Source organism: Thamnophis elegans, chromosome 10, assembly GCF_009769535.1.
Source record: "Thamnophis elegans isolate rThaEle1 chromosome 10, rThaEle1.pri, whole genome shotgun sequence".
NCBI classification, from domain to species: Eukaryota; Metazoa; Chordata; class Lepidosauria; order Squamata; family Colubridae; genus Thamnophis; species Thamnophis elegans.
This window is the reverse complement of record NC_045550.1, coordinates 29,819,492-29,963,670: the sequence shown is the minus strand read 5'-3', so window position 1 is coordinate 29,963,670 and position 144,179 is coordinate 29,819,492. Positions and strand designations below refer to the sequence as shown.

Sequence of the window (144,179 nt, the reverse complement as noted above, 5' to 3'; positions counted from 1 at the left end):
AGGTTACACTCAAGTCTAAATTACAACCCTAAAGAAGTCTGAAATTGCCACCACAAAAAATCAATTCATAGGAAGAGGTAAAAAATGAAATTAGTATACTGATGTACTATTGTGCATTAGTGTTACACACTAATATTTATGTTTGTATTAGAGAAAAGATTTCTGGCTTAAAAGATCATCTTTAAGATATGGAGATTCTTTCTTTCATCTTTTCCCTGGATGCATTTTAAATAACTATATATTTTAACTGTCACCATGACATAGTTAATAGTGACTATGACTATGGCTATGACAAGGAATAAACATCCAGGAGTGATAAGCAGACAATTATTTGAAACATTTCGGAGAAGATCTAGCAAACGGATGAAATCAAGCTAAGGATGTGTATCTCTAAAGATTGCTCCAACATTACAATATAAAAGTATAAATCATGTTTTGATGTAACAATGAAATACAATACCACTTGTCTATATATCTTAGAGTAAGAGCTTCAGGTGTAGAGAATTCTTGCTTATTAAAGGCTTTATTATAGGAATAATGTAAAGTTTACTGAATATATAATTTGGCTTTTTACACTGTTTTTTTTTCCCTTTATCTTGGGTCAGTGTAAGGTAAGAACTGACTGAACATGGGATTGTGTTACATGAATCATAAGATTTAGAGAAGCAAAATGACATTTGTACAAAATGATAGAGTAAAAAAATCACTTGTTATTCATTACTGCAATTTTGTTGCATTTTTAGTTTCAAAGATAAGAAAAATTCTTTGCATAATTCAATTGAATTTCAAGAGCAACTGAATCTATTTTTATTTCTGTGATATGAATTTGGATAACAGTTATCCAAACTGATTCTGAGGATTTTATTTTTTTATTGTAAAGACATCAAAAGCAATTGTTCAAAATTGTTTACAGACCAGTGTGAGAAGTTGGGTAAAATTCAAGAGAAATGCAGGATGGGCTGTAGAAGTGAATTTACACAGGAGAACCATGTCATGGTAGCAAAAAAATCAACAGCCTTGTAGCACCTTTTCCAACTAACTTTTTTTTAATTAAAAGATATAGTTTTTTGAGCTATACCTTACCAAATCTTATGCCTTTTAATAACATTTGTCAATTGGGCAAGGTGCCACCAGATGCTTGAAAAGGAGTTAGTATTCAAGTTTTTAGTGGAATGTATTTATGTAATTAGGGTTGAATTCAAATCCTAGACCATGAATTCTGTGTTCTTGTTCACATCTGCAAAAAGAAAAATAGCTGTAATTCCAAAATAGCAGAAACAAAGAAAACTGAGCTTCTAAATTAAGATTACTTTATATGTAATAAAATTGCTCTATAGATGTTTTATATTTTAGAAATTAATGTAAATTTCTCCTCCAGATATCAATGTGTAATCATATTTTTAAAATCTCTTTAGGTTTTAGCTATGTGCTTAAAATTGTAGATCTGTCCTTCCCCATCTATTCAGAAAGTAAAATGTTCATATTCCTCATTTATAATAAAATAGTTATGTGCTATGCATTAATATCTAATCCGATGTACCTTCTGTGCAGGAATTTTGTAACATGTAAACTAACAATGCCTCCAAAAAAGTAGATATAATATCTGGATTACAAGCAATATCTCAGAAGAAATTATTTTAAAAGGAGAAGGAAGAAAATTAAAACACCAGCTGGATGAGAACCTCCAAAACAAATGACAAGTATAAAATTATTAATGCAATAAAATTGCCCAACATGTTTTAACAAACATTTCCATTAGAGGTGAGGATGTTCTTTGCAAATGCTATTAATTGTATAATAATTGATATAATACATGCTTCTATAGGATGAGATTCTACAAGCAAGGGAAAGCTTTCAAGTAAATGCCAGTGCAGTATTGCTGTTATGGCTAAAACCAGGATAAATATAATTATTGCTAAAACCAGGATAAACGTCAATAACTACATGTATGAATAGACACAAGCTTCCAGTAACATAGATTTGAAAATAAAGATGCTTAGGCAAAAAATGGAAAGGGAGAGCAATTTTTTTCTATAAAAATACTAAGAAGTTTCCACCAATGGCATTTCTGTATGTTTATTAAAATTATAAACCTAAACACAGTAACAAGGATAAAGTCTTATTGAATACCGTAAGGGTTGTTTCTGAGTCAATATTTAACACTGTGCATTGGACTGCACTATGCTTTCCTTGAACTGAAATTGCTCATTAAGATGAATAGCTGTGGGGACAATGAAATATCAGAAGATTTATCAAAAGAACTCTCAATAGTTAGATAACACAACCAAAGGTCAGCTAACATCCAACTCAGCCAATCCAATGTTAGCATTTCCTCCTACTCAATAAGAATCTCTTTATCTTGTTCACCTCAAATAAAATCTGACCTTGAAGAGTTCCGGACTGCAATGATGTATGAATTATGCATGAATTGTGCATGTGATTTCTCTGCTGTCTCAACTAAACTCAACACAGCAAGGCAAATAGCTTCACTTCGATCTGCCTTTAATCAACCAGTCACCAAACCAGGAGACATACCTATAATATCATCCTATTTTCCTAGATAAAGAGATCAAAGCTCATAGATTAGACATATATGGAATTGCTACATTTGTATGTAGGGAGAGTTACAACCTGACCTTGTATTTAGGTTTAGAAAGCAACTATTTTTAGAGAATAACGGACTGTGACCATTCCTTCCACTTCTTTTGCAGAGGAGGATATCTATTGATGTTCCAGCTCTTACCTGTGCAATGCTCCCATGACTTTCCTCCTCTGGCCAAGGATGGCTCAATCCGGAAGTGCAGCAGCACAGTCCAAACTAGTAGCAAAGCAGACATTAGGGAACTTGGTCAGCAGTCCCATGCAGAAGTACCTTCCTGGTCATCATTTAGCCTCCTCATCCTAAACCTCTCTCTGGCTTGGAAATGTTGCAAGCACCACTTGGGGATGCCACATGGCCTGAGATCTAAGACACCACAGGAGGGGTTACTCTCTTTGCTAGTCCTCCTGAAATAGTCCACCCACCAGTCTTACTCAGACCAATAAATTTTGGCCAAGCTAGCCACTGCTACTAGGTTAATATAAGTCCTCCATGATGAAGGGAGAAAGCTTAAGATGTGAGTGATCCCCAGCTGGCTGATGTCTAAATGCTGAAATGCCCCATCCTGACAGAACAGAGACCTCCCACCGACCACAAAGTCAGCCACAGCAGGAGCTGCAGTTAAAGACATTTAAATATAAAAAGAAAAAAACAAGTCTGAAAAAGAAGAGGAGGTGGAGTTTACTGCCTTGGGGAACTTTTCATCTCTGCCCAGCCCTCTTAAGGCTGGCTTTTAATGCTGAAGCAGAGGAATTTCCCTCGCCAAGAGAGCCACTGCTGAGGGAAGGCAGGCAAAATAAAGGAGGCGTTTAGCTGCCTGTACACCTGAATTCATCATCTGCGTGAGCACAGATTGAGATAGAGTGTGTGCTTCGGGTGGGGGAAAGGTTTGTGCACACATGGCTTTTTTCCCCAAGGTTTATAATTATCTCTCCCCTAAAACACAGACTTCCTTGTTTTGCAAAATAAAAAAATAGGAACTTAAGAACAACTGGACCTTACTTCATAACAGCAAAATTGTTGCAGTTACAGGAATTTGGTGCCTTTCTAAATACTAAGAATTATCAATCTGGAATCTGTGACCAGAAAACAAAGCAAAAAGGTTTCATCAGAAAAGGAGTCATTTAATCTGAAGTCAGTCAAGCAGTAAACTTCTGTTCAATAAGGAGGTTCCTGTATGTGCTGAGTATCCCACCAGGTTGCCACCAATGGGAGCTTTATGGAAAAGCAGCTATTGTAGAAAACATCAGGCTTGAGAAACTATTAGAGTGATATATTACAAATTATAGTAACATATTTAGAAGTTAGAAGAATGAAATATTCTAGGAAATATTAAAAAGGCAGAATATTTCCCCTAAAAGAGAAATAAAAATCTTAAAGGAAACAGAAACAAAGAACCACTGCTCCCCGCCCCCAGCAGATATTTTGGTGCCACCTTATCCAGAAGACAAAAGACTGGGCCAGTCTATCTACAAAACAAAAGTTCTCAGCTCCAGGAATATGGGATTATCCTTCAGGACAAAGCCAATCAGCCACAATAGGAAATTACCCTTCATTGTGTCACTCAGCAAGATTCAACGAAGCCTGGGACACAGACAGCCTACAAAGTTAGCTAAGAGCCCCATCCCCTGGGAGTATGACAGGCAATAGGATACTTGCCCTTGCTACGGGAACAGGAAGCTCCAGTTCAAAGCCCAAGAGAAAATATAAATATATATCTCTCTCTACTCCATGTGCAGCAATCCAAGACGTCAAACCCATGTGGTCCTGTTCACCATTAAACCATCCTTCCAATCAGTCTCCATATTTCCAGTGTCTTTCTCTCCACTTGGAATTGAACACAGATGGACATTTTTTCCAACAATATAATAAAATAAATGAATATTATATATCATAATATTCCTATATTATCTTACCACAATATATCACATGAGTAATATTCTTATATCAAAATGAAAATATTGGAAATTATGGGGTTAATTTGATTGTTGGAACTCCAATAAAGAGTTCTTGAATCTTTTTATTTTGAATCTGGCCTTTGTGTCTCCAGTGCAGCACTGTGTGTCGAAGTGTGAAAGACTGTAACTGTTAAATCTCTAACTGTTGTGCAACAGGGACTCCAGGAATGTGCTGCTGGGGAAAGGATTGCATATTTACATGCTTTCAAACTGCTAGGTTGGCAGAAGTTGGGACAAGTAATGGGAGCTCACTCCATTACAAGGCGCTAGTGATTCAAACCGCTAAACTGCCAACCTTTCTGATCGATAAGCTCAGAGTCTTAGCCACTGAGCCACCGCGTCTCTTACCTATAGATTACATAATATTATACTTTCCAGTTTCTCAAAAATTTTGACACAACCATTGAAATTCATAAAGGAATAATAAAAATATAAGATATACTGAGAACCAAGCACTTTAAGATATTTGACATCTGATTGACGAATGATGAAATATTTGTGTTTTAAAAGAAATAAAACCTTTGGAAAAAAAAGATATTTGACATCAACCATGCTACTGAATTACAACTGCTATTTTTTAAATTAATAGAACACAGTTAAGTTTAAACTAAATAGGTAATTCAAAATAATCTTCCTTTCAACAAGAAGTTAGTCGTTTCAGCTGACACTTATAACCATTACCTAACATGCTGCTTTCTCATCCTAGCCACCATAGCATTCACACCTGAATGCTTTGTTTGAACAAAGTTTCAATGCTTCAGTCAGTATTAAAAGCCACCAGGACCTCCAGTTTCTTGGCAAGGTTTTGTCTTTTTTTTTTTTCCAAAGCAAGGAATTCAAGATCAGGTTGTCATGACTGATCATTCAGAAATCTTCTGCTTTTCCCCCCTTTTTAATTACTGTCATAATATTTTCATGGTCTAGGATGGGAATAGTTAGTGTTCTTAGTTGCTTTTTATACTCCTAGAAATCATGTTTCTTCTAGAAGATGAAACTGGCAACTCTGATCAGTACAATGGCAGTTATGACATGGCTTTTCACAAGGTTTCAACATCTGCATCAGACTACTGGCAAAAGTTTTATGCAGATTATAATGCCATTAGTATTCTGATTTCAAATAAGTGTGACTTTTTAAAAAAAATTAATCTAGATAATTGAAGCTGTAGGTTCCTGAAGTTGTGTTGGAGTTTGGAATGGGTTGAAAGAGGATTAATAAATTAAAGCTCAATATGGATAAGATAGACCTGGTCTACTAGTAAAGTTGAGTAATGATTAACCTGTTTTGGATAGCATTACATCTCGAGATTAGGTTTTTTGCTTGAAGAAACTTTTATCTAAGTTTCTGCCTGTAGCCCTTTGTGCCTTTTGTCAGCTGTAGGCAATGTGGCAATTTCTTCTATCTGATGCTGATTGATGTTACCAACATATTTAATTGCCTTACTGTTACTGATTTGAGCAATGTGGGATATATATATATATATATTCTATGTTTTAGAGAAATTATATACATTATATAAACAGGGAATGAAAAAGAACAAAAGAAAGCGGGAAAAGAATAAAAATAGTAATGTGTTTTAATGTGTATGTTTTAATTTTGTGCCTTTGGCAAAAATAATTACATTTCTTTATATGTCTATGCATACCTAAAGCTGTACATATGTATGATATTTAATTTTTACTTAAATATTATGATCTTTAACTTTTTAAACATGATGCTGATGTAATATAAAATGAGGATCAAAGGAAATTTGATAACCAATGCTTCTCAAATAAATCACTGAAAAGAGGCAATAGGATTCATTAATTAAAAAGGTTTGTACATACTCCAACACAGCCTCAGAACGATGTCAAATTCACAACAACACTCCAAATCAGAACAAAAGTATAACAAAAACAAAAGCAAACTTATATAACATACTGTAAATTGGAGTCCATATATCTTAAATTTATCAAGTTGGAAAGATTTCCCTCTTAAAATACAGTTGGGATGCTTAAATGCTAGCAAGAGGCTAGTTATTTTTATTCTAACCTCTCCATAAACTGTGAAGGGGTAGAGGTAGGGTGGGAAGTGTGAAGCCAAATCATGTCCAATCTGCTATTTATGGTCAGGGAAGTGGAATGGAGTCTCCATCCTAACAATTAATAACTTTTGGAGAAATCAAAGATGAATGCAAGCATCAACCTTGTACCTATGCAAATGGCACAGAGAAAAACCATCATTTGGGCAAATTTTCAAATTTGGGGGAAAATATTTTCAGATTATAAAGTGCAAGCAGATAATTCTTCAGAGATAAAATACACCTTAGTTCACTGTCCTCTCTCCATACCTCCCGAATAAATACAATATTAGTATAAAATAGAGATAATATTAAAATGAGAATCCACACTTCTTTCTGCTTTTCCTTATTATACAAACAAAGGAGATCACAAAAAGAAAGAAGAGGTATCTGAGTATGTCAGAATTGTTGGGCTAGAAGATTAAGAATCAATTTGGCAAGTATAGTTTTATTTAGTTTCTCAGTTTTGTAAACTACAAATTCTGCCAAAACTCTGTATATATTCACTTTCCTTATATATATATTTTTAAAAAAATATTCAAATATTTTTTTCTGGATATATCTTTAGTTTTCCTGAACATTTGTAAATTTGTCTGAACTCTTGTCTAATAAAGTGTCTCACACTTTTTTTAGTTGTATATTAAATTAAAAAGTCCAGAAAATGGATTTTAATCCATACATTTGCTCTGATTCTCCTGTATATTTGCAAGATATGCTTATGATTCATAGGATAGACATTCAGATGGACTCAAGTTCTTGAATATTCCTAATACTCACAAAGGAATAGTTACTCCATTATGCTGAATATCTTCACCCAGATTACACCACCCGTGAAGAGCAGAATTATTCCCTAAATTTTTATTTTGGTTTGACTCTATTCTTGATCACACTCCTAAAGTTAATCCTCATCAGGTATGGCACAAACCACAGAAGAACTATATTTAATCGTTCATTCCAGGAAGTGCCAGAGTGAGGGTTTTTATTGTATGTGAAGGAGGCAAAAGAGTTATAAAAACCATTCTCCAATGTTATTTTGCTTGGACTCTCACACAAAATGGAAGTGGAGAGGGGAAGGAGAAAGATAAACACAGCCGAAGTATCAAAGGGTTAAGAAATAAGAATTGTTATCAGAGAACAACCTGGCACAGACTTCACTTTTAGAGACTACATTTGGTTCACATCAAACAGAATGCACCTTTGTTCCTAATGGGGCTGTGCGTCAGTAAACAGAGGCCTCTGCTTACAAAAAGCAGAAGATAAATAGGCTGGGGAGGCTGTGTGTGAGACGATGAAGAAGAGCAAACCCTTGATCGTGCTCTGAGCTCTGGCAGGTTTTTCTTTCTTTTTTTCCCTTTCTCTTTTCACTGTAATTATATCCCTTCGTCAGTGAGTATACAACTTCAGCTCCCCCCCACTTTTTTTAAGCCTTTGAAGTATGCTCTTTCAACAATTATGCAGAGGATACTCAGGCTCTTTTTTCTTTCCTCTTAATTGTAATGTGCTTGGCAGAGAAGGGGGAAAGGGACTTCATCCAGGATTCTTGCCCCAAGTTACAATTAGGCTTTCCCCATCACCTCTTCATTGCTAGGACTTGTTGTTCTGTTGGATGCAATTACTGGGCAGGGTTTTAAGATGCATACTTGTAGTAATTTCAGGACTAGCATTGCTTGCAAATGGGCAACTCCTGTTATTACTCTTGTCCTTGCACTTCTGCTGCAAATTGCTCGCAATGTACGATGTCTATTTATTTAGATAATTTATACAGAGAGTCCTAAGTGGAGGAGTCCTCAGAGACCACAACTGAGCCTGAAATTTTCATTGCTTAAGCAAAGCAGATGTTAAATGACTTTTGCTCCATTTTACTATCTTTTTACCATTGTTATTAAGTGAATCACTGCAGTTGCTAAGCGAATCTGCCTTCCTCTGTTGATTTTATTGTCAGAAGCCAGCTGGAAAAGTTAAAAATGATGATAGCATGAGCCCAGGACACTTCAACTATCATAAATATAGCCAGTTGTAAAGTTGCCAAGCACCCAAATTTGATGATGTGACTATGGGGATACCACAATGACCATATAAGCATGAAACCAGTCATAAATCACTTTTTTCAGTGCCATTCAGGGGTGGGTTCCTGCCAGTTCTAACCTCTTCTATAGAAGAGGTTCCACAAATCTACAGTGCTGTTTAGAACCGGTTCCAGCTCCCTCCCCCCGCCTGTCCGCACATCATCAAGATGAAGAGCAAGAGGGGGAATTCTGGGAATTGAAGTCCACAAGTCTTAAAGCCGTCAAGTTTGAACACCCCTGGGATTTTTTTTCTAAAGGGTTAGGGGTGCAAGCATCTTGTAACTTGACAGCTTTAAGATTTGCCTGCTTCAAATGCCAGAGTTTTTGAGCCAACATTTTGGTTGCTAAGCAAGAGCGTTGTTAAGTGAGTTTTACCACATTTTATAAGTTAGCCATGCCCACCCAGTCACATGGCTGGCAAGCCACTCCAACCCAGTCAAATGGCAGGCAAGCCACTCCCACCAGGTCACATGGTCAGCAAGCCACTCCACAAAGCAGGCCACACCTACAGAAGAGGTTCTAAAAAAGTTTGAAACCCACCACTGGTGCCATTGTAACTTCAACAGTCATTAAAACAATGAATGTAAGTCAAGGAGTATAGGTATTCCTCGGCTTAGTGAACATTTGAAGTTATAGATCCCCTAAAAGTTACTTACAATCTGGTTCCAAAGTTCTGATGGTCACCCCACCTCCCCCTATGGTCACATGAGACTGCATTTTGGGCACTTGGCAAACAACCTGCATCTTGCAGAGCCTCTGCTAACAACATTTACATGATTTACAACATTTTTTTTTTGCCAAAAACTGACACTTCAGTAAAACAAAAAATGCCCCCAAACAGGCAATGGATTCACTTAACAACCATGACATTTGCTTAATGATATCACATTTGTTTAATTACTGCTTCAAAATAGTTGTAAAATAGGACCAATCATATGTGACCTGCTTTATGACCAGAGACATAAGTCAAAGACTACTGCCAACCAATCTCAACAAAATGACTGTAAAAATCCAAAATGGAGAATAAATTTCTATACAAGGAGATAGCTCTCTTTTTCAAAAGATATTTTAAAAGAATGAGAATATCAGTATATTGCTTTATAAAGATAAATGCTCCATCAAGTTAAGCTAGACTCTGATGATTATGTGCATGCCAAAAAAACAGCAAAATAACATGAGAGAGAGAGAGAGAGAGAAGAGGGAGGGAGGGAGGGAGGGAGGGTCTCACCCCAAATCACCTCTCTAGCTCCTGTATCAAGGGAAAGATTAGAATTCATGGCCTCCTGGTTTCTAATCTAGCATCATGACCACTATGCAAAAAGACCACTGACTCTTTTTCAAATCTGATCCTGTTTAACCTTTAGGGTTGAGTCAATGTAAGCTAGGCACTGCCAACTGCAATGACCATTCTCTTGAATTCATTTTGACGCTGATGGCTACCTGAATATTTGTCTGTGGTGTTTTCTGTAACAACTCAAAAGTAATTTCTCATTGCTTTCTTCCATGATGCTTGTTCAATTTTTCAGCTAAACTGTGATTTATCCCTTCAAACCAGTGTCCAAATATGCCTTTTATGGCTCTTATCCAGCTACAATCACCTTCTTCCAGAGGTTAATTATAAACAGAGTTCTCTAAGCTGAGAATCATTAAAGTGACTTAGAAAGAATAAATAAGATAGATGTTTTGGATTTACCTGTCAAAAACTCAGAAAGACATAAATTAACAAAATGTGAACATTAAAGCAAACCAAACAGCTTTGCATATGAGAAAGTCTTTAATGGGTATAACCACTAAAACCCTGTTTGTGCTCCCATATAACCAAAATGTGGCATCAAAATAACATTTTTCATCTTCATTGTTTTACTTTTAAAACAATTACATTTAAATCACAGCATTAAACATCCGATAAATTTAATGAATTGATAATAACATTCCAACCCTACATTCTCATCTCATCAAAAGAAGCAGACACATCCTAATATAGTTATAGTCATTTGATCATATAGAGGTGGTATTGTTGTTACTATTTGTAATTATGAAAGAGTGGAAAGTTGCCCAATCCTATTTTAAAACAAATCAGTGAAATTTGCAAGGAAAGTAAGAACAATTCAAGTGTGTAGTAAGGAATTAAGGATGAGTCCTGACAAAATTTTCTGATTAGATTGATGCTTTGAGTTGGGTGAAAAAAGAAACTCTCTGTGTATGTATGTATGAAGACAGAGAGAATGAGAGGGATTTAAGTGACTTTGCCTTTTTTAGTAGTCTGTAGAGATTCTCAGTTATCCAGATCATGGTTATCCCAAAGGTGGTTTTTCAGGAGGCAAAGAAAAAAATAAAAAGTCCAGTTCTGAAAAAGCACCTTTGGGACTTCTTTAGTAGTGTTTGATTCAAAACAAAACTAAACTCCTACTTATTTATTAATACAGCCAAAATGAAAATAACACTATGAGAATTATATAAAATACCCAGCCCAGCCCATTATTTCTACTCAGCAGTAAGCAAAACTGAAATAATTGTAACTTCCTTCTCAATAAATATCCAGACAATTATGGTGTTAAATGGATGCATGCTTATGAAAAAATAACTATAGAATTGAGTGTATCTTGTGAATGTTACATGGGAGACAGTCACCTTAAAGTGATTGCATCTATGCTTATAGAAAACAAATAATAGACTAGACATAGCAAAAGAATTACCATAATCATCAGGCACTTTCATTAATTCATCCAAACTTTCTCAGAAGTGGGATCATAGTCTATGCTTTCCTGCAGCCTTTGCAAGGATAGCCTATACATTTTGTCTTGCGGTGATCACGTTCCCTCTTTTTCCCTTCTTTAAATATGCTCAGAATTTATGACACATATTCATATGTTTAATACATTTTTAAAACTGAAATTAGAAATATGTCATGGTAAATGTATTGAAAACAGGAGTAGAAGCTTGGTAACAAGCATTTAAATGCAATTCTCATCGCTGTTCTGATTAAAGCCATCAGTGTAGAGCCTTTGACATTTACCAGGACCCTGATTTAATGAAAAAGGGATGGGGAGGAAAGATGGAATAACTTACCCTGAAAAATATATGATTTGAGGGAAATGGGGGCCTTATGTACATACAGCTAGGGTTGCTCAATCCAATAAAACCATAAATTAGCATTGATTTTTGCCACATGGATTGAGATTGGTTATGTTTTAATTATCCTTTTATATGTTTGACGTACAGTCTTAAGGAAGAAATGTTATATGAGGAGATGGCATTCTCCCGGTTCGCCCTGGTTCGGAAGCTCTGCCCACCCTCCCAGGCATCATCACAGATGCTCTGCGCATGCACAGAAGGTTCTGCGTCCATGCGCTCCCGGTTCCAGACCAATAGTGAAGATGATAGCATTTCATTCCTGGGCCAGTTCATATAATTACTTTGTGATGTGGGACTATTGTAAAGTATTTCCCATTGCAACAATCCTAACAAATGAATATTTCCAACAGATTGATTTCTCTCATACTAGTCTGAATCCCACACTTCCCACTGCAGATTGGCTTTCCGGTCACCTGTACAGCAGAACTGCTCCTAGGTTACAGTGTTTGGAACAAGCAGGAAAGTGCTATGAGGTTTTATTTTTGCTTTCCTGAATCAGTGGCTGGGGTCAACAAGTTGGGCTCAGTCAGTGTTAGGCAATCTGGGGTTTTTAATCTTAATTTTAAAAGTCCATGCCTTAGGGCAGGGGTGAGCAAACTGCGGCTCTGGAGCCGCATGTAGCTCTTTCATCCCTCTGCTGCGACTCCATCGTTCAAAATATGCGTCAAAACTGCCAATGTGCGACACCCGCCAGAACGTGATTTATTGAGCTCTTTGACCCCGGAAGGCCAACCATGTATAAATCCAAGAAAAGAAATGTTTCAGTAGAAAACAGAACATTTAATTCAACTACATATGCTAGTTTTGTGGCTGCTCAGGAAATAGTCAGGCATGGGAAGGGTTTGTGGCTCCCTGTGTTTTCTTTTCTGTGGGAAACAGGTTCAAATGGCTCTTTGAATGTTTAAGATTGCCGACCCCTGCCTTAGGGGAAAGCTACCTTGTCTGTTTCCTGCAGTCTTCTGTTTGAAGAAAAAGGGAACATAAGGACCCTATTCTTGATTCAGTACTAAATCATCATTGGTTTGTTGCTGAGGCCTGAAGAAGTTATCAAAAGGTAAAAGAAACCACCTTCTAAGATGGACACCAATATCAATGCATTTGAAGATTATAATATGTGTTTCCCAGCTTCCTCAGATGATTCTTTAGGCAATTTGGAAGTTGTGGTAAAACTTTTCTACCTCAAGTGCCTGGAAAAGCAAGTGCAGTAATGAACTCATAAAAATAGATATGTTAGGGAAAGAAAAATAGTAATTAAAACTGAATGTTTAAGAGTTTGAACCCTTGACTTTCTGCATGTCAGAGAAATGCTATAACCACTATAATACCAAGAGGTTCTTATAGGAGGAATCACAGCATTTCATATGAGCAAAACATGAGAAAGAAAAGAGTTTTCTTGGAAGAATGAAGTTGTTCAATGGGAAGCTTCAGAAGCTGGCAGTCTGGACTGAATACATGGCAAGTTGCTGGCAAAGTGCCCCATCTGCACATAATTTTCTTAAACCAGCAGAAATCAACACAGGACAGGAGCAGTTTAAGGATATAGTACAGATATGCAGGATCACCCTTAGTCACATGTCATCTATACAGCCTTGACGAGGTTGGCATATGATTAACCCTGACATCTGGTGGTTGGAACAGACTTTAGAGCATCTCTGGGAAATGGACTTCGCTAGGCACATGGTTGCTTTTCCTATTTCATTTCCTTATTAAAAGAGTTAATAAGGAGTAGAAAATTGTGGAATCATAGAAGAATAGATAGCCTAGTAAATACGTCAGTCACATTACAGCCCTCCTCTCAGTATCACCAAACCTATAAATGTTTTCAAAGGAACCAAAAACTATTATTAACTAAAGTAATTACTGATTTATTTTACATGTGATTTTTTTTAAATCATGTAAGAATAAGGCATGCTCATCTTTTACAGTCTAATTTTCTTCCCAACCTCTTGTGTTCTTTTTGTGGTCTCTTTAATTTGATTGAGTCCGTTCTTAATGTTTGTCTGGCAGTAACCATGAATTTGCCCAAGCACATTCAATGTTTTCTGAGTATCATAACAGGCTAATGAAAACTTACTTGAGTAATGAAACAGTTGCTGTTCTGAATTACAAGGAGCTCTCACATTTTGTCAAGTCAACACTAGAAGGTCGGATAAGATACAACAAAAATGAAAAATGGTCTGGCAGTATCTCGTACCCATGTTTTTTTCTCTTTCTCTCCCTTCTCCAGCTGGCTCTATCAAAGGAATTTCCCATTATCTTAATACTGATTTTCATCAGCCTATTTACCCAAAATGCACATCCCAGGGAAAAGATTGGGCTTCAACCCCTTCTAGACAGATACCAGCTGGGCCCTGTCACTCTTTCCATAAGACAATTTGAAAAATCATCTGTCACTTGCAATAAACTGTGCTTAGAGACGGGTAAATAGCCTGTAAAAACTTTGTTGATACTTTATATTATGCGTGTCTAAACATCAGGCCTCTCTACTTCCAGATTGTTACAATGTCATATCCATCAGCAGAACAATTATGGGCATTTACCTTCTAGCGTTTTACTGTGGTTTTTTTTTTAAAAAAAAACAGAGATTACTGCCATATTTCTCCCAAATATAGGATTCTTACAGGGTGTTCCCAAGTATTAATTGCTAGCTTAACAAAGGCAGGGGAAATAGCACGCAGTCAGTTTAAGGGGGCAAATTCATTTTTGGCATCACTCCACACTGATTCTAGTTTGGTCTGTTTCCTCGGCATACTAACACACCTCCAGGGTGGGGAAGGGGACTACCATATATTCTTGTGAAAGTTCCCCTACTCCATTTAACTCTAACTCTTCTGAAATGAAGTGTGAGCATTTGTTTTCCATTCACATATTTTCAGTGACAATGAAATGTCACTATTCAACAAACATTTCTCTTAGTTTGTCATATGGGAATTGCCTTTTGAGAAGTTAGAAATTAACTCAGTTGGGTATGCATGTACCAAGAGTTGCTTGTGCATTTTATTTCCTATTTAAGGAATCTTAGTAAATTAAAAATGATATTTTTTCTTCACTGATTGGCCATTCAATTAAACCTGTTGATGTTTGTTTATTGGAAACAAGAACACACACACACACACACACACACTATCATATATACAGACACTCCTTTTCATCATATGATAAAATGTATGGCTGTTTGAACTTTTGAGTGCTCTTGGATTCTGTCCACTAATACTGGTTTCTGATAGTGGTAGTACACACACCTTTGATCAATTTCGATCATCATAGTTTGCCTTTTATTTGCAGTGTGTCAGTCATTTTGGGAATATTCCTTTTTCTGGATTAGACAGGAAGAGACATGAAATTATGGCAATTATTATGAGGTTTAGTGCCCCTAAAAAAAGTTTTAAAAGTGGTCATCTTCAAATGCATTTTTTGCATTGGATAAACCAGCTCCAAATCAGACCAAGAAAACTATTTTAAACATGATGTTACAATGAGTCCATCCTAAACTGAAAGTTGATTCCTGGAGATTCAAGTTCCCAGCTTCTATTTTATGCTATTTAACAACTATATTCCATACAGTTTATTTTTAGAGCATTCACTATGTTTTAATATGAAATATTGTAAAAATTTAACCAAAGATTAGGATGGATTGAAATAATACAAGCAGAAGTTTATTCTTGACATAACCGAGCTGATATTAGTGGGTGGTTCATGAAATATTTGAGGTTATTTATCTTATTCTAAACCATGGGTGGGCATTCCCATTAGCCTGCCTAATAGTTAGGGACAATAAAATGTATGGATGGCTACAAGTTGCCCTGTGCTTAAGTATGAGTTTCACAATTTATAATGCTGACAGTGGACTATTACCAGAGATTTCTGTGGCATGAAATGCCTGACAATACTATAAGATCATTTAGCTATTGTGACCAACTTGTAAGATGTAGCATTCTGAAGCAACTATTCATGCTACATTAATACCCATAATTAAACAATTGTGATAATTTATTCTTACATATGTCCTTAAAAGGTGATCGTCCCAGTTGTTAAACTGTAATCCCAACAGCCATATCTTTAGATAAAATGCTGTAGAATGCCAGGAGTTATAATTCACTTACTAATAACAAGATTCCATTTTATCTGCTTTTAAAAATGCATTTGTATCTGCTTTAAGAAAAGTTTATGCAGGTCCAGCTAGAAATATGTTGAGGAAAGATAACTCGTCCCTTAAATCATGGACTTCAATTCATTTGATCATTTCTGTTGGGGAGATGTGAGGTTTGGGATGCCACTCATTTCTTGGGATACTCTAGTCTAAAGCACTTGTGTATTTGTTTCTTTGCATTCTCTGATCCTTTACCATATCATTCCAACACTTCTGAAAATATGTACAGTTCCAGAAAGCAAATTCAGTCACATAATTCACTTTCTTATATCCTGAGAATAGAAATTAAAAAAATTAAAATGCATACGTTAAATTTCTACCTTATTATTTCATAATGCCTAAATCAGCTCCCTGCTGCCAATGAGTGTTTAGTCCTTGCTGTCTGCCAAGGCAATCACTCACAGGGCTTCAAAAGCAATTGAGACATGTGATGCCAGCGGAAGAATATACAGTATAATAACATAGCAAAACATATTATTAACACTAATTACATATCACCAAGCCCATAATCTTAATGGCCCTTGAAAGAGCTAGATCCACAAATTTTATGATATGCAGATTTCACTAGGCCTCCCAAATCACGTTCTTTCAATAGACTAAAAGAGAATGACTCTTAATTTCTTCATGGTTTCTAACAAGAGAGCAATCCTGAGAGTGCTTTGCAGGAGAAGTTATCTCAAGACACACCCCCCCCCAAAGCCTAAAGGAAAGCACGTGTTTTTTATAAGGGGTGGGAAGCTGCTTTGTAAGTAAAACATTCTCAGTTTTACAGAATTGGCTTGCCCCACAAGATAGGCATAAGCAACTAAAGCCTCACAATTACCTCAGAAAATGTATTAACCTAAAGCACAGTCAGCAATCCAGGGGCTTCAAAACCTTTCTTGTTTCTCCACAGCACATCCTGAGTGGCTGGGCCTCAATTTGGTGGGGAAATTGGGTTTTGAGTGTCTTCTAATAGGTAAGATGCCTTAAGGCACACAAAAACACATTTTCAAAACATTTAGAAATCTTTATGAATTGTAGTGGGTTTTGCCATGTAGGTAAGTGCCCATTTTATCTTCTATGGCCATTCAGAATGAAAAGAAACACAAATTTATTTTGGTCCTCCTCATTTTAATTACATCATATCTGTACTAGTCACTTCTCTTATAGCTCTCAAAAAGAATTTTAAAAAGCTACATCTCCCAGGCTAAATTATGATGATGACCATATTGGACCTTTAAAAAAACCTGTAAGCATGCCAAAATTTCTTGTTCCTCAAGGGGACCTAATTGGGTCATAGAAGTTTGCTATAAGAGGAAATAATTCCTCTTCATAATCATAATTGAAAGCAAAATATGAGTGCAAGATCTTGATTTCACTGCTTCTCCTGAACAAATGATTTACAATGAGTTGTAATTTTGACAAGTTGTAATGTGTCCAACTTCCTTTGCAAGTTATCCAAATTGGCAACTATCATTGCAGCTTTTCAGGAAAAAAATCCTGCAATTTCTTGGTGTGGTGTTTGACATACAACTCTGAAAAGAAAGCCAACAATTCTACTAAAAGGTTAATACAAAAAGTTAAATTCAATTAGCCACAAATTACAGATGCAGGCTACGCTATTTTTCACAGGGTTGAAAGGCTGGTATAACTTTAACAAAAGTATCTTCTGTTGTATACGTTAAAGCTGAAGCTTTCTTCCATGACCTAATCAACATATATTGCTAGTTTGAGAGGAGTCTATTTGCTGACGGCTAGTGCCCTTTATTTAATGATGAGATAATTTGCCTTGCCCATTTGGTTTGGAATCGACCTTATACACTTAGTGATTGGTTTATCTATGAGTCAGGGTTTATTTGGTTGTATTTATGTAGATTGTATGAAACCAAGCATTATGTCTTATAAACCATGGCTTATATTTAAAATATGTTGGTTGAAAGCTCCACCCCCACAACAAGGCTTGGTATGCTGACTTAGCTTGGGGACAAAGTGTGTTTTTGGTACAAATGAGCAAAGAAAACCAGGAGTGTTTGACACTCAAGAATCCCCCTCCCACCAGTGTGCAAGTCATCCCAGTAGCCCCACTAAAGCAAGCAGGGACTGTGTTAGGCAGCAGGTGAATGATTGCATTTCTCAAGAAAACCATATGAGTAGTATCATATGAAAGAATCTCAAGCCAGATGGCATTCAACATGCTACTTGAGGAAGATATTTTGATATACTAATGTTTATGATCCAGCTATATTAAAGAATTCCAGATGTCTTGTTGTTGATGTTACCATGAAGGAAAATCTGCAAAGATAGAATTACAGTGAAAACATGGAGCATAAGAAACATGAATATAGAAAAGCTTATTTCTTCACTTTCTTTAAACAACCAAAATTAACATACATAGACATCATCAGACAGAACTGTAACCAGATCTATATCTCGACCAAAATTAGGTGGGGGGGGGAGTTTAAAAGTACAATGACTATATATGTATACTTCTTTGTTCTATTTTTACTTTATATGTTTAAAATTAAAATTAAAAAAGAACTATAAATACCAACAACATAAAATGGAGCTTGCTCAGAAACTGAAATACACCAAGCAAACGAGATGAAGAGTGAGAAGAAAAGGAGAGAGGTAAGGGAAGGAGAGGGGATAGGAGAGAGGGTAGGAGAGGGGAAGAGGAGGAGAGAAATGAGGAGTAGTAAGGAGAAAGAGGAGTAGGAGAGAGGAAGGGAAATAGAGAAGGGAAGGAGGACAGAAAGAAGAAAGGAGGTAGGGAGAGGGATGAGAGAGGGAGAAGAAAGTGAACACATAAATATAGTGTATGGAGAGCAGAAGAGTTAACTGGGTTTTTTTCTTTTTCTTTGGGTAGTTGATGGTAAGACAAATTGATATAAACATTTAATAACACAATACAATGTTGGCTATGTAATAGTATACATACTGTTATGTATACTATTATGTATGTTATGAAAATGAAAAATAAAAAGCTATGAAAAAGACATCACCAGACAAAGCAAACAGAAATTTGATTATATTGATTGAAGATGGAAGAGCTCAGCTATAACAGCAAAGATGTGGCCAAGGACTGCCCATAGAATAGATCAGAAATGGCTTATGTGTAAATTCCAAGTGGAAGGAAAGCGGAAGGAAAATATCAACCAGTTTCCTCATTACAGTCTTGATATCCACCATTTTCAAGGAGAACATCACAGATTGCTTGTACCGTATTGATAGAAGACCAAAGGAACTATGGAGTAAAATTAAAGATGTTGTTAAGGATGAATATGAAAAGCAACTGCTATGACTAAGTAATAGAAGAAACTGTTCTTGTAAAGGAACCAGTAGTCAAGAAATAGCCACAGACCAGCACTTGATTGAATAAAAATGAAAGCCTTGGAAAATATATTGGCAATGAAGGCCTTGAAAATAGATGCATCTATACCTATAAGATAATGATGTAGTTAATGATTTTATCTGTGACACTCTATAGAATCAAAAGCTGGATTTTGGAGAAGCAAGACAGATGAGTATTGAGGTTTTTCAACATTGGTTTGGAAGTAGACTCTCGAGAATACTATGGACAATACTATAGCTTACAAAAGAAATGGATCATAGATCAACTGAAGTTCTCTCTCAAGGCACAAATGATTAAGTTCCAAATATCTTCTTTTGGATATAATCTGAAGACTCAGATATCTTGAGAAGTCTGGGAAAGAAAGAAGGAAAAAGATGAGGACAATCAACAGCAAGATGGATATACTCAATTATAGCAATGATAGGTACATCATGAAAGACCTGAAGGACAAGGCTAGGAAGAGACAAACTTCCTATGAAGGCACTTTTAATCAACTTGATGGCATATAAGCAATCAAAATTGGTGTAGCCCAGCCCATGTGTTATATTTAGGTTAACAAATAACTCATGGCTATTAAAACAATGGTTTTGTGTTACATATTTATATTTCTTATTTATTTATGTATCAAATTTAGAAATCATCCACCAATTTTGTAACAGCCAATCAGTGAGTAATCTAGCTTCACCATGGGAAGGTGAGAGTACCTCTAAAATGCTGTGCTTCCACTTAATCTTTCTAATTGGTCATCTTAAAGTATTCAAATTAATCTCTTTGCAAACTACCACTAATTGTGGTGTGGTTATCACTCACAGTATGTCAAGCACCATTCAGCTCTGGTAATCAAAACTGTTTTATTTATTGGCCTCTTATAAATATTGGCCTGCAACAAAGAGCTATAAAATTATTTGACATTTTTGCTGTCATTTTTGTAGATTGAATGTGGCTAACTGTACAGGTTTCATTTTCTATGATACAATAACTTTTGGGGCCTGATTCACAGTACAATAAAGCTAGAGTGAAGTTGTTTCACTTTGACTTAGCAGGAAGACTGAACCTAGAGGCATGTAACCCACAATTTAATCACTGTAGTCTCTGCCACAAGTCATCGTTTAAAAAAAGATCTCAGGGAAATCTGTGAATTCAGCATATAGCAATTTTTCCCAACACCTCCCCCAAACATTGTGACACCACAAATCACAAATTTTTCAGGAATAACTCTCAAAGACCCCTTTTTTGGCAAAGCATATGGAGAGAGAAATTTACAGTGGAGAAACCCTAGTAAAATTGTTTACCAAGAAGTCATACTTTTTTCTTACAACTATTCCAAAATCTCTATTTGAGGAATTGAAAAAAACAATCCTTTCCCTTATTTCTTTGTTGCAAACTGCTCTCCTCCTTTTCATGCTCAAAAAGCTGTTTTGCCTAACAGAAAGAAGCCCATTATATTACTTTTGTAAAATATATGGTTTAGCTCACTTAATGAGTTGATGATGTGTGGTGGTAAGGCAACCACCATCCCAAAGCCCCCTTGGATTTATGGAATTAGCTTTACTATTATTTAGAACCTATCCATTTAATCAGCATTTACATGTTACATAGCACACATAATCAGTTTGAAGCAAGCACTGACAAGTAACTACTTCCAGGTATAGAATAGAATAAAGAATATATAAACAAAACTCAACTTTGCTTTTTCTGCAACTACTTATCTTTGCTGTACAAACTAATTCACTGTATCAATGTTATTACATTTTTAATAGATGCCTGTAACATCTACATATATACTTTTCTAACGATTGAAGAAATAAGGCCTCTAAATTTCCTAATTCCTAAATAATAGAACTAATAGTGAAGAGCTGGTTAAAGAGATTGAGTAAATTGAGGTTACAGGAAATACCTGGTTAAAAGAATTGAGTAAATATGCCATCTTGAGCTTCAGGAAGAGAAATTGGAACATAGTCATACATCCTCAAAAGAAAATTAGGTTTGCAAGGAAAACCAAAAACAGCAAAAGGACTTTTATTATTATTATGTCAAGAGTGAATGAAATAAAATGGTTACTGTGCTGAATGCACTTTGCATACCATGTAGATGCTTATGCTCAATTGATCATTAGGCATCTCCTTTGTCAATCATATCAGCAATGATATACTCAAGCAGTAGATGGCTGTTGCATCAATAACCTACAAGATGCACCATATGTTACAGGTTCCACCTATTAGGGAAGTACATCTAGTGAGACCCAGAAGAACTTTCCTTGTGGTAGCTCTCTCACTCTGAAATATCATTTCCCCAGAGATAAATTGGCTCCCATCTTGATATTTTTGTGGAAGTTCCTGAAGACAAGTTCTCTCATTGAGTCTAGAAACCTAAGGTTGATATGGAAGCCATTCACATAGCTGGTATGATTGTGCTTGCTGCTCCAATGGGGATGGGGTTGAGGAGGGTTGGAGGGGGGCAATATTGTGAAATATTAATGGAATAGGCCATACAGAGCCACCTTGTGTGAGTTGGGGCACCATATAGATGTGTTTAATAAACTGCATACAGTTGTAGGATCATTTCCTACAAGCAGCACCCTACTCCTGCACCTGTACCGGTTAACACTGATGGCAAGTGCTCACACAGAAGACCTAAGCAAAGGTAAAAATAAAGGTAAAGGTTTCCCCTATCCAATTGTATCTGACTCTATGGGGTGGTGCTCATCTCCTGAGGAAGCCAGCATTGTTCAAAGATATTTCCATGGTCCTGTGGCCAGCATGACTATATGTCATGGAATGCTGCTCCCTTACCAGCAGTGGTACCTATTTATTTATTCACATTTGCATGGTTTTGAACTGCTAGATGGGCAGGGCAAGTACTGCTGGGCAAGTAATGAGAGCTCACTCCGTCATGTCATGCTTGGGTGTTGAACCCAAGCTGTCACCTTTCCAGTTGACAAGCTGAACATTTTTAACAGCTGAGCCATCACACCCCTTTAAAGCAAAGGTAGAAGGACACAATTGATAGAGACATGATAAAGCTGGACCTGGCTGCTGTATTTGATTGGATGAAATGTTGTTTGTGTTTAAAAGCAAACTCTGCACCTCTGGGAAAATGCTAGAAGATGTGGCTAGGATTTGCATTTTTTTTTCCACAAAAGTATTCAAACAGACTACCAAATTTTGACAAAAACAAAGAATGGCTAATCAAGATAAGTAAAGAGATTATTAGGTAACGCATGGCTACCATTAACAAATTTAGATATACAGGACCAGACAAATCGTTTCCAGACTTTTGAAGAAGTTTCCGATTTAATTTGGAGTCACAGGGGCAGTTGTGAGCATGCCAAAATATGCCCATGTAATATTACTGTTTTGTGAATGGCATTGGTTGCAAATAACCTTCTTAGTGCAATTCAATGTTCTCCTTAACACTTCTAAATTTCCTCATGGCATGAAAGGCATTTTGAGTTGAGCAACCATATAAATTTGTTTACTAAATAAAATAACCCAACCCAGAGTACAAATCCAGGAGAGTTGGCATGCTTGGAATTCCATTAATGAGACTCAAGAAGCAGGTTGCCTTCTCCTCACCTTCTGGAATAACACCCCCTCCAGAGAAGTTTACAGTTCCAGCCTTGAAGTTATATTAATTAACCCCTGAATAAATTAATAAAATAAGAAAAAGAACTTAATAAATTAAGCTCTTTCTCAAGGCTTGGGGGTTAACGTAGATGGTGAACTCCTGTGGATTGTTTGATTTGGAGATTTTGTTGCTGTATTTTCTGGACATTTCTTTTTGATTCGATTGTACCATTTTAAATTCAGTGTTACAATGGAGGTAGGTGGTCTATAAAATAAAAATAAACAAGAGAAAAAAAGAGTTGCTAAAACATCCTTGTGTCAGTTAGATAGCTCTAGCACTTAGGCTTATATACTGTTTCACAGTGCTTTACAGCTCTTTCTAAGCGGTTTACAAAGTAAGCATATTGCCCTCAACAATCTTTTACCCACCTCGGAAGGATGGAAGGCTGAGTCAACCTTAAGCCTGGTGAGATTCGATCTGCCAAACTGCTGGCAGCCGGTGATCAGCAGAAGTAGCCTGCAGTACTGCACTCTAGCTCTGCGCCTCCGCGGCTCAATACCTGTTTTGTCACTAAACTGTTACCAGTAAGATTCTGGGTACAATTCAAAGTATTGACTTGTACCCATAATGTAAATTATACAAATCCAGAACTTTTAACCTCTTTTCCATGCTGCCTCTGCCACAAAGAAATCTGCTATAGATTTTTATACAGATTAATTCACTTACGAAGAGTTCCAATTTATCAGTCACTTCATTTCATACAGGTTCACATTTGGTGATTTGGAGTGATGAAGAATCAAGGTCAGTCAGCAGCCAAAAAATAATCCCCAAAAAACTGGGCCTAGAAAGTATGGCCTCTTGCAGATTAACTGGAACAGCTGGTTCTTCCCCCCCCCCTCCACTTAAGGAATAATGTTTCATTCAAGCTATAAGCACCACCATGTGTCTGAAGTAGCTAAAACATCAATTTGTGAAATTTCATTTAGAGACTGTAGGCTAAGCACAAAGATTTCCTTCCTTATGCAGCATAAGATACCAGCGAAAGCCACTGTTGAGAATTGAAATAAATCATTAGCATAGATTATTCACGGTTCCAATGAAATGCTAATTGTATTCTACGGTATCTAAATGTGCAAGCTGTTTGATATTGCTCCTTTTTCTCATTAGGCAAGAAATATTGATGTAACATGAAATAGTGCTTTTTCATATATGAAAAAAAACACCGATATATTGGTTAATGGTTAAATAAATCATGATTACCAAAATGTAATCTCATTCTTTCCAGACATCTGCTACTAGTCAGGATGGCTGGGGAATGTAGAAGATACCACACTGGGTTTCTTGCTATAATACCTTAATGTTTATATGCTTTATGAATAACTAAACAAAACCTTTCCTGCCCAGAAAATTGCCATGTCTCTTATGAGGCCATTTCTGAAACATCTGCAAATAGATTTAGAGATTTGGGGAAAAAAGTCAACCAGCACAAGGGCTAGCTATTTTAAATGGGATGTATAGTATCTGCTTGTACAAATCTCTTTTAGTTATTACTTCTAATACCTAGCACCATTCTTCAGAGCTAACCAAGTAAACATTGAGGCAAGCTTGCATTAGCACAATGGCCTGTAATCCAACAGCAGGAAAAGGTAAGATGCAGAAGATTTCCTTGACGCTTTAAGTCAGATTCACTCTCACTTATTAAACTAGGAATGTTAAGTAGTAATTAGAGAAAGATCATTTAAAACATCATCTTTGTTCAGGAGAATTTGTGCAAGAGTCCATTATATGTGCTTTGATTATTTTTGAGGGTTTTTAACTCTAGTAACCAGTAAATTAAAAAGCTTGTCTTTCTGTGATAAGGATCATTTTTAAAAGAGTGTTCTTATTGAAAAAAGAAAAAACCAACCTTTTATTAAATTACAGAAAATGTTCATGTTGCAATTTAATAGGTTTTTTTCTGATACCAGTGTGGAATTGTTTGTAACTTAAGGAGGTATTTTTAAACTTTTAAGACGTTTTGTTAGGCTATTTATTTAATAAACAAGCCTCTAACCCATTCACTACAATTCATTTGCCCCAAGTCAACTTGTAGTTGCTGTTCTTCACGTATTGACATGAATTGAAATGTTTTCATCCCAGAAAAAATGTATAATTAAGGCCAGTTGATAAACCCATTAGCCACTACTAGCTCTTTTCAATTTAGTGTATACTATTAACTAAAGACCACAAGCCATTACTTTTATGAAACCTATAACTCTTGAGCTTATATTTTCCTACTCCTATATACATGGAAGGAACATCCAAACAAAAGGAGAAATAAATATTTACAGAACAGGTGTCGATTCCAGTGCATGTAGTAACTTCAAAGCTAACATACCAACACATTTCTCATCATGCTGATAATTGTGACTTTTGAGAGCCAGGCCAAATATAACAAGGCAGGGAGTAGCCCTGCCCTGAAGCCTCAACTGTTTTATGTAGTTCCAACACCTTTAATACAGCAGTTATTCCTTTCAAAGAGAGAGATGGGGAAACCAATATGATGAATGTGTAGGTCTAATTATTTTCCCTGTTCTTGTGTCCTAACACTGCTTTCTTTGCTGGGCAGAAGAATTCTTTATATCCTTTTCAACTATTAAAACTATAAACCCTAGGCATTCTGAACAGAGGTGGAAAATGTAGATTAAAAATTACTCATGTGTCTATTACAGTAATAGCACATCTATTTTTCTCAAGAAACAATTTTTAATGATCTTTTTTAAAAAAGATCAGGAAACAAGCATAGTAGGGTTTTGTTGTTTATTTGTAATGCAGAATGTACCATCACACATTTTTTTGACCAAAGCCTTAAGGGTGGGGAAAGAACAGCAAGATACATCATGTCATTCTCTGTATTTATTTCAAAATTTATTAGGTAATTACTAACTTTAGTACTCAGAGACAAGGAAAATATACCAGATAATGAGTTTTCCTCCTTTCAAATAATCTACCAGATCATGCCTTTCCAATAGTAGGGATATTGCGTCATCATAAACACATTTAAAAAGTATAACCTAAAGCAAGGGTGTCAAACTCGCGGCCTGCAGGCTGGATTCATCCCGCGATGCCCCCCTCCTTTTAGCGAAGGAGGAAAAAGTTGTGATATGTGATGACGCGGGTTTGACACCCCTGACCTAAAGTGAATGTGGGGTCCTTAGTGCTCTCTGAACTTCCTTGTGAATGTATCCATTAGTTTGTCTTCATTATGAAAGCATTTATTAAAGTGTCCTCATTTCAAGATAATTTTTGATTGGAGGCTGCCAGAGTTTGTTATAAGATAGGCGACTAAATGAATGTTTTAAATAAATAATAAATTGTATCATTGGAATTGTCTGTATAAAAAATGGTCCTGAGTCTTTTTTCAGTGCTGTTGTAACTTTGAGTGGTCACTAAGTCAAGACTACCTGTATAAGAATTACATGGAATAAATACAAAAAAAAATGTATTTAATTGGATCAGTCCTTCAGACTGCAAATCTATAAAACATTGATTTAAATGTGAAACACTGATTTGATTGAACTGAAACACTTATGTATAGTTTAAGGCTAATTCAGTTGTTAACGATATTCCTTACATCAGTGGTTTCCAACCTTGGCAACTTTAGACCTGTGGACTTCAACTCCCAGAGTTCCTCAGCCAGCAAAGCAAAGCTGGCTGAGGAACTCTGGGAGTTGAAGTCCACAGGTCTTAAAGTTGCCAAGGTTGGAGACCACTGCCTTACATAATATATTGAACTCTACATAACAAAATAACAGATGTAGAGCAACCGGCATCCTCTTAATGTAATAGATTTTTGCAATAAATATGAAATAGCCTTTAAAAATGTGTTCCCTACTACTGCCCAACTAAATCAATGAATAGAGGAAGTGTGTGTGTTTGTGTGTGGTGTGTGTGTGGCCTTTAACTTTACTCTCAGGAAATAACAAGAATGACTGATATCAGAAGTCAAATATTCCTTCAGCAAAGTTCATACTAAATTGTGGTCATCCTGTTTCCATTAGAACTGCTGAATAAACAATATTAGATTTAAAAGATAAGTATTTGTATTAGAGATTAGCTTGGGAAAAAATGGTCTTCTGTCATACATCACTTTATTATTTCTTGTAAATATCATGGGTGGAGCTTGCTATCAGAGAAATCAAATATTTCTATATGACTAATGATTGTTCAACTAACATTGAGTTTATAGGAGTTATATTAAGTTCAATTTCTTCAGTTTCAGAAGGAAATATATTCCTGTCGAATATCTTCATGTCCAATCACGTTTTTAATTTAGGCAAGCAGAATGCTATAACAGAAAGTAAGATTACACTGACCATCCTTTCCCAGGACAAAGATAGTTCACTTTATTGTGTAACGTTTTGATGATCAACATTTTTTTTAGTTAAATGAAATTATGTAATAATAATTCTTAAACGGATAATTCTCATTGGTGACATATAGCTTCCACTAATAATATTTCAATATTTTCTAAGTAGTAAGATATTCCCAAATCATATCAATCCTACTACTCACAAGGGTGAATGGTACTGTGATGAAAGATAATATGATATTACAGATATAATTGCCGAGACTTAAGTTTTTACTAATGGAAACTGATTACAGTTCTACAGTACTTGCATCCCATCTATTGGTATGTCTTAAATTGAGAAAGATTTTTCTTCCAAAGTGTAAAAGGATTGATGCATGCTTATATACAGAGAGGAGCAAAAATTCATGAATAGTTTTGCAAGATTTGTTTTTTGGTACCAATTCAGAGTTCTGCTATCAGCCTCTGTCTATAAAATGTTCAACAGGAAGATTGTCAAGAGTTTCAGGTGTTTTGTTTGAATTTTTTTAAAGACCAAGTGATTTCTGGACAATTTGTTTGGCTATTTTGTTGAACTGTTCTCGGTCTTCTCGCCACATTTTAGAAGCATCCACATTGGCTCCACTTTCATCATTTGGTTCTAAAGGGGAAAAACAAAAGACTGATCAACAGATGAAAATACAGTATAATAATTACAGTGTTTCTCATTAAAAGAAGCACACACACTGAAGTAAAACATAAGGTCAAGAATTCTAAAATTTATTCCATTTCATGTATTGTTCCAAAAGTATAGAGTATAATAACTCCAGTCACAACAAATATAAGCTATCAGAATCTTCTTTTTTAGCAACTACATAAAGTTGTTTTAATTTTGATTCAGGTCCCATGCCATACTATGTCTTCGCATTGCAAGTGATCATGATATTTGATTTCATATGTTTATATCTATCTTCCTACATCCACATGTAAGGAGACAAAGGAACTTTAGACTGTAGTTTCCTGAAAATGCCTTGATATTTCTTTTAAACCACTTAAAGAGGCACTTAATCTACTTAAATAACTCCCTGTAAATTCTGATTGTGCACAAAGAATATGAGAATGGAAAGATCTTTAATTTTAAATATTTGTCCTATTCCCATCATGAACAAGCAGACTATTAAGTGAATATTAACTGAAATATTAGTATCCATGGAGAAATGTATGTGTAAGGAATGAAAAAAAATCCATACTACCAGGAAAAGATTTAGGAAAAAAAATATGGATCTTCCTGAGGTAGTGTGTGGATAAAGACAAAGAAGCTGGAGTTGAATCCTGTTGAAATCAAGAGTCTGTTCTATTGTAGTCACTACAGAATTCCAACATTTCTGAATGGGTCTGCTCAGAATCAGCCATATTGCTGAAAGGAGGACCTAATAGCCATTACTTTGGCTAATATGACAACTATAAACTCCCCTAGACAGCAATATCTTTGCCAGAATAATGTAACATGCAATGATAGCCTCAATATTAAAGTATATAACAGGCTACTGCATGGGTATCAAATTTGAGCCTATGTGTGGCACATCTGGCCCATGGGCCGCCATTTTGACATCCCTGGGCTACTGAGTGATTTTTAATAAGATTTTGTTAATTTATAAGACTCCAAAACACCTCAGTAACAATACTATTTTCATATTGGACTATTCAAGTTTGCCCGTTGTCATAGTAGAGCCATGTAACTATGATTCTAATATGAGTATTTTCCATAATCATATGAATTGTGTGAAATAAACAATTAGGTAAGCTTCATTATGGAATGTCTGCTGAAAATTGAACATATACCTATTCACCTAGATATTGGATTTTAAAATATGTCTTCATTATTTATTTTAATTACTTTAATCAATTGTATTTTTAATATTTAAATCTATATTTATTTTTGATGAAAAGCATTATGAAAATAATAAAATGTTTCTATTAATTTTGTGTCACTTTGCAATATAAGCCAGAACCAAATATCTAAAATAAAAAGTTTCTTAATTAGTTCCTTAACTTTCAAGAATGGCCCTTTAAACGTGGCCTTCAAGCAGCTTAGCAAAAAAAACACCCTTCATATTAATTCTTCGTAGTGCCTAGCACTACTGAGACCAACTGTGTACCCATTCATCTAGATCAGTGTTTCTCAACCTTGGCCACTTGAAGATGTCTGGACTTCAACTTCCAACTCGCTGGCTGGGGAATTCTGGGAGTTGAAGTCCAGACATCTTCAAGTAGCCAAGGTTGAGAAACACTGATCTAGATTGAACAACTTGGGAGATCAAACGTTCTAGGAAAGTCTAGTAATTTGTGTTTTATCTTCACTGCTGTCTCTACGAATGCCATCCTTTCTCATACCTGCTAGCATGCTAACCACTGACAAGAGGATCTTCTCCACACTTTGCACAGGACTCCATCGTTCTGCACTGCTCTCATAGCCCATTGGATCATCTCCAGGAGCATGGAGAATGGAAATGCAAACTCTCCCATCTGGATAAACTGAGAATATTAGACAATAAAATGGGAAGCATTTTTCAAGTTAGTGCAATATTGATTCAATAAAAATTGTTAACAAAATATTTTGAGACTACGTTAACAACACCAAAAGAGTTTTACCATCAAGGATGGAAACTATCTCATCTAACACATTTGTTGAGAAATCTGACAGCAATTATATACTCTTTCAATTCTAATCTAGTTTTCTGTAGGCTGGAGTTAAACATCACTATAGCTTTCCTATATATTTTCATTTTTTGTCAGAGAATGGCATTATAGTAATTTATAGCTAAGTAGCTGTTTATAGGATTAATAAAGTTGACAGATAAAAGAAGAATGCAAGACAGGGAAATGTACTGGGGCAAATACCAGTTTCATCATAAAATATCAAGATACAAAAAAAGAGGGAAGCTCTGTCTTTATGAGTTAATAAGTGTAGAATTGGCTTTGAAAAATTATGGCTGCATTTAAAATAAGTTAGCTTCAGTAAATAGTAGCAATTTGGTGATCTAGTCTGGGCTTGAAAATTAAACAGGGTCAGGCCTGGTGCATATGGTATCTGAATCAGAGAATACCAAGGAAAACCATGGCTGTAGGCTAGAATGAAGTGTCAAAAACATGTTGGAAGAAGGTGATGATACTTCTATACTGCTCCCAAGAAAACTGACTAAAATCATTAGAACTGAGTTCATTCTGGAAATGATTTTCCTTAAAATAAATTACATCTGGGAGTTTATAAATGGGATAGAACAATTATTAATGTCTAATGTTCTTCTAATGTTTATGTTGTGTATTGTCTTTGTTTTTAGTAACATTCACAAAATAGTATTAGCTAAAATCAAAATATGTTGAAATACATTGTTTGCTAAAATTAAGAATTAAGGGTTCACACTGTAAAACTAAATCTCAATGAAAAGTCCAATTGAACATGCTTGATGCCTATAGCAACTAGAAGTGAATGCAACATGCAAGATGTTTATCATTCTTGTTTATATTTTGAATATTAATAATAAAGTCTCCCTTCAGTCAAGTTTAAGTGCTAGTGACCATATTGACACATAGTCCAACAGAAATTTCCAATAATTCTAATAACCACTCTTGTATTTTTCTGTGGTACTATTTGTTTAGCCAGGGGGTTGGACTAGAAGACCTCCAAGGTCCCTTCCAACGCTGCTATTGTATTGTATTGTATTGTTTGATTCTGGCACTGAGGGAAGACCAAACGGTAAATAAATATTGCTTTTGAAATTCCTGAATCCTGGGGAAAATGCATTTTCCAGGTTTCAAATTTAATATTATCTAACTTTTATACTATTGTGTAACTGCAAACTGTTAATTGCTATACTTAATCTGATATGTTTACTCCTTTTTCATAGCCCTAGGATAAAATTTAAAATAAATGAAGGCATAGAAATTTAATACATAAAAAAACCTGGGTGCTTCCCTTTTAATTATTTATTTAAAATATCTGAATGGCCACTAACCTAGTACAACTCTAGCTGGCTTACACTACTTGCCTAAAGCTAAATGCTACAGCCAAATTTCAGAAAAAGGAAAAGAAAACTTTGAAAGATTACTATAGTTTTCTATGGAGGCAATATAACCACAGCAGGTAAAGATGTCACATTATAAAGTTTCAATATATTTTCTAAGAATATGTCTCTCTCTTTCTCTCCTTCACATCCATCCAACACCAGGGTCTGAAGAAGGAACTAGAGACAACGTGGAAAGTAAAGATCAAAGTGGTCCTAGTAGTGACAGGATGTGATTCCTAAGCTGGAAGAGTGGTTCCAGAAGATCCCAGGAACGTAAGAGTTCTTTATCTAGAAGAGTGCAGTGCTACAAACAGCTAAGGTATTATGCAAAGCCCTCAACTCCCAAGGCACTGGTAGAAGACCTAAGATTGAGGCTGACACATACAAGCTATAGGATGAAAAGGGAATTTCAAAAATTATTTTTATATATACAATGATGATGTTGTGTTTAATAGTTATGATGATGTTATATAATAGTTGATATTACTGTTTTTATTGTTTTCATATTATTAGTATAAACAACTTATGGGTTTACATCAAAAAAGCAAAATATGCTGTACTGCAGTATGTGGAGTGGTAGGCGTTCAGTTCCACAGCTCTCTGGAACAGCTTGCCTTGCAGAAACCTAACAATGTGAGTGTCAAGCCTGCAGTTGTATCCCTTTTGGGATCTTTGGCCTGCCACACACTCTCTATTTTTTCATTGTGCTATTTCATTGGTGTAGTAGTTGGGAAGGGGGAATAGAAAGGAGTAGAATTGTGGAATGTGTTGTTGTCATTCTTTTCTAGAAGCCGAAGGTCATCTTTTGTCTCCGCACCTCTGCACCTGACCGGAACCAGCTGGGTGAAGATGCCAGCGTGGAAGAAGAAGATTGGATCATGTGATGGATTTGTGGGTGTGGGGACAAGATCATGAACTTTCAACTGGCCGGGAATCCTATTTAACTTCCAGAATTGGGATTCCACAGATGTGCCAAGATGTCTTATTAAATTGGAACTTTAAGGATCGTTTTGCCTTGAACTCTGATTTAATTCTGCATACTTGGAATGCTGACAGTGAGTGCCAGCTTAATTTCTAGAGAGATTATTCATGCTGGCCAGCTGATTTTTGGTCATTTTCAGAGAAGCCTCCTGAAGCCTCTGGAGGGAGAAAAACGGCCTAACGGGCAACACAGAAGTCCATTCCCGAACTTCCAGTTTGCACGTTGGGTCATTTTTTGTCCCCTCTAGGTTCCTAGAAAACTTCTGGAGCCTGGGAAGAGCAAAAAACAGGCCTACTGGGCCCACCGGAAGTTGAAAAACTTCCGGCCTCAGGAGGGCCTCCGGGAGTTGGGGGAGTTCGTTTTTGCCCTCCCCGGGCTCCAAGAAAACTGTGTGCGCATGCACAGGGCAGCACCGGGGTGGGGGCACATGTGCATGCGCAAGGGGGCATGGTGCAGAAAGCATTAAATTATGGGGGTGGGCACGCGAGTACGTGCAATAGCGCACACATGCGTCATTTTGGCACCTGAGGCAAAAAAGGTTCGCCATCACTGATCTAGGAGGACCTACAACTCATGATTCTGCTTTCAGGAGAGTGCTATCCTTTTAGGTGTCAACATGGAGAGTTGTCAAGAGTTGTTAGGTGTCAAACACAGAGAGACTGACTCTCTCAGCTGGTTTTCATGCCTAAGGAAGGATTAGAACTCATAGTTTTTTTGTTTGTAACCTAGTGCCTTAAAACTAGACCAAACTCACTCTATGATAAATATGTAATATATTTACTATTTTTAAAAAAAGTCTTCAGCCTAGTTCACTTGTGGAATTAGATCTTGGTTTGGAAAAGTATTCTGAAGTATTCTGAAGTCAGTCAGGTGTTACATAACTTTCATTCCACATCTCTGTATGCTGCTCATCAAAGAGAAAAATATTATCAACTGTTGGATAGATGCAGTCCCTAAGATTAAAAATCTATTTAATTCATAACAAAAATGAATTTACAAGTACAGAATTACTTATCAATTAAATGTGAGCAAAACAGTTAAGCAAAATCCTAAAAAAAGTAAATAATTTAAAACCTATACCCTAATTGGTGTTGAAAAAGCTCATTTAAAAAAAGATTCTTTTTTAAGAATCCCCATAATCTAGGGAGAAAGGCTAAATGAATAATACTAGATTACATAGACTTAATAGGGTTTTTTATTGATATGAAAACACAGTGCATCATCTACTGACAAAACTTACTGTTAGGATGAAACATTTCACATGTGAACCTCATCTTTGGAGGACTTAAAGGATAATCAAGAGGAAAACTCAGAATAGCAGGAAAAACTCCATACTCAAAACACGTCTCTTCTGGTCCCCTAGAAGCAAATAAATAAATAAACAAATAAGCTTTTTAAAGTCTGGGGCTATTTAATACTTTTAAATAAACAAATATTAAATTAGGCACACACAAATGGATTATGTAGGATCTGTAGAATTTCAAAGCTTTACTGTGTATTAAAATTAAGGTCTGTTTTCATTTAACCATAATAGTGAAATTCATTTCCAACTTGAAAGAAAAAAACATTAATGAATACCTGCTCTACTGTGCCACTAACTGAGAAAGAAGATATGTACTACAGGCATACAAACTGTTTCAATGGCAAAATATTCTAGCTGTAAAACATCCTATTCAAACTTTACCAAAAGTATGACAATGCCCTTCCAACTTACCAGTATTTCATCCTTGAAAAGAATCATTCTGATTGTGAAATGAAGTGCTTGGGGATAAGAATATTAGATCCTAAATATGTAACACATATTTGTTACAGTTAGATGCAAATGAGAAGTCTCCTAACTTGCATACGATACCATAAATTTTTACTTTTTTCTTAAAAAATAAAGCTGGCTATCTAATATTAGGAAAGAGTTGTCCTAACTAGTGAAAACCCAGTTATCCAAAGACAATATGCATGATTTAAATAAACACAGCTTCTCTAAAGTATAAAACTCCTGTTATTCAAATATGGCTAGGACTAGTGATATAAAACTCATAAGTTTCTTAGCTGGAACCATCTTTATATTGTTAATTATTTTAATAAAAATTATATGTTTTAGTGAAATTCTGAAACATTAAGATAACTTTGGAAGTGCTTAGATTTGAACTTTTACTGAATTCTCTCAATTTTAGCTTTTGCCAAATCTGAAGTACACATTTAAATAAAATCCATATAACAGAAATTATTTAAAAATATAGCAAGTCTCTGCTCCCTACCGATCATCCTGCATTACATTATCAGTTAATAGTCACAGCACAACAGTTCTGCACTAAACAGTCCTTACAGTAAATCTACACCAATTTCATCAGATTATTATTTCAAGAAAGAAGCCTAAAGAAATTTAGGCTAACCTTTCCCACATTCATTACCCCTACCCTAAAACAAAAAGCTGAAGGGCTGAGAAATCAAAGCTTGTACATTTAAGTTATAAGGAAGGTCACAACACTACATAATTGCTAGGGTGTGTTTATTTAATTGAATTCAATCTGTCTCGAAGGCATGTTCCAAATTTTAGTACCTGCACGTCAAGAAATATTGCTAGCAAGTACTGAAAATGCTGCTTTGAACACACTGTTTATTCAACATGGACAAAGGTGTCAAAAGCTGCAATTTAAAACATTTTAAATAACAAAAGAGTATTACATTGCAGCCAGGCATGGAATATAGGCTTCTGCACACTAAGCAATTTGTGATTTTCTACTTTATGTTATTTATTGTTATTGTATTCTAGCTTGGCCCACTATACAAAAGCAAAATAGAAAGGAAAAAACCTAACCTCAACTGAAGTTGTAGTTTGCAATTATTTCATACGCTGAAATTTCATCACTTGAAAATGAAATTGATATCATGTGATAGAATCTTACTACAGTATTCATTCAAGTAAGTGGTGGGTTGCTGCTGGTTCGGCCGAACCGGTAGAATTCAGGTCTGGGTCGCAGAACCGGCAGTGACTCAGGCCTGCCACACCCCCTAACCAGTTCCCTCGCCACCACGATTTTGTTTTTTTGTGACTGCGCAAACGCAGTTCACTGTAAGTTGTTCTGCGCATATGCGAAGATCAATTTACATTGAATAGTGCATGCCTGCGCAGCGTGCATCTTGCACACACAAGAGCAGACTAAGCTGCGCACACATTGCAAACTAGGAATAAAACCAGCAGCAAACCACCCCTGATTCAAGTAGAAAATCTTGCTTAAAACTAAATTTATGTGGTAGAAATATTGATCATTTCACATAAATATTATCTTATATTATTTTTATATTTAACATGCATTTTGTAAATCCTTCTAAAAAACTAAAAGGGTAGTTTTTGGACCAACTGTCTGCAGTTTGTTTCCATCTCTTTAGGAGGGGTATCCCTCACATCCTGGAAGTCAATAACTGGAGTTTCACAATAAATTATTTTTAATGTAAAAAATGAATTGCAAGAATTTTCATGATAAGTCAATAATTTCATCTTAAATATCAAGAGACAAAGTGGAACACCTCAGAATATTAGTTTTATGCAGTCATCAGATAATACATGTATCCTGGAATATACACAAAACATTTGACTACAACTGGCATTAAACAAAGTTAAAATATTACTAAAGAAAATAAAAAGGTGGAGAATGTTCGTGCAATGATATACTTAAATAGGCAAACATTTACATGAAGTCAGTTAATGAGATAATCAGTGTTTTATATTTATAGGAAGCTTATTTCTTCTGTTTTCATTTTATCCCACCCCTTCCACTTCCTAAAGCACAAAGGGGAATTCCAAGTTGAAACAAACTCACATATCATAGAAACTAAAACATATAATTACATATCTAGATAACCTTTGGATATATCTTTACATATCTTTAAACCTTTGGATTAAAGTTGTACTTATTATTTTAAAAATTAGCTGTAGGCTAAACCAAACAATGACCAGTGCCTATATTGTTGATAATAAACACTAAGATTTAAACAAATCATCAATTCCAAATCTAAGATATTCTGATAAGAAATGGAAAAAACATTTTAGCCTGCATATAATTCAATGAATTTATTTGCATATAACAGTATTCATAATCATAATATAATTTAATAGCCAAATTAATCCATTTGTTGGAAGAAAGATGGGTATTTGTATGCTTTAGACACTTGCATGAGATTCTAAATACTTTAAACAAGCATTGTTTATTAGATATGGAAGAAACAAATTATTAAGCAAAATCAACAGCAACTCTGCATGAATTTTTTTTTCATATTTTGGAAATTATTTCAAGTAAGTTATTACAGATAGTCTTTGACTTGTATTTGTTTACTGACCGTTTAAAGTTACAATGGCACATGGTCACATGATCAAAATTCAGGTACCTGGCAACTGGCATTTGTGTAATTTTAAAGCCCCACAAATACAAAAGTCAACAAAAAAGTCAAATGCCAAGGGGAAAATACATTTCCAAAAAGAAAACCTGTGACTGCAAATCTTTCTGATCCTTACAATTTGTTTAACACTATTATTACTGCAGAGCAAATGTCCAAGAGGTCTCTCCCCCCTCTATCAACCTCTTTCAGAAAGTTGAAGATAAGAAAACAGTGTGTTGCACCATCAGGAGGTTTCCCTGCTTGCAGATCAAACCTCCCAAGACTGTATCTCTCAGATAGCATTGCTGCCTCACCGAATGAGAATAACTCACCGAATAACTCTTTATTCCTAGCAAATGGAGAAAGCCAGGATGTTTTTCTGAAGCATCAATTTGAGTCTTGCAAAAAACATGGCTTTAATGCTTCAAAGAAAGCTACTTTGTTCGTACTCCCATTCTTTCCAAAACATCTCTTCTAAATTCCAAAAGTGTTTTTTCAAGAGGCAATTGGACTTTTTGTTTTTTCTTGAAAATGTTTTGCTTCTCATCCAAGAAGCTTCTTCAATTCTGAAGAAGACCCAGATGACTGAGAATCTCCATAGCCATCTCTTCTAAATGCTCCCAAAAGCCTTACTTTATATGAATTCTTGTTGACTATGTACTCCATCCACCAGTCCACTATTTGTGAGTGCATGTTGTTGCATTTGAATGGCCAAAAAAGGTAGGAACACTGCTGATGAACCATCCTCCAGCCAGTCATGATGATGTTGGCATGGCACTGAAACTGTTTTAACTTGGTGAATGTCCTAGTCAAAAACTAAACAGGGTGGAGGAGGAGCCAATGTCATGATGATACGGTCGTGCGATCTTGATGCTCCGAGACCGCTGCCAATACTTTTGTCGCTGGGTGGTCCAATCGGACCTAAACCGTCCCGCAGAGATGGTGAACAAGAAGAATACATCTTGCTTATCTCAGGGACATCGCAAAATCCCTGATCGATCCAAGAGAAGTTCTTCAAGCTGGTGACAAAAAATCCAGCCATTAGGTTGATGAAGTCGGGGCGGCTCCAAAACGGAAGGATACGGAAAGAGAAAGTGTTTCCAGCTGGTGAGGAATTTTTACCATTTTAAAAGAGACTGCCTATAAAAAACTTAAAGTTAATTTAAATTGGAGAACAGAAGAAATAAGCGGCGGAATTAAGTTTGGAATGGTTTTGGACAGTGCGCTATTTTACTTTTTAAATGCTATGTTCATGGATAGAATTTATGCAAGCCTTTTAAAACGAATGAATTAAGATTTCTTCTTCTATTTTTTCCCCTTTTATTACTCTTTGTAACTTATGGACTAAAATTCTCCTCTTTCATTACTGTGGGTGTTCTTCTAACTCATTCAAAAATCAGACTTTTTTAAACTTGAAATACAAAAAAGATACAAAAGAAACAAAGAAAATTGCAACAATAACATGGCTACTCGGAGGCTGAAGGTTTGTATATTGGAAACGAAACACCCTTACTTTTCTCACTGATTATCCTGGCTTGGCACTCCAAGGTCTCACTGCTTGTTTATAGACAGTGATAAGAAGAAAAGCATACAGATGTCCCTTTGAACTATATCTTTAACCAGAGAAAAGTGAAAATAAAATTTTATTGTGAATCTATGCTTAATCTTGTTAAAACCTTCCAAGCTAGAGCAGCAGTGTTTGTTAGCTGGAGATAATGGCACAACTTCAACAGCAGAAAGAAACTTTAAGTCTGCAAAAGATATTCTTAGAAATACAGAAATTATCAAACACTTTGAGAGGACAGAGAAGAAGTTGGAAGACTTAGAGCATCTAACAGTGAAATATGATGAAGAAGTTGGAAATGTTTATCAAGTGGAAAAAGTGGTGGTTAGAATCCTAAAAATCGAAGAGGAAAATGACTATAAAGAAATTAAATTTGCTGATATTTATGTGATTGGTTTGTCTCTGAAAATGGAAAGAGTGGAATATTGAAAGAGGAATTAAATGGAGGGGAACTCTACCCCAGTTGGCAAGTCACAGAATAAGAAAAAAACAAAAGAATTTATAGATTTAAAGAGAGAAATTTCATTAGCAACATCATTGATAACACTACAGACAATCAAAGATAAGCTGATTAAGGAAACAGAAGAAGGGCATTGAAATTACATGAGAGACTTTATAAGCAAGGAGTTGCTACATGGAGTCCATACAAATTTGATTAAGAAGATGATTAGAGGACTGACACCACAAATGGGAGAAGATATGAGACTGTTTTGCTACTGGAAAGACACAGGCTGATAGATGGAAGAGTATAATTTAAAACTAGTTAAACAGTGAAATTTAGTGACAATAGATATAGTTAAATAAATAATTGATAAAGATAATAATGTATACAATGTGTAGTGTTATGATAAGTAATAATTGGATATGAATATTGCATGGTACCCATGAAAGGAAGATTAGAAATCCTTTTGGATTATATAAAGGTTAATAAAAAAGAATTAAGTTAGATTCAGTTAAGTCTTGATTATTACGGGGGGAAATGTTATGTTACAGGATATAGTCAAATAAAGGAGGTATAATGATAACAACGTATATACATATATGGATACAACATAAGAAAACTGGATGTAAATGGTAAACAGTGATTTGGAAAGGATTAGAAAATTTTGTTATTAAATATTATGGATGTTTAGCTAGAATAGGACATAAGGATTCAGTGTTATTGGAGGATTTTAAAAATAGTAAATGAAATGCCAGTATGTGATTATGTATTAAATCTTGGTATATTTATGATGAAGAACATTTAAACAATTATAGTCAAATGAAAATGGAGGTATGATAATGGTAACATGTATAAATATTTGAGTTAATATGAATTGAGTTAATATGAATTATGCTTGATGACTGTGGAAGAGATGCACGAAAGCCTTTTGTAACCAACTGATACACTTTCTACAGTATGTAAAGAAGGAAGATTTTATGTGTTGTGTTTGTTTTGAAAATAAAAAGTAAAAAAAATATTTTAAAAAACCAAACAGGGTATGCCTGTGAAATACAAATGTGTTATTCCTTCTAGATCACTTAGAGTTCAAATTTGTAATTTATTATTTTTTCTGAAACATTTAGCAGGGCAAGATTTTAATTACATTATTTTGCAGTGGATCTGAAAAGTCTGAATCAGTAAAACAGTACTGACCTACTCTGTGCTACAAGGTTCAATATTATCTATTAGAATCAACATCTACATGAAACCACAGAAGATGAGAACTATCTTGAATGCATTTGGGTCAATATTAAAGGTTGGGGGTGGAAATAACATTGCTATAGGTCTATACTACAGGCCACCCAACCAAGCAGAGGAAGTAGATGAACTTTTTGCTAGTCAGCTATCTAAGGTATGTAGGAAGCACACCACAATAGTAATGGGAGATTTTAATTACCATGACATCAACTGGGAAACAAACTCTGGACACCAAGTGGAAGATCCAACAAACCTAGCAGACAACTTTATTTCCCAAAAAGTAGAGAAGGAAACAAGGGGATCAGCCATATTGGACTTAATTCTCACTAACAGAGAGGAAATGATAGGTGGTGTTGAAGCCACAGGAACCCTGGGGGCAAGTGACCATGCAATATTGGAATTCAACATTATGCAAACACAAATAGTAGAACAAAGTCAAACTAGAATCTTGGACTTTAAGAGAGCTAATTTCAATAAACTTAGAGAGAGCTCGGGAAGAATTCCATGGATGAGAATCCTCAAGGGGTAAACAACTGAAGAAGCTTGGGAAATTTTGAAAAATGAGATTACAAAAGCCCAGTCTAGCACAATACCAATGAAGAAGAAAAATAACAGCTCCCAAAAGAAACCAGTATGGCTGCATAAAAAATTCTCTCACAAATTGAAAGAAAATAGATAACTATAAAAAGTGGAAAAAGGGGGACATAACTAAGGCAGAATATCAGTAAATAGCCCGAGCCTGTAAAGATGAGGTGAGGAAACCTAAGGCTCACAATGAAGAAAGGCTTGCCACAAAAGTAAAAATGAACAAAAAAGGCTTCTTCCAACATATTAAAAACAAGAAAAAAGTTAAGGAAACAATTGGTCCATTGCTGGGAGAAAGTGGCAAGAAGGTGACAAGGAACAGGGAGAAAGCAGAACTATTTAACTCATGTTTGCATCTGTCTTTACACAAAGGGATAAAACAGTCCAACCTCTCAAAAAGAGCACCGTAAAAATCAGATTAGGAACACAAATTGAAATAGAGAAGGAAACAGTAAGTGAGCACCTGTCTACCCCTAGATGAGTTCAAATCACCAGGATCGGATGGATTACACCCCAGGGTTCTGAAGGAACTGGCAGACGAGATCTCAGAACCACTGAATTATATCTTTCAGAGATCCTGGAGCACCAGGGAACTATCAGAGGACTGGAAAAGAGCTGATGTGGTTCCCCATCTCAGACAAGGAGGAAAAAAAATAGATCAGGAAACTACAGACTTATCAGCCGACCTCAATACCAGGAAAGCTTCTGGAAAAAATATCAAGCAACGAATTGTGAACACCTAGCAGCCCAACAAAGTACTAGCCAAAAGCCAACATGGGTATGTCAAAAACAGATCATGCCAGACTAATCTTATTGCATTCTTTGATGATGTGATAAAATTAGTGGACCAGACTGACATGCCATTGATATCGTTTACTTGCGACTTCAGTAAGGCATTTGATAAGGTAGACCATAACCTACTACTAGATAAAGTAGAAGGATGTGGGGTAGACAGGCATCACACCAGATGGATTCGTAACTGGCTGACCAACCAAACTCAACATGTAGTCCTCAATGGAACTGCATCTACATGGAGGGAAGTATGCAGTGGAGTACCCTGGCAGAATAGGCAACAATCCCAGAAGATAGGCTTAAGATACAGAAGGATCTTGACAAACTTAAACATTGGGCACTATCTAATAAAATGAAATTCACTGGTGAAAGAGTAAGGTTTACATTTAGGCAACAAAAATGAAATGCACAGGTACAGTATAGGTGGTACCTTGCTCAACAGTAGTAACTGTGAGAGGGATCTTGAAGTCCTAGTGGACAACCATTTAAATATGAAGCAGCAGTGTGCAGCAACTGCCCAAAAAAGCCAACACAGTTCCAGGCTGCATAATAGAGGGATAGAATCAAGATCACGTGAAGTGTTAATACACTTTATAATGCCTTGGTAAGGCCACACTTGGAATACTGCATTCAGTTTTGGTCGCCACGATGTAGAAAAGATGTGGAGACTCTGGAAAGAGTGCAGAGAAGAGCAACAAAGATGATTAGGGGACTGGAAACTAAAACATATGAAGAACGGTTGCAGGAACTGGGTGTGTCTAGTTTAAGAAAAAGAAGGACTAGGGGAGACATGATAGCAGTGTTCCAATATCTCAGAGGTTGCCACAAAGAAGAGGGGAGTCAAACTATTCTCCAAGGCACCTGAGGGTAGAACAAGAAGCAATGGGTGGAAACTAATCAAGGAGAGAAGCAACTTAGAACTGTGGATAAATTTCCTGACGGTGAGGACAATTAGCCAGTGGAACAACTTGCCACCAGAAGTTGTGGGTTCTCCATCACTGGAGGCTTTTAAGAAGAGATTGGACATCCATTTGTCTGAAATGGCCTAGGGTTTCCTGCTTGAGCAGTGGGTTGGACTAGAAGACCTCCAAGGTCCCTTCCACTCTGCTATTGTATTGTATTGTATGATTCTCTGGAACTTTGAAGTACAGTTCCGCCAGTATGCTAATGATACCCACTCCTCTCACCAACCCATTCTAAGAAAGCAATTGGTACCCTTCCAGAGTCGCCTAAGTTCAATAATAGCATAAATACAAAAGAACAAGCTGAAATTTAATCCAGACAAAATATAAGTGTGATGATTTTTAAAAAATGGATAGAGTCTGTTTTGAATGGAACTGTACCACCTCCCTGAAAGAGCAGATCACAGTTTCTTAGATGGAGATAAAAGTTTTTCACCAACAAACTGAATCTCTGTTTGTATGCAACATGAACGCCGGAACATGGCAGAAAGAGTGCTCCCTGTCTCTTAGGTCATTGCTGAAGGCAGTTGTAGTGAGGAATACCATAAGTCATTCATCACATTATTTTAATAACAATAAACTGAGCAACTGGTGGGATGCAAAATATAAGAGACTAAAACTATGCATTAGAAATTTGCTAAGTAATTTCATCTTTTTGTATTAAAATTGCATTTCCCAATGATTGCATTAGGTAAAGAGAATAGCTCAATGAAATTTTCCTTCCACATTATAAATTTGTCCAGGAAGATAACTGGTGTCTTCATATCTACAATTCATCTTGGGTTCCTGTATGCTATATAAACTATTACCGGTATAATAATGCTTCTATCGTACTATAAACATTGAAGATTCTTTTAGACATTGTAGAGGAGACCAATGCAAACATGTATAAACAAATAAACGAAGCCTATTTTATTATTTATTTATATAGAGTTGTTAGGGCCATCGACTGTCGATGGCTTACAAATCTTTTCTTATTAAGACAAAAATTAGTGCATTATAGAACTCTAGAAACTTGCAAGCATAATAGTAACTTATGTGGATAGACAGATAAACAAGGTTTGAAGTGTTCCAGAAGAATTCTAAAATTTGACATTCTGATTATTAGAAAATTCACAAAGTCATTTTTTTTTAATTTACAATGTTCAATAGTGGAAGTACATCCATAATTTAAATGTACACTATTCAAATAACTTACATTATCAAAGCTTCCCACTCAAAGAAATTTTCTTCATTCATAGGCCCTATTTAAAAAAATATTATGTTAATATAGGCTTTCTAATTGCAAGATACAGGTATATTTTTAAATAGAATGTCATACCTGCTACTATGCCTTCAGGAGGATTCAAAGTCAACTCTAAAATGAAGAATAAACATTTTCAATATTAATTTATTTATACTTCATACTTTTCAGAACATAAAAACAAATTGGCCAAGAAGTTGGCCAGGAAAATTACATTACCGTGATAATTTCTGCCTAGTAATAATAGTTAAATAAGAAAAAGGGAAAACTTTAGAATAAAAGTGAACAATACACATTTTAAGAGGACATTCCAAATACATTTATAAAAGAGTGGGATGCAATGAGCACAAACTGAATTTTCATTATGCACATATTGTACAATTACAGTGGCAGTGTAGTCTGAAAAATTCTGGAAAAGCTTCCTGCTTTTTCTCTTTGAAGTTATCTATGTTTAAAAACAATCTTTTTTAGATACAAGACATTTCCATTAATTGTATCTATCATACATATTGTTAATTGATAATTATTAGATTTGTTATTCCTGTGAAATCTTTAACAACAATGTCTCATCTTCATCCAAAAATTTAGCTTCCTCAATAATTTTTTTTTGGGGGGGGGGGAATAAGGTAGGTGAAAAGAGAATGAGAGACACCAACCAAAATGAAAAGAGGAGCTATTGCTCTCTCTAGTGGAAAAGATGCCACATAAATTCAAACGACCATTAAATTATGACTTTTTTATACTGAATCATCATGGCCCTTTAAACATATGAATTAATGGTTAACTGATAGAATACATGACTGCCATTCATGAAGTCCTGATATTTAAAGTTAATCACATTTCAAGGCAAGACTGAACAAGGTTACAATATACAGAGTTCATTGCACTCGTCAATTTCATTCTACCCTTTATCTCAGAGATAGCTAATATAGAATTCTCCTGTATTATTTTTTGACTAAACTTCCCATTATCCTTCACAAGAGTTTATGCTGCCAAAAATTAGTAGAACATCTGGAGGCTATTTCTAGTTTATTTACCTAGCTCTAGTTATTTAATAAAACACTGAAACAATAAAAGACTGTTTCTTATTAGAGTTATCGCTTTTACATATATATACTTTGCGTTTGTGCATATATTACTTAAGAAACTTGTCACGAACAGTTAGAACACATGGTGAAAGACACAAACTCTCTAAAGATTCAGACTTAGTGAAAAGATGGAAAGGGCTGATCTTAGGCTAGGCCAGGGGTCAACAACCCACAGTTTTGAAGCTGCATGTGGCTCTTTCATTCCTCTGCTGCAGCTCCTGTTGCCGTTTGGCTCCACAATTGATAGGACTTTCGGTTAGGACAGACAGAGGAAAAAGGATGCCGCGCTAGAAGGAGACTCTATGGTGGGGGAGCCGGACTGCCAGCTGGCTCCACGAGGAGCCCCCATGGGGAGCCGACTGAATGGGGGCTTTCGGTTAGGGCCTTTGTGGCTCTTTGAGTGTTTAAGGTTGCCAACCACTGGGGCTAGACTGTTCTGTAATCAAAACATAAGCTTCACCACTGTAGTTCAATCCTGAATCAGGAAACATTGCTGGTTCAGTCACCATACTTTACACTCTAAGGGATCAGTTAATATGGAAATAATCTCTTTGTTGATTATATGAAATGCCACTTTCTTTTTTTACATTTACCATTTCAAGCTGTCCTAAACATAGGCAGTTTCACAACCACAACCAGTTTACACATTCAATAAGAAAACATTGCAAATGGTTAATGAAACTGTACTAATCCAGACAAACCCATATTTGTTTCCTTATGAAAAAGAAAACAGCCACTATTAAACTCTCTTGTACATCTGTTTTTAACCTTCAGTTGGTTGAAACAGTGTATTATAGAACACTTTATTTGTTCTATGAACCTCAAATGGATAAACTTACAGTACGTGTCCAAAAATAGGGACCCATGATTCCCATGGAATTTAAATTTAAGGATTTTCAGATGATTTTTATTGGCCCCTGCTGCACCACTGCAGTGCATGTAGCAGCACCATGGTCTGCTGCTTCATATGTATGACTATTTTTTCCAACACTCCCTGCCAGCTTCCCACAAACTAAAGTCATTGGGGAAGCTAACAGGTAGTTTGGAAGTAGCTCCTGTTCTGGTGCATTATGTCACAATATTTTTTTTAATCAAGGTACTTCAAATCCACTAACTTAAAGAATGCATAAAAATCCAGGACCCATTACTGTTGTGAAACTCATGATCTCATAGGTATCTAGTTTTCAGATAAACTGGTATGCCAAAAAAATTACATTTAAAGAAAGTAACACTTGCTACCTTTCTCAGGTAAAATTCCTGATATCTGAAAGCACAGTATCTTGCAGGCTCAAATGTTGCAATCAGCTGGTTAAAATCTTCCAAGTGGCTCTGACCTAATGACGTTTATTCTATTACTCATTTCAAAGGCAGAAGAATATTGTCCTCTAGTGTTAAATCGCCCCAGTAATGAGCAGATCAGGAAAAAGAATTTCTGGGCTGAGAAGCGCAATCATTGGATTTTCCCGGCTTAATCTCCCCCCTGCCTTCTATTTTGTTTCCCAGTTCAATCTTTTTCACCCTTGGCAACAGGCTGGCTGGGAATTATGAGAGCTGAAGTCTACGCATTTTAAAATTGTCAAGTTTGAAAAACATTGCCCTAGTATAAAATTTGACCTGGCAAATTTGGGGATGGGGGAGATATCTGAAAGAAGAGCGGCAGGCCCAAGAGCGACAGCCCGCCTCCTGCTCACCCATAGCAGCCGATAGTAAGACACGCAACCCCCGACCCCCTTTTCTCCCCCGTTGCCAGGCAAAAGCGTCGTAAGGACAATTTCCAGGGGCCCAGGAAGAGTCAACGCATGAGCGGACTAGAAAAACAGCCGGCGTCACCTGAGAAGCAGTCAATCCACCCCGATCTCTCTGTTTCTGCACACAAAAGCTAACTACTCACGCTTGTACTCCGCCATTAAGCGCTTGAGCGCCGTGCCTGCCATGGCTCAGGTAGCCTCGAGAAAGCCCGGCCGCCCTTCTAACTTGGCCGGTTTGGTTATTTTTCTCCCTAGCTTGTCCGAAGCGCTATTTCCGGGCGGTTTTACCATAAAAAAAACAAAAAACCCGACCAACCACAACCGAGATCTACTCCCTCTCGCTTCGCAATCAGCATGCAGAGCTACAAACGCGTAGAGTGATCCATAGCAATGTCATAGACGTTGTTGCTATAGGCAAAGGCCGGAACTGGGACCAACTGAGAGATATATTCTGTTTCACTGCGGACGTGGAAAAAATGTTTCCTCCCTTCTGTCTCGATATTTGATATAATGCGAATCCTAAAAATACCCATCTACACAATGCACTTATCTCTATAAGGAAGCATGACATATATTTATATTTCTCTAATAGGCGTGTCTAGACAGGGCAGGCGCTTCGTATTTTTGAAAGAAGTCTTCCCCGTCTCTGAATGAGGCTAATTTCTAGTCCTCCCCACGGAAATTACTATGAGTTCGTTCAAACATTTCATGTATTCATTAATCCTGTTGTCCTCGAACTTAGTATGTCATCAAAAATGACTCTCATTCGCTGGTGGGTGGCCTCTAATTGGGTAATGAAATATCTGCAAGCGAAACAGAACACAAAGGACTGCACAATTCAATCCTGAGCTACGTATGTTCTTGCCTATTATGTGTATATAATTGCAGATGACCAGTTTATAGGAACCAATTACATTTTCTTAACTCAATTTTGTCCATTACAGGGAAAATCCCTTCAATTTGCATGCATACCAAAATAATATCCTCTCATATATTACCACAAACGTTTCTAGTATTTTTAAAAAGTATTTCAATCCTACCTATTTCTCATGTTTCATTACTGAGCATCATGGGAAGACATTCACATAGCTCTTTAAAGAGTTGATTAACATTTTCTGAATCACTACTTTCATGAGTCGCATCAACCAAGGAACACAAGAAACAGGTTCAGGTTTCTTTTGCAAAGTTCTTTAATTGCTAGTATTTGCTTCAACTAATAGAAATTAAGTTATATTAGTAGTTAACGAGGAAACCCAAACTTAAATCTCAACCATAAAAAAAATTGGCCTAATCACTTTCTCTACAGTACCAGGTTATTGTTGGATTAAATCAATTCACTTCAGTGAAGTCAACCCTGCACTCTAGAGAAAAGTGGAGTGTAAATTAAATCAAGCTATTTGGTTATCGCCAGATGGAATCAAATAATTATCTAATAGAATATTGAAATATGTAATTTAGTTACACAAAGACACTTCCAAATGAAAATTTTGGAAGAAGCGGTACTTAATGGCATCAAATATTAAATTCAGAAAATGTGTAAAGACTGGCCTGGACATATAAATTTAAGAACATAAGGAACAAATTAGGTATACTTAGTGGGCAACCATTTTTGGAAAAATGAATATAAAACATGGTCTTACTCTTTAATTCACTATCGTGATTTTCTCTGCTTTTATAGTAAACATTTCTAATATGCAATGAGATCAAGCTAGAACAAGGAAGTAACATAGGAGCATTTTCTACAAAGTAACAAATATAGAATCTTCAAGATGGACCACTGTTACTGAAATTGTATTCCTTTGCTTGTTGTATTAATACCCTAAATATTAAATCCACTCTCAATAAAAGAATTTAATAAAGATGTGCATATGAATATTGTCAGCATTTCAGTGATACAGCTTTGAATATAGTCATATGAAATTCAGCAGCATTAAACATAAGCCAAGAGACAGAGTACCAAATTAGGTTTACTGTGTACAGTAATAAAGGACAAGTATTGTACAATTGAATAAACAATTAACAATTTTAAATGAATATCCCTTCCTGGACCATTTACAATTATAGGGAATAGGTAAAGGATAGGCAATCTTCTCAAAAGGGTTTCTTGCAAACCAGTACTGTTAAATATAGATATAAAAGCAGAAACATATTTTCCCAAGTAGCAATGAAAAAGCATACAAAAAGTAAACAAAATAGTTTTAATTTAGATGCATCCAAATCATGTTACTACTAAAAGTCATTTAAATGTGAGATATTTGGGAAACAGGTCCCTCATATTCAATATTTTTCCCAATGGTATACTTGAAAATTTAAGTCACTAATATTGAAATTCCTTGTTTTTAAAGTTAAGATTTAATTACTCAACAGAAAATAAATTCAACTCTAGCATTGCATTCTGCTTCACTGGGTTTCCCAGGCAATGGTTGCAACAAAGGAAGTTTAAGATCCTAGTGCATAGGCAGAATACAATACACAGCTGTTTGACTCCCAGACAAGGCTATAAAGCAATGAGCCTATAAGGTCAACTTTTAACAAAAAGATATATAGCTTTTATTGTCCAATAAATCATTGAAGAAATGTTTGGGGTGAAAACTATCTACTGAGTTTCTCCTGCACAAGGAGTTGCACAATTAACAAGAATTACACAGGAGACCTTCTTAAAACATCCTGATCAATTAATTTAAAAATTATCAAAGTCTGGTACTCTACCCTGGATATGTGAATTTATAGTAATGTGTATATTATGTATGCAAATAGTGTAACTGCTGACAAACTCAATAACTTCCCATTACTTTAAAAATTGATTCTATACTATTTTATTATGAAAAAGCACATGTACATTTGCATTACCTTTAACTGCCACTATAATCAGCATTCTGCAAGTATTGCTCTTTGCATATATCCCCCATTAACAGTTTTAGAGTAATAATTCTTTATGATAATTCTTTTCTTCTGTCCCAAACATCCTTTGAGAAAAATCCTATCACAAAGAAAAAGTATTTCAATATTTACATTGTCATAATTAAGCGATAAAACAATAACTAAAGGCAGCACTATGTATGTTCATTGTACAGTAGGTTGGTATTTAGGTCACCATTTTAGAAGAACAAGATGACAGTAAATAACCAGTAATTACTTATTTAAAAATTTAATTTTTTACTGGGCCCATTTTATGAAGTTATTTTTCATAGATACAGCTTCAACTTGCACACGCAGAATATCAGGGACAGGAAAAAAGATTTGGATAAATGTCCTCAGAACATGAGAAGATTCCTGTATGATTGGCATGTTCATTTGTTTACTATTTAATAGCAAATCCAAGGACAGATGATGAAGTGGGTGATATTTTGTATTCCTTTTCCGAAATGAAAAGGACATTTAGCATATGCCACCAGTTTGCTGTTGAAAAACATCAATAGTGTCTTCATCTTCCATTTCCAACTGTTAAAACACAAAGGACAAATGTTAAAAAATGTTCTAACTTGTTAGAATTTTTCTGCAACAGCTCAATAAGGGAGATAGCCAGTTAAATGCTGTAGAATTTCCCCAGATATTATGGTTTCATATTTCAACATCCCATTTCTGCTGATTTAAGAGAACCTCATAATTAGAAGCAGAAAATCTCTGGAGAAAAAAAAGTACTATATAACTCTCATGTACAGAAACTATAATATAATACATTAAACAAAGTCTTAATAAAAGCTGCCCCATATCTTTTAAAGAAACTTGAGGTGTGAATTGAAATATTAACCGTATTAAAAAACATATTTTCAATTATATTCCCTTATAGTCAAAAGTAATTCACTGATGCTTATTCAGCAAAATTTAGAAGATCTTCATCTCTTTCCCAAATATTTTATGGCAGTGGTTCTCAACCTATGATCTGTGGACTGCTGCAAGAACACGATGTCATCAGAAGCTTCACAATGGCTTGAAGATTATTTAAATATTGAGTTAAGTCTTGGGCGTTCGTGGCCACAAAATGCATTTAAATGGGGCCCATGGTGAAGAAAAGGTCGAGAAACACTGCTTTATGCCACAGGTACTTGGCAAAAGATTGGTTAAATATGACCACAAGCAACTAGTGGCTAATGATTAAAATAAAAATTAAATCTACAACACTAAACAGAGAATATTCATATTCAAATTATTTTGATCCAGGACTAAATGAACATATTTCATTCATTCTAAGACTAGCTCTTGAAATGTGACTACAGCTTGTTTTTCTTTAATCCTGTAAAATAATACTTTCATTTTTACCTGGAATTAAAACAACTTATAATAGTCTTTAGATAGGTTACAAATGAAGGCAATACGTTGATATGCTTAATTCATGCTCCCTCAAACACTTATGTAGAGAGTTGGAAATTATCACATTTTAATGGAATGTATTATCAAATATCAGCAATCTAAAGTTGTAGCGTTACTAAGCACCATGTTCATGTGGCATTTTCTCAATTCTCCAAAAAGCATATTCAAAGTGAAATACAATAATTAATACTGATTTTATAAGTGAGAAAGCTCCCACCATGAAAAATTATTTCCTACAAAGAAGAACATATATGTAAAAATTAAACAAGTAATGGATTGCATTGTCTCTGGTATGAACAACTATAGAATATTTATTATTTCTAATTATTATTAAGTGTATGATATGGAAGACCCAGTTAATACCATTCATATTTACACCAACCAGCTTTATTATATTCAATGAAGGATTGTCCTACAATTATTTCATTACTAGTATATGTCTGTTCCTCCTGTTCTATCCTTTCCCCATTTTATCAGAGTTGGATAAGAAAGTCCTCATTGTTTTTAATGATTCTATCAGGAACGTTATGATTTAGAAATGTAGAGAATGTCTATTTCTCTCATGGAAGGGGCCTCATGGAATGAGATCATTATATGTGGATTATGCTCAATTGTACATCACCATTGGTGAATTTAGTGATGCTGTGGATGTCGTATCATGGGAGTCAGGAGGTTATGGGGGTCTGAAAGGGGAATAATCTTCAAGTAAGCCCTGGCAAAATGCAGTGGCTTCAGATGTTGAGCCCCCCTGGACCTGAGACCTTACTATCTTTGATACTGGATGGGATTACACACTGCCTCAAACAGACCTTGGGAAAAATCTGGGGTCCTCTTAGACCAGGAGTGAGCAATTCATTTTCTCAGAGGCCACATGTGAAACTGGACTATTGGGGAGGATCAAACCAATAGGGATGGTATTATAGCCTCTGTTGTCGCCGCCATGGACCAGATAGGGACAGCCAAAGGGCCAGATTCGGCAGAAAGCTGTAAAATGCCTAAATCTGTCCCAGACTCATAACTCCTGCTCGAAGAGCAAGTGGCAGTTGTGACTTAGAGGGTCTTTGCCCATACTGTATGCCATTTGCACCCATTCCTACACCCGGAGACCTACTCATGATCACCCATGACATGGTAAACTCTAGGTTACTCTACTGCAATGCACTTTACATGGGCCTGCCCTTGAGAAGTATCCAGAAATTTCAGTTGGTACAAAATGCAGCGGGGCAAGCAATTATGTGTTTTTAGAAGATACATATTACACCTCTGCTTTGTATTGGTTACCAGTTTGTTTCCGGATCCAATTCAAGGTACTGTTCTTGACCTTTAAAGGCTTTCATGGCATTGGGCCAGGTTATTTGAGTGACCACCTATTCCCAATTTCATCTGCCCATGCTATTATATCTAGTAGAGGGAGCATATTATGTGTTCTATTATCTAGGGAATTTATATTGGCAAGCTCTAAACAGTAGGCCTTTTCTGCTGTGCCACCTGCACTGTGGAATCTTCTTGAAGTTGAGGTTGGCCTCATCACTGTTGAGCTTTCATAGATTCCTCAAGACCTGGTTATGCCACCAGGCCTAGGAAACCCAGAGAAGGTGAGCTTAGGAAGTGGCTCCAGTTTTTTTAAACATCCCTTTGTCTGTTATTCTTTTAGCTTGCTTTTTTAAATTGTATTTGTTAACTGCTTCTAGCATTGTTGTACACTGCCCAAAATCACTTGATCATATGAAATGAGACTCTTACCTGTGCAGGTGTATCTGTTTCATTAATTGGTTGCCCATCAAATCTGAATCTAATCTGTCTCATTGACAAACCCTAGGAAGAAATACCTATATTATATATATACACACACAATGCTTGCATTGCTAAATCTGCATAAAATAATCTTAGGTTATGTCAAAGTGGATATAGCATAAAGAGAGCAACCAGAGTCCCTTTGTGAGGGAGATGGATGGTTCCCAAATGTGATAAATGAAATAAACCTCCCATTTTGTTAAGACTAACAACTGATTGATCCTGTATATGCATTTGATACAAAAACAAAGTTGCCCTCGTGCATGCATGTTCAATACATGTCTATTTTACCAATCAAAACCACCCTATTACAAATATAAAATAATTTGCTCAGTATAAAGACAGCTATGTGTGAGATATCCCCTAAACAAACACACAAACTAGATATATAATAAATACTGGACAAGGTAACAATAAGTTGGATCATCTAAATCCAGTTATCCCTTGTCAGCGACAATGTAATATAAAATGAAAAATGATTGTCATAAAATGAAGAGATCCTACAATACAGATATACTTGTCTCTTGTTTCTTCCCTAATAAAAAAGGTAAAATACACTAATTAAATGAATACAGCATTCAGCATAAATATGTGCATTTTTAAATAGAAAACCTGTTGCTGGAAATACAAGTATATCTAATTTTATGTAGCATACATGTTTTATACCACCATTGCATTAACACTTGAGAAATATTTCAGCATTAGATCTCCTTGGGAAGACAAGAACTTGGGCGCACAGAAATATATTCAGCATAAATGTTAAGACTTAATAATGTTAATTTAATTACCTGTCTCTCACAATAAGCTTTCATTAATTTACTTAACGGCGTGTGGCGCTTTATTTTAAACTGGACCACCGATCCATCTTGACCAGCAACTTTTAAATTGATATGGTCGTTTTCTGTTTTTACTCCTTCCTGCAAACAGAATATAAACGTATCAATGTTCATGAAGTTAAGTCACACACATGATCCTGCAAAAATATGAAACACTTTTCAAGTTGATATTTACCAATATGTGCTCCTTTGTAATGCAATTTCTTGATGCACACTCAAAAGTGCTTTTTTAAAAGGCAGCTGGACTGCTTTTTTCCTTGAGGAAGAAGAAGAAAGTGTTTGGCTTCTCATCCAAGAAGCTTCATCAGTTCTACTGATGGGGGGGGGGGTTGGGGATGAAAAGATAGGTACTTGTTGGATGAGAAGCGAAATGGGAAAAAAACAGTCCAGTTGCCTTTTGAAAAAGCATCTTTGAGAAAATTATGTGGCTAATTGGAATATCTCTGGTTATGTTGCTTCTCTTCTTCCAGCTTCATGTTTTCAGTACATATGGACACATACACCTCCCTCCCCCTACTAAGAGTGTGTGTGTGTGTGTGTGTGTGTATGCTTCCATATATATGTACAAATTTCCTATCTTCCTCCTGTTAGATCTCTCTATGCTGGGCATTTTCTTCTAACAACCCCACCGTGCAAATTTTAAGATTTTTTCAGGTTCCACATTTTCCTCATAACTTTTAAATATTCTTGCATTTTAGAAAACATTATTTATTGCCATATCATTTTTCAAACATAAACCTTTCAACCTCACTAAGAACATAAACATGTTATAGGAAAAAAAGAGGCATGAAAATTTTCATGCAATATAAACACAAATATAAGACACCAATAGGCTAAAGAAGAATAGATGGGGAACTTTATTTACATTAGGGTGAAAAATTATACCAATCCTATTTAGTGTGGTCTGTCTTTAAGATACCAATTTTATTTGATATTGCTTTGCTGTGACTTTTTATACTCTTGGAGCTTTTAGGTAAAACTATTGTATATGAAATATAAACAGAACTCCAGAAACTACTAAGTGTTTACTACTAGTAAGAACTTAAGAGTTTGCTACATGGTTTTACAAGAAAAGACCTAAATGAGCAGGTTCTAGAGACAGATGGATAAGTTCTAGCTATTTGGTTGCTAAGAGTCAACATTGGCTTGATGATACATAATCCATCAATGCGTACTATGTTGGAAATAAATCCCACTGAAGTAAATGAGGTATCTCCAATTAAATTTGTATTTGTAGCTCTTGAAAATTTCATGAGTTTTACTCTCCAATCAGCACTGCAAGTTCCCCATTTCTAACTGCAAGCAAGAGCTTTCTCTCTATATCTATAAAATTACATTCATCCGATTCTTCAGTTAAAGATATGATATCCTACCATATATATCTAGGATTATGCGGTTTATAATCCAAAACATGGAACAATTTTGGAAAACGAATCCTAACGAAATGAATTTCCTCTGAAGCAATCGAAGAGTAAAATGTCTTTGGGAACCTCGTTAAGGACTCTCATCCACCTCCCCTAATTGCACGCAGGAAGACAAAAGGAGGAGGAGGAGAAGGGAGGAAAGGAAGTCGGGGTCGGCCCTTTACTTAAGCCGAGACTTCCAAGCACGTGGTGAGATCCCGCACTATCTAACTCGGTAGCTGGAAGAGATCGGGGATCCTTTGGCTGCTGTTGCAAAGCCAAACGACTCCTAACGCCGCCCCATCACGAAGATTCTCCGGGCAGCTAACATACCAGGCACAACGTTAGAGGTGCATTATATGCAGCCCAGGATACTATGAAGAAGCCCATCTACCGACTGGGCTGGCCCGGATACCGAAAGTGTCCGAGATGTTGAAGAGAAACACGCGGTTGCGGCCTAAGTACCCTTTCCCAATTCCTGCGGGAGCTCCTGGGAGAAAGAGCGTAGTCCCTTCGCAGTGCCCTCCTTCCGGGTGAGGCGGGTCCGGTTTCTCGCTCACAACCGGGGCGGGGAACATTCGGGCCCAAGACGGGGCGTGAGCCGGGTTTCCCTTCGGGAGGAACCCCGCTCTCCGTTCTCTAAGGCGCCGAGCGCGACCGTGGCATCACGGAAGCCCCTCTGAGGGGATAGCCTGCCCGCAGACTCCCGAGAGGCCTGGGCCTCCGCAGGGAGCCGAGGCAAGACCAAGAGCGAGATACTGCGGAGCGAGGGCGACCCAGCTTACCTTAGGTTTCTCCTCGGACATGGCGACGCGTCAGGCAGAGACCTCTCGGGGAGCGAGTCTGCTCTGAGCCCCTCTTCCCTCCTCGCTCGCCTCTCCCGCCTGCAGCAACTGCTCGCGTGAACGCGCTTCGCGCCCAGCGATTTTCTGCTTCCTGTTGGGCCTAAGTGGGTCACGTGGGGCATGCACGTTCCCGACGCGCGCTCCCGAGCGATGCTTGGCTCGTCGGGAGCGCGCTCTATGGGGTGGTGGTTGGAGGAGGTGGTGATGGCGCCGAAGGTGCGTCACGATCGTCTGAAGTGGGAGCTCTTGTGGTTCCTAGAGAATGTTACGAGGTAGGGGCGTGGTCACTTAGAGCGCGGGAGGAGGAAGAGGCGGAGCCAGTTCCCCTATTTTTTTAAAAATGCTGGGGAACTGGGTGGGGCCGTAGCCTTACTAGGTTTAGGTTTCGTTTTATTTATACGCCGCCCTATTCCCAGCGGGACTCAGGGCGGCGCACAAACCCAAAGAGGGAAAGAGAAACACAAAAACTACAAATACAAGCATTTAAAAATAACCAACAGCCACACAAATCGAGAGGGGAAGGGAAGTCATCAACCCCAGGCCTGCCGACACAGCCAGGTTTTAACGGCTATCCGGAAGCCCTGGAGAGAGGTGAGGGTCCGAATCTCTGCGGGGAGTTCGTTCCAAAGGGCCGGAGCTGCCACAGAGAAGGCCCTCCCCCGGGTAGTAGCCAGATGGCATTGGCTGGTAGACGGAACCCGGGGGAGGCCAATTATTAATCTAAGAGGGGTCTGAGCTATGCTGTACAGTGGTAGCAAAAGAGAGAACCTAATCTGAAAACTACTCAGCACGTGTATCTTTTATAACACTCACTCGCGTGAAAAAGGTTACATTTGTAAGTCTACCTCCAAGCTGTGGAATAATTGGACTAGGCTATTTAAATTTCAATCCCCTCATGAAATGGGAAGTCAGTAATTAGAAAATGAACGAGAACAATGACAGCATTATATTCATCATTCTTGATTTGTATTGTGTGTGTATATACAGGAACTGCGGATTAGCAACTACTTTAAAAATATTGGCCTGTGGGGGGGGGGGGAATGAAGATCTAAATGCATTGTTCCGTAGGAAGTTAGCATCCACCTCTCTCCTAGGAAAATGAAATATTCTAGGAAATATTTTAAAAGGCAGAATGTTGTTTCCCTGGATGAGAAATGGAGAAACATGGTTTTTTAGGCAGGAAGCAGACTCGCTCTTAATAGCTCTCACCCTCCTCAACAGCCCACAGCAGATGTCAGCACTTAAGAGATAGCTAAGTATCATAAGCAAATGCCCTCATTCAAGATCCAACAAAGGTAGGATTAGCCCTCAGCCATAATAGGAATTGCCCAAAGCCCCTTCATACATCAACACCCAGCAAGATTCAACCTGGCCCCATGGGAGGCTGACAACCAATCAGAATACATTTCTTACACAGGAACAGGAAGTTCCAAGGCAGGGCCCAAGAGAGGGTATAAGTACCTCCCTCTCTCATCTATGTACTTTTTTTTTCTTTTTTGCCAGGACCCAAAAAAAATCATGTGGTCCTGTCTACCATTAAACCAATTTTCCAAGTAGTCCATGTTTCCACTTTCTTCCCACTTGGAACAGAACCCAGATAGACACTTCTTCCAACAGTTCTTAGAACAATCCTATGCAAATGCCCACATATACACACATTATTCAACAACTATGAATATTTCTATTATGAAATACAACTGCTTCACAATTTTAGCCTATAATGAATCATGCATCACTCGGGGTGGGGAACCTTGGCCCTTTATGACTTATAGACTTCAATTCCCAGAATTCCTGAGCATGTCCGGCTCATGAATTCTGGGAGTTGACATGGTTGACACGTCATAAGGGCCAAGGTTTCCAACCTCTGCTCTAAGCCATAGATTGTAGTTTCATGATACACTAATTATGAACCTAGACTCAATATGCAGGGTTTTGTGTTTTGTTTTTAATTGTTACATGAAGGGTGGCACTAGTTTTAAAAACCCCATGGTTTATGTGGCTTACCATAATGTGTGAATCCAGCCACCTTTGCCTCTACATGCATGAACTGTTCAGTATGAGTTTCAAAAGTCTTTTGTTCTTTGAAAGTGAAAGCTTTTCCTGCACATACCTTTAAAAAGTAGGAAATAAGATGATCAATATGACAATCCTACTTGAAGCAATAAAATTCTTTCCCTATGGAAAGTTCCCTACAAACTTGCAGATTTATCCCCACAGATTGCAAATGGGAATGAGGTACAATTTATACAGTTCTCTGGATAAATTGGCAGAAGGCATGAGTTAGAGGAATTAGTAATTCTATTAATAGAATTCTATTCTATTAAATTATCCCTCAAAAATGCAGAAATTTCCTTTGCTGAAAATTTGAGAAATAATGAATCTGTAGAAGGTTCACAGAAAATAAACCAAATAAGTAAAGACTTTGCCTATTTTCTTAATTTAACTGGATTTTTTAAAATATGCATTTAAGTTTTCTCATTACCCCTTCTACTTTCTATTAATTGTCAGTATACCATTGTTCTTAGTATTCTTTGCAAATATGGTACTAAGTTGATTTTATGTAAGAAAGTTATTTCCTTAATTTAAGCACAATGGCAAACATATTCACAAGGGGAAAATGTGTTACTTTAGAAGGCATCCAAGTTTCATTAAGTCAAAGTCACTGAAATTTTATTTTATAGTGGCAAGGAAATAGCAAGAAATTAATTCTAAAATCACTGTTTTAATACTTTTTAGTAGCTGATCATTATTTTTCAAGCACCTGCACATGTATAGCATGTTACAATTTTTACACCTTATTCATCAATCCAGAATTCTGATGCAGAATTTATAAAAATTGTTTCTACAGTGTTATTCATATCTCAAGAATTTACCGGTAATGCACATTTTGCTACATCTAGGTGACCTGGAATACCATTAAAATAATTTAAAAATGCAGTTGCTTAAAAGAAATATTTACAATCTGTATATAAGCTGTAGAGTTCCAACAGTAGCCACCCCATCCAGATGTCTTCTATAGAAAATACTTTGACATTTCTGGTCCAAATGGAAGCACAATCAAGGTACAATTAGGAGAATAGTTTTGTAGGATATGTAGGATAATAAAAGAGAGCAGTAACCTACAATGACAGAAGAGGGCACTGATTACCTTTATTAGCAATGGACTAATATTTATGATCACCAAAACCCAGATAATGTTCTCAAAGATCCTTTGAAATCCTTAACATTAATGAAGAACAGATTAATAATTCCAGTCATTAAGATGAATTTTGCATCAAGATTAAGGTATATTTTAAGAGGAATTCCAGTGTTAACTTCTATTAGATAAGTTCATGAAAATGTTTTTAGACTGCCTAATGCTACATTCAAATGCAAGTTCTCATTTTAAGATAAAGAGTTCTAAAGATTAATAGGAAGAGATTTTAAAATGTTATGGTAACTTTTTATTTAGTTAGCCAAATATTTTACATTTTTCACTATTGTTAATCTTAACAAGACAAATGATTTGCATGAAAGTTTTTTGTAATATAGTGTTCTATCTTTTGGAAATATATATATATTCAAGTGGGGAAAGCTCTAGAGAAACCTCACTGTGACTTTTATAAAACAGTCAACTGAAGAGTAAATACATGATTTACATTTTAAAGGAATTATAATTACTGTACAATTGACAACACAATACTTATAGGACTACAGAAGAATACTATATATTTCTGGGCATGTACATTTTATTTAACTGTCTTCAGATGGAAAAAAAATAAGGCTAATGTTGTTCCATATTCTTCAACCAATTCTCTGGTGTTTTATTTTTTTTCCATTCATTTCTCATGTAGGTAAAGAGCTCAAGTAAAATACTCAGGGAAAAAATCTGTAAATTATAAGTACCCCCTTTTTAAAAAAGTTATTTAAATGTTTTTTTCAAAATAGTTGTTTTCCAATTAACATTAAATGCTACAAAATCAATTTTTCTTAGTCTTGATATGACTTGTCAGAAAAAAATAAAAATGTTTACCCTCCAGTGCATAAGATCAAATGTAGAATTGTCTGAAAACAGACTATTGCATCAAGCCGAAAGATTTTATCAATAAGACTTAAGTACATAAACTTACATTGTGGTTATAAAGGACATTTTTTCTGACATTATACAATAAGTTACCATTTGGATACATAAGGATACAATGTGATATAATTATACATTATACAGTTTGGCAAATTTTTATTACAATATTAAAGTAGTTCAAGAAGACTGAATATAGCTGAACCTTTACAGTTTAAATGCATATGGCCAAAGTATAAAGTATAAAGCAGTATCTTATTAATATTCAGTTTAATGACTTCTATGGTAGATTTTAAAGGCACAAAAGAGAAGGACTAAACATATTTTGCAAAGAAATAACAGAATCAATTTATAAAAGTGCAGACCTTTAGAATTCCATGATAACAAAAATATTTTGAAAGCAATTTCTTTCTGGAGTAATTTAGTCACTTTTGCCAGAGAATCTATTAAAGTGTATGATATTTTTGTATAGGAAACCCCTAGGTATATACTAGGATTTTAAAAACCTTATTTCTACTATTAATATTAGAATGTCTCAAACTGTTGGTCACAGAAGAAAAGGAGACAGTATGTGCACCATCCTGTCCCAATTTATCAATAAATTTGGCTTAAGACTTTGCTGGCAATTGAATAATGCACAAAAAGCAAAATATAGTAGCACAAGCATTTGCTTAATAGTTAGGAAAAAAATAACATGAATATATTGCAGCCTCCAGAGTTTTAGAGGTATATTGGTTTGTTCATCAATTTCAGTCTTTGTCACTGTAATTATGGTCAGTTCCATCTTGCATTAAGACCATTTTTCTATTTGCAATTAAGGCATCTAATGTACATATCTTTTTTTCACACCTGTACATTATAGAGACAGCACTGTCAGATGATATTTGAGTATTTCAAAATAAATCTTAGTTATTTTCAAATTTGGCATACGGATTTTCCTCTTTAAACAAACCTGAAAGAAAAAAATACATATTTAGAACATTAAAAATATCAGTGGTATGTGGCAAAGTCTAAAAGGCAGTGGAACAGCCTTATCATGAAGTCCTTCCAGACCCCAAGTGTTTTCATACCCCATTTATTTTAGCTAGAAGCAAGACTTAAAACTTCTTATTGTGCTGGGCATTTTTATGTTATACATGCCAGTTCTTTCTTGGCTTCCAAAATGAAGTCAGGAGACCCATGTAATAAAATCCAGTGTTAAGACTTAAGAGTCTTAAGAGAGCTGAAGAGACGGGTTTCCTCCAAAGGACAAGAAGAAATCTTAAGCTCTGCTTTCTAGCTATTGGCTCCATTCTGATCACTCAAAAGAGGAAACAGGAATTAGTTGTCAATTACTAAAAATGAAGGCCACAGTATGTTATAACTGTCAGAAACAGGATTTAGAGAACCTTAAACAGATACCAGATAGTAGCCAGAAGAGATTAGGAATGTAGATATGGGCATGCAAGGATAGTGAAAGATTGCTGCAGAGGGCCAGCAACCCAATGGTGAAAAGAAGGATGCCTCATAAATTTAACAGAGAGGCAGCACTGAGGACTTGGGACAGATCATGGAATAAGGCACCTATACAAAATCCCACTCTCTTGCTATCAGTAGATCTTTGCCACCACATGAGGTCAGAAGAAAAGACAGCAGTGCATTGGCTGGAATCAATAAACAAGTGATTTTGCTGGGAAAGGAGTAAAGTATGAAGAATTTACAGCAGAAATGCTCTTAAAGATAAAAATAGGACAGAGAAGACAGATTTAAAATTATTAAAGTATTAATTTTAAGTAGAAAGACACAAACTAAAAAACAAAACAAGGTACAGAAATAAGGGACCTCAAAACAGAAAACAGACTAACATGCAAAACAAAGTTATAACATAGATTAAAATTAAGAATATCAAGATAAAATAAGGCCATAGTAATTAGTAGGAAATACATAAAACAAAGTATGAATAAGGTAGAAAAAAATAAAACAAGCAGGTTTCATGTAATTTATGGCATATCTTTTTATTATTGCAATAAACATTTTCCAATGAGAATGGGAGTGTTTTGCTTGAATCTATACTATCCCTGAACCTACAATAGTCAATATTTAATAATTCAGATAGCAGATGTAATGATATGGTACAGTAAGAAAAAAGAAATTGCTCAACATCTTCAAATTAGCAACTTGTTTTTCAACAATTGTTAACATTTATTACAGTTAAGATATTTGTATCTACTGTGTAAAAATGTTTTCGCAAGTATATGCATTTTCAGTTGCAAAGAAATTATCACATATTTTATAATTCTGAATATCAGCTAATATGTATATGAAATATGTTATACATTCTTTAGATAAGACACTAAACAACACTTCAAAGTCCATATCACAATCACTGAAAGACAAATATTGAAACCAGTCAGTATACACCATTCTTACTATGTCAAATAACAATGTAATTGTTTTCCTCCACCCCTTTCAAATTCAACTTTAGAGGAATCAAGAAGTATCAGTCATGAAAGGAAAAATATACTCCTGAAAACTATTTTGGGGCTTTATACCCAGATCCCACCAATATGTTAAGCAACATTGTTTGTAACAAAAATATCATGATATAAGATAGTTTACGGTAAAAGTAAAGGTTCTCTTCGCACATATGTGCTAGTCGTTCCCAATTCTAGGGGGCAGTGCTCATCCCCATTTCAAAGGCAAAGAGCCAGCACTGTCCTAAGACATCTCCGTGGTCATGTGGCTGGCATGACTAAACATCGAAGGCACACGGAATGCTGTTACCTTCCCTACAAAGGTGGTTCCTATTTTTCTACTTGCATTTTTATGAGCTTTCAAACTGCTAGGTTGGCAGAAGCTGGGACAAGTAATGGGATCTCACTCCATTATGTGGCACTAGGGATTCGCACTACCGAACTGCCGACCTTTCTGATTGACAAGCTCAGCGGCTTAGCCACTGAGCCACCAGTCTTTACATTAAAAAGATATAAAATATAGTATACATTACCATATTTTTTCCGGATTTCATCATGTCTAGTTTTCATCTCTGCTCTCCTGTAGGAAAGATCAAGCATGTTATTTTATGGAAGAAAGAGGAGGAAGTCCAAATGAATTACCCTTTATCTAGCAAATAACAAAAATAAATAAATAAAAGTATAATGTGTTAGAATTATAACATAGTCTGGACAATTACCAGAAAACCTCTCCACATGCTAGTGACAGAGGGAAACATGTTCCAGTCAAGCATCAAAATAATGTAATGAAAACTGTCGGGTAAGTATATATAATGCAGCGATTTTCCAAAAGTTTCATTTAATCTGATCAGCACAAAACTACTTCCACAATTTCAGTCCAAATATGTTTTGTTAGTTGACAATGTTCCTCCAGGCCTTCCCGTCCTCTACCATTCTCTGGAGTCCATTTAAGCTGTCCAAATAAAAAAGCTGTCCATTTAAAAAAGTCGAAATATAGACTATCCTATAATGCCTGTTCTAAACATTTTACATTCGGTACATCCCTAATATTAAATTTAAAAAAATAACACATTCATGTCCAAATCATTTAAAAAAGATAGAACTGAGACTGTTCTATACTGAGAACATGAAGGGGGCAAGAACTGAGGTGAGACAGAGATGTAAATAAAGCTAACCATTTATTTCTAACATTGCACTAACAGTGCAACAGCTCAGTGACAGGCAACAGCTGATCGCCCTTCTGACAGCTCCTTTTATACTAGACGGGACAACCAATCAGGTTTGAGCTCAGCTCCCAGTAGGAGAGCGGACCAGAGTGAGAACTTGGAACACAACAGAGACTTACCTATATTAAGATAATTTCCCCTAAAAGATATATTTGGAAAATGAGGCGCTTTATACCCAGCTTACAGATCTAATAATTTTAAAGTTCAGGAATACTTTGAATAATGTAGAATCCTTTATGCAAGAATTTTGCTTTTTAAAAAAACCTTCACATTTTCAAACTTTCTATTCATTACTATTGTTAGGAATATAATCTAACGGTTGGGTTGGCAATATGTAAATCATGTAACAATGCTATACCTGTTTCCATACCCATGGATAGCCACTCTTACTTTCACCAGAATAACAAAGCGCTCATAAAACAATTTGGCATTACTACAAATGAGGCATCTGCTATTGTTCAGCAGTGCCCCACCTGTAGCCAGCAGGCAAACCCCCTCCCGATGGGAGTTAAACCCCAGGGGGACAGAGTGTTGCTAAATTTGGCAAGTGCATGTTACCCATTTGCCCCTTGGAAATATTTACATGTTTCCATTGATACGTATTCAGGCTATATTATGGCATCCCCACAAAGGGGTGAAGCCACCAAACATGTTATTAATCATTGTATTCGGACCTTTGCATCGTTGGGACGCCCAAAAGAATTAAAAACAGCCTTTGCTGCCTTTTGTAACCAATGGGGCATTGTGCATAAATTTGGCATTCCTTATAACAGCCAGGTTCAGGCGTTGGCTGAGCGCGCCAACCAGACATTAAAACATGCCCTGGACAGATATATTGGCAATAGGGGAAAATGCCCCCTGGCCTCCCAGCAGTGCAACACACCGGCAGCCCACCATCCTCGGCAGCGACTCGTCATTTTGCAGCTCCACCTACTGCAGACACCTTTTGTCCACCTGTCTACTATCGCTGCTTGCCTCACTTGACGTGGCGAGGACCTGCTGACCTGATTACCTGGAAAAGGAGCTACGCTGCAATCCAGCTAAAAGACAAAGTTCTTTGGATTCCAGGACGGCACGTAAGACCATATTTGCCAAAACCACCTATACAACCACCTACACAAACACAGAAGCAGCCTGACCATGACCAACCAGCAGGAACCACAGCTTGAGGCTGTCTCTGTCTCTGACCTGGAAAACAGAGCAGAGCACCCTCCACCTTACACTCCCCCGACCGGCTGCTCCGTCTTTCGCCGCAGATCCCCCTACTATGTGTTTGGTTGAATGCTACCTGTTGTCATTATTTGAACCAGTCCGGACACATTGAAACCAGTGTGGACATATTACATGATACCGTTCAAGCGGTTAGACAAACATACAAAGCCTTGGATTCCTGGTGGGATTGGATGACCTCTTGGTTACCTAATTTTATCTGGTTGGGAAATGTTTCCAAGACCGTTATAACCCTTGTTGCTTTGCTGATACTGTTGTGTTGCTGTATTCAATGTTTACCCTCTTTATTAACTATGTGTAAGAATATACTCTCTAGCTTGGCTCCACAGAACATTCACATTGTCAACCACATGGAGTTACATGAACAGTCAACCCCTTCATGGGGAAAGACCCCTTCCGCATGCCCAGCGATGAAGAAGGAGACGCTGCTTTTTAAAAAAACAAAAACATTCCGGGTGTGTGTGTGCAGGGCAGTTTCTGCTGTCTGAAACACACATACACAGGGATGCAAAAACATCGCACCAGAAACATCTTTCCGGCCTAAACGGGCCAGGACTCACTATGCAGCCTCATGTAACATGAACTATGTGAGCCAGCTACTCCCACACATGACCTTTCCTCTCCCAATGCCATGCAGCTTGTAACTTTCTACTCCCCCTTTGCCCACCCTTTGCCATGATGTGATTTTCTATTGGTTTATGTGTAGAATGCTGTGATTAGCCCTGTCAGATGAAGAGGGAAAGTCTTTTTGACAAAAAGAAAATAAAAAAGTAGGAGATGTTGTAATATGGTTCCTTGTGTAGGTGTGTGTCCTCCATGGCCTAGTTCATATTAAGGCCTGCAGAGTCACGCTGAATCACACAGGAGAAAACAAACTCCTAGAAAGCCATAACAACCTGATAGTGAATAACATAACATTCTGAGATGTGCTCTACCATTGACGTCCAGGATTTGACCATATATAGAGAGAACTTTCCTGAAGCAGTAGATTAGAAATTGTACTTTTACAGGCTGTTTTTTATCACATGTTATTGCTCCTCCTGCCTTTGTCCTGTCTCAATAAAAGGGGCTCTCAGGTTCCCATCTGGGTCGCTCCATCCCGAGAAAATTTGTCTCCTGTCTTTTCTCAACATTGGCTTCATGGGCGAACAGCGGAAACTTCACATTAAATCATGCTGTAAAATGTGATTGGTTGCTGTTTCCTCAATCGGCCATAAGATGGAGCTAGAATCACTATTAGATGCTGATCTGGTCTGAGTGTTTGGAAGCTGGCTGTTAGAGGTGCCATAAAGTGATCAGCGTGAGCTATTGTAAGTTTTGCAACTGCTAGCAAACTTTGTGTACCTGACTGTTTGTATGATTATGGACTATGTTATTTGGATTATCCCTTAACTGAAAGACATTGATGACTGACTGTCTTAACCGTGTCTGACTGTTTGATGGACTCTGATACCTCTATTTCCACGAAAGTAAAATCCTATTTAAACTGCAGTGTCTCTGTATGCTGGTTTGTGTGTTCTCCAACACAACTCTCACAACGCTTCCCTGAACGCACTTGCTCTTCCAACGCGGAGCTTACCTAACAACTATATAGGTGTAAAAAGATCTAGGAATGACACTGATAATTCTGACAGATTTTACAGATATATTACCATGCACATATGCAGTTAATCTAGTATGGAATTTTCATATAATTCATCATATATGGGCACACTGGACTCCTACAATGAGATCTTAAACATCTGTGCTTAGTGTTCTACGCAGACATCTTCCAGAATGGTAAACAGTGGGATAAAGGCAGGGACATCAGCAATTACTGGGAAGGTAGACAGGGTAAAAATCAGGGAAAGGGTGAGTAGGTGAATCATGCTTGGATTCAAATGAAACTGCAGCTATGGGAAGGAAAATGGTGAGAAAATTGGCAGGCAGACTGGGGCACAGGAGGAGTGGAGTAATGGAAAAGTAGAGGAGGGAAAACCACCCTGGATTTTGTCTTATCAGAAATTGTTACAAGTTTTGCTTTTGTCAAATGGGAAACAGTTTGGACAAACATTCAATCACGGTAAGTTTGCTTCACTCACAAGGAAAAACACATTTCCTTTTTTGTGCACACTCCTATTTATCATATCTGTGCAAAATTTCAAGAAAACATCCAATTGTGAAGCAAGCTTTATTTCATGATTTGCATGAAATGACCTAAAGACCAGAAAAAGCAAGCCTGACTGGCATCCATAAACTAAAAAGAACGCACCTTTCTTCCTGCCGAACTCTCCTTTGCTCTCTTTCCCTGGAAGCCTTTTCATCCTCTTTATCAGTCCTGTTTAAATTAAGGTTGCAAACAGATTGGAATATGTCATTATTCCGTATTACGAACTCATCAAACCATTAAAAAAATTAACCAAAAATAGACTCCCATTAGGGCATCCAGGTAAGATTCTATGGCTGATTAAATGTCTCTGAAGGAATGGAAAGGGCACTGAGGAGGTGAGTGGCACCAGTGGTGACTTCTGGCTGGCAACATATTTGGAAACACTTTCTTAATCACTTTCAGATACAATAAATTTACAGTTGAAAAAGTCTTTGAAATCAGCAGGACAAAGAAAACAGCCACCTACTGAGCCAGCATTCCTTCCAAATTACAGAAAATAAAGCAAAAAGGGAAATAATATTTTAAACACTTTAAAACAAAGCAAAAATATTTTGATTAAGAGAGAGAGGAATGAATAAAGGGAATGGTAGGGTACAAATGTAAAAAGATTAATATTCTGATTAAAGTGCTTTTGGTGCTATTTGAAATTGATTAAATAAATAGACCAGATCTCCCATATGTTTGTGGGAATGAAAATTGTTCAACATCAAAAATAAAAGGCAGTGGAATTTACGAAACATGATGATAAGTGTAATGTGAGATCAATTGTGCCATTTAAAAATAGACAAAAATAGACTGAACTAAAACCTTAAGGATATAGATATGTTGGATTGAAGCTATTTGCATGGGACCAACACTGACAAAGGGAATTTATGTTCCAAATAAGTCTAAAATCACATTTTATAAAGGACTTACGGACAAACCAGGGGTCAGCAACCTTAAACATTCAGAGAGCCATTTGGACCCGTTTCCCACAGAAAAGAAAACACTGGGAGTCACAAAACCCTTCCGATGCCTGACAATTTCTGTAGTGGCCACAAAACTAGCATATGTAATTGAATTAAATATTCTGTTTTCTTCTGAAACTTTTATTTTCTTGGATTTATCCATGGTTGGCCTACCGAGTAGAAAAGCTCAATAAATTGTGTGCCTGCAGGTGTCACACATTGGCGGTTGTGACGCATATTTTGAGTGATAGGGAGCCGCAGCAGAGTGATGAAAGAACCACATGTGGCTCCAGAGCGGCAGGTTGCTGACCCCTGGGATAAACTAACCGACTTACCATATGAAAGCTGGTTTTTAATGGGAGATTGGAACGGTGTAATGTGTCCACAAAAAGATTGATTTTTTTGAGAAAGATATTAAAATGACACAAGGTAAATTATCAAGAGTTCTTTTAAAAAAAAAATATGGACAACTTAGAATTGCGGATGCATGGAGATACAAAAATGGTGGTGCAAAAAAATATACTTATTTTTGTTCAAATATGTACAGTGTAGGTAGTCTTAAACTTACAACAGTTCATTTAGTTACCGTTCAAAGTTACAATGGTGCTGAAAAAAGTGACATGAGTATTTTTCACACTCACGAAAGTTGCAGCATCCCTATGGTCACATGATCAAAATTCATATGGTTCATATTTATGACCACTGCAATGTCCTTGGGTCATGTGATCAGCTTTTGCGACCTTCTGACAAGCAGAGTCAATGGGGAAGCTAGAGTCACTGAACAACAGTGTGACTAACAACTGCCGTGATTCACTTAACAACTGAGGCACGAAAGGTCATAAAATGGAGCAAAATGAACAACAAATGTTTCACTTAGCAACATAACTTTTGAGCTCAATTGTGATCATAACTCAAGGACAACCTGTAGATCTTTTTCAAGAATTTAAGAATTTGGCAGTGGAGATACCGCCAAAGACCTTTTCAGGCAGAACCCAGAGCCTTCAGCACTTAAAAAATCAGTTCTTTCAAAGGGAGGTTAAATGAAACATTGTTTTAGAAAGCAGCTGTAATGGATGATTGAAAAAAGTTTAAAAAATATTTAATAATCTTAATAAAGGTACAGACATGAAGACGGTTCGGGGCACAAGTACAGCTTTTATGAGGGGACAAAAAAAGCAGCTCTCCCAAAAAAGAGACAAGGAAAAAAAAGCAATTTTAGATAATAATCTTAGAGAATAAATTATAAATTTTATCTACTTCTTTATAACTTAAGGGGGATCCACAGTGGTTAAAATGCAGCATTGGAGACTGACTCTGTCCACTGCCAGATGTTTGATCCTGACTAGCTTAAGGTTGGCTGAGTCTTCGGTCCCTCTGGGGTCAGTAAAATGAGGACCCAGATTATTCCGGGCAATAGCTGACTCTGTAAACTGCTTAGAGGGGGCTGTAAAGCACTGTGAAGCAGTATGTAAGTCTAAGTTCTATTGCCATTTTTCATTTGTCTCTTTTTTTTACTCATTACTCCTCTTTCAAAATTTCTATTTTTATTCTTTTAAAAAAAACTTTAATAAAAAGTATAGTAAAACATATTGCTATTTTAATATAAAATTCTCCCAAAATCATTTGATACTTGCTTTTTGTTCTTTTTTTTTCTGCAGCAGAAACAGCAACAGATGAAAATTGTGAGAAGGATTATTCCTCCCACTACAGACATGGCAATGATTAGTGCTTCAAAATTCACTGAAATATTTAAACACAAAAAAGTTAGTGTGGAAACTAACTGCCAAAGAAATATTCATTTAGTCAATTTAGAGCCCTAATTGTTTATTTAAAAAGACAAATTATTTCAAGCAAAGATTGAAAGCTTGTATCTTGAGGAATCTATATTAGAGAAGTTTCATACAAATGAGTTATAAGGAGGCAAATTAAAGCCCCCTGCAGAAAAAGAATTGAATATATTTAGTGGCAGCTGATTTTCCCCCATCCAAATTTTAATTCTCATAGTCATGAATGTAAAATTTGAAATGGGGGGGGGGGGAATCAGCTACCACTAAGATTCCCCCCCCCATTTTTTAAACTCTCATAGACATGAATATGAACTTTCAAAATCAGAAGCTGCATATTTTCTAGTTACCAAATGATGCAGTCAAACAGAGAATGATACGGTGCAATTGTTTCAATTCATTAATTAGATTTTTATCCAGCCTGTATTATTTTATAAATAATCCAAGGTGGCGAACATACCTAATAATCCTTCCTCCTATTTTCTCCATTATAGCAACCCCGTGAGATGGGTTAAACATGTGAGAGTGGTCCAAAGTCATCCAGCTGGCTTTCATGCCTTAGGCAGGACAACAACTCAGTTGCCTGGTTTCTAGGCCAGTACTTTAACCACTACACCAGACTGATCATGTTTGCAATTCCTTATACAATCACCACAGGCTTAATATTTATATTGATTAGTGATTGATAAATTTTTAATCCATTAAATATTTGTATGATACAACTGGGAGATGCTGATACTAAAAGAGGTTTTGTCCTATCATCTTGAAACCCATGGAAATTTGAACTGTACAGTTAGAAAGAAACTGGAAGCTTCTGTTAAGAAGTTAATCCTACAAGACTTTACAGTAATATGAAATATTTGCAGGAGGAAATTGTCTGAAACATAACATGCTAATGACAACTAAAAGAAAATTTATTGAGTGAACTTACCCCAACATACACCCCAGCGTGCAGAGCTCAGCTGACAAACAGAACTTGGAGGGAGGATATTTCGAACAGGATACTCCACACATTTTTTGCTGCTGCTGCACCATAAACACTGGAAGAAAAAAATGTGATTAAATAACACAAGTTAAAAGAGAGATTGCAGAAGTCAATAAATGAATCTACTTTATTATGCATTACAAAAAAAAATTTTGGGAGGGGGTGTTGTTTCTGTCACATGCTTGAAGTAGCATGCGAGTCAAAGAGTAATAAAAATAAACAGTATAATAATATTTATATCAATACGATAACGAATCACAATTGTCATCACCATAGTATGGCATTTAGGCTATTTATTAAACCAATTCAGCAATGCTTCTTATCAAAATGCTGAATTTAGCACATATTATGCCAAGGGTATTAAAGAAAAATATCCAAATCAGAATTTTAAAGAAAAAAGGAGCACACAAGTGGTCATTTCAAAAAACATTATGCCTTTACTATTATGAAAAAGGTACAGAAATTTATAAATCAGAACATTTGCAAAGTAAAGAACAGAAAAGCAAATAGGTAAAAAACTTGCAAACAGCACTTAAACCGTTTTGATATAAACCCTCTGGATAAGCAGGATTTCTGTTAATCAGTACGAGTATTTTGTGTCCATGGAGTACACAGAGTCCAATTAAGTTCCAGAACTGAATAATACTTTTGTCCTAATCTGTCATCAAGGGCTTTAGAAATGCTTGATTTAAGAACTTTAACTTGCAAACATACATACAGGCAGGCTTAACTGACAAATGAGTTAATTAAAAAGTGAGCTTTGTCAATGATTGTTAGCTAAAATTTTAAGCAGAGCATTTCTCAATTTCCAGCAGGAATTTTGTTCAATCTTTGCCCCATGCTTTACAAACGTTAAGCCGCACTAGATACTGCACATCCTGTTTTCCGATATTCATCGACAGCTTTTCCACCATTGATTTTCCGGTAGTTGCAATAACTGCCATCTGTTTAAAGAATAATCTGTTCCCAAAATAAGCTGTCACTATTCGAAATACACTGATTCAAAGTTACATATTTTCCATATTTCCTGTATCATGCAGATTGCATTACTTTCCTAATGGAAACTGAAGCTTTTCATATTATGCTAATGTATACAACAGTATATTATTTGACCATTATAATTTGCATGTTCTCATATAAGATTAGAGATTCTTCAGCTTTACACATTTCTTTGTCGGAAACAGTATTTGTTGTGCTCACTCTGTAAAGCAATATAGACTATAAAATTAACTTCTTTGCAGTGATTTGTAGTCATTTTATCCACTTTGTCTCCATCATGCATTTAATGGATTAATGAGGGGAATGCTGTCTGTTATATGTAAATATCCTTCGGATTTTGTTTGCATGCAAAGCAACATTGTGCACATGTATAAAATAGCCAATTGAACTTTATGCACGTGTAACATGGCAAAGTGTCTGCCCAATGGATCTGCTAAACTGAGTTGCAGTGCAGGCGACCATAGGAAACAAAATAATTGCTGAAGAAACTATTTTACAACTCCTATCCTTCATAATGCCTTATGAAATGTTAATTTTGTACAGGAGGCTTCTCTGCTCCTGTCAAACAACAAAACTATAATATTGATTATCTGGTAGTATGGAACTTAATTTGGATTTTAAAGTATTGTTAACTTTATACATTTCAAAAAATTATCCATTTCCATTTCAAAAGTGTGAAAAAGTAGTTTAGTTCATTTTTCCAAACAATTAAAAACAATAAAACTTATTTTTCACAATTGTAAACATGTTCTTTCCTCTAGTATTTGTTTCATATAAATTTTTTAACAAGTTGATGATCTTCATTTTTCATGTTTTTGCTTTACTGTAATACATAATCATCTTTTATGCCATTTTCCTCTTTAACTAGCTTCTCTCTGAATAAAGTACTTTCTGTTCTCTTTTATAGGACAGTGTCTCTCTTTCACACTACTAAGATGCCACATGTCATCCATCTGACTCTTTCCCATTCCGATGTCTTGCATTTTTTTGCCACCCTTCCAACTAAGACAAAATGTTATTTAAGTTTACTCATTCTCTCAGTTCCCCATTTTTAACTTTGTCTTTCGCACTAATGCCTAGAAATGGATTTCCAGAGTATCAGCTAAAAGCAATTATGAGACAATTACAGGCAAACAGCAGGCTTGAAAGAATGAAACCTTCCGAAAACATTAATTCTAGACAAATCATGCAACAGGACGCTAATAGACGATTTAGTTTCAGACTACAAATTCTGTAAATTCCAACCAGATGGGAACCAAAATTCAGACCTGATGTATCCTGTGCCATGCCAAACATTTCTACCACCTACAATGTATACAAGGTTGTGAAGAATGGATGCTATAATTTATTCTCCCTTCTGATGATTATCACAAAACAGCAGCAAGAACAAGGTATGCTTCTTAAATGCGCTGGTTCTTACTCTGTTCATCTGAAAAGAAGATAACTTCACCAGTGCAGCTCATATTCTGCAGAGCAGAGCAGGAGACTCTTTGGGCCCATTAGTAATTAACAGCTCAAGTATTGAAACATTCAGTGCCCAATTCTCAGAATAAAGCCCAATGGGGACAATTTCAAAGTTAGAATACATAGACCTGCAATATAAATGTAGTTAGGCTAATATTATTCAGTAAGATTACTTTTGCACCATCTTGGTTTGCACTTTTAGAAATCCTTTTTAAGTAGAAAGGTAGCATAAAGATAAATAAGAAATAAAACATGTAATTCGCTTTCTTTTGTATGACAAACTTTTTTTTAAACAATAGCCAATCCATTGTGCAAACAGATATAGAGTAGACATTTTAGGGCTGAGCAGCACATCACCATTTTATGACTCACACTATTAAATTATTTGTAACCTCAAGGCATTCTTGGAAATTATGATGATAATGGAAGCTAGAGTTTTTTATCCTGTTGTTGTTTTAATAAGTATTAGCAATTGCAAAAAGTCAGATGGAATAGAGAATTCATCTAGCACCAAGGAAGATATCTGCAAGTACATTGATATCCCCAGGCATCATACTGAGTAATTTGATGTTACAAAACTAAATTGTATTCATTAGTAATATACCATTTCCGTATAATTAACATATAACTTTCGAGAACAAATAAAACTGTTTATTCCTTCCTCACTCTTCAGCATTAGCTTAGGTTTGATCATTATATGATTCAAAATGTTTCTAACAGAATTTAGCAACTATTTAAAAAAGGGTTTGAATAAGTTTTTCAGAGCATTATAACAGTACAAGAAACGAAATTGCAGCATTTTCTTGAAATTCCACAACATATTTTTAAACAAGCAAGATAAATATATATAAACAATTCTGCTTGAAAATTAAGATGTTTTTCTACTACATTATCATTCTTAATCTTAAATAAAATATATATAGATATAGTCACCTGGTTCTATTTTAACAGCCAACTATCTACAGTCATGTGATATCCTAATCAGGAAGCTGGGTAAATATGTACATATATCCTATACGCATGCAGAAATCATTTTTATGACACTAGGTATGGTACTTTATAACACCGGAACTTGTTATATAAATCAGAATATCTGAACAGCTCTAAATTAGAATGCTCTTGAAATCACTGCATGAAGCAAGTGTAGATCAGGATTTTATTTAGAGAACAGCTGTTTACTAATTGTGTTACTTACTGTGACATTTTTCAGGCATTCTTCACAAGTTTTATTTGTGTACTTCTGGCACCCCACTGTGAAAAAATAAGTTAATAATTAAGTTAATATGTTCATTTTTCCCAATTTATCTCCTGACTTTGTTTTGTTTTACAATGAGACATAAATCTGGATCCTTAGTGATTGAATGCCCACAATTAAAGCTATTTGTTTGAAATAATACTTAATTCTTGTTTGGAGAGATAACAGTAAGTCAACATACAACACATTGTTTTATACCTTAAAGCTGGGGTGTTAAACTCAAGGCCTGGGGGCCACCTTGGAAACAGCAAAGAACCAGTCTGCAGGGCCTCTGCCAGTGAAAATGGAGCTCGTGAGAGCGACCCTCCCAAGCTTCATTTTCACTGGCAGAGGGCTGCAGGAGGCCGTTGCAGCCGAAAATGTAGTTGAGGTTTGAGGTTTTATTCAACTTGTATGCCGCCCTATTCCCGAGGGACTCAGGGCGGCTAACAAAACCGAAGGGAAGGGGAACAATACAAAAAGGAAAGGAAACAAAAACAAACAACAATACAAAACCAATTTAAAGGGTCTCAACAAGCACACCAATTTGAGTGGGGATGGAACTCAGCAGCCCCAGGCCTGCTGGAACAGCCAGGTCTTAACGGCTTTACGGAAAGCCTGAAGGGTAATGAGGGTCCAAATCTCCACGGGGAGATCGTTCCAGAGGGCCGGAGCAGCCACAGAGAAGGCCCTCCTCCGGGTAGTTGACAGCCGGCATTGGCCAGCAGATGGAATTCGGAGGAGGCCTAGGCTGTGGCATCTAATGGGTCTCTGGGAGGTAATCGGCAGGAGGCAGTCTCTCAAGTACCCAGGTCCAATACCATGTAGGGCTTTATAAGTGACGACTAGCACCTTGAAGTGTATCCGGAGACCAATAGGCAACCAGTGCAGCTTGTGGAGGATAGGTGTAATGTGGGTGTACCGAGGCACACCCACAATCGCTCTCGCAGCCCCCCCAAGGTCAAACACAATCCCGATGCGGCCCTCAATGAAATTGAGTTTGATACCGTGCCTTAAAAGCAGCTATTAAGCTTCTCTTCTACAAAAGCAGCAGTGTTTTTTCCATTTATGTCCGATTCTCACAGACTTCCTGGAGAAGTCCCTCCAGTTTTCTTAGCAACAATCAGAGCGATATTTTGCTGTTCCTCCTTCCTAGGACTCAGAGAAAATGACTAGCCCAAGATCATGGAGTTTGCTTTGTGCTTAAGGCAGGTCTAGGGCTAGAACTCATGGTCCCCTGGTTTCTACCCTTAACCTTACACCAAGCTGACTCTGAAACTGCCTTACACAATTCTTAACAAGTTATATGTACTTTGTTCAAGTATAAGAACATTTGTTTTAGAATCAAGGCTTTCACATAATGCTTTAGCATTCGGGAAGTTACATATACTATCAGGACAGACATTTCATTTACATATAATACTGATACTGATATGGATACAATACAATCCTGCTTTATACAAATTAAATGTGTTAAACTCAAATGCCAGAGTCCAAGGAATGCAGACCAACGGGATTAGAAGTAAATTATTATACCAGTGCTATATCCCAATTTGAAAGCCACTTTTGTATGGGCACCAGGCTAGAATCCAGAAACTGTTTGTTCTAATCCCACCTGAGGCATGAAGTCAGCTGGGTGACTTTGGGCCAGTCACTCAGCCCTAGGAAACTGGCAATGACAACCACTTTCAAAAACACTTTACAAAGAAAGCAGAGACTTGTACAGGCAGTCACCAGGAAGCAACATTGATTCAAAGGCATACAAAGAGGCATGAATACACAATTCCCTTTTTGGATTGGGTAGATCAGTGGTCACCAACCTTTTTGGTACCAGGGACCCATTTTGTGGAAGACAATTTTTACATGAACCAGGAGGGGAGGATGATTTTGGTTTCACTCACTCACCCAACGTTCACTTCCAGTTGTGTGGCCAGATCCTAGTACGCCATGGGGGGCAGGGGGGGAAACCTCTAGAGCTATCAACTTAAGCCATCTCAGATTGCATTCCTTAGATCCAGTGAGTTCTGGGAAGTATAAATTCAGTTTTAATTACAGTTGAAGTATTAATCGGTATAAAGCAAGATACTTTGAAGCAAGATACTTTGCATCTCCTATACAATGGGAAAATGGGTACTGTGTTTTTAGAATGCTGTTTGTTATGGGTCACTTTCATAGTATTTTGAATTTTAAACATTGAAAAAGGGAAAGACAACGTTGAATACAGTAAAAATAAAGTTTTAAATCAATTCAGTTGTTATGTAACCGAATAACCACCAATGCTCTGGAGTACAAAGATGCAGCTTTGCAGATGCTGACAAACCGCACCTCCCATGAATTCCAAATTACGAGGCACGCTGAGAGCTTTTTAGTTCAACATCTGCAGAGTCACAGGCTGTTGTCCACTCTTGAGTTACAGGTTTCTTTCTCGCCATTTTCTCACCCAGACACCCGTATTACAGCAAGCACAGGGATCCGGAGACCAGACCACAAGGCTGGCGGTTCTACTCTACTCCCCTCTCCCCCATTCTCCAAAGTACACCCAGCTGCTCTCTTTGCTTTTTAAACTCGGGACTCAAAGCCGAAGAGAAGAAAAAGCCGAAGCGGCGGCTCAAAGGAGCCTCGCAACTGCTCCGACGACATTCCCAAACAATCCCCACCGTAGCCTCTATACCGCCCATGTCCCATAGCAGCTCCAGAGTCTCTTCTTACTTTCTTGGCCAGCGGCCGCCAGAGTGCCCAGGGCCACGGTATTCAGAGTCCAGAGGAACAGCGGGAAGCCCAGCAGATACAAGCGGCGCAAGAAACCCATGGCGACTGAAACAAGTAAAGGCAGCCTTCGTTCGCCCTCTCCGAGCCTCTTCGGCTCCGCTCGCCCTGATTTTTCAAGACCGGAAAACAGCCCCGGGAGAGAGGCGTCCGGGCCCGCCCATCGCCGTGCACGCGCACTATTTTGTTAACGGGAGCACGCCGTGGGCGGGACTAAGCCGCTCCCGAAGAGGCCGCCCTACACGGTGCGCGCTCCCGAAGCAAAGTGGGCGGCTCCGTATTTAGGGTAACGCTTGGCCCAGCTGAATGCTTCTGTTTCTTTGGTGTCCGCGGCTACCCCACAAAACTATTAAAGCACTCATTTTATGTTTAGCGTAATTTATAAATTCAGCCATTATGGTTTGTGAGCCATAGTTTATAGCAAAGTTTATATTCCCCAGGTTACTATGGCTTGCTCAACAAACCCGAGTAAATGTATAACATGGCTGCAGTGTGTTAAAGACACACAAATCTTCATCCTATGTCCAACATGTAGGAACTCTGGCTCTCCAGCTCAACTCATTGAGTACTGTATTCGCAAACCAGATTGCCTTTTTGGAAAACATGAAAAGGTGGAATGGTGTAATTCAGGTTGAAGCCCAATCTCATTTGGAAAGTACATTATGTGGTTGGAATTTGATTCCAGTCTAGTATAATCGCCAAGGATTGTATAAGAAAAATATTAAGAGTTCTACAGGATGCCATGTTGCCTTAATCTCTTGGAGGTAAGGTGGAATATAATAAGGAACAAAATGGGTCAAAAATTATGCTTTGTCCATTTTTGTTCCTTATTTGTTTGTTTGTTTGTTTATTTAAGTCTTCACCTTTGCATGAATAAGAATAAGAAACTATCATAAAAAATGAATTTGGAGAAAAAGAGAACAGAATAAGATAGGGAAAAAGCTGGAAGTCCATCCTGTCGCCATATCTGTTTGTATTTACCAAACAAATTTGTAAGTGGCAGGATTTGGAGAAATGGTAGCTGAAACCAAAATCTGAGATTTTTGGCTAAACAATTAAAATATAAAAACACTCCTTTTAATAAAAGTTATAAAAAAAATCTAAAAGTTCATTATGAAAATAAAAAGTGAAAATTTGCTTGAATATTAAATATTAATGTTCATGTTCATACTTAGTAAGTTGGAGAACTTTGATTCTGTTGTATGAATGGCTGATAACCTCCTTTTCTGCTGAGAACAACAACAACAACAAAAAGTACAGTGACAAAAAAAGCCCATACAATTTTATAAACAGAAGTACCAATGATTTAAGTCAGAATGTTGGAAGAATGGATATTATTGAACTGTTTATTACTGTCTTTATTAAAGCTGCCTCTCTTTATCTGCCTCTGAGCCAAGTATTTTTGGTTCGCTTTCTGTTCTATAAGTCTGTAGACATTCTGAGTCATCTAGGTCATGGTTATCCCAAAGGTGCTTTTTCCAGAAGGCAACTGGACTTTCTTGTTTTCCCTTTTGAAGGTGTTTTGCTTCTCATCCAAAAAGCTTCTTCAGCTCTGACAGGATAGTGGGGAATGGAAGGGTTTATATTTCTTGCAGACAGCTAGTCATTTGCATCCTTTTAGAGGGTCCTTGAAGCATTTGGAGGTTTATCTGTGTCCTCAGGGTCACCAGAATAATGCTCCTGGTTCCTGTAGTCTGCAATCCCCCCACCCCTGAAAGCCTATCCCAACCCCACACCAAAGGGTGTTCATCACAAATTGTATGGCTAAAAGTCTGCTCTATACTAAAAGTCTGTTTCTGTTCTATACTGGCTTATAGTTGTTATAACCAATGTGAGGGGCAGACATGTTCATGTTCTTTTCTTGTGAGCCTCGGGGCACTTTATGATGAGCAGCCAATACAGAATCCAGAATATGGAACTTACTTGAACATAGCAATGAGGAGATTGAGGAGGAGAATGTTGGTGAAGAGTAGGTAGAGGCAAAGCAAAATTACTGTCAGCCATTCTGGAAAAATGGGCTTCTTGTTGGCTTCTCTGCTCTCTGGACGTTTGGGCTTGTATGGATCAGTCCCATTTGGGCTGCATTGATCAAAGTTGAAATTCACTTCTGTTAGAAAACATAGCAAAGCCAACAAGCACTGGGTGTTACAGCAATTTGAGAAAGGTCATCTAATTCCCTGATGCACGATAAGTAACATACTGTATTGCCATACAAACAATAGACATTTATCATTATGAAGGCTTTAAAAAAAGTTTTTAATAGAAAGGCTTGGGATTAATGACTCAACCCGCTATGATCTGATTTTTAAAAGGTAGTGCTAAATAGGAGACATGATTCAGATGTGCACACACAATGAATAGCTATTAAGATGTGCTGCTATTGAAATGCTGCCAGGGATGGGTCACAACTTATCTGAGGACCTTGTGGTTATTTGGCTTGCTATTTATAGCCAGTCTAAAATATGAGCCCTGGAACACAGCAATGTAATTATTTTGGGATAAAGGAAGAGCGTATCATGAGGCACATACTTCATATGTTATTTAAGCAGACCAGAACTGGATTAAATAGAGGGTTTCATTTGGTTAAACTTCTCTCATATAAAGCCGAGCTAAATGGCATTGTTTCTATTTGTGCTGCAGCTTTATCTGGTATGGCATCATCTTTCACAATTATCTATCCAGTCAGCCATTTATTCATAGTTTTATTAATTTTTGCACACTATGAAATTTGTACAAACACTTCTCAGAGACAGTCATTGGTGGGATGTTTAGTGATGAATAGTTTGTCATTATCACAGTCAAACAAACTGAACCTTGGTGGTCCAGAGTATAAAATAATTCTCTGCTCCATACCATCAACATAGGAGGGGATCTGTCCAAATAATGTCAAGTACGAATGGTAAAAAACACGTCGGAAGATCCAGTCTACCCGTTTCTCGTTGTGGATTAGGATAGCTTGTTTGGCTACTCCAAAGAATACAATCTAAACAGCCAAGAGGAAGAGGAAAAAGAAGATATCCTTCATCTGTAAACCCACCAAATAAAGCAGAAAGATTCAGGCATCGTCATCGAAAAAAAAGTGAATTATGAAAAATTACTTTTAAGTTTCCATGGTGTCTTATCAATAGAAACTACAACTTACCATTCTCTTCACTATAATAATCTTGGGCCCAAGAGTTTTACTGATTGTGAATATGTGCAATAGGCGCAGGCAGAAAATAATGAAAGCTAGGGATAGTACAATTCTTCCAGGGTACAAAGTTGCTGGGAACCATCTTAGTGCAAAGGATAGAAACAAAAATACATATATTAATTGTATTACCAATGTAACATTGGGGCGAGGTTCCCAAAGATCCCTGGTCTTAATTATAAGGACATCTTTGTTGCCAAAGGTTGCAGAATGAAGTAATATTTTTTCTTAAGGTAAACAATCGTTCACACAAAGAGGATTATGCATACATTCCCTCTACAGCTATATTTCATGGCATGCTTAGCATATTAACCAAAATATGAAAAAGACTCAGAGAAATTGTGGATTAACAGGATAGTAAATCTCTTATAGGAAAAGACTAGCCAGAAAGGCTATATATTCAGGACAATTCTCTGTCCAACTGATCAAAGAGCTAACAAAGGCGAATTGCATATAAATGAATGAGAGTTAAAAGGAAAGAATTTGAATTCTTAGGCATATGTTGAGAGAATGTGATATAAACCTAAATCTGATTTTAGGGCATTTGCAGCAAAAGAAACTGGGTGAAAATTATTTGCATTTTGATTACTTTTTCTTTTATACATTATATCAGGTAGATTTTTGAAAAATAGTAATTAGCATAATGAAACAATCCTCCCACCTTCCAATCCTCCCACCTTCCACCAAATTTTTCTTTAAAAAATAGGATAACCATACACAGGGACTTACCTACAGACCAATCCAACTATAAAGATCAGAATGGAGGGGACAGGAGCTGACGTCACAACGACACGACGTGCGAGCTCAGAGCTCTGATATCACCATTGATACTTTTGCTGCTGGACGATCCTTTTGGACCTAAACCATCCCGAAGAGATGGTGACAGGGAAGAGTATGTCTTGCTGATCTCAGGGACATCGCAAAGATCCAAGAGAATCTCTTCTTGCCGGTGACAGAAGCGCAGCCAAAAGCTGTTGAAGTTGGGACAATTCTGCAACAGGAGGAAAGCAGAAAGAAAAAGTGTGTCCATCTGGTAAGGATATTTTATTATTATAAAAGAGACTGCCCCCAAAAAATCAAAGCTAAATTAAACTTGCAAAGAAAAGAAAAATAAGCAGCGAAATTAAGCTACATTGAACAGTGCGATATCCTTTTTTTTAAATGGATGGAAGTTTTGCAAGTATTCCCTACTTTTTAAAGTGAAAGTATTGATTTTTCTTCTTCTATTTCTTTTTTTTTTACCTATGGATTAAATATTTTTCTTTATTTTTATAATATTGGTTTGTAGGGGGGTTTTCTCTTTATTTTGCTCCATATAAGAATTTTGTTTCTTTTAAGCCTGGAATATTAAACAGATATAAAAGGAATATAAAGAGGGTAGTAACATCAGAGGGGAAAAAAGTTACACTGCCACTTAGAGGTTGGAGGCTGAGTCCTAGGAATATTGCTTTCTCTTTTTTTCTCTTTGATCATTTTGACTTTGCACTTCAAAGGCTTCAGCTTGTTTACAGAAGAGATAAGGAGAAAAGCACAGGTTGTTTACACAGGTGCCGTTTGGATGCTTCTTTGGCAGCTGAAGTGAAGTGAAAACAAAATCTTATTTTGAAACTAGAGTGGCAGTGTTTACTAGTTGAAAGTATGGCACAACAAAAAGAAACCATAACATTACAACAGTTTATGTTTGAAATTCAAAAATTATTAGAAACAACAAAGAGAATTGAGAAGAGATTGGAAAATATAGATTGTAATGCAGTAAAATGTGATGGAAAAATTGAAGATATCCAGCAAATGGAAATAGTGGAGGTTAGAGTCCTAAAAGCCCAAGGGAAAAATGAACAAAGAGGCAAGATAATTGTGGATACTGACAGTGAACTGAGAGTGGTTGGAGATGGAAAGAGTAGAACATGGAAAGGGAAGATAGATGGAAAGGAACTCTACCCCAGATTTTAAGGTTTAGAAGAAGAATAAAAAAGAATTGATGGACCCAAGGAGAGAAACTTTGACAAAAGCACTACTGATAACCAAAGATAAGCTGATTAAAGAAGTGGATGGAGGGTCTCGAGATTTTACAAGATATGCAAAAAGCAACAAGTTGCAAAGAGAAGTCCACACAAATTTGATTCAGGAAATAACCAGAAGACTAATTCCACAAATGGCAAAAGACATAAGACTGCACTATTACTGGAAAGACATAGGTTGAGATATAAAAACTAATAACAAAATATTAGTCAAATTTAGTTAAAATTAGAGCATTATGTTAAAAATGAAGTGATAATGGATATAGTTAGGTAAATAATTGATAATGATAACAATGTACACATATGTATTGGTTTGATAAGAGGAAATTTGGTATAAATTCTAAATGGTCATCATGAAAGGAAGTTTAGAAACTCTGTTATGTATAAAAGCTTATAATATTAAAAAAAAGAGTAAGTCAAATTTAAACTAAGACCAAAAAATAAAAATGAAATGATGACGGATGTTGTTAAATAAATGATTGATGATAATAATGTAATATTTGTATTGACATGATAAAAGGGAAAATGGATATAAATTGTAAACAGTGATTAAGAAAGGAGGCCTAGAAACTTTGTTATTAAACATAATCATTTTTTTATTTAGAAAGTGTCATAAAGATGTAATGTTGCTGGATGATATTGAGAATAGATAACAGAATATCATCATGTGGTTTTGCTTTAAATTTTGGAATATTTTATATAAATGGACATAAAAACAAACATAGTCATATGAAGATTGAGGTATGATGATAGTAATATATATAAATATGTTAGATTTAAAACATATAACTTGATATGAATTATAGTTAATGACTGTGGAAGAGATGCACGAAAGCTCTTTGTAACCAATTGACGCACTATTTATAATTTGTAATGGAAGATATTTTTGTGATGTTTGTTGTGTTTTGTCTGTGTTTATTCAAAAATAAAAACAATATTTTAAAAAATATGCTTTGTTTTTCAGTGGGGTTTCTTAAGCAAACTGGTTCCTGAATTATACTCCTCACTTCCAGCTATCAAAATGTATCAGTGTATTAAAATTGTTGGAAAGTAACCAACAATGTTGTTTCTTCCCAATAATTTTAATTGAAATTACTATTTCTTCCAGTTTATTTTCCCCATTATATTATTTGTATATAAATCGCATTTGTAGGCAAAGATGCTGGATTGTATGCCATTAAAATATACAGTATAAAATAGAAAGCAATAAATCTGGATCTTATTTTAAACACTTGGTTGATCCAGGACAGGGAGATGAAACATAATTTAACACAATTTTGGCATGAGGTGCAGTTTGGGGGATAGCAAGGGGTGGTTACATTTTATCTGTGTGCAAATTTTACTTGATATGCGTTAACCTAGTGTACTGTTTTCTCTAAGTGAATGTTTTATTATATAAAAGATGGAAAATGTTTCCTTAACTAAGTATGGCAAATCAATACCTAGGTTCTAAAAAGAGCATTAGCTATTTTCCTTCAACAATGTAACCTGCAAAATGAATCTAAACTAATTTTCCAATATTGAAATCTGTTTTACATATTCAGGAGATGAGTCTCCCTAACTACAATGAAACTCACCTCTAGAGCAATTCATTTCCATCATTTTACTTGTTCCTGGATTAAGGTAAATTTAAATAATATAAATAATGTAAGTAATAAATGACCACATGATGGTGCCATAATATTGAGTTGTTTAGTGAATCATGAAAATAATACCAGTACAAGTTACTGAAGTGTCCCTAACGTTTTTTAAGTTGTAAGATTCAATTCATTATTGTATTCATTAAAACTTTTAGAAGTTTATTTGTTCTAAATAGTACATAGGAGGCAAAATTCCAAAGGAGAAGTATGTAATTCGGTCCAGACCAACACAGCTTCTAAATAGCAATAGCACTTACTTATATACCATTTCACAATTCTTTACAGCCTTCTCTAAGCAGTTTACAGAGTCAGCATATTACCAACAATCTGGCTCTTCATTTTATTGACCTTGGAAGGCTGAGTCACTCTTGAGCTCATGAGACTGGAACGGCCGAACTGCTGGCAGTCAGCAGAATTACCCTGCAATACTCCATTCTAACCACTGCGCCACCACAGCTCTTATTATGGATTGAGAGCAGCAATTTTGGATTGATATTATTTATATTTGTAGTTCATTGAAATTATATACAATTTATATAATTATTCCAGCCACATATTAATACATCTTTTCTCCTGATCAAGTATTACAGTATTTAAAGTCTCTCTTAAGCCTTTATGGATCCTTAAGCAGTTCAAAGCCTCTTGTGGTTCAAAATGGTAGGAAGCACACTCACAACCAATGGAGGAGCTTCCTTGTCAATTTGACTTCAATAAATCTATGTGAGTGGTTTTGTTCCACAAGTCAGTCCTTTTCTAAGGGTAGCCAGATCATGCTTTCAATATTCCAGTGTTGGAATTGGCTCTAAAGAAGAGGCCCTTTAAGAGATTCTCTTGGAATTGAATTATAGAAGACCTCTTAAATCTGGTTCTAGTTGGCCCTTAGCAGCAGCTTCCACAAAAACAAAAAGCCACAGCTTTCTGTGTTAGTTAGGGGTGACTGTTACATAGTATAGTGGTTCCCCATTTAAAAATAAGCAACTCCAGAATGTGAACATGTGTGCATCTTGCTTAATAAAGCACATGTTTTAAAAAAATTAAGCTTATGTACATACATGCATGTATCTACATACCACAACATACAACTTTTTGTTTTTAACTTTTACAGGAAGAACTAAAAGCAATTTACAACTTGCAGAGAGAGATTATGTAGATATAATCAGATATATTTTGAAGTTAGCACATGAGGGTCTGCATGTTTATAAATGTAAAAAACTTCCTTATGAAACATAAGGAATGGTTTAGCCGGAAAATAAAATGTGTGATTAGCTGATGTTGGAAGAAGTAGGAAGAAATGTCACAGGATAAGTAGTAGCCATTCTTCCTTTCAAGCACCTAAACTACCTGCTATTTTAAATTAGCTTTATTAATTAAAAAACCAGTGATTGAATGTGCATTTTCAGAAACTACTATGGATTTTCAGTTAACCTGAAAGATATTACTGCCTGCTAGAAAAAATTAGAAATCGACCGATTGTTCTTTGGAAGGAGGGATACTGAAGCCGATGCTCAAATACTTTGGCCACCTAAGGAGAAGAGGGGATTCATCGGAAAAGACCTAACATTGGGAAAGATAGAAGGCAAAAGGAAAAGGGTATGGCAGAGGATGAGATGGTTAGATACAGAGGTGGGTTCCTACCAGTTTGGCCCGGTCCGGCCGAACCAGTAGTGGTATGGTGGCCTGGGTCGCTGGAACCGGCAGCAACTCAGGCCTGCCACACCCCCGAACCAGTTCCCCTGTCGCTGCTGTCACCACCTTGTTTTAATTAAACTGTGCATGCGCACACAAGTGAACCAGCAGTAAAGCCAGCCAGAACCCACCTCTGGTTAGATAGTGTCATCCACTCAGTGAACATGAATTTTGGCAAACTCGCAGCAACAGTGATGGACAGGGAGCCTGGTGTGTTGTGGTCACATAGTGTTGAACACAACCTAGTGACTGAACAACAAAACAAGGGAAGAAACTTCTAAAACACAAGACAAGGATATGTAAAGTATTAATCATTTGAGAGGTCCTTGGTGTTCTCTGAGATTGGTTGTTTTCTTGCAGAGGTTTCATTACCCAAACTAGATAACATCATCAGTAATAATAATTTGTTGTCTAAGTGCTCCAGCTTTCCTTATTGTTTTGACATGAAGTGAACTGCTATGTTATAGAATATTCATAAATATTCTCATTTTAGGGCAATGCCAATAATAGAATGTTGCAAAATTATTCCTTTGCTTCTGGAGAAATCTTAGATCATCTAGAAATATGATAATCCTATATATTTATATAAATTCAAAATTATATTCAAAATTATTGAAAGGATTTGGGGTTTGCATTGAAGCTTCTATATGCATTGCATATATCCTAAATTCTATTTGTAGATAAACCTAGAGAAGTTAAGCTGTTTTTAAAGACTGATTCTGCTTATTATTTTTCTGGCATATATTATAGTGTTTCTATAGACTACTAACAAACACAGCTTATATCAGTATTCAACAAACAGCAGTTGTTCTCTACAAAGGGAGTGTTTCCATTGTTTTTCTCATCTTTATCTTTCAGAAAACACCTGCTCGGGAGTCCAAAGACGAGGCCTCTCAGACATGCTTCTCTTCATAGAACTTTGCATGTGCTCCAACAGATAAAATATATGAAATACATTAGATTTACTTTATTTTGTTTATTTGAAGTCCCCATGTCTGATTGTTGCCTGTCCTCATTGTCTATTCCCTCATTCCTTTGCTTAAATTCATTTTTCCCAAGTATTGTAGATTTCCTTCTGAAAACCATTATGAAATATTACATTAGGGAATGGCATATAAATATCTTTAAAATACGCTAAAGTGCTGATTACAGTATTTTCTTTGCATCTCTGCTGCTCAGTATGCTCTACTTTACTGGTGGTGCTTTTGCATTACAGCTTATTTTCCTGTCCAGGTTATCATTTTTTTCTGATGAGTGCAACTTGTGGGGTCTAAACCAGAAATCGGCAACTTGCACAAGTTAGGAACTCCCAAAATTCTTTTCTGAAGGGCCCCCATCTCAAAGAAAACAAACATTGGTGACACACTTTTCTACCATGTAGATGCAGAAGTGCTCATGGACTTTAGTGTACTGTAACATCTAGAAAGAATGAAATAAAATTTCAAAAATAATGAAACCCTCTCAATGACGATTGAACTACAACTCAGCAACCTCAGTGAACATGCCTAATGATGAAGAGTGATAGGAGCTGTAGTTAAGCAATATCTGGAGGGCTATAAGTTTCTTATTACCTAGAACCTAGGTTCTAGGGCTCTTATATAGGGTTCAACTTTTAAAAACTAATGATGTCCTCCAAATTGTGGAGGTAGAACCAGGAGACTTGGCCTCCAAATATTTTGCATGCTCTAATGCTCAGTTTCTGCCTAATGGGAAGAAGACTGTTCTGCTGGGCATGAATGAGCAGTAATAAAGCTCTGCACATTTAACAGAGGATGTAAATAATAATTATTGGAACAACTGTAAGGGAAACACTGTCTGTTCCCACACATTGTCTAGCAGTTCAGTCAGGAAGAAGCTTTCCTCAATTTGTCTTGTTTATAAACATTCTGCACTTGTTTTTCATTTCTTCTTTATTCATGGATGGTCAGCTATACTGTCCAATTCTTGGTCTGAGAAAGAAAGAGATCAAACAAGAGAGATATTTGGGGCAGATTGTTACGCTAAGGAAGAATGGAAGTTGGCATAGGAAGGAGGTGATCTGAAAAGGCAAACAACTGTGTAGATTTTGAAGATCCTGAATTAATAACAGAGATCTCTGAATTCTGAGGCATTTTTTAAATATGTTCCTTATACAAACCCTGACAATATTTAAAACAAACAATAGAAACATCTAAAGGACAAAGAATGTATTCATGTTCTTTAAAAGCAGATCCTTGAGAACGCTTCTGAAACTGGGCTGATAATCTTAAAAAGGGCTGGGGTGGAAGTACTATTTTATTCCCACAGTCAAAAATATCCCATTTCATAATCATGATGAATATTTGATGATACCTACATAAAGATTGCCTACCCTAATTTGCCACTTAGCAAATTAGCAAATTATCTTAGACAAATTTTATATTATTTTTATTACCATAGGAATATTTATATGACCTCCCGTCTACCAATGTCATTTATTTCCTCTTAAGTGCCTAAATATTGTCAACCCAACCCTTGAAGAATAAAATTAAGGATCAACCCCTTTATTTAGGTCATGGACTATATTATTTATTTATAAAATGTATTGGCTACTCATCTTACCATAAGGTAACTCTGGGCAGCTTTCAGACATAATATACACATACATACAACACACATACAACAGACACACATTAAAACCAAACATTAAAATCTAAGGACACATGGGGAAGGCAGAAGCGGAATGGGGGAGGAGGGGATCTGTTGTTACTCAATCTATCAATTCCACTGTGCTGTTCTTCCATTGGGGCCCCAGGCCAACTAGCAGAGCCATGTCTTTATGCCCCCTTATGAAAAGATAGGAAGATTCGGACACTTCCTGGGGGCGTGGCCTGTTGCCGAGGAGGGCTCCACCGAGCTCCTCAGAGATCTGGTCTGTATATCTAAATAAAATCATAGATAGCACCCCTTTTTGGCTAAGAAAGGGGCAGGGAGGGTAGCTCTGTAGACTAGGGTCTATTCGTAAGCCACAGCCTTTTTCTTTTTTTGGCTGTGGAAGAGATTAGATCCAGCCGAAGCGGAGCTTTTATCTCCGGCCAGTTCTTCTCAGCTGCCTTTTTTTTTTTTTTGGCAGCCCCAGGCAGGCTAGCCCCCCCCAGGACAAAACAAAGTTTTTTTCAAGCTAGATTTGATACGGGAGGGTACCACCCCTGTGAGATTTATGCTTTTATTACTATCTTAAATACCAGCACCATTCGTCTTAAAGACTTCTTTGTTTAAATAGACTTCAAAATGGCGATTTCTCTCCGTGGATGATTACTGGATGTACTTAGTCGGGCTTATCTTCCTGCAGACCGCTCCTTAACAAAATAAACTCCTTTTCTTTGGAAATAGAGGGGAGCGAAGCGCTGCTTACTTGTTTATTTATTATGGCACCCAGATCAAAGAAGCGTCTTGCTACAAATGTGTCTAAAGAATTTAAAGAATCTTTTTTGGAAATACAGCCTTTGTCTCCTACGCCCTCTACTGGAGAAGTTTTAACACAGGAATATCTTTTTAAAATCTTTGATGCCTTTAAGCAAGAACTTAAGGAATTTGTATTGCAACTTTATGATGATCTAAAATCTAAAGTTAATCAAATGAAGGCGAATACGTTTGCAGCCGTGTCTGCCCTGTCGGATTACTCTGCTGAAATAGAGAACAAATTGGAAAGTCTGGAGAAGGCTAATTTTGACTTGACTACCAACATTCAAATTTTACAAGAAAAAATTAGAAATAACGAAGAACAGCTTATGATGCTAAATTTTGATAGGAAGGCATTTTCAATAAGACTCAGAGGATTCCGTGAAAAGGAGCAAGAGAATTTGAAACAGACCTTTGCTGAAGCCTTCAGCCATGCGCTGGGAAGCCCGGGACTTAACTTTGATTGGCAGATTCGGAAAATCTATCGCCAGAACTCATTGATAGCGGAACAGCGACAGCTCCCGAGGGATATAATTATACATTTCTCTACAAAAGAATCTAGAAACGCGATTGTGCAAAAGTTTCATAATAACAGTCTCCGAGTTGATGACCAGGACGTGATTGTCTTCAAAGATATACCTTCCCAGATGTTGAAAGCAAGAAGGAACTACACCTTTTTAACTAAAGAGCTTAGGAGTCAACAGATTCGATACAGATGGGAGGCCCCTGCCGGCATCACGGTTACATTTGAGAATCAAAGATTTCGTCTTAACTCTGTTCCAGAGGCTCAAGATTTCTATTGTAGGATTCTGAAGGCGGGACTTCCTGATACGCTTGGAAGAGAGGAGAGACAAGCGGAAGGAGAAAGCAAACGGCTGGCCATGCGGCTGCAAGATGGAGGGGGTAGCCCCTCCTCCCTCGGAGAAGCAGAAGAACGCAGATCGAGAATTTAGATACTTCAAAAGACTTCCTAAAGTTGAGGACTGAATGGGGGTTTGAGACCTCTCTCCGGTAGAAAAAGTGGACTAATTTTTATCAGAAGGGAAAGCTGGGTGAAACTACTTTGAGCTAGATTCTAAAGTAACGTTAGCATAAATTTGATAGTGGTTAAAAGAATGCGGAATGATTTATGTTGTTTAAACTTTGTTAGATGGGACTATTTTAAAATAGAAGGTTAACTGACTCCTGCTGAAAGTATTATTTGAATATGATCCATGCTATTTAACTTTTATTTGAAGGGAAAGTTGGTTGTAATAGTTTTGAGTTACATTTCAAATAAACGCTAGTATAAATTTGATAGTGGTAAATATTAGACAAGCAAGAGATGAGGGTAAAATGCATGTGGAATGAACTACGTTATTTGAGGTAAATACCAGACAAGCAAGGGAAGAGGGCAAAATTTATGTTGTTTAAAGCTTATTAGAATAGGAAGCCGCTTGGGATTATCTTAAGATAACTGTAAAAAGAATGCGGAATGATTTATGTTGTTTAAACTTTGTTAGAAGCGACTACCTTAAAATAGAAGGTTAACTGACTCTTGCTGAAAGTATTATTGGAATATGTGGAATGATTTATGCTACAAATTGCTCTGAGTTATATTTTAAACAAATGGTAGTATAAATTTGATAGTGGTAAATATCAGACAAGTGGGGGATGAGGGTAAAATACATGTGGAATGAACTAAGTTATTTAAATTCTATTAGAAGGGGAAGTCGGTTGGAATTATCTTAAGATAGAAATTGATTCCTGTGTAAAGTAATATCTGATCTACGCTGCTTAACTTTACTAAGAAGGGGAAATCTGGTTAGATTATTTTGAATTACTGTTTGAAAAAGGGGTAAAGAAAGATCACTTACGTTGTTTAAATTTTACTAGAAGGGAAAGTTTGATTACTTGTCTGTAAAGTTATATTTGAATATATGGCATGAACCACGTTGCTTAAATCTTATTGGAAGGGATCATGAGGTTTAGGAAGGGAACGGGAGAGCCTACAGAAGGTCGGGGTAAATAGCAAAGAAGTAAGAGATGAGAATAAAATATAGATAGAATGATTTATACTATTTAAGCATAGATAAAGATGGGGGGCTGAGATCAACACAAACATTGGTTTATTTTTTTCATTTTTCTCTTTTCACTTTTCTTTTTTTCCTTTTTTTTTTCTTTCTCTGCTTTTCTTTTTTTTTTTTTTTGATATATTACTTTTATTTTTTAATCCATATGTATACAAGATATTTTAGATAGAAGGTAGTGCCAGGTGTGGGCCCTGGGAAGTCGGGAGGATTAGGGATGGGGATTGTGGGGGGTGGGGTGGGGGGGGTCTTAATATAGTTTTAATAAGAACAAGAATGTATTTATATACGGTGGTTCTTTTTATTATTATTATTATTATTATTATTATTTTCCTTGGTTCACTTTACTTTTATTAGATCAAACAATACTCGAATAAAGGCATACACCAAGGAGGGAGGTAGAGGGAAGGAAGAGGGAGGAGTAAGGAAGGAGTAAGGGGAATGTAAGGAGTAAGGGGAGTAAGGAGGGTGTCTGGGGAGTAAGGGGAGAAGGAAGGTTTGAGGGGAAAGGGAAGTAGGAGGGGAGTGTTAGAGGGAGAAAGGAAAGTTGGAGGGGGTAGATGGGGTGTATGGAGGATGCAAGGGTTAGGTGGGGTTGTGAATGATGAGTTGTGTTTCCTTTTTATTTGTTCGTTTTATTCCCTTTTTCTTTTTTTTTTCTTTTCTTATAGTAAATACCCTGTATATAAATGATTGCAAATGGAATGTGAAAATTGAATAAAATATTTTATACATGAAAAGATAGGAAGATTCGGGCCAACTTCTTTGGGAGGGGGAGATGTTCCAGAGGGCAGGAGCAATAACAGAGAAAGTCCTCCTCCTGGACCCCATAGCCAGAATAATCGGGCTGACAGGACCCGTAGCATGCTGCTGCTTCAGCATGAGTGGGATGGGTCAATCCCAGTGGGGTGAGACAGTCCCTTGAGTAACCTAAATTTATGCCATGAAGGGCTTTAAAGGTGATCACCAATATAATGCATGTTATGTTTGAATTAGATTCTAAATATGGGTTCTTCAGTATGTGTTGGGCTTCACCTCCCAGAATTCATAACTTTTGCCAATATTGTCCTTAAATTATAGTTGAAGTCCTAAGAATACAGTTTTAGGTGATGACTGTCAATATAACATGATTAGTGCTTAGATTGGGAACCACTAGGGAATTCCAGGGTGGAAAATCAAAAAACATCCTGAAAGAAGGCAATGCAAGCTAGTTCTGAACCATAGAGTAACCACATAGATGTTTCTTTGTGGTCAACAGGACTTGAAATGAACCTTCATTTTTGAGTAATTCAGAAGAAAGAAGATGAGCCACTATCCTAAAAGCACTCAATGGTAAATCAATGGAGGAACACAATTTCAGTTGTGATAGACATTTAACTAGGGTCACATGCATGCTGTTTGTGAAAGGTAGTCCTCAATCATGGATTATTCGCAAGCAGATTGACTTCATAAGAGGAGAAAAGGAAACAAGGTATGGTGTGATAGGATAGGATGGACAATGTGTGCTAAGCAATTCAAGCAGCCTGCAATCCTATGCACGTTTGCCATCAGCTCACTAAACTCAATAAATTTGAGTTGACATATACCAAATTGTGTTATAAATTTGCATCTAGATTGGAACCAAGTATTATTGAATTCTGTAAAAGAGTATTAAAGATGACCTAGATGGAGATAAGTAATATTGGTTACCAAAGCAACAAGGGATGAAGCACATTTTAAGTCTATAGGAGAACAAAATTATGCCGTAAAAGCTAGAACTGGCACCTTCATAATTCACAAGAGTATTAGAAGGGGAAGCAGGAAAGAGCAAAACCAGAATTTCCAGATTGCTATTAGAGCCTTCTTAATAAAAGTAGTTTTAGCTTTCTTGCAGAGTTGATTTCCTGGTCTTGTGTGTCTGGTGGAGTTGACACCTCTGCAGCTGCGTCCACACAACGCATTAACCAGGTCAGCTAAAGATCTAATAGGTGACTCAGAATGCGAAATTGGCTTTTCTGGCTTAATATCTTGAGTAACACACACTTGTATGTTTATGGTCCAGAAAACACCGTATTTCCCCAAAAAAGAGAGAGATTAATTCAGCTAAGTGGTTTGTATGAACTTGACCAGTGTTTCCGCTTTCTACAACGTCAGGCAGACGGCGATCAACTTCCAGACCGGAAAGTTTCACTCAAACTCCTGTCCGGGCTGTGGATCCCAGCATAGCCCCTTCTTGGTCTGTGATCTGGTAAGGAATAAACCGATCTGGCGGGAGGCACGCTCGGCGACCGCTAGGGGGAGAGCGCGCCGGCTGGTAGCGAGGGGCTCCCTTACGCGTCTTTCCGCGGGCTGCCGTCGTCGCTGCCGCTCGCCTTATTTGTCTAGGAAGGGTATTCTCAGCCCCTCCAAGATGGCCTCGGAGCGGTTGTCAAGGCAACAGTGTGAAAGTCATCAGTGCCATGGAAACCCTTTTGCGTGGCCGAATAATATAAATATTTTTTTCCGCGAAGAAGGAGCCTGGGGATGAGTGGGCGATGTGCTATTTTCTGACGCTGCAGCGGCAGCGGGCGGGAGGGGGGCTCCCCGGCGGCGAGGGAAGGGGTGGGGGCGATAAAATTAGCTCAGCATGGAGGGGAGGAAGAGTTTCGGGAGCGGCGGGGCTTGCCCTTGGGACGGGAGCCCGAGGAGCCGCGGGGGCTGCCTTTGCATCTCCGAGTCCCAAAGGCCACTAACTGCGCACAGGTAAGAGGGCTTCGGGTGTTGCTTGGGGCTCGTCTCGCTGCGGCTCCCGGCTCCCTCCATCCCCATGTAGGGCGAGAGCAGGCGCGTCTGCCCCAGCAGCAAGCGGCCCCGAGGGCAACTGTTCCTGCAGCCCGCTCTGGCTGGGCCAGGTGGACGCGGCTTCCTCTTCCAGTCTTCGGTGCCGCAGCGCAAAGCGTGGTGAACGGGGAGGCAAGGCGAGGGTGTGTGCGCGCACGCGTGTGTGTATGAGTGTGTGGTGGGATTTGAAGTTGAACAGTGTTGGAAGGCATTGGTGATTGCAAGGGTGAATTTGTCGGGTCAGAGGCTTTTGTTGCCTGTGTATCTGGATGGGTAGTTTGGTTTTATAGACAGGTAACCTATATATGAAATCAATGCCAGAAAGAAGCCATGGGCCAGGAGCTGTTTCTGGGATATGTGCCCACAAGCAACCTATGTAGAAAAGAAACCTATTTGCTAGTTGGGCATCAGTTCTCATGCAAGAATGCTCTCTGTTCCAAGAATTTTACAGCAGTATGAAGTATCCCACAATTTAACTGTGGGGTATTTGAAGATAATCATAGGTCATCTCTACTTTCTGTTCAAATGTTAGTGAAGAATGAATCTTGTGGGCTTTTTCACACACATTTATTTATTTTATTTTATTTTTTTAAATGCATTAACAACAAATGCAGTGTTTTCTTTATGAAATTTCCTTTGTTGCTTTGTGAATGATATTTTTGGAAATAGTTCCCATCTGTATACAGGTACTCCACAACGTAGGACCATAATTGAGTCCAAAATTTATGTTGCTAAGTGGGAAATTTGTTAAGTGAGTTTTGCTCCATTTTTTAAACTTGTCTCACATTTGTTAAGTGAATTGTTGCAGTTCTTAAATGGGTAATATGGTTGTTAAGTGACACTGGTTTCCTCATTGACATGATTTGTCAGAAGGCCACAAAAGGTGATCACATGACACCAGAACACTGCAAGTATCCTAAATGTGAGTCAGTTGTCAAAACATCTGAATGTAAATCACATGACCATGGGGACACTGCAATGGTCGTAAGTGTCAAAAATTGCCACAAGTCACTTTTTTCAATGCTGTTGTAACTTTGAACAGTCAATAAATGAACTGTTGTAAGTTGAGGACATACTGTATCCATACTGTAATGCGTACAATAATGACATAAATGAAAGTGATAAAGACTTGAAATTGATTTTTCACTTTGTCAACAGAACTTCAGGTAGCTTTAAATAATCTATTTGGGTTTTTTGCCCATTATTTTGAGTGGTAACATGTTAGACCAAGTCCATCGCTGGCTGAATAGTTTACATGCTTATCATGTTTAAATAAGAGCAATATTTCTTCCAAGAGCAGAGAAACGATTATAAAATGAATTGTTTAGTAGCATTTTGTGCATATCTGCTCAGATTAAGACCCTGTCCATATAGATGTATACGGTATTTGTTAAACAGCTCCAGATCCAGGCTTTACAATAAGAAAAAAATATTTTCAACTCATCAATTTTTATAATTGTCAATTATTCTCAATTTTTCAGCACACTGAATGAAAGTTTAAACATGCAAATTAAAGAAGCCACTAAGACAATAAATGACTCTTCTTTTTGCTTCCCAATTCTGCCTGCTCACTAGTAGTGGCTTTCCTGAAGTTTTTCTAACCTGTTTCATGATCCTTTTTTGTTGATATCCACCTGCAAATTCCTTTCTTTCCAACCCATCACTTAATTTTTCTGAAGGTGAAATGTACCAACATCTATAAACAACTTCAGAAGTCCAATACAATCATAGCATTGTTTGCCTAATATATATGTGTAGTGAGGAGGAGCCCACTTGCAGCTCTTAACATCCAAAGGCTTAATTAAACAACAACAAAAAACTTCTGCAAATATTTTTCTCAGACTTTTGCCAAGAGCAATGTGTTCCTATCCTGGCAGATACCCAGGCAAGGACAAATGAAGATGGAGAGAGAGAAGAAGAAAATATAATTTGTCCATTTTAATCTTCAGTACCTCCCACTACCAGAATTCGTTTGCCAAACATAATTCCTAGAAAGAATAAGAGCTGCCAATTACTGTGAAACAGCATTGCGTGAGTCCATCTAATTCCACAACCTGACATTCTTTAGATGTGTTGGGACTACAATACCCAGAATTTGCATCATTGACTGGGAATTTTGACAGCAGCAGTGCAAGTGTCTCTGGCATCAGGTAAGGAGGCTGATTTTACCAAATATTAAATGGCAGGAAGACAAGATTGTGCTTTTTAGAGGTTTTGTTTTGCAGTCAATTCAGCCAATGTGCCAGTGATACAAAAGCAGGCCCTGAATGCCTCCCCGCTCCCCCACACACACACCTTCACCACCCATATTCTTTTAGATATCTACCGTATTGATATTTTTCCCTTTCCCAAAGTGGAAAATTGAACTGAAACTATTTGGTATGTTGTTACCAAATTTCTGAAGCACAAACTCAGAGGGATTTTACCAAACAAAGACTACCTTATGCTCAGCTCGCAGAAATTACATAAATAGATTTGTCTTGTGATCTTGGCAACAGTACAGAAGGGGTTTGCCAATGTCTTTTTTCAGGATGCTTTTTTGACTTCCTTATGTAGACTATATTATAGCTCGGGTTTCCTGGTACTCTCTCATTTGAGTGCCACAAAGGTCCAGCCCCTTTTCAGTTTTTTTTTCTTTCATCCAAGGTCAGCTTCATTCCAGAGGGCAGAGGAGGGAGTGAAAGAAGAATTGGGCTGGGAAGATGCAGAGCAAACGGAAATCCATTATTTTTTACTGTGCAGATAATCCATCACAATACTTATCTATAAAATATGTAATATTTTTCTTTAGCAGCTGAGCCACTCTTTTGCAATTTTATAAATTTCTTGTTTAGAGCTAATGACACAAACTAATTCACTTCTAATAATTAAACTACCCCCAACCCCACTTTGAAATTACATTGATTATCCATGTAGATACTATTAGTAAAAAGTGGAGTCAGGTGGACTAGACCATAAAAATTAAGATATTCAGTACTGGTATGGTCAACCATTGATATTAGTAATTAACAATATTAAGTTAATAAATGTTAATGTATAAATGTATTAAGAAATATATTGAAATCACATTAATGTGATTTAATGGTTTAATTGGAATTTTGTTTCAGAAAACATAAACATAAAGCAATTCTACTTTAAAAATAAAAGCCATTAAAATGTATAAGACATTCCTGAATAAATATGTTAATCTTGGATTGTAAATTTGTATTTTTGTATTTGATATTTTTATCATAATATATATTAAGGTCTTATATTCTATCATACTGGTAAAACATATTTCAATATTTATTCTGCATATGGATTTGCCTGATTGACAGCTTTCACTGTTCAGTGGTAGTTTTGTGTATGAAAAATACTCATTTTCCTTAAATCTTTTAGTCAGAGATAGTCACAGAATATCTCAACAATGTAATGTAAATTTATGTTACAGTGAACTGTGGTAAAATGGGGGGGGGCGTAGTTTAGGCACAAGTATAAGGAGTATTATTAATTTATCTTTTAAGTAACGTTTTCAAATTTGGGAGAATAATAGGCAAAAGAAAATCAGTGCATGCATACTATCAACATTTCTCTACATGAAGGTCAAATATTCCCTGTCCTTTTATTTCAAATATTTTGAAGGATGTAGTGTAACTGAACTTGTATATGAATCCTTACTGGAATAGGGTTTCCTATTCTCATAGAACCATGGCAACATGATTGCTAACAGCAATAAAGTCTGTTTAACATTTATTCTGGGTTGTGTGTGGGGAGAATCTGATTCATTTTTGCATTTTTAAGAGGTAGCTAAAAACCATGGCTTTTACAATACAATACAATAGCAGAGTTGGAAGGGACCTTGGAGGTCTTTTAGTCCAACCCCCTGCCTAGGCAGGAAACCCTATACAGTTTCAGACAGATGGCTATCCAACATCTTCTTAAAGACTTCCAGTGTTGGGGCATTCACAACTTCTGGAGGCAAGCTGTTCCACTGATTAATTGTTCTAACTGTCAGGAAATTTCTCCTTAGTTCTAAGTTGCTTCTCTCCTTGATTAGTTTCCGCCTATTGCTTCTTGTTCTACCCTCAGGTGCCTTGGAGAATAGTTTGACTCCCTCTTCTTTGTGGCAACCTCTGACATATTGGAACATTGCTATCATGTCTCCCCTAGTCCTTCTTTTCATTAAACTAGACATACCCAGTTCCTGCATATGTTTTAGTCTCCAGTCCCCTAATCATCTTTGTTGCTCTTCTCTGCACTCTTTCTAGAGTCTCCACATCTTTTCTACATCGTGGTGACCAAAACTGAATGCAGTATTCCAAGTGTGGCCTTACCAAGGCATTATAAAATGGTATTAACATTTCACGTGATCTTGATTCTCTTTTCATTTATTTTAATAGCAAAAGCAATCCATGTTGCTCAACTGCATAGGACATTCCAATGTAGCTGCTTCTGCTTTCCAAAACTTCCTGAATTGATTATGTAGCCATTCATCATTACGTGAACAGGAGAGCCCTTCAGGAGAGCAGCACATAGCTGTAAGCACTTGGAGTATTTCTGCTGTGCAAAAAGAGAATGTTAAGAACTCTAGCCATTTTGTATTTTCACAGAAGTAAACCATCCCATATGCAACTGAATGGAGCTCAAAAATTTTAACTCTCATAATTAATTAACTCTTCCAATTAATGGAGTAACATGAGTTAGCACGAATCTAGGTTTCTTGACATTGATCAGAGAACAATTATTTTCCTCTTCCTGTACACCATGCATTAGTTTTTAAAGGCACTCCTTGGGCTTCATTTTTTTCCCAGTTGGGTAGGAAGTGCCCTAGTTGATCATTCTCTTTCTACCCTGGAGCCTTTATAGGAAAAAACAGACTCCAAACCAAAATGTTAGCCAGAACTACATTGATAATACTTGTAGCGTTGACAGGTTTCCCACATGCAGGTGAAGCTGTATAGACTTGAGTAGGTGCAAGGGAGTCAGTAATATATACCATACAGTTGTTGAAAATGAAATTTGGGGAATTGGGCACTTTTTAAAATATAGACAGAGACAGACAGACAGACAGACAGACAGACAGACAGACAGACAGACAGACAGACAGAGAGATATTGAGATAGGTCATTTAAATGTACAAGCTAATTGTAAACTCCAAATGGAAGAGTTGAGGTAGGACAAATTAAATATGAAGGAAAATGACAGGTAAAGTCTAAGTCAATTTTGCTGAACCTATTTCCAAGCTCTATGAAGCAAAAGTAAGTTTGAATTATAAATAACTATTTTTGTATATAGAAACAAGAAATGATGTGGAGATTCCAAAAGTTAGAGCAAACAGGGCAGAGGCAGCAGAATGTAGGAATTAAAGAGACTTCCTACTAACTACTCATCAAACATGGTTTAGGTTGCAACTTCAAAAAGTAGTACTACTTTTACATTTGCTAATATACTTCAGAATACAAAACTACAACAATGCAGGCCACTGTATTTTTTTGCAATGTAGAAAAGCTTAAAAGCTAAGAGCTTATCTTCACTGCAGGATTATGTAATTTTTTATAAGCAGTTAAAGATAAGACACCTCACATATTGAAATGCTGTTTCCAGCCAGAACCAGGAGAAATGAAACTTGAGTCTCAAAGGAGCAATCTTTAACTGTGCACATTCAATTGTGTAGATTATGATAAGAGCATATCTGACCTACAGCCTTCATCCCTGTAACAAAAAATAACTATGAGTCAGCACTCATGATCAGTTCTAAAATAAAGGATAAGCTTACCTTGAACATACACAGGAAAGGTGATTCATCTTTGAACATACATAGGAAAGGTGATACATGAAACAGTACATGTGGTTGTTGCAATGTTGCTTTTCAAAATGCAACTGGACTTTCTTGGGGGTGTTTTCTTGAAAACGTTTCGCTTATCATCCAAGAAGCTTCTTGGATAAGCGAACTGAACTGAAGAAGCTTTTGGGGTGAGAAGGGAAATGTTTTTAAGGGGGAAAAAACCAAGAAAGTGCAATTGTCCTTTGAAATGCACCTTTGGGACAACCATGATCTGGATGATTGAGATGATAGACAACACATGTGGTCCCCAAAAAGCTATTTGGAGTTTTCATTTCCTACCTAGGTTATTTTTCTACTATGTTAGAAGAGAAAACATAGAGTACAGGTATATTATAAACCAGCAATTTATAGAAAACAATCAATTATGAAAGATTTGAAAATATAAAGATTATACTTTGCTAGGTAGAATATAACTTAGAAATAGAGGTTGAAATCTAAGCTTAACATGTAAGTGGAGACTGTGGAAGAAATGACCTGACTCCCAAGTATAACAACATTAGACTTGTATACCTTAAGGGTATATCCTGGTGGTTGCCATTTATAAGAAGATTTTTTAAAAAATACAGATCCTTAAATCTAAACCAAAATAGCCTACCAGAACAAATCTACTTGCAAGAATGAAGGTGTGAAATAAAGAGTAAGGGACGAGAATCTTAATTACAATGAGCAAGAAGAGGGACCAGGAGACTGAGTATGTTTTTTATATTAGGAGAAGCCAAAATTAAGGCAGGTAACCCATGCTTGTAAGAAAGTGGATTCTGAATAGGTTTTTAGTTTCCTTATAAAAGAAATTAGCTGTAGTAGAAGGATGTTCCGCTTAAGTCTAATTATGATCAAGATTCTGTTGAGTCTTATGGATTCAAGAAAGTTGCTACAATTACAAAAATGTCACAGAAAAATTCCCCTGTGCCCATTGTAACTGTATTCACACATTATGATTGTGCTGCTATTGCATTATTGATACTAGAGCAGGGCAGTAATAGGACAGTCATATCTTTTGTTCCTCAAAATAGTGTGAAATATTCTTTGCAATTAATAAGGAATAAAGAATAAAAGAATCAATTACTCTTCTCAAATTGATTGCTAAGTCCTTAGGAAGAAGCTTTGTGAGCACAACGAAAATATGCTTCTTGTCTTAGGTACGTAAGCAGACTCTTTCCCCAAAGCAACATAATGCCAGCTACAGTGTGCCCACAGCTTCTCTGGTTAACTTTGCAAATAAGGCCATTCTGGCAAGTGGGCATTGTTAAAGATGAAAGGGCATCTAAGTGCTCACATCAAACAGGAACCGTTTTTGTAATCCAGTGTGGCTCCATTCTCATCTGGCACAATTGATTTTTCAGGAAAATTAGATTCCAAACAAAAATATTAGTAGATTATGGAATGCAATTAGAGTTAACTACAATAACATTGTGCTTTATTGGAGTTAATTGATGCAATAATAAAAAGATCAGTCCTTCAGAAGTGTCCTTTTTGACATTTTGAGATTCAATAATCCTTTAGGAAGCAAAAGCAAAAAAATTTTCATTATCCTGAAATTGTGTTATGTGCTAATAAGAGATACAATATTGTTCAGTATCTTATTCCTTGCTGCCATTTTAATTTATGTAGGTTTTAATGTTTGAATGTAAGTTGGTGTTAAGTGTTTTCTTTTATGTTATGCTCTGGTCCAGAATCTGTGAATTTCAGTGGATATGGGTATACATTTGTGACAATGATACTTTCAAAAATATGTGCTTAAGATTATAACCACTTAGCTGCCTAATTGTGTAGTGTAGTCACTACACAATTCTTAAAATGAACCTTGTACTTGCTCTTTACTAACAATAAACTATATTACTGGTTTAAATTCTTGGTTTTGTGGTGGATGAGCAGCTCAGAAAATGTAGATGATTCAGACTGAGGTGATTCAGCCATTATCAGTCTCATTCATGATATAATTATAGTGATATGGTTCCAGTGAAAAGGGAAGGAGGCCAATCTTCTACTGTCATTTTCCACATTGCACAATATATGTGTGTGATAAAGTCACAATTTTAATTCATTTGTATCATCTTCAAGACACTCTAATGAGTATTCTGATTGCAAGTATCTTAAATACATATTTTCCTATTACAAGGCTCTAGAGGAATAAAATCTTATGGGCAGTCCCAGAGAAATAAAGCTTCTGACGCATAATACTACTATAAGAAATTCTAGTCTCAGGAATCTGTAAAATATAGAGTGTTTCATTCAGGTCCAACTGAATGCCTGATAACTTCATGGACACTTCCATATGGTTGCTATGGCTATAGAATGAAAGTGGTTGGCTTTCCTTTGGAATTGATTTAATTTCCTAGGATAATCTATAGCCCTGGTAGTTTCCAAGTTTGCTTTGCTTTTGAACTATAGAAGGTCAATGTGATGCTGCCATTTGCTTCAAACATTTATAGCAATTATTTCCAAAATAATGCTTTTCATTTTGATACTACATTTCTCATTAACTCTAGTGAGATTGAGGGTTATTTGGAGAATATTATGTTAGAGAAATCCGCTTCACTGTCTGTGCCTGCACACATTGCTCCAGTTCATACGTTTTTCAGTACACATGGACTGAAACAATTCTCTTTGTGAATATTGTTAGGAGCACTAAGATGGTATATTGTGTCTGATGCTCTGAGTTGGAACATAAGTCTCTGCCTCCTTCGAGTTCCATCCGCCAGTCAGTGTCGACTGGCAACTACGCGGAGGAGAGCCTTTTCAGTAGTAGCTCCGACCCTTTGGAACGATCTCCCCGTGGAGATTCGTACCCTCACCACCGTCCAGACCTTCCGCACAGCCCTTAAGACCTGGCTATCCCGTCAGGCCTGGGGATAAAGATTGTAATCCATCCCCACCCGAATGATGAATGAATGTTGTGTTCTATTTTTACTTATGTATTGTTTTATGTCTTACTGTCTTGTATTCCCCTCCCCATAAATTGTAAGCCGCCCTGAGTCCCCTCAGGGAAAAGGGCGGCCTATAAATAATAAACCATAAACCATAAACCATCTGTTCAGAAACAGTTTTGGACCTGAATGAGTCACCTGTTGGCTTTTTCTTTTTAAGATGAACATTTCAGGAATATCTATATAAATGAGGCACCTCCTGTAAACCCATGTTTGCGGTTAAATCTCCCCAGAAGTCTTGGATAGAAGCCCTAGATTTACTCAAAATGTTTCTTTAAAATTTCAATTTTCAACAGGACAAAAAGGGAAAATTGTGGGCATTAATCCTGTTCCCATGCATGGGTTTCATTTCCCAACACTTAATTCAGTGCATACAACATTCTTAGAAGTATAGGCTTATATTTAAATGCAAAGTAATCATCTAGATAACAATTGCACCACTGTAAATAGTGTGAATTGCCTCAATCTTGTTTATGTATAACTTTTCTGGAGTGTTAATGTGAACAGAGAATAGGATTCAGTTTGGTAGCAACACTAGCAGTTGGACATGTACAAAGGGTCTTATATCAGTCTCTAAGCAACTGTAGAAAAACAGCATTTGCTCAGCATCTAATTACCAATGACACTTCAGCTGGTGCTTTAAAAACATCAAGTGATGGGGAAGAAAAGGTTCACTCTCTGCTGTGATCTGAATTATTAGAGATGTTGTCTTTCAGGGCTACAGTAGAAAACCACCACTTTTTTGACAGAGTTCTGTTACTGCTTTGGTCTTCCATTAGCTTAACTCCCAGAGGGGCACTTGAAAGCACTTCACAATCAAAACTGGCACTCTCACTCAGACTGCCACTTTGTGTCTCTAAATTTTTTACACACTGAACTATAAAGCAACATCTTTGCTATGGTTATGGTCATAACAGCACATATTCAGGGAAAATAGGGTACTACTGTATAAAGTCAACATTCTGAAAGCAATTAACCATTGAATAAAATTGATCTCAGCCTTTTCCATGAAGGTGCCCTCCAGAAATGCTGGAACTACAACTTAGGGAATTTCCAACTATAGACATGCTGATTTACAGTTGGAATCTCAACAATGGCTTTTCCATTGTTCTTCCCAAGCAGTTGCAATCTTTTGTTTTTCCAAGGAAGAAGATCCAGAGAATATTATCTGAAGATAATGATACTAATTTATTTATTTATTTTGGTTTCTAGAATGCTCCTCAGTTGAACATCAGATCATTCTCAAATCTTTATATTCCTGTATACTAGAGATCCTAATTAGGTTTCCATGATTGGAAAAGACTATTTTGCCATTCAGATGTGAAAAAGATAGAGAAGGATGGGGGATGAAGAGGCAGCCAGTTCTCTCTTTCTCAACCCTGTGTTTTTTTGGGAAAACACACCTGTTTGCTGGTTGATGGAATATTCCATAAGTGACAGTAAGAGAAAACTAATGAACTCAGCACTCATTCTTTATAATATATTAAATTCCACATGTTATATGCATTGTTAAAAGTCTGCAGTTTATTTCCTTGCTTAAGTAGCAGTTTATTTCCAGTGAGTTTGGTTTGTAAGCATAATATCTATAGTAATATGTGAACTCTCTCAACATATGTATTCAGTAAATTACAGTTTATTGAGTCATGATTTATACAGTATAGTTCATAATGTATGAACAAGCTCATGAGAGGAGATTTTCCGCTTTCCTTTTTGGCTTTTTATCAGAAGCCAGAGAGCTTCATTAGTCTGAGACTTCAACAATTCAGAGTGGAATCTTCATCTCTGGAAATCATGTAAAAGTTAAAAGTAATCCATAGAATTGATGAACAAAACAGGTTTTAAGATTGAGATAAAATATCTTGGCAGCATTATGACAAACATGAACTGTATGTTATTTCAAAAGAACTATGTTAAGGCATAGAATGAAGTTTTAAAAAATACATTAAGATAGGACAAACTACAACTGCCATTGCTGGGGAGAATTTCTGTGATAAAAAAGAGTGTTTTGCCTGGAATGATGTTTTTGTTCAAATAATACCTGTTTTGACAACTGCACTATTTAAACAGTGGCAGAAAGATATATCAAAATGTGTGTGTCAAAGGAAAAAAACATGAGTTAAATATATGGTGTTATAAGTTACAAAAGAAAGAGGACTAGGTTTACTTGATTTGAAATTATATTTTGGAGCTTGGTTTGTAGGAAAGGAGGGGAGCTGCTGATAAATAGAAGCTTTTGGAGTTTTAAGAACATGACAGATTTGGGTGGCATGAGTATTTCTGGTTAAAGTTAAGTTTATTGTGGATTTTAAAAATAAATATGTTACATGTGCCATTTTGAGAATATGAAATAGATACAAACTCAGGTTAGGCCCCAAAGCACCTTCACATTCTCAGCACAAGAAGCATTTTATAGACAAAATAATAGGCAAACACAAATGGCTAACCTATTATGAGTTACTAGAAATAAAATCAAGAGAATAATTGGTGGCAAAACAATATAGATACATATACTTTCAAATTCTGCATTGCCTTCTTCCCTGCAAAAGGGGTCAAATTTTCTTTGTGCAAAAAATATACGAGATCACTATCTGACAAGCCCTAATCACTGCCCATATAGCTTAGCAAAAATGTGGTGCTCACCCTGAGACAATCTGATACAGAATGACTATTGGCTTACTTGAATGGTTGTTCTCTAGACGCTGTGGGAGTGTCTGAGCATGGGTTAACTTCAGCTTGCTACCCAAGAACTGAGTTCAAATCTTTGTGTAGCCATGCCTCCTGTTCCCCACAGAGGTTCAGTTTTTAAAATGAAGGTATCCGATCCAAAGGTTGCTGTATGGAAAAGTCCATGTCTTATAGGTGCTAAGTCCTGCACCCGCACAAGGAAAAACCCCAGGGCGGGGTTGGACACTCCTGCAGCGCCTAGAGAACGACCATTCAGGTAAGTCAATGGTCATTCTCCTAGGTGCTGCTTGGAGTGTCCAAGCATGGGACATACCCAAGCTATGTGGTCCCAGGGTGGGAAGAAGGAATGTCCCAGGTAACAGGGGCTGCAAGGACCCGCTGTAAGATCCTCCTTCCAAACAAAGCCTCAGCCGAGCCAAAGGTGTCCAGTCTGTAATTTCGAATGAACGGAGACGGCGAGGACCAAGTGGCCGCCTGACATATCTCCTCAATGGGTGCTTAAGTGGCCCAGACGGCCATCGTTGCAGCGCTCCTCGTGGGAGTGTGCTGTTATACAAGGAAGAACAGGCCTGGCTTGTTGTTCATAGGCTAACTTTATGCATGCGCACAGCCAGCGACCTATGGTGGAAGATGACACTTTCCTGCCCATTGATGTAGGTTGGAATGAAACGAAGAACGATTCCAACTTGCGAAAGGAGGCCGTCCTCTTTTTGTACACCCGCACAACGCGGCGCAGATCTAGCTTGTGCCAGACCTGCTCCCTGGGATGGCTAGGATGCGGGCAAAAATCGGGGAGGATCACCTCCTGCTTCTGTGGAATAAACTGTTAATTTTTGGTAAAAAGGCTGGGTCCAATTTCAGAATGACCCTGTCCAAATGAATGATACAAAGGTCCTCCCTAACGGAGAGCGCAGCCAGCTCTGAGTTTCTGCGCACTGAGGTAATGGCTATGAGGAAGGAAGTTTTAAGCGACAAATGTCATAGACTAGCCAAGCGAATAGGTTCAAATGGTGGTGAGACAATTGACAAGTCCCAAGTTGGGTAATGGTGCACCATCGGAGAGCGTAAGTTGGTGGCCTCCTTCAGGAAGCTGCGAATCTTTGGGTGTCTGCTGAGCAGTTGAGAATTGTCTCTGGACAAGATGTGGAGTGATTTCCTTAAAGAGGCCTGCACCTGGATCCCCTGGTCCTATATCCTCCTTGTTACCCTGATCAGTGGTATTCTTATCAGATTGGGCGGGAAGTCCCATTTGAATGGACGAAGCCCTAGCCTTGGCCAGAATGGCCTTGAACATTGTAGGCTTAAATAAGCCAGAGAATGCAGGGGCATCGGGGGCTGGATTCTTGTCCTCCGACAGATCAGAGGCATCCTGTCCACCTTCCTCCTAATCAGACACCTCATTGACCACTGAGGAAGCAGGGGGGGAGGCCCCAGAGGGTTGAGGGAGAACTCCGGTGTTCTGCCTTCTTGCTTTGGCTTTGCTCAGGAGGGGCAAGGATAAACTCAGTTGTTGGATGCCATTAGCAATCCCCTGTGATATTGCCCATTGAACCACCTCCTGCATTGCTTGGGACAACTCAGGAGCCTCCCTAGAACTAGAGCCAGTGGGAGGAGCCTCCTCCCCCATTAGAGAACAAGCCTCTTCCATTTCTACCTCCTCCAGAGAGGAAATAGGAGACCTGGGGGAAGCCCTAGAAGGGTTGGGGGAAAATCGAAAATCCCCTTCATCTGCCAGAGATGGAAAGCCCTCCCATGGAGTCTCCACCAAGGGAATGTCTATAGAAACTGGTGTTAGTGGTGGTTCCCTGGTTTGCAGAGTTTGTGCCTGGGCACCAACTGCCTTTTGAAACAATAGCAATAGTTAATAGCAATAGTTAGGCTTATATACCGCTTCATAGGGCTTTCAGCCCTCTCTAAGCGGTTTACAGAGTCAGCATATTGCCCCCAACAACAATCTGGGTCCTCATTTTACCCACCTCGGAAGGATGGAAGGCTGAGTCAACCTTGAGCCTGGTGGGATTTGAACAGCCAAACTGCTGAACTGCAGTCAGCTGAAGTAGCCTGCAGTGCTGCATTTAACCACTGCGCCACCTCGGAAACTGTCTCTCCAGGGCCTTCTGTCTCCTTTCAGCCAACCTTTCTGCAGCTTTTGAGACTTTCTTGGCTTGGGGCTTTTCCCTTTTGCATGGCAGCCTGCACTGCCCCCCAGCAGCAGGGTTGGGCCTGCTGCGTTTGTTAGCAGGGGGTTCAGCTTGATCCCTGGCTTCAGACATGTTCCTGTTGGCCATGGCACATTTCTTTCTCAATCAGAGCTTTAGATGTGATAATCCCAGTAATGCAATAGTTCTGGAAGTATGCCCCTTTAATTCAGTCCAAGTTCTGAGAAAAAGAGGGCCTTGCCGGGATCAGTAACAATCAGCAATATTATGGTGCCAAAAATGGAAGTCCCAAGGCAGTGCAGATCTGCACAGTGATAAAACAAGGTATGACTTGAGAGAGCCAAACTCCTTGCAGCCACTCTTAATAGTCTTCCTGGGAAGGGGGAGACCTGCCTGGAGACCCAGAGCGAGATCCCAAATTAAGAAGCTCTCCCAGTGGCGATATGCTGCGGAAACCAGGTTGCGGCAAAGCAAACAGCTTGAGAATAAAGCACGCTGATTTTTTTTTTCCCATCCAAAATGGCCGCTGCTAGCTACGGAGCTCACCAGGGAGCTGCCAGCAGTTTGGAGAGCTCAGTAGAGCCTCCGTTCTAAATTCAGACCACTGACAGCAAACTCAGAGGGCTGCCTACCTGCCCCTAGAGCTTGCCAGCAGCCGCTGACGAGCCTCCCGGTGGTGCCTCAACCGCGGTGGTCGCGGAAGGCAGCCACGCTCTGAGCACCTGTTCCGCACTTCAGTTAGGAGTGAACTTTCCTCCAGTGATTTTTAAAAGAATCCTAACACTATATGCTAAACACAAAAATAAGAAAAAAGGCTACACTGACTGCTTGGAGAGTCCAATTTGCTGTTCAAGGAGTGGAACTCCCAACTGCATCCTTTTAGGGCAACTGAGTTTTTAAAACTGAACCTCTGTGGGAAACGAGGCATGGCTACACAAAGATTTGAACTCAGTCCTTGGGCAGCAAGCTGAAGTTAACCCATGCTTGGACACTCCAAGCAGCGCCTAGGAGAACTTGAGACTAGGAGGCAACATCCTGGGAACAGGGGATGAAGCTTGCAGCTTGCACTGGGAATTACCATTGGCTATTTCATGCCGGTAAACCAAAGCTTCCTCAACTTGCTTAAACATTAAGAAAGATTCTGCAGAATCACTCTTTCTGTGTGCCCCTATTCATATACATTTATGGCATTTTTGAAAACTTGGGCCCTATTTTATCTTTTTCATAATACATAAGCGTCCAGTCTAGTTCAAAGGACAAAGAAACAGGCTGAACTTCAACTCATTTTCAGAACTTAAGCAATATTAAGTGGTGGGAGCTAAGAAAGTGAGCCACTAACTGTTTCCTCATTTAGGATGCCCACACATTTCATTCCATGGGGTTGTTGCTTTATTCATTCACAGCATCCATCTTACAGACTGTAGCAGAGCTTCTATTCAAAACTCAGCCTTTTGTACATTTACAAAAGATTCAGGGGGGTGCCTCTACATTGCTTTCCAGCATCAACCACTTTATCTTTAATAAACAACCCACATTAAGGATAGAGCACAGAGTAGGAATTTCAACTTCTTTTTAGCAAGCTTTAGGTTGGCTACCTCTGATTTGAATTTTTTATGTGTTGCTTGTGCTTGTTTGTAAGACTTATGCTACCAAGCAAGACCATGTCATCAGGTCCTGAGAGATAGTCCTGCTGTTAGCTATGTTACGTTACAAGCAGGAGATGGGTAATGGTCTTACCCAATGGTCTAGAGCAGGGCTGTCAAACTCCCAGCCCATGGGCTGGAGGCGTCAGACACTGGCCACGCCTATGCCCAGTTTAGCGAAAGGGGGGGAAAGTCCTGATACATCACATGACAATGTGAGTTTAACACTCCTAGTCTAGAGAGAAAACAGTTTAACACCCCTAGTCTAGAGAGAAAACACGAAAATGAGCTGCACAAAGGCCTTTCCACTTTTTATGCAAATAGACAGAGATTTTACAATCCAATTCATAATTAATCAGTATGTAGACTCCCTAACTCACCACCACCCTATATTGTTAATGTAGAAAATAAACACTGGTTCAAATCATGTTTCTAGGACATTGTCATAGAAAGAGCAAAACAGTTTAGGAACTCTCTCTGTCCTTAAGAAAAGTCAGTTTTCCTCTGAAGTGAAAAAGTTCATGTTGCAATACTGATAAGGTGCAGCCTGTTCATGATGTGATGTTGCAATAGCAAACATATTAGTTTTATTTATTCAAGTATCACCATACTCCATAGGGACATGTGGGTGGAAAGGCAAAATATTATAAAGCAGCAAGCAAAGAAGATTCACAGAGAAATTAAGAGAGAGACAATGAGGGCAGAGACCTAAGTTCAGACAGAGATCTCACACTGCCTGAACAGTGCATATCAGTTTCTTTATTCAATGTTAACAGCACTAAATAGTTAATTATTTTTTCGTTCCAAATTGTCATTTTCTGTTTGAATTTTATATTTTCAATAGTTGCTCCTATATATGTAATTCCTCATTGTGACTTCACAAAAATATTTCTATATATAGAACAGAATGGGCATCCTTCTGTTGGAGGCATCACTCAATACTTTTAGAAGGAGAGTTGCAGAATCTCAATAATGAGCTTTATATTAGAATACTTAATCTAAAAGTTACAACAGTCTTCGATCACAGAGCTAGAGGATCCTTATAATATTATACCCTGACTAAGCTGCATATCAGCTAAACTAAAAATGTATTGTTTGTTATCTCAAGTATATTTCTGTAGATAGATAGACAAATCTGCTTCCTTGCAATATTTCAAGAAAGGAAAAGCAACAGCAGAGATAGTTTTAAGTTTTCCAATATGTTCCATGTAGTCAACTCTTTGAGAACATGGAATTAGGGAAAATATGTCTCCAGGGCCTTTTCATGATACCTATTATTGAAGCTTAATGTATCAATATTCAATATTATTGAAGCTGAAGAGAGATTTAGTAAATGACTTATCCCTGAAAATGAACTAGCCCAGGAAACGGATTTTCACAGATTTAACTGGGTTTGTTGAGTTTTATATCTTGCCTCTGCTTAAAAAAGAAGACAAATCAGTGACAGAAAATGTTTAACTTTATAAACGGGATAGATGGATAACTGTGAAAACTTTGCATGTATTTATAATCACATATTTACATTAATATATATTTTAAGAAGAATCTACATGAATATTCACATGTACATCAATCAAAACTTTGTATTTTATCACAAAGTATATAGTTGTAGATTTTTCTCCTTCACAAAACATGATTATGAATCATATTTTATGTAAAATGCCTGTTCTAATGCATATTTTGTTCTATAATAGATAATTGCTTTTATAACAAAATTCAGAAATCCAAATCAAAACTATATTTGTGGATTAATTTGAGAGATTCACTTTGAAATGAAATTCTAAGCATTCTTTACAAAACACCCATTTACCCAGATCTTGCTGTACAATTGTGTGCTTTAGCAACAGAATTAAGGGAGGTTGTCAAGAAAGGTTTTGTTCTATTTTTGCAAGAAAGGAGTTTCCTCATAATTCTGGAGCATCCAATTCCACTGGAAGGTGAGGGGAGAATGCCATAATAGAAGACGGTTTTATGTTTATTGTTTATTACAGATAAACTAGTCAAGGATGGTAAAGGAGGTATCGCTGTATCAGAACATAGAGTCCCCAGAACAGTTTGTCTGGAAAACTCAAGCTGTTGTACACAAATCCCTGACCAATAAGCATGACATTTCACAGATCTCCACAGATTATTCTAACAGAATCAAGACTATAATACTGGCATAAATTCAAAGCCGTATCTAGAAGCTCATTGAAAGCAAATAGGTTAGACTAGTTTGAGTCACAAATAGATGCGATGTTTGCTGATGAAAAACATTGATCTTAAATCAGTAAATATTCTAAAAAATATTTTCTAGTGAGGAAGTGATGCAATGAATCTATAACATAAAATCTCTCATTAAATGTCATTTTTTACAACAAACATGAAGGTTTATCAATCACATGCATTCATACAGTATATGCTGTACCATACAGCCCATGAAGATATTTCGACATTCAATATACCCCTGAAGATCTATATCATTTGTATTTGTATTTATTTAGTTTGTCGAACATGTACAAAATATCAGGTATAAATATAAACATGGACATGAACAAGAAAATGGATACAAATAAATGGGGACAATAGGACAGGGACGGTAGACACGCTTATGCACGCCCCCTTTTTTATATACATATACAGTTTTTTTATATACATATACAGTTTTTTTATATACATATACAGTTTTTTTATATACATATACAGTTTTTTATATCATATACAGTTCCCAAAGCATACATCATATATACATATTCACAGGAAAGCCGTATTCATGTAAATAACACAAATCTAATGGAAATGAAATAAGTGTCCACTTTTAATATATTATTTGTTTAATATCCTCCAGAGAGATGAGATTCACAAACAGCCAGAAACAAAAAAATATACTAACTGTAGTCCCAATTTTAATTAGAAATACAGAGACATGCAGTACACTTTCTATGGGCACCATTGTGCTAGAAGGAACTCTTGGTCATTTTAACTGTTTACTTGAAGCTAGTAAAATAGCTTTTATTTTATTTCATTTTATTACAATATTTTGCTGATTTTATGAAACTGCTCTAAAATGAAATATCGATATTCCAGTTTCTTAAAGATTCCCTACCAAAACTTTCCTAGCTCTCCAAGTTAAATACAGAGCCCAGATTTCCTTAAGGCAGAGTAAGTTCCAAAAATCACTACACGCTTCAGCCTGGGCATCTTATTCCAAAAAGCAGCCATGAGGTTCAGAAGTTCTGCTCCAAACAAAAGTGGCTTTGCCATTTAGAGGTCCAGAGGCTGCATCAGTCACTGATCTAGCATCTACTGCTTGCATTTAGAGCAGTTCAAACAGAATATCTAGGAAACTTGTTTTTAGACCAGGAAATATTTCCAATGTTCCTTCTCTCTCAGGACTGCTGAGTCTGTCTTATGCCTTCAAAAAGCCAACATGCAAGTGTCACAGATGCAGCTGAATCTAAATTTATTTTCAAAGCCAAATGTTTGTATAAAGTTGCCTATTATTTTCTCAGCTGTGCTAATTAGGGAACTGTTCTGACTATGTGCTGGTGGCAAAGTGTTAATTAATGCTACAGCATTATGGTCTGTTGTAAACAATTTCGGGGGAAGTATGTTTGTGAGGGAAATGTAGAAGTATTGTCAGAATCAGATGCAAATGCCTCCATGTAACCCACACTGAGTCTCAAATTGCTGACACTACCCTGCCTTTTATAGAGATGAGAAATACAAGGATTTGATTGACAAGCTAACTGCCTCTTGAAATTTTATTAATTTATTAATATTCAATGACAATCATAAGCAAATCACATAACACAAAATGTGAAACCACAATTGAAACAAGTTTTCAGACTCTGCTCAAATACAGATCTGATTGCATTTACAAATAGGAAAATGAGTGCATCCATCTTAAACAATACTGCAAAGTGCTGCCAACAACTGCATTTAAACAGAAAATGCAGGTGCATGGTGACCCAGTTAGGCCTTTGTTTCTAAAAATACTCATCTGAACACTTGTGGAACTTAAAGAACAAACTGGAACAGTGGATACACTTCTGTACCCTGATTCAGTTTCCAGACAGATTAATGGCTGTTTTAATAATAAACTAACCATTAGTCCATATACACGCAGCATGGAAAGCTATAGTAAATCAGATGAGACACAAGAAAGCCACAGGAAAATATTGTAGGCATATTAAAATAGCATGTGGCTTACTGAAAACCATAGCTAATTGTAACGGAACTAATTAATGTGATCCAGGAGTTGTAGTGTCTGAGTTTAGCATGGCCCTGAAATGAGCAAATGAGTTTGGCCTTGCTTATTTTATACTTTGTCCCTGCCCCAGGATAATAATACAACAAAAACAATATACCAAAAAGCACCCATCTACTTTAGCTAAAATGCTTGAAGAGACAACAGTTCCATATAGAAGCTATTGATGAAACAGAATCTCTGCCTAACCATTTAAACAAATCCATTTTTCAGTTAAAGTGATTTTTAGTATGTTTAACCCTGCTCAACAAATATTCAAAGAAGGTTTATTTATTATATTGTACACTGTTTTCATTCTCTTGCCATTACTCAGGAACATTAATTTATAATTGCTCATACTTCATTCTTCTGATACTTTCAAACTTTAATAAAGGCTTTGAAAGTCTTTTTCAGAAGAAATTCTTTTCCTTTTGCAATCATCACAGTGTGTTAATAATCCTTTTTATTAATATTGACACAAATGACACTAGAGAACTATGTTTTAAAGCATTTTCCACATATTACACAATGAAGTTTAGAGGTTACAGCAAACTATGCATTTGACTGGTTCCACCAGAAATCCGCGGTAGACTAAAGCGCGCTTGACGAAAGCGCGTACGTGACATCATCACAGCGCGACGAAAACGGAACGCTGTGAGCGGTAAATTTAAAATTAACACGAAAACCTTACCCTAACCCCCCCAAACCTAACCCTAAGCCTAACCCTTAACCTAACCCTAAACCTAACCCTAAACCTAACCCTTAACCTAATGCTAAACCTAACGCTAACCCTTAACCTAACCCTAAACTAAGGTGACCAGACGTCCCGCTTTTGGCGGGACACCCCCGCTTTTTAATGCATTTTCCCGCGTCCTGCACGCTTTTTTAAAAAGCACGCTTTTTTTTACGCTCGCAGCTCCCGCCCATCAGCTGCTAGCTTGCTGGGCTGGCTCATCGTTCTGTTCTCTATCCTACCTACCTACAAATTTAAGCCAGCCCAGCCTGCCGCTCACTGATTGGATTGGCCTGGACTCCAGCCAATCAGTGAGCTGGCTGGGATGGAAAACGCGGCGTGCTTAAAGTTTTCCATCCCAGCCAGCTCACTGATTGGCTGGAGTCCGCTTAGCATGCCGCATGAGTCCCCCGCCCATCCGTTGCCGCTCGCATGGGCGGGGTAGCGTAGCGAGTGAGCGGGGAGCGAGCTCGCCTTTCCAGCTCCACTTCCGGACAAGCTGTGGGAAAACCTCTGCGAAAAGTGCCACCTGGGGCCGCCGCTTCTTCTCCGAACTCAGAGTAAGTGACGGGCGGGGCGAGTGAGCGGGGGGGTGGCGGGATCGCCGCCCGCTGCACTGCAGCTGACTCACCCCGGACCGGGCGGGCTGGGAGGCTCTGGGCGTCCGGGCGGGAAGAGCGCAGAGAAAGGCAGAGCGGCGCTCGACGCGACTCTGCTATTTCTGCTGGAGGAATCCCTAGATAGGGAAGGCGGGTGGCGAGGCAGAGCAAGGGAGCGCAAACGGCGGATCCCGGGCTCATATGCAGAGGGAGCTCTCCAGGCACAGGAGCGCTGGAAAAGTGCTCCGCTCATGCACCCACCGGGACGGAGCACGCTCGTTCGCTTGCTCGCTCCAGCCCTGCCTGCCGGCACGACTTTGAAGTGTTGGCTTGCCACTTGCCTTCCACGTCGGCCCGCGCGGAAGGCAATCCAGCCCTTTCAAAGTCATGCCGGCAGTTTAGAACTCGCCCGCCATTCAGCGAAACATCTTTCGCTAAATGGCGGCCGAGGGGCACGCTAAAGTGCCGGCATGAGTTTGAAGGGCTGGCTTGCCGCTTGCCTTCCACGTCGGCCCGACGAGCCATGTAGATCCCTTCTTCTTTTCCCCCCCTCCCTCCTTCCTTCCTCTCCTTTCCACTCCTTGCAACTGGCGGCGGCGAAATCGTAGTGATCCGAAGGGTTTGATGGCTGGCACAATGAAGGTCTTCTTCATCTCCTTTACCTCTGCAGCGTCCCCCATTTTCCTCCCCTCCCACACCCACAGAGCCTCTTCCCCTCCCCTCCCCCTATAAGGGATCTGCAACCCATGCGGGAAGTTTGGGGGCGGTCAGCGGTCCCCCAAGGACCGCTCTCCTCGCGCCGCCGCTTCTTCTTCTTCCCCGGCCTTCCCAGTTAGCTTGCTTGAAGCTCCGAGGAGGCGGGAGGAAGGTCGCAGGAGTGGAAGTGGGAGGAGGTCTCCCCGGCTGGGAAGAGCTGAGAGGCTGCCGGCCCCTTTCGCAGGAAAGTTAACTTTTCTTGGCGAAATCCTGCCCCCCCCCCGCGTGGGTGAGTGGTCGGCTGTCCTCTTCCCGTAAGCCGCCCTGTGTTACCTGTGTGTGAGGTGGGCTGCCCTATGCATTTGCGTGTGTGCGCTGGAGAGAGAGTGAAAAAGAGAGGGAGAAATAATTATATTAATTAGATAGATCAATCTTTCTCCACCTTGGAGACTTGAAAGTGTGTGGACTTCAACTCCCAGAAAGGGAGTTGGGAGAAAGGGAGAAAGGAGGAGAGAATGAAAGGAAGATGGGGGAAAGAAGAAAGAGGTAAGGAGAGGAGGATGGAAAGGAGAGAAAGAGGGGAGAGAGGGTAGAAAGGGGAAGAGGAAGAGCAGGAGTAGGAGAAAGGTAAGGGAAGAAGGAAGGGGAAGGAGAGGAGGAAGGAGGAAAGTAGAGAAGGGAGGGAGGGTGAAAAGAAAGAGCTAAGGAGAGGAGGATAGAAAGGAGAGAAAGAGGGGGAGAGAGGGTAGAAAGGGGAAGAGGAAGAGCAGGAGTAGGAGAAAGGTAAGGGAAGAAGGAAGGGGAAGGAGAGGAGGAAGGAGGAAAGTAGAGAAGGGAGGGAGGGAGAAAGGAAAGGGAAAGGAAAGGAGGATGGAAGGGAGAGAAAAGGAAGGAGAGAGGGTAGGAAGGGAAAGAGGAAGAGCAGGAGCAAAGGAGAGGTAAGGGAAGAAGGAAGGGGAAGGAGAGGAGGAAGGAAGAAAGTAGAGAAGGGAGAGAGGGTGAAAAGAAAGAGGTAAGGAGAGGAGGATGGAAAGGAGAGAAAGAGGAGGAGAGAGGGTAGGAAGGGGATGAGGAAGAGCAGGAGTAGGAGAAAGGTACAGGAAGAAGGAAGGGAAAGGAGAGCAGGAAGGAAGAAAGTAGAGAAGGGAGGAAGGGAGAAAAGAAAGGGAAAATAAGGTGGTGTTATAACAGGAGGAAGGGATGGTAAACAAAGCAACCCAAACTGTATATTATAACCTATTAAATGAAATAATAAATGTATAAGAATGATAAATGTTAAAACACTTGTAACCAAATGACATGCTATATGTGATGATGGGTTTTTTTCTTTTTCTTTTGTTTTGTTTTTATTGTTGTGGGTATGTGTCGTCTATGTAACAAAAAAAAATAAAAAAAGTTGATAGGCAAGAGGAAGGAGGAAGGAAGGAAAAAAGAAAAAGAGGGAGAGAGGAAAGAAGAAAAGATGGAACTAGAAAGGAAAGAAGGGAGGGAGGGAGGAAAGGGGAAGACAGAGAAAGAGCAGAAAGACAGAGAAGGTGAAGGTAGATAGGCAGAAAGAAGGAAGAAGGAAGAAATAGGAAAGGAGGGAAGGAGGAAGGAACAGAAGCGAAGAGGAAGAGAGAAATGGAAAGAGCAGAAAGACAGAGAAGGTAGATAGGCAAAAGAAATGAAGCTGAAAGAATGGAAGGAGGAAGGAAGAGAAAAAAGGAGGAACGGAGTGAGTGAGGAAAGGAGAGGATGGAAGGAGAAAGGAAGGAAGAGAGGGAAAGAGCAGAAGACAGATAAGGTGAAGGTAGATAAGCAAGAGGAATGAAGGAAGAAGTGAGGAGTCTCGAGGAGGGGGAAAACATTTAGTGACCAAAGTTACAATGGCATTGAAAAAAGTGACTGATGACCATTTTTCACACTTAGCAACCGTTGCGACCATTTTTCACACTTAGCGACCGTTGCAGCATCCTCATGGTCACGTGATCAATATTTTGTTTGGCAACAGATTTGTATTTATGCTGGTTTCAGTGTCCTGGGGTGACCTTTTGACAAAAAAAAAGTTTTTTAATCAAGCCCCCCCCCCCCCGGTCAAAGGCGTCCCTCTTTTCCAATCTGAAAATCTGGTCACCTTACCCTAAACCTAACCCTAACGCTTAATGTAACCCTAAACCTAACCCTAACCCTTAACCTAACCCTAATCCTAAACCTAATCCTTACCTTTATGTGAATCGGCTTGCTTTAATTTTATTTTAATTTTAATTTAATTTATTTTTAATTTTATTTGTCGCACTGCTGATGACGTCACGTATGCGCTTTGATCGGGCGCGCTTTAGTGGACCGTGGTTTTGACGGGTCACGCATTTGACTTACTCAGTTTTTCAAAACTTTCAGCCATTGATCTTGTTGCTATTGCCAAATTGTTCCTACTATTGTTCCCCAGTGTGGGGCCATCTAGATATGCAAGTCTAAGTTGCCAGAGTTCATTGCCAACATGAGCTATGTTCATACTGGCTGGAAATTCTTTTTTTTTTTTTTTTTTTTTGACAATTCTGACTGGGCTTACAGTACACATAAAGGGCATATGCAGAGATGTCAGAGCATCATAATGTTATGAGAAAATTTTATCATTTACATGAAGACATTACTCACCCATGTCAGGGTTCCAAAAAACACCCCCCCCCCCGGAAAGAAAACTCAGAGGCTTGTGTTTCCTTCAAAGTTCCACTTTATTAGAGATGTCATGTTGGCACATCTGGGAAAACCCAAATCTGAGAGCTTCCAGTTTTATCACCCAGTTGAAAGTTCAAGACCCTGCCCCAACACCCACAAGTCTATCACATGGTCCAATCCTTCATTGCCATGAAGACAGATTCCTCCCATTCACATCCGTCCAGGTGCAGGGACAAAAGTGACCTTGACTTTTTGAGAAAGAATGTTATTATGGCTACACATCACCCAACTCCGTATAATCACCCCTCCCATTTTCCCACAGTAGAAGTGTGGCAAGCCTGAAAACCAAAAAGAAAAAGATTGCTTCCAGGTCTGACAACCCCTCTATATAGATGCCCAGATACATGTGTTTGAGAAAGGTAATAATAATTCATTAATATTTTTTTAAAAAAAACTGTATGTCAATTTCCACTGACTCTGAGTGGCCCAAACAGGTAGGTTTATATAGTCCTGTCAAATGAATGGGGCTTCTCCTTTGATTGTTTCATTTTGTATGACTGATTACAGTCACAATGTTGTGATTAGTATCTGTGAGTGATCATGTCAATCAGTACTTGATAAGAGTTGTCTTATAAAACATTAGAAAGATACTGACAATGGCTTTACATTTACTATGAAAACTATACTTGGTTATAATGCGGTCAATGACCAAATTACATAAATTAGACCTTGCAGAAAACCCTTTATTATGGAAATTATCTAAGCTAATCTTAAATCACTGAGGCAGAAGAGATGATTGATGAATTTTATTTAACATTGAAATTGACAGAACATGCAAATAACATATGCTATTTGTAATTGGGGACTGGAACGCTAAAGTCAAAAATTTTAAGGAAAATAATGTAATTGGACTGTATGAAACTGAAATGTAGAATGGCAGCTTTCAAACAACCAGAAATAGAGAGAGGGGGCCGGATATTGTCATCTCTGGACAAGATGAGTGGCACATAAATTTAATAAATAAATATATGGACATCGCTAGGTAGAATACATGGAAACCATATTGACTATTGTATGGTAGAACAAAATGGAAGAATTCAGTTTTGGTGGCAAAAATATGGCCAGAGAATTGAATTGCCAAACTGCAGGCAGCCGGTAGTCAGCAGAAGTAGACTGCAGTACTACATTCTGACCATTGCGCCACCATGGCACAGAAATTGATATAAGCAATGGAAAAATTAGGAAAATTTCTAACCAACTCATACCAGCAAAATCTAGGGCATCACACAGTGGCAACTAGATTGGAACAGATTTATTTATTTATTTAATGTATGGCATATCATATATGGACTAGCAATATATATTAACATTTCACTTAGATCAGTAAAATACAATAAAATATTAATGTTTAAAAGATCTATGTTCAAATACAATGTCTAGGCCATTTAACCATTGAAATGCAGCATTGTTTATAATTTTTTAAAAAAGATATTTGACTGGTATTGACCTCAGCTTATAGCTCATCACGAGTTGATCCACAGTTTGAAGTGGGACCCCACAGTCACACTGAGGGGATGGTACTATGTCCCATTTATACAGAGAGTACCAGCAGATACCATGTGAGGTATACATTCTCTATTGGATTGCTGCCTGGCAATCTTTTTCTTGGTCATTTATAGGTCTACCTATATCTGGATGTTTAGCAACCCATTTGGCTTTCCATTCAGTATCCAGGTTAAAGTTGTTGGGCAGATGTTGTGCAAGTTCAGTGGGGCTTCCTGGATTTGAGTCTTCTGGCTGATAAATGAGGAAAGACAACATACACCGGTAGGAGTGAGTTGTTCATAATTTTTCTATATTCCCTCACTTGTGCATCTTGCTTGTTGGAAGTGCTATATGGCTCAGAACAGGAAGCCATTAAGTCGGAGTGGTTTTAATACGTCTGTTTATAATCCTCATGATGTTGTTGAGTCTGGCGTCTAACTTATTAGTATGGCAGCTGTTAAGCCACATAGGGGCACAGTATTCGGCTGCAAAGTAGACTAACCCTAGGGCGGAATAGAACAACCCTGAGGGTGGCAGCTGAAGCTCTCCATTTAATTGCACATAATTTCTGGAATATGTTGGAACAAATCAATTTATATTACTAAAGAAAGGAAACTTAACATAATGTCCGAAATGTTGTATACATTATACATTGGTAGTATAATTTTGCATACTACCAAAACCATACTTAAAATACTCAAAAACAAATTAGACTCTATAAGGAAAGGAGGATGGCAGATACTGAAAATGGCTTTGGAAATGGCCAAGAAACAAGAGACATTATTATTCACACACTGAGAAATCCAAAGAATACCAAAAAGAAGTCACTATGTTCTTCAGTGATTATGGAAAAGCCTTTGATTGTATTAAACATGTCAAGGTGCAGAATGGGAATCCTGGAACATCTCACAGTTCTTATGCAAAACATTTACGCTGGTGAGGAAGCCTCAGTATGCTGCAGAGCATGGTGAAATTAAACGTCTCTAAATCAGCACAGGAATAAGACAAGGATGTACATGCTCCCCCTTTTAATGAAATCTATATGAAGGTTTCATATACTAGGGAAAGCTGGATTAGAAGAAGATGAATCTGGCTTTAAAATTGGAAGAAGAAACATCAAGAACCAATAATTATATTAATCGTACTACTCTGATAACTAAGGTTACCAGATTTTCAGATTGGTAAAGAGGGACACCTTTGACCAGGGCGGGGAGGGGGGGGGGCTTGATTAAAAATTTTATACGGAGCAACAAAATTTTTCATATAACCCAAAAATAGTATTGTAATTTTTTTTATTTCAACATAACTACAATTTACAAATATAAATTGTAACTCTTGCCAAACATCAACATTTTGATCACGTGACCATGAGGATGCTGCAATGGTCGCTAAGTGTGAAAATGGTCGCTAAGTGTAAAAAATGGTCATCAGTCACTTTTTTCAATGCCATTGTAACTTTGGTCACTATACCACCTTTCTTGCCACAGTTCTTAAGTGAATAACTGCAGCTGATAAGTTAGTAACATAAGTGAATCTGGTTTCCCCATTTGACTTTGTCAAAAGGCAATTAAAATGACCCCAGGACACTGAAACCATCATAAATACGAATCTGTTGCCAAACATCAAAATTTTGATCGCGTGACCATGAGGATGCTGCAATGGTCACTAAGTGTGAAAATGGTTGCTAAGTGTGAAAAATGGTCATCAGTCACTTTTTTCAATGCCATTGTAACTTTGGTCACTATACCACCTTTCTTGCCACAGTTCTTAAGTGAATAACTGCAGCTGGTATTTTGTATTTTGGATAGAATCTTTTTTTAAATAGTCTTAAGACAATTTAAAAAAAGAATCCACACAGAATAAAGCTATTTTAAAAAATTCTATGCACAATAAATAAAATATTATTTTAAAATACATTAAAAAAAGAAAAGAAAAAAACCCAGCTCACTTACCAGCAGGCACAAGTCAATCCAGAATGATGTAGATGTTAATACAAAGAACTGATCAAATTAAAATGGTGAAATTAGTCAGGGAAATATTTTTCAAAGAAACTTTGCCACCATTTTTTCTTCCACACGAGCCGACCTCCAACCTCCGTGCCTCTCCCCTCTGGAAAATCCAGGAAGTAACACTCGCAGCCCCTCTAGCCAAGCATTTCCTGGAGCTCTATGGTACTTGGTCATTTTTTCTTATAAAATGAGGTAAAAGGGGCAGGGGGGGTCCGTTTTCTTGCTTTAAGGTTTTAATATCTTCAATGAAAGTACTGAGACAGAGAGAGAGGTTAGACAGGGTGTCTTTTGTCTTGCCCCAGTTAGGATTTCTTAAGCAAATCTACTGGGCTTTCAACATGAAGCCAGAAAATCAGGACTTTTTAAAAACGGCCTGGGACACGGGACAAATTGTTATAAAGCGTGACCGTCCCGCTGAAATCAGGATGTCTGGTCATCTTACTGATAGCTGAACATGTAAATGATCTGTAAGCTCCAGTAATGAAAGTCAGGAAACAAAGTGAAAAGATGGAAGTGCAATGAAAAATAAAGATGGCCAAACTAATGACAAGTATTGCAACTAGATTTAGTATTGACAAAAATCTACTGAAGAGGTGAATAGCCACTGCCTTTTAGGTTCATTAATCAGCAATAAAGGAACAGTGATCAAGAAAGACTGTCCCTTGGTTGTGTATCAATGAAAGCCTTGGAGAAGATATTCAGATGCTGAGATGTGTTTATACATAACAAAGATCATAATCATACAGGTAGTGGTTTCTTGCAACACACTATGGAAGCAAAAATTGGACTCTGAAAAAAGCAGGATTGACTTGAGTACTGATAATTTAAAATCTCTTGAGAATGCCTTGAGGGCCAAGAAAAGGAACAAAGGAATTGTTTAACAAAACAACCTAGAGTTCTCACTTAAGGGACAAATGACCAATTTCAAATTATACATTATGCAGAAACTAGCTGTCTGGAGAAGTCTATAATGCTGGGAAAAGTGAAAGGAAGAAGTAGTCAGCCAGGTGGATATACCTGATTGCAGCAGTGATGGGTGCACCAGTTGATGACTTGAAAGACCAGGCAGGAACAGATCATCCTGGAGAAAATCTGTCTGTGTGATTGCTAAGAGTTGACACCCACTTGATGGCTCGTAATCAGTTAAACTAATATGGAAACAGATGCATGCTTGCATTACTCCCTTTCTTATTCTGATTCCATCTTGTTTTCCAAATTTGGTTCTTGTTCATTGTAAAGGTTCTTCTGAAGAATGATCAGATGACAAAGTTATTAGCCTATGCGCCCTTTTGACACATTCTATATAATCAAAGAAATTGCTGTATACGGGAAAGCAAAGGTGAGCACCCTTTTTAAATATCTTGCTCATCTCACACAAGCTATCTTATCTTCCGTACACATCTTCTAAAAGCTGCCTGTTTATGTAAGGAAAACAACAAAATATCTGATTGCTTTTTTTCAGCTTTGATTGTAACCTGGAATAAAATTGCTTTCAGTGCATCCACCTACTCCTCTCCCATGCTTTGGCAATGGGGATGGAGAAATCCCTGCTCATTTCTTCCTCCAACCTTCTTTCTTGGTACATGGAATGCTGCTACATTAGTAACTTAGGTATTAGGAACCCTGGGAATTATATTTGTCAGGTGCTGCCCTCAAATTTATATTTTAGAGATATTATCATGCTAAAGGCAGTCCAGGTGTCATGCAAAGAACACCGAAGAGGGTAAAGAAAGAAATATCCCTCCACCCTATGTCAGAAAATTCACTTTCTATATTTGGCAGACTTGATCCGTATTCCTGTCTAATTAAGGACTGACCCACAAGGAAAGGTTGTCCATCAATACTTAAAACCCGTTTTACAGCCAGTTTGATTCAAAACTGGATGCTCAGTCTTTTCTCTTTAACAATCATGCTTTAGTAGGCAGACAGAATCACAAATCTGAGCTGACACAGAACATGTATCTGCAATCAAATGTATCAAATGAGGAAGCAGTTGCTTCACTTCCTGTGCCACTCACTATTTAATGAACAATTGCCGTATTGTTACAAATACAAAGAAAGTTGATTAAAAAATGGCATGTCAAATATGTTCTAATTTGTGGAATTATTTTGTATCCCTTATTACTGCTTCATTGCATATAGATTATATACAAATTGAATTCCCTAACATTGATTTGAAAATCAATGTTCAATTTAAAGTCAGTTTTCAGACTTCCCATGACAAACTCAGTAGAACCTATCCAGACCCTGAACATATCATGGCTAGATAGTCACTAGGAAGAAGCCATTTTAAGCAGCCAATTAAACTCTAGAGAGGTACTTCTATTACACTTTAAATCTATTGCTTATTTTTTTGCCTTTCCTACATTTTATAGATACTTTGGTTTGTAACTTCTCAGGCTAAGGCAAAGTGGCAGTTGACATGCATTGTACCAGTGGTGGGTTGCAGACGTTACGCCCCGGTACGGGAGTACTGGATCCTGCCCGTAGCACCGGATACCGTTCCAGTATGGTACAGTGCTCCAGAGGACCAGCACTCCTTACTAGTGCTTTATGCTGTTGGTGCTTCCGCACACGTGCATGGCGCATATGGCGCCTGCACAATGCTCTGCAGAGCAGCTGGAGCATCACAGAGGCTTGTGGAAGCATCATTTGATGCTGGAATGCATGTGTGCGCCATGTGTGTGCGCGCACACATTGCGCGCATGCATGTGGGTAACTCCAAACCCATCACTGCATTGTACTATTATAGCATTATAACGTTAGTATTCTGAAACATTCATTTATCTACCGCATTGCTGTTATAATGGACAAAACAATACAAAGGCCTGGGGTTGAGAGGACAAACTATATTTATTTAATTTATTTTCCAAAATAATATCTAGCAGTGGATTCATTCATTTACTCATTCATCCCAAGTTATCATTTATTTACATAATTGTTTTTCTTTTCTTTTTAAAACTTTCTGTGTGATTCAGTATCAGGACAGTTAATATTACCTCTCAAGTACTGATTTATTTTATTTTTAAATAACCCAATAACCAAAGTTTTCTGGGTAAATTATCAATGATTACATACATTAATATACAGTACATGCATAGGAATAGATACATATACATACATATACCAATATATCCAAACATACAACAAAACACAAAAACCTGAAGTTTAAAAACAGCAGTCATGGTGGATGACGTCAGCAAAAATAACAGAAAATGAAAACTAAACAAATCAAAACTCAAAACATGCTGGGTCAAATGGATTAATCTCTAAATGGCCAAATTCCCAAACCTCCTTAAAAATGGCAGTAATTCTTTAATTAGAAGGATGTGGTCAATTTTGGAAACAAACTAAACTATATCCCCAGGAAAGTAACCAAGGCAATAAAGGGCTTGCAAAATCCCAAAAGGAATAGTTGAGTAATGTTAAGCTTTGAGAACAGAATCTTAAGAGCAGCACAGGTTTACTAGTCTAGAAATATCAAACCAAAAGGTTTTCTGTATTCCAAGATCTGGGATTAAAAGCAGTGAGTAGAAATTGTGGAGAGATAAATGTTCACAAAAGGACGAATAACCTTAAAAAGAGCTGTTCAATAGTGAAACGAACAGACATGAGAGATGGTAGGCTCCCTCCATACTTGCACTGTGTGATGTAGATCCTGTATAGGACAGAATAGTAAAGAAATCTCTCAAGTTCTCTTTCAGAACTATAACAATTTTTTTGGTTGCACATTCAGCACTCTGTTCAGAATTCAGTGAAGCAGACTGAGAGCGACTGCCTCTTGTTCCTACTTCCCTTAGAATTCCCTTAATACACTGAGGATGAAACAGCATCTCCCAACATTGCCAAAAGAAGTTTAATAACATATGTCCCCTTCAATATGCCTAATCTTTTATTTTGTCAGCCCTTTACAAGAGTGACCTTTATCACATCCCCAAGGTGTTGTTTTTTAAAAATGGACTTTAATTCCACTAGAGGCACATTTCTTGTGTGCCTCATCTTGCATGGAACAATTCACACATATTAAAATCTACCAGTTCCCTGCAGTCTTCTACAAATGGTGCAGTTAACCAAAGTTGGTATTTATAGTTTTTCTCCCCTTCTATTTATTTCTTCATAACTAAAGTAAATCCCAATAAACAAAAAACCATCAATCTTTTCAATTGCTTAGGAACAAGTCTTTCTCTGGAATTATGGAAGTGCTTGGTGATTTATAAAAATGCTATCTCACAACATGCACACTTTTATTGTAATACACAAGAATGAGCTTCTGCCAGACTATTTTAAGTACGCTTGATGAAAAAAGTCAACTCTGAACTCTGGCATGGCTATATTTAGCCGGAACATCTCTCTCTGGGATTCAGACTCTATTTGGAAACCTTGTAGCTTGGTGAGCTGCCAAACCATTTTTTTTTAAACAGACATCCCTCGGTGAGGTTTGTCCTCACTGTGTTTTATGATCAACTGCATTAACCTGAACAACAATGCCTTTTATGGTGCATCTGACTTGTGGGCCAATGTGGGGGGACAGCATGAAGAACCCCAAACAATCTTTTCCCATTCTGACATTAATTTTTAAACACATATAATTACTTTCGGTGAAATGGACTATGGTCTATATATCACTGATCTTGTTAAAGAGCTAAATTTGAAATAAAATGCTGCACTAACTGAATATTACAATCACTGCACCAAATAGAAGAGAGGGTAATATAATATGCATCAGTTCCATATTAAAATGCTAACAAACATATAAAGAATTACTATTCCATACAGCTAACCACAGGGAATGGCCCTAATACACTAGTATCTATAAACAAATTGTACACATACACACACACACACACACACACACACAAACACACACAGAGTTAGTGACTCTGATAAGGATGTACATTATTCCTCAACATCAAGAGGTACACTTTTTATTCAAACAGGATGCAAAGGAAGATCTTCTCTTAATGTGACACACCTAAATGTTGCATTTTGTTGGACATGACAAATACTAATTCTGTTTATGTATCTCCTTCATTAAATTATGGGTAAAACTATTTATAATATTAATTTATTTATGTGTGCTTTTTACTTAATATTTTTGAAAATATAAATGTATATTATACACAAAAATGCTCACCATTAGTGGAATACTACATCTATCAATCCGATGCAGTTGTGTGAAGTAGAATTTTCCATATTTTGGGATCAGTGAAACAAGTAGATTACATGGATGATTCAGTAGACACCAGGAATGTGCATAAACCATGAAATAGCTTTTGCTTCAAACCCAAAACAAAGCAATATGATTGGCAAGCTTGCTGAACCTTTTCAAATCAGTTATAGTTCAGCAGATACAAAACTGGGAACATTTTGATTATTTTGGGTTTTGATTGAAATAAAATCCAAAGGAATGACAAAGTCATCTAATGGGGTAAATCATAGGGCAAGTGTGATGTACATTCCCCCTCTCACTTCTCTGCCAGAGTGCTTGCCTGTAACTTTCCCATCCTTCTCCTTTCCTGTCAGTCAATGCTACTGCTCATATCTGGACATGCCATCACCAAGGAAACTCCTCGCCTTGATCTTATCATATTTTTAACCTCTCCAAGCCGATCCTGCTTGAAATTCCATATGTATACCCAAGCATCCAAAACACATTTTCATTCAGACATGGAATCAACATTTTGGTGCATGGAATGGTTTGTCTATGGATCTTTTGTGCATCCCCAGTAAATACTGTGTTCATTCTCTAAAGTTGATAGGCACATATAATCACTGGGAAAACAAGAAGAAACAAAGATAAGAATTAAAAAGATAATTCTCTCAGTAGAGAGTTAATGCCATATTGGGAATTTTAGTATTCATTTAATTAATCCTGATTTTAAATTGAACCAACTTTCTAAGAACATAAAATTATTCAGTATGGTCAAGCGGGAAGGGAAGGGCAGGATCTTCCCAAAGACTTTTAGAAGATGTTTACCTGAATGATAACTAAATCCCAGGTCATGGACACTAAATCTATTGATGGCTGTAAGTCATGAACTTCTGTGAAGACTCCATTTTTAGACACAGCATGGAAACCAACAGCAGATAATATGTGCTGTTTGTAACTTTCGTGGAAACAATTGCCCAAGGAACCAGATATAGGAATAGAAGGACTTTTTGTTGAATCCAGGAGGACTGCTGTGAGCAAAATGTATTACAGTGCAATTTGTATCTCATAAATTCATGATAATGCTTTTTTGTTACAAGAATGAGTCCACTCATGGATGATTATTTAGGAAGGTACTAGTTGTTTCTTATATTAGCTATTGTATGAAATGAGTATAATGCAATGCAATGCAATGCAAATTTAATATACCCTAATCCCATTAACTAAAGCAGGCTGAAGATGCTTTGCTTTTCCAGATGTTCCTAGAAAAGAACTCCCAATGTTATTAATCATTAATGATTAATCAGCAATTGGGCTGCTAGGAATTATAGTTCAACATCTGGATGGCTACAGTCTCCATCCTTAGCTTAAATATATGGGACTGAACAACATAAGCTAGTTTACACCTGATCACTGAGCTGCAGTATTTAAATAATATATCAGTTTAAATATTTTAAGTTTAAGTACTTTTATTCAAGTGAAAAGGTATCAGATTAAAAAGATTTCTTAAAAACAAAAAAGCATAGGTTGATCCTACCTAGGAAAAGGAATTTTGACTTTTATTATATATTCTGGTTTTGTGGGTTAAATAAAGGCAAATTTTCAAGTTCTCATCTAAACCACAGGGACCAGAGATTTAGTCTTCCAAGCTTTCGGATTCTGCTGGAGCCCATCCTTAGGAAACTTCTCTATGTGTGCACTGACCTGTTCTATGTGTAGTAGTTATGGAGTGTCTGATTGTATGCGGCTTTTAGTTGGAATGTTGATAGCCAGCTTTTAAAGGCAAATTTCCCCAAGCTGGACAGCATCTCTTCAGCCTGTACCTCCTAACCCTAGTCATGGTCAAATTAAGCATAATAAACATAAAATTTCAATACATTAAATGCTTGACACTTAAGATTGAAATAGACTGAATATATGTTATGTTATATGTGTTTAGAAAATATTAAACTATTTTGGGGGGAAAAGGTGTGCATTTTTTACTATTGACTTTCACAAAGTGCAGAGTAAAAGAATATACATCATTTCCATACTTTTTTCCAAAGAGTGATTGTGATCATGGTTTCAGGTAGGTGGCAACCACTTTCTACACCCTTAAGTTGCTCTTGATCTGTGCTTATGCCAGCTTGACTCTATGCCAATTTAAGAAAATGCTATCTAGACTAAGACCTTTGGCAGCAGCTTGCCAAAGATTCAATTCAAATCAGATTACAGGATATGATGACAACTTCCCTATTGCTACCATCCTGATCTAGTATAGATTCACAAATACCTGTTCCCAGTCCAGACTGGTGAAAAGTCATCCAGGCAGTTTCTTGTTTTAGGAAGGATTGGAATTTTGTCTCCCCATTCCTATTGCAGCATCTTAACTACCATATCTCACCAATCTGTCTGGCTCTCTACTAACAGATGTGGGTGTAAAACACAAGAAATTAAATTGGTAGATACGAATTTAAAACTTAAAGGCACCTGTATGGCACAACAGCTTGAAAATAAATATCCCTTTCTTGCATTTTCCCAACATGCTGCGCCCTTTACTTTGTTTTCAGCAAACCCCTGTAGTTTGATTGGTTATTGTTCAGAGGCAGAAATGCCCCCTCATATTTTCCAAGCTTTTCTTTAAGGAAGTCTGCTGCAACTTCTGTTACAGTCCTTTCTCAGTGATGTAGAATGAAAGCATTTGATATCCAGAACAATCTTGGTTAAATACCTGGCAAAAATATATTTTGATTATATTTTTCCTTCTCTGGATTAATTTTCCACTAGGATTTCATTGACACCATTTTGTCATGTTTCCAGTCACTTGAGCTAGAAGAGTTTCACACATACATCCCATTCAAATAGCCCAAATAATCAGGTTCACAGTCTGATAAACAAGTGTTGTAACCTGTAAACTAAATAAGATGTGGAATGGAAGCTGCAGTAGATCCTTCTTGAGGAAAAACTCAGAAAATGGTGAGGGAGCATTCTTGCTTTTGCATAGTAACCAATTAAACTGCAGGAGTCTGCCTAGAACAAATTTAAGCACAGCAGGCGACTTGAACAGCAAAACCTGAGCTTACACAAACCAGGAGTTATTACTTTCAACTTTCAAGGACAGGAAAACACTGCTGAATGTCACATTTGTAGGTGATTGTACACGAGTAGAACATTGTCCATTCTTACCTTCCAGAAACTGTTGCTGATCCTTATTCACATTAAAACTAGCTGGAAATATGGATAAGACCTAAGACATTTTAGTGCATCTGGTCCCCCCCCCATTATTTGTAGAAGGACGTGAATCATCCATATTTTATGGTCTCTTCTGAAATGCTCAGGCAAGAAAGATATTAGTCAAAGCTCATCTCTTACTGAATGCTAACTCTTTCTTGGCACCATAAGGAGATAAGGTCCATTTTTTTATGTTGGTAGACCACACCAACAAACAAATAATACAAGGTTCAGCTTTTCAATCACTGTAATATCTTAGAAGAGGGAAATAATCCAGATTGGATGAAGTATTATAAAAACAGTTTCAAAGTGTTAAGCTCTAGACATAAAGAATAGACTATTCTTTTTTAGGAAACCAGTATTGTGCCAGTTTACACATTTTATTGTATTATATTTAGAATAGTGGGAGCTCTCAACCCTTAGTTATTCCACTCACATAATCGTCATAGAGCAGTTCCATCAAATCACAGTATATCTGTGGCATCCAAAGGTTAGGATAGAGCAGTGATGGCTAACCTTTTTTGAATTGTGTGCCAAAAGTGGGGGGAGTGCAGGGGGAGGTCGTGCCTGGGCAGCTCCAGTTTGCTCATAGGGGTGTTTTTTTGCCTTCTGGAGCCTTCAGGGAAGTCTCCTAAAGGCTCTGAAGGGCAAAAAAACCGCCGCTATGAGTAAACCGGAAGTTTGTTCCTGGAATTCTGGTTTGCCTGTAGGGCCGGTTTTTCACTCTCTGGAGGCTTCAAGAAAGCTTCAAGAAAGCCTCCAGAGAGCGAAAAATGGCCTTAAGAGAAGGCCAAAATCAGCTGGCCAGTGTGCGCTTGCACGCTGGAACTGACAGGGCAACACCTTGTGTGCCCTAACAAATGGCTCCATGTGCCACCTTTGCACAAATGGCTACACAAGCCATAGGTTCACCATCATGGGGATAGAATATCAATTCCATTTAGGAATTTTAGGCTGAGCTGGCTTTATAGCCTATATTTAATTCAAACAACATTCTTCTGGAATAGTTATTATTCAAGTAAAGAGTTATCTGGAACTACATATCATTTCAGTCAACAAAATATAAAATTTAATTCTGCTTTGAGGGTTAAAGTAATCATATTTTCCATTCATAACAACCAGGAATATCAATCTCACTATAAAAAAAATGATCACAAGGATCAGCCTGCTTATGCATGGAGGTGTTTTGTACCAGTGATTCAACAAGAGTCATGTTTTTTGAGTGAGGAATTCTGCCAAATTCTGTTATTAAAAGAAGATGAATTTTACATCAACCCCACCTGATATCTCCTTGCCTGCAATTCTTTCTCCCATCAATATAGTATGTCTTCATGCCAGTAGAAAAGACGCTTAAGTAGAAATGGAATAAAAAAATCTTATTTCTAGCATTCTCTTAAGCTCAAAGTAAGGGCTTGCTTTCTTGGTCTGTTTAAGTTTAAATGAAACAAGCAAATTAATGACCGACAGCCTGACATGACCTACTGCATAACTCAAGATGCCAGTCCATGTTAATGATGCCTTGACTTAAGAAATCATCTCTGTAGCTTCATATGCATGATTTCATGGACACTAAATGTAACCATTTTCTGCTAGAGGGGGATGTATTTTACAAACTCCAAGCTCAGCCTGTTTTAGGATTATTTGATGGTCTTTTCTGACTGAATAAAACTAGTAAGATTCCAAGGAGGGTGATTTGGCCTCTAATTCAATTTCTATCTGCGCACCATTCCATTCTCCCTGTGTCTTTCTTGGTGCGCTTAAATGCTCTCAGCTGATCAGAAAGCAACCAACATTTGTTTCCCTTTAAAAATAGATAATTAATTGCCTTCCAAATTTTACTGATGACCTATTCCTACATCTTGAAGATTACTTTTACACTACCAAAACACCAGAATACAATTTTACACACACACACACACACACACACACACACACACACTTTGGTGGGTGGGAAAATATTGGGAAATAGAGGGGACTGCTAGAAGAACTAGCATTCTTATAATATTTCAATGCAACCTTTATTTAGCACTCCTTTAATGTTAAAATTAATGCATTTGTTTTTTAAAATATTTTTGTCCTGAAATAGTATATTATATGAGAAAACTGATAACAAGATGCTTTTCACCTTTAAATAAAGTCTATTTTGATGTAGGATAATGATTTAGGTTCTAAATCATTAGATAATGGTTTAGAATCTGTTAAAATAAATTCAGAAGGCATCTGTTGTGAAAACATGCATAGATGCAAAGTTCCATTAAAAGTCAGATGGGAATAACAAGGAGAGGAAAAAACTTAACATATTTAATTTTAAAAATCTGCTTAGGAAGCTCCCAAAACAACAGCCGACAACTCTTTCCAATTAACAGTATCATCCAGGTACTTTAGATCTTTTCTGACTGAAGGATGTCTGAAAGATCTGGGTTCCACTCATTTATTTCATTGTTAACATGTTTGGAAAAGTACATTATAAAGGATAAATAAAAGTTATTTTTGCCAAGGATTCCATTTGGTCTACGCCACAGAAAAGTGAGCTTGAAAATCTCAGATATAATGAAATTAGCCATGTTATAAATTAACCAGCTGCTCAGCAGAGATTTTTTTTTTGTATTGCATCACAGCCTAAAAGAAATATCTGGTCTCCATACCTGTTGATTTAAGCTGAAGCCTCCCCTTTGAGGCTTCTTTAGATTTCAGAAATTGATTTTAAAATAATTATAAATTTTAGAAGAAAGGGTTAATCAATAAAACTTTGTCATGACAGTTAATAAATACAAGATGGAATTGTTTCTAGACATTTTTCCATTATTAGGTCTTATTCTCACATTCTCTTTGGCATGAATCCTCCACGAATCATTTTTAAATGACACAATATTGTCTTCATGTCATCCTTATCCCACAGTATTGGTAATTTAATGTCATATTTAGCTATTCCAGTTTTAAAACATTTAAAATATTTAAAGTGTTCTCTCTTCTGCAGTAACAATTGTTGCTACAGATATAATCTGTCAGCTTCTGCTTTGCTATCGCTTCAGCTGCCATGAAACGGGGAGGGAGGGCATGGTATTTGGGAGGGGTTACTCATTGTGCTGGTGGAAGGTTCTGGAGTTCACTGACTGATCGGGCTGCGCATGCGTGGGTGTTTCCCGCCAGGTCTAACGGCACTGACATTCCATCTTCATGATGCCTTTTGAAGTTATCTTGCACCTGACATTTGGAAGACTTGTGATTGGGCTGGGACTGTGATGCCAAGAGGTGGGGAATGGGCTATTCTATATATCAACTGCTTTCGCGCCTAATTAATCAGACTTCGCTATGCATTGCCTTTAACCATTTTTAATTAGTAAAAGTACATTTGATTTCTACGCATGGAGTCTCATGGTCTTTCTTTCCTAATTAACTAATGGAGAGGAGCTGACAGTTAGCGAAGTCTCAACAACACCTTTCCAGGAGACTACAATCTACCGTGGAAGGTGCAAAATTACAAGGAGACAGAACAGGGGGGAAAAAAATGTCTTCGCCAGCCAGCAATGGAGAAAAGGACAAAGAACCCACTGATATCTTGTTTCCTGAAGAATTGGCTCAGCTGGAGATATCAAGCCCTGCTAGTCCCCCCCCCCTGTTGGTCTTTGTCGGTGGGACAAAGAGAGGAGGGTGCAAACTGGGATGCGGCCGTTACCAGAAGAAGACACCAGGAAAGGCCGGTTGAGGCGGGAGCCGAACGAAGACCCCAGGAAAGAGATCAACCTGATTACTTGGAACAGAGGTACTCTGGGCAAAGATTTGGGGAGGGTGAAGAGGCCGAGAGGGGGTGGGAGCAAGAAAACCCACGAGCAGCTTCACCCCCCCCTGCCAGGGGTGCTGCCAGACCAGGGGCCCCACCCCCCAGAAGACGCAGAATGGCTAAAGTCCCCCCATTACCTGTAAAATATGATGGAAACCCAAAGAAGCTGGGGTCTTTCATCATGCAAGTTTATAATTACATGGAAATCTATGGGCCCGATTTTGAATCAGATACCATGAGAATACGCATGGTTTTGCTTGCATTAGACGAAGAGGCCTCTGACTGGGGAACAGGCTTACATCAAGCAAATTCCCCCCTCCTGAGGAATTTCAATGCGTTTATGGGAGCTTTCAAGAGACGGTTTGATGACCCCCTGACTGAGAAACGGGGCAAACTGAAATTTATGACCCTCGCGCAGGAGGACAGGCCTGTGTCCCAGTACATTCAGGAGTTTCAACACCTATGTAATTACATGAGGGGATGGGGTGAAGAAGCCCTTTTGGACAAATTTGCTTTGGGCTTGGATGAAGATATTTATCAACAATGTGTTAATCGCCACCTTCCCAAACGCTTAACTGTTTGGTTTGAAAACGCGGCGGACACTGAACTGGATTTAATGAGACTCAAATGTGCTAAGGAGGAGAGGCAGAAGCAAAAGGAGAAAGCTGCGAAATCTTCCCCCCCAAGCCGCAAAACCCCTTTCGGAGGCAGAGGCGAAGGGAGGGGAGGCCCCTCTGGAAAATCCAGACCGTTTGCTTGCTTTCGTTGTGGGAAAATCGGCCATCGCGCGCCTGAATGCCGCGCCAAGCTGTCCACGACCGCCCTAACCCCTTCCAAATGGGAGGGAAAATCCACCAAGACCTCAGATAAGAAAAAGAAAGAAGCGTTCGCCGTTGATTCCACCCCCCCCCCAATTCGGCCAGGCTTTGGAGGGAGAAGCGGATGTCTCCACCAGCTCCTCTGATGACTCCGATGACGACGCCTCACCTCGCTGGGTGAGTTCAAACAAAGGCCCTATGCTAATCCCCAGAATCAGTGTGTTACTGATTCTGAGTGTCTATTATCCACTTTCCATTGATTTGGTCAACAAACAAAAATTTTTAGTTTTGTCATTAAAGGTACAAAAATTGTTCCTATCCCACAAGTTACATCCAGATGATGCTAACCACAGCCATTATCTGTGCTATCTCAACTGAAGCAACTTAGCCTGACTGACAAGTCACAAACATGGAGAAGGAGCATAGGGTAAAGGAGGAGGGAGCACCTTTGATACTCTTTGTAATTCCTGCAGTGATGACTTGTCAGCTGAGCTGCTTCTAAACATAGGTCTCGTCCCTTTTTGAAAGAGCAATAAACCCATGACATGAGTGGAGGGTAAAGTGACAGACAGCTCTCCCAACACATTAAACATATTTTGGAAAACTCCACTCTGCCTTCTTATCCAATATCCTGTGTCTACTTCTCATCCACCATCCAGAAATTGCTAAGCATGCTCTAACCCAGTGTTTCCCAACCTTGGCAACTTGAAGATGTCTGGACTTCAACTCCCAGAATTCCCCAGCCAGGGAATGCTGGCTGGGGAATTCTGGGAGTTGAAGTCCAGACATCTTCAAGTTGCGAAGGTTGGGAAACCCTGCTCTAACCTAGTACAAATCTGTTTTCTTAATAATCTTTTTCTGTCTTTCATATAATGTAAAAGGGCCATCTAACAAATGTTGAACATGAAGTAAAATCATATGTGTGGCTATAAACAATAAAAATGTAAGCTGCATTTCTGCATTTATTTCAAATGCTTTTATGACACTTCAATTATTTGGACTCTGGGTGGCTCATTTAAGGTGTAATTTTAATAGTCCTAACTACAGACTTTTTAAATGTAATTCTGACTTGATCTCCAAAGTTGACTTTATGTACTATGCAATAAATATTGTAGTCAGATACATTTCATACCTGCTCCTCTGACCTTAGTAGCAAAGTGTTATGGCTAGTACTTAATAATCAATAATAGAGCTTATTAAAAATATCCATCTTCAGAGAATGACTACATGATATATACTGAGCTACTGAGTTAATAAGAGGAATGTGTGATGAAAGAGAAAAGAGAACAAAAATAGTTTAAGAGGAAGAATCAAAATGCAAAAGTGTCTCTGTTTATTCATAGCTCTACAAAAGTTCCTGCGGCTCTTTTCTGTTATTGTTTTAATTGAAAATATTCATGCAAACTATTTTAGTTTATTATTAAATTTAAATAAAATAGGCAAGGGAATCACATTTTTCCTTGCTGTTGACTGTCATTATTCATGAACATGTACTCCCTTTCGAATTACTTTGAATTAAGGGTAAATACTTTTATCTATGAGTTATATTTTGATCCTCTTCTAATATTTGGCATGTTAAAGTTTAAGCCCTTTCTAGCATGCTGTTCTACCGTTCCAAACCTTTTTATCCAGATGGGCTGTATATACAGTACTTTGTTAGTCTTAATATTCAGCATATAATTCTTAATTTCCAAATCCATCATGATGGCTCTAGAATTATTTTTGCTGGGCAAATGGGTTACATGCTTTTAAACATGGATTCCTCCCAGTGTAGCTAGACCATGGTTTCTATATATACTGTATCCAAAGTATCCTTCTGATTATAGCTTCCTCAACAAAAGGAGTACAGGACCATTGTACAAATATAAAAGTTGTTTCATCATAATATCACCATGCATATGATCTCATTTTTAAAACATAATTATGACTCGCTGTGGATAGCTATCATTAAAATATATGCTTACCAAGAAGGCCAAGAGAATACCAGGCTACCTGTTGAGCAGAATTAGAGATGCTATTAATGCAAGAAAACTTCCTTTAAAATATTCAAGCCTTCTCAAATAATAATAATTTAAAAAGAAGACTGGGTGAAAGTGTGCAAGCTATCAAAATTCTCTTAGCTTGATATTTCCAAGGATACTCAAAGTACATTTATCGTAGCAAAGTTAATGAACACATTACAAATAAAAAAATTCAGTGAGTGCCATAATTATAGTGAAACCAGAGTTCAAATCTTTGAACCTCTTTTTCTTATCTGTGTGAAGTAAAACATTATTCTTTTGAATAAGAGTTATTGTTTCTGCTTGTCTCTTATTTTGGTAACAGACTAATCTAGTATCAAGCTTGTGATTGTGTGAAAACTGCTATCACACAAACAATTAGTAAATGATGCAAAAGGAGAAAGACCAATGGAATAGAAAACTAACCAGTTAGGGTTAGGGTTAGAGTTAGGGTTAGGGTTAGGGTTAGGGAAAAGAGCTGACCATGCTTAAACAGATCCCACGAAGAATTCGGGAACAACGTAGGCAATACCAATTCTTAACAAACGAGTTAAATAAAAATAGAATAATGTACAGATGGTTGGTACCAGAAGGGGTTCTGGTAACTTGGCAAGGAAAAAGATATAAGATAGAGAATTTAGAAGAAGCACACAAATTCTATGAAGAACACTGCAATAGGGAAAGAGAACAAGGAAGCAAAGAGGAACTAGAATGCAGAGGTCAAGAGGAAGAAACATTAGAAGACAGCGGAAGAAGCAGGAGAGTACAGAGGCAAGAAAGAGAGAGAGCAGAAAAGGAAGGTGCGAGAGGGAAAAGTCAGATACAAACTAGAAGTAAAAGAAACAATCCCAGCTAAAGATGGATCAAGAAATAACAATTATGTCGATAAACTTGAATGAACTGAACGTACTAAAAAAAAAAAGAACCCAGTTGTTTAATAATCTTAAGAAATTGTAAGTAGACCAGATATGGGATAATTGGTATAGATGGATGGAGCAAAGAAATAAAAAGCAATGAAAGAATAGAACAACTCTCAAAAATAATAATTATGAGTAAAACAAGGGGGTCATGATTGGTGAAATCAAATCAGGATGATAGCTGGCATATAGACTGTAGAATGATAGAGAAAAAAGGAAATGATATGGGGGGAAAATGGACTTGTGGAAATAACATCCCAAAGAAAACATAAACTGGATTTGAAAGAGACACCTATAACAATAGAAAAAGAAAGGAAGGGAAGAAGGAAAGGAGGGGAGGAAGGAAGTAGCGAATGGAGGGACGAAGGAAAGGAAAGAAGTGGAGGGTGGAAGAGAGAGAGAGAGAAGGAGAGATAGTAGGAGAAGAAGAAGAAATGTGGAGGAGAGGTAGGCGAAGAAGGAAGAGGTAAGGAGAGGTGGGTGGAAGGGAGAGAAAGAGAAGGAGAGGAGGGAGGAAGAGAGAAAAAGAGAAGGAGAGAGGGTAGGAAGGAGAAGAAAGAGGGTAGGAGTAGGGGAGAAGTAAGGGAAGGAAGAAGGGAAAGGAGAGGAGGAAGGAAGTAGAAAAGGAAGGGAGGGAGAAAAGGAAAGAAAGAGAAAATAAGGTGGTGTCATACCAGGTGTGAAGGATGGTAAACAAAGCATTCCAAATTATACTTTATAACCTTTTAAATGGAATAATAATAATAATATAAGAATGGCAAAGAAAAAGAATAACTATGTTAATGTATACCTATAACTGTATGTGAGAAAATAAATGACAGTAAAAATATAAATCACAATATAGATAAATAATACTTGATCATAAGTAGCTAAGTATAAATGAATAAATAAATGTATATAAGAAGGGATAATGAATAACGAGATTATGAACGCAAGATAGAAATGTTATGTATAGAAGGGAAAACACTAACTGCAAAGAAACCGATTCGGAACTGCTGTATGATATATGATGGAGCTTATGGTTCCTACGTTGTTTTTAAGTTATGTGTTTGTTTCTGTTGATGTGTTTATGTGTTTAAAATAAAAAATAAAAAAATAAAAAAAATAATAAAAAAGAAAACTAACCAGTGTGACCATTGCATTATGAGGATCATTAAGAAAGGATAGGGGAAGGAGTCTTGTTCAAAAAAATATAGAAATATCAGAGGAAATGAATAAATATATTTTATTCCTTACTATTAAGAATTTCTATTAAGAATGGGAAAGAGTTTTGGATTTTATTTTCAGGAGGAAGCAGATGCAGTTATTGAAGCCAAATTGACAAACTAAAATTAAATAAACTTTCTGGCTCCATGTAGATTCCACTCAGAAGTTCTTAAGGGACTTAAACACAAAGTTGATGATCTAGGCAATAAATCACAGATCACAGGTTACAGATTAGCTCAGCTTCATAGCTTGACATGGTTAAAAACTCTCAACATGGTTCAATGAGATTTGACCTGAATGAAGCCATGCACAGCAGTTGATGGTTCACTGATAGAGCAAAGATGGGGAAGACTTTTATACTTCAGGAGGTTTAAACATGAGACTTCCTCATTCCACCCTTCCAAAGTAGGCTATTTGGCATCATGGCCTTGCAACTGTATACTTACAATTGTATGTATGTGACAATTGCTGGTTCTCATTTTAAACACCTCAGATTTTATACTATGCCTTCTTCAGGGGTGAAATTTATTTACCTTCGCTACCGGTTTGCAAATATCAGCGTACAGGCCACCTTCCATGCATGTGCAGATCATAAAAAATGGACGTGATGACATCCGGGCGGGTGGGTGGAGCCTGTTACTGACCGTGCCTGCAAAACAGTGGTGGGATTCAGCCAGTTTGCACCTATTCAGGAGAACCAGTTGTTAACTTTCTAAGCAGTTCAGAGAACTGGTTGTTGGAAGAAATCTCATTTTGTTTTTTTCCACTTTACAGGGCTAATCCTGTAAGGAAGGCAGGAAGGAAACATTCTGGTGTTGTTTCTAGCCTGATCCTTATTGCCCTGCTTACAGAAACTGCCTCTCTGGCTAACCCTTAGTACATTGGAACAGCTAAGGTGAAGCGCCCATCTTCACGTGAGTGATGTTGAGTTGGCCACACCCACCCAGTCACATGACCACCGAGCCCCACCTACCCAGCTCGTCATTAGGGCAGAGAACGGTTGTTAAATTATTTGAATCCCACCACTGCTGCAAAGGTAAGTAGAACAGTGAGGGGGCGAATCTGCTGTGCCACTCAATTTAGATTAGCTAAAAAGCAGGAAATCCTGCTTTCTAGCTAATATAAATCACGTATCACAGCTGAAATACTGGTTCAGCCAAACCGGCAGCATTTTTTTTAGTACTGGTACAGGCAAACCAGTCTAAACCAGTAGCATTTCACCCCTGGCCTTCTTCATTTTTCCTTTCCATCTGTGCTGGAAATGTTAATTGATTCTCCCTTTCTTCATTTGCTTTTGGGTAGCTAGAGGAGATATCTCATAAGTCATAACTTCTGGCTGATGTAGAAATTATATTGTACAGCCAGTCTTATGTCTTGGGTAAATGTTGAGGTTTTGGAGAAGGATATGGAGTCCCAGACTGTAGTCCTGGGGACTCACTAGGCAATTTTGAGCAACTTAATCTACTAGCCTAACATACAAAGTTGTTGCTGGGTAGTAAATTAAGAAGGAGGATCACTCTATATAGTTACCTTGAGCTCCCGAATGAAAATAGGATATTAGACAAAGTAATTACATAAATGATGTTGTCAAAGACAATAGAGTAGATATGCCATTTGCTGTCTGGCAAGAATATTCTATGTCCTTCCAATAAATCAGGTACTCTATTCTGGTCATTATGCATCAGAAGTCTAAAATATTTCATGTACTCCTGAGTTAAATTTTAAAATCCTATTATAGTAGCAAGCATTATTTAAAAATTAAAATAAACATCACTGTTCTTTCTTCTGGTTTCAGTTACACAGTTGCCATAGAAAACAGCAGTTTTCTCAAGGTTAAAGAGGTAACAGCAGGCAAGGATTGCAAACCAAAACAAAGTCTCTGGAAAAAAAAGAAACTTAAGTGATGTTTGCTTTTTACAGGAATATGCAGAAAAACAATCAGTTCCATAAGCCATGTCATGGTTGCTAGCCAGCCCGAATTTCATGAGCAAAATCCACACAAACATCACACAAGAAACAGAGATTAGACAATTCCAGCTGAGGCTGCCTCATAGATCAAGCTGCAGCCAGCTATCTTTAATAAAATATTTAATCCCTTGTTTGGCAAAGAGCCTCATACAACATACCTGCTTGGCTTGCCAGATGTGAGGGATTGGGGGTCTTATGTTATCATCATCTGACTGCTCCAATTCTGATGATTCTTGCCTTTGTTTCTCCTGAGGTTGACATTCCACAAATTCTGCTGTAGCAGCTTCTTCAAATTCAGAATTAGCACCTGAGTCCTGGGCAATGACACATGGGAAAAGGATAGGACATTCTTTGTAGTGGCTGATTAAAACAGGAGGACCAATTAAAACTATGGCTATTAACACATCAGCCATAAGATAGGGTGACAGTCACCAATGTAGAGATCTTTGAAAAGGAAATGCACAACTCATGGAAGATTAAGGTCATCAGTGGCTACTAACTTAATGGTCACTAATTACCTCTGGATTCACAAACGGTATAGCTGAATTACAGCTATAACGGGACAACAGTAATGAAGGACTGTTACTTTCCTGCCCATATCTACAACCTTTCTGAATGCATCCGATTGGCCATTATGTGACCAGAATGGGTTGAGCCAACAGGCCTCTTATGTTCTTATTTGAAGAATTACTCTCTTTGACCCATATTATGCTTTCAACAGCAGCCTACCTAATACTTCATGTTCCCACAAGTATGATGATAGCTAGCCTGCAATTATTATTGTTTACAGCTGGTTATTATTTTCTTTTCCATTCACATAAAATAACATGACAGGGCAGATTACACTGCAGGTTGGAAACAAGAGCTACAACTCTAAGTGATTTTTATAAACAATTTTATACTATTGACCAATATTAACAACTGCAAAAATACAAATGGACAAAAACAAGCAGAAGTTTATATTGGAGAGTCATAAAAAATAAAGCCAGAACACTATATCAGAATCTCAGGAAATAAGGTTATATTCAAGGCAGGGAAAAAGAGGGGGAGGACAATAAAGGCTGTTCTAGAATAATAGTGAATTGAATAACGATGAGAGATGTCATACTGAAATTCTTAATCCTCTTACATGAGGATTTGTTCCCCAGCATGAAAGCTGCAACACTGGCCTTTTCATACATTAATACAAAAGTCTCTAAAGTCTTGTGAATTATGTCAGAAAGACTGCTTTGTAGGACTGTCTGCCTTTAAGTGTCTACTTTTGTAATTTTTCAGTGCTGTTGCCATCTAATTAATAGTAAATTATGCAATGAGGCAACCTCTGTATTTTTCTGCATTGTGGTGCTAATATAAATTGAGACCTCCAGAGAATTAATTCTGATAGAACCTGCTTGTATTTAATAAGATGTGAAGGTTTGTGTATCTATATGTGTGTAACAGAATGCTGTAAGCAGTTTCGGTTAAAGCTGAATTGCAATACTTGTAGGTTTTCAATAACATTGGAATAGGGCATGTGGTAGATAGTTCTTAGATGGAGAACAGCTAGGAGCAGCAAAGATGCTGTGAAAATTGATTCACAGAAAGTAAACATCCTGATTTTCAGGCCGTTATCAAAACAAGGAACAGATGGAATTCTCCCGCCCAAATGAAAACTGTTTCTAGCTCTCTATGCAGAGTGGGTGGGAGAAAATGATGCAAGAAATGTGAACATTGATTATTATAAATAGAATTTGCATTTGATATTCAGCAGTTGCTAAAATTCTTTCATGAGGGCTTATTAGCTTTTATTCAAGAATGATCTTAGAAACTCCTAGACTTCTGTGGCTAGTTCATTAGTTTCAGTTCAGTCTCCAGAAGAGAGGGCCCAACAATTGCCTCTCTGCCCTTATTCAATCACAAGTAATCATGCACCAGGCTCACAAATCCCACTACTGTCCTATTATGTGGAACCTTCCATCTCTATGAGCTGCTCTGGGATGACAAGAGAATAAGGCCATCACAACTTGATATCCAGCTAGAAGCTACTCTCTTACCACTGCCATGGCTTCTGGTTATAACTTTAGGGTATAAAGTTTGGTTCCATGTCCTGATGGTGAGTTGACAGACTGACCCTGACTAATAATGGCACCTTGGTGCAGGATTAGTAAAGCTTTCCTTTGCCGGTACAATTCACTCTAAATGCAGAGCAAGGAAGAGTTGCTAGCCATCAACGTGCCCCTTGGCTTGTCTCACCCAAGGCTTCAGATTTAAAAATCCTCCATAATGCACCTTCTTTTCAGCAAAGGAGGTATTAGCAATCAGATGTCCTACTTCTGGTCTTTCTCTGTGTGGGAATGAGATGTGGGCTGCATAAAATGTCTTGGTAACCATATGCAGCCTGCAGCACTTGAGTTTGGATTAAGCTATATAAGTACTATAACTTCATTATTGTGTTGGTCTCTATCACTTATACTTCAAGGATGCATTCAGTATGGAGCACTTTTAAAATTGAACAGAGATTTTAAACACTTCCCATATTCAAACTTCCCAATTTTGCAAAAAGACATAACCATTTTCAAGCATTTCAATACTGTGATATGTGATAATTCCTCTGAACAGGAACAGATAGCAGGAGATTTGATCACTGAAGTAAAGAGTAGTTCAGGAGATAATATAGTTTTCTAAACATTATGAATCTGTACATTAAGATAAATTATTAATATAGTTTGTATGATAATTGTCCTAAAACAAATACCATTCTATTCAATTGGATTATAGAGATTTTCGAACCCAACACCAGGAAGAAAGTACCTGTTGTGGAGTTCCACCAATAATATTTAAAACATCACAGGGGATTTTCAAAAATAGCAATAGCACTTAGACTTATATACTGCTTTGCAGTGCTTTACAGCCCTCTCTAAGCAGTTTACAGAGTCAACATATTGCCCCCGACAATCTGGCTCCTCAGAAGGATAGAAGGCTGAGTCAACCTTCCAACAGACACCTCTCTGCCAACACATGACAGGTCAATGCTTTCATCTAAGATAAAATATTGGATAATACATAGGTTATCAGGAGTTGGCTTATCCTTAAAAAACCTGGACTTTTGTGTTCAAGGTCCATGATTTCTGTTACAGTCTTTCATGATTATACATTGCAGCTGGAAAATAAAGCCAAAATACAACATCCCACCATAGCTCCTTCTACCAATATTTTCTTTGATGTTTGTTCCTAGACCAAACTCTAGTCCCTTCTCTTTCATCATCTCCCTAAGATGTCCTATAAGAAATAAAATCTAATAAAACCTATGAGGAAAAAGCAGTTCTTTCCCTGCTAGAGTCCAATCTCTGTCCCAAAGTTTATTGAGGATGACAAACAGGTCAATCAGTTTTAAGGAAGTTCCAAGGAGCAGTGCCCTTTAGGCAGTGGTGGGTTTCAAAGATTTTTAGAACCTCTTCTGTAGGTGTGGCCTGCTTTGTGGGATTGGCTTGCCGTCCATTTGACTGGGTGGGAATGCCTTGCCGGCCATGTGACTGGGTGGGAGTGGCTTGCCAGCCATGTGACCGGGCGGGAGTAGCTTGGCGCTTAGCAACCAAAATGTTGGCTCAGGAACTCTGGCATTTGAAGCATGCAAGTCTTAAAGCTGTCAAGTTACAAGACCTTTGCACCCCTAACCCTTTAGAAAAAAAACCCCAGGGATGTTCAAACTTGACAGTTTTAAGATTTGTGGACTTCAGCTCCCAGAATTCCTTCTCTCGCTCTTCATCTTGATGTGTGGATGAGTGGGGGGAGGGAGCTGGAACCAGTTCTAAACAGCACTGTAGATTTATGGAACCTCATCTATAGAAGATGTTAGAACTG

General features: G+C 37.5%; 3 protein-coding genes and 1 pseudogene across 4 annotated transcripts; all 4 read right to left on the bottom strand.

The window, feature by feature from the left end:
* Positions 1–26,902: 26,902 nt before the first annotated feature.
* Positions 26,903–46,582, bottom strand: UBE2G2 (ubiquitin conjugating enzyme E2 G2). The gene is made up of 6 exons (XM_032225901.1): positions 46,423–46,582; positions 43,522–43,557; positions 43,399–43,444; positions 33,483–33,601; positions 29,588–29,728; positions 26,903–27,854 (listed from the first exon to the last, which is right to left on the bottom strand). Exons 1-6 carry the CDS (start codon positions 46,463–46,465, stop codon positions 27,742–27,744), a joined length of 498 nt encoding a protein of 165 aa, XP_032081792.1. The 5' UTR covers positions 46,466–46,582; the 3' UTR covers positions 26,903–27,741.
* Positions 46,583–48,110: 1,528 nt separating this feature from the next.
* Positions 48,111–55,752, bottom strand: LOC116514061 (small ubiquitin-related modifier 3). 2 transcript variants are annotated; one of them, XM_032225493.1, is made up of 4 exons: positions 55,409–55,752; positions 53,173–53,301; positions 52,334–52,405; positions 48,111–49,720 (listed from the first exon to the last, which is right to left on the bottom strand). In XM_032225493.1, the coding sequence occupies exons 1-4, from the start codon at positions 55,427–55,429 to the stop codon at positions 49,658–49,660; spliced, it is 285 nt and encodes a 94-aa protein (XP_032081384.1). In that variant the 5' UTR covers positions 55,430–55,752; the 3' UTR covers positions 48,111–49,657. The 2 variants fall into 2 exon arrangements, with proteins under 2 accessions (XP_032081384.1, XP_032081383.1); XM_032225492.1 differs by lacking the exon at positions 55,409–55,752 and adding an exon at positions 54,957–55,128.
* Positions 55,753–58,898: 3,146 nt separating this feature from the next.
* Positions 58,899–76,933, bottom strand: PTTG1IP (PTTG1 interacting protein). The gene is made up of 7 exons (XM_032225315.1): positions 76,706–76,933; positions 73,958–74,013; positions 70,246–70,354; positions 69,165–69,270; positions 66,686–66,751; positions 62,512–62,558; positions 58,899–60,477 (listed from the first exon to the last, which is right to left on the bottom strand). Exons 1-7 carry the CDS (start codon positions 76,803–76,805, stop codon positions 60,431–60,433), a joined length of 531 nt encoding a protein of 176 aa, XP_032081206.1. The 5' UTR covers positions 76,806–76,933; the 3' UTR covers positions 58,899–60,430.
* Positions 76,934–77,933: 1,000 nt separating this feature from the next.
* LOC116514181 lies at positions 77,934–142,709 on the bottom strand (annotated as a pseudogene).
* Between the last annotated feature and the right edge of the window lie 1,470 nt (positions 142,710–144,179).

Coding starts and splice junctions, on each gene's coding strand:
- LOC116514061 (XM_032225492.1), bottom strand. CDS start 55,013: ATGGGCTTCTTCATAGTATCCTGGGCTGCATATAATGCACCTCTAACG. Junction 52,406..53,172: donor AAGCTTATTGTGAGAGACAG/GTAATTAAATTA, acceptor ATTTCTTCCTAG/GGTTTGTCAATGAGACAGAT. Junction 49,721..52,333: donor AAACAGATACACCTGCACAG/GTAAGAGTCTCA, acceptor GTGTTTTAACAG/TTGGAAATGGAAGATGAAGA.
- PTTG1IP (XM_032225315.1), bottom strand. CDS start 76,805: ATGGGTTTCTTGCGCCGCTTGTATCTGCTGGGCTTCCCGCTGTTCCTC. Junction 70,355..73,957: donor AATGCCTGAAAAATGTCACA/GTAAGTAACACA, acceptor TTTTTCTTCCAG/TGTTTATGGTGCAGCAGCAG. Junction 66,752..69,164: donor AGAAAAAAAAAGAACAAAAA/GCAAGTATCAAA, acceptor TAATTTAAACAG/GACTGATAAAGAGGATGAAA.
- UBE2G2 (XM_032225901.1), bottom strand. CDS start 46,465: ATGGCAGGCACGGCGCTCAAGCGCTTAATGGCGGAGTACAAGC. Junction 43,445..43,521: donor TCCTGAAGGCATAGTAGCAG/GTATGACATTCT, acceptor TTTTTTAAATAG/GGCCTATGAATGAAGAAAAT. Junction 27,855..29,587: donor AGTGGTTAGCATGCTAGCAG/GTATGAGAAAGG, acceptor TTTCCCCTTTAG/AACCAAATGATGAAAGTGGA.